Raw genomic sequence first — 144,179 nt, 5'->3', positions numbered from 1 at the left:
TATGGTCGCTTAACTAGATTGTTCTATCCTATGTTTTCACGGTAATGCTTTTATTATGCACGTCTGCTACCAGCGCAGAGTGTAGAACTGTGCATGAAAAACTCGCACCGCTCCGGTTGGCTGGCAGTGTAACGCCTTTGAGAAATATTGTTGTCTATAAAATAAGCTCTTTCAATACATTTTGACGAACCACGACATCTCCAAAATATACTTTAGATGACTGTCATAAGTGCAGCAGCATAGAGAACGAGAGCGAACAAACGGAAACGTTGCAGAAGGTGACCGGACGCAGCCCGAACTGTAGCAGACGACAAGCGCCAATCCTTGCCATGACGTCATGCGAGCAGCGCTCTCAGTGCCACTTGTTCATTCTCGGGGCTAATAAGTATGCTTGCATACTGGTGAGGAATGGCATTTGGCGATGTCGACGCAACTGTGAGAGCGTGCTAATTGTGGAAACACTGCAAGCTTCAGATTTGACCGAGGTCTGGTTGGCCTCACGTGTGGGGATTTCGCTACTATCGATTGTAATTTCCCAAGCACTCGGGCAGATCAGAACTGATGAGACTGACCAGGATGTGGACTTTTCCCATAAATTGCCCGAGCAGGTAACAGAAAGAGAATGTTACGTGTGCCCCATACGTTGTGTTTTGCAGAGGTCTTGCAATACTTTTTGAACACGGTAAGCATAGACCGTGTTCAAAAACACTAGAACTGAGCCAAACATTATTCTTGTACGAACAGCATGGAGCCCATGCTTTCACTCGAAATGCACCTGCCCTCTCAGTGCCACTTATCGAAACTTAATTTCACAAGCCACGAAGCACGATGGCTAGTGAGCTGATTTCTTTCCATTGCGACACCTCATAAGCGCCCCCAGAATAGATAAACATCCTCAGCACTGTCATTACTGCAGTTCGGTGCGTTTTTACAAAATAAGGTTTGTTTGTGTGTTGCAAACTAAAAAGCTCAATGAACCACAGACTAAGGAAAATTGCACTCTTAGGGGTCTTTTCTTGTGTCTATAACACACCCTTTTACACCCATAGCAAAGGGTGTTTATGCGAACTAATGCACCCATTTGAAAGGGAGTTTTTGGGGGGCACAGCACCTTTCCCCCAATGTGTGTTTTGTCGAAATGCACACTGTTATTTTCATGGCGACATTTTTTATCCTATAAGTACCCTTTTGATTCGGAATTCCGCCTAAGTAATACTGAATTCTTTCCCGAGACGTTTATGAATCAATAAAGCGATGAAAAAAATGCCACGCAGCCTAGATTCCAAGTATTGACTTACAAATTGCCAGTCGGAGGTGTTGCCCCTCGAGCACTCTTCTTTTTTCTCTTTATTTCCCTGGTTTCAAATTTCCGCTTTCCACTCTTTCCATTTACGGCCAGGGCGCGCCACCTCCACTATAAAGGATATGTTCATACCGGAAGAAGCTTCATCCGCCATGCGCCTGCGTATGTTTCTTCCAACAAATACTCCATGAAACCGCACAAGGATTACTACGCATCCCGTATAGCAATTGTAATTGTATGTGCTACTTGTAACGAAACATATCCTTGAGCAGCTTTAAAAGTTCAACAATATAACGTCCGCATAGGAACGACTATTACAGGCATCTCTCTGCATTAGCACAGCATCCAGCTTGCTAGGCAATAGTAAAAACGATAAAATACCGAGAAAGGCTTAGCAGAGGCAACACCTGATAGCCAACAGCTTTGTTCATACAATATTTATTGCTGTATGTGCGAGTGAAAGCGCGCGAGGGCGAGGGACGCGCGCTTTCACGGGGAAAGCACGGCGGAGAGCAAACACGACTTCCCAGTGGAAGGGGAGCGGTGGGCGAGAAGGGCATCGAGGCACCCTAGACTGTGCGTGTGAGTAAAGCCCCTTGATGTTAGAAAGTAGCGACACGCTTTCAGACACACCCTCGCCGGCGCGGTCAACCTCCTCTTTTTCTCCCCCTCTTTCGCAGAGGCGGCCCATCCGCCACGCTGAATGGCTGCGGCGCGTGATACTACCCCATCAGGTGACCCTGACGTCACGAAAACGGCGCGAAACTTGCTTTCGCGCGCCTTCAGTTTCTCCCGCCCGCGTATTTCTATTTGCGCCCAAGCCACGGTATATATCTTACACCGTGGCCCAAGCGCAAAGCCTAAAGTCCCTATATAAGAAAAGTACCGCCATCTACTCTTTCCTCCGCCGCCTCCTCTCCTAAAGCGCTTGCTTTTTCTTTACTTTTTGCTTGCGAAAGCCAAGTCGACGGTGGCGCACCTAGAAAGTCCACGTTGAAGCTTTCAGGCCCGGCGCGCGAGGACTTTCGCGCAGAGGACTTTCAACATGGCTCTGAGGCGGGAAAAAAGAAAATATAAAGAAGTGAAAAGCGCGCGCTATCATCGTCCAATAGGATATACAGGATAACACAGGAGAGAGCGAAGCGGCATTTGTCAAAGGATGGCGGTACTTTTCTTATATAGGGACTTTAGCAAAGCCCGACCACTGGCGCCGCCATGCGCCGTTCGCGCGTACCATGTTTCGAGCCGCACGGCCGGGCTCGACTCGCGCGCACAGTCGAGCCCGGCCGTGCTAGCCAACGCCGTTGGAACGGAGAACACGCTGGGCTGGTTGCGACTAGGCAATGCTGTTAAGGGATCGATGGTACTCCTAAATAAACGCATCACTGTTTTGATGATCCAAATATAATCTCACTATCAGGGAGGGAGCAGTATTTTTTTATTTGGGGTGTTGCTACGCTGCGCTCCGCAGCACCCCAACGACCGCCGCTTCGCGTCGGTGCCCGGCACCGTGGCTTCCGCCACAGCACCGGGTTTCAACCGACCACGCTGGCAATCCGGGAGGGAAAAAAATGAAAAGCGTGATACGAAGAAAAAAAATTACTAGTTAAGGCAGGATTCGAACCCACGTACGCCTGGTCTCAAGGCAACCGTCGTAACCACTAGGCCATACGGCCACGCTCCCAAAGCACGCGTTCATGCGAACGCAATCGCGTTCGAGCGCCCTCGGCGAAACCAACGCCTCCCATTACGAGGCGTTGGCGAAACAAACCACCAAGAAACATGGTACGCGCGAGCAGCGCATGGCGGCGCCAGCGGTCGAGCACTGGGCTTGGGAGCAAGTAGAAATACGCGGCCCGGGGAGGGGAGAAATCCGAGAATTCAGGAGGAAAGCGCGCGCGCGGAGGAGAGTGTCGCTACTTTACGTGTGCGTGCCCGCTCTCCCACTGCGGCACATGCGCGCAGCCCTGCCTAAAGTCCCTTGATAGTAAGTACCGCCACTCTTTGTACTCTGCCGCCGGCGCGCGACCTCCTCGCCTCCTCCTCACCCCTCGCGAGTCCCCTCCGCGGCAGACGGTATTGCGCCCGTTTTCCTGCACGATGATTGGTCTCCCTGCCATTGCCCTTGGAAATGAACGGAGCTTGCGTTTTGCTTTTTCGTTCGCGCCATTTTGCGCCTTAGCTCGGTTGGCTCGGCGTATAGACGAGGCAACATAAAGTTTGCCCGCGCGCCACCAGCGCCGAATACTCCCCTAGCGGAAGGATGGAAGTGTCGAAGGTCGTCGCTGGGCCAGCGCGCGCCCGTGTTCTCTACGGCGCGAGCGATCGTGCGCGTTCTTTTCGCGACGGCGAGCGCGACCTCATCAAGCAGGAAATGTTGCACGCAATACTGCTGTGTTGTTCATTGCCACAACAGCCTCGAAAGGTCGAAAGCCTACAGGATTCCTACAGTCCGAAAGTCCTACAGGATTCCGGGGAGGTGGTACGAGAAGGACAGACGACAAGCGTGGATAACAGCAGTGCGCCGAGTCAAGTAAGTCACGTACTTTCGCATTCACGTGCAATATCACGGCCGCTCGATAAAAACGCAATAGTAATATGCCTGTATTTAGCGCATGGCCGTTTGTTTAGACATGTCACGTAGATGAGTCGTACAGCGACATCCGCCGTGTTAGCTTAGCGGTAAATGCATATGTGTTGCGCCGCTTACCTCGACGACGCGAGCTCGATTCACGGCCACGACGGCCGCATTTCGATGGGGGCGAAATGCAATAACACACTTGTTACCGTGTACGTTGATTTTTGTGCACGTTAAAGAACCCCCGGTGGTCAAAATTATTCCCGAGACCCTCCATTACAGCGTGCCTCATAATGATATCGTGGTTTTGGCACGTAAAACCCCCGAATTTGATTGATTGTACTGTTCGTTCACTCGCGATCGGCAAGGACGAGCTCAAGGAAATTATATCCCTTTCCCAAACGCTGCAACTTAAATTACTACTTGTGCAGGCGACAAAAGGGTCCGCGCGCTACTTGCCTTTTGTTTAGTGGCAATCCGTATTTAATGCAAGCTACGGTCATTGTGTGCGTCGGTAAACGGCAGATCGGAAAGCAGCTGCCCGAGACATGCGCGTTATGTTTGCTGCTACGCCATGCTTTCTAGGTTCACAATCTCCAAGCATGCTTTAAAGTAATTGCCACGTCTCACATTCTTCCTGCTTCACTCTTCCTTCCAAGAATCTTCGTTTCGTGTAGTAGCCGGTCATCGGTGCGAGCTTACTTTAGCTGCAGCGAGGCATTTGCCCGACAAGAAAGTAGATTTGCTTTGATGAGGCATGTATCGCTAGTTATTGCGCTCGTGCCAAGGTCCCAAGGTAATCGCCGGTTACCGTGATATTGATTCGATTAGCGGATCAGTTTGCACGGGCGATTTCTCATGAGCAGTGAAAAGATACCTTGCTCACTAATGCAATGAGTTGCCATGACTCTAACATCTGCATTGAATAAGGCATGATATACATTAAATATTTATACAGCATTATATAAGGCATTATGCGCATATGTAGTACTTACATCTTTAATTAATTTTATTGGCTTATTGGTGTCTAATGCATGTGTTCTTTCTGTGCTGACAGTGAGGATGCCACTCCCTGTGAGCCAAAATGAGAGCAGCCGTGTGTGCGCGCCCAGCGACCAACGAAACCAAGCCCAATCGTCACCGTCTCTGCACATCTCTTCAAGCATGCATGACCGCTTTGTGACTGCACCATACAGCAAAAGTGACTAAATTACTGAACCCGATTACTGAACTCGGTGAGTACCTCTAACTCGATGTTGTATACAATCTTGTTGGACACCTCCTACACGCACTTGGTTTTCACTGTCACATCACCGCCCACAATTTGTTCAACGCCATACACGTGTGGAAGCAGACGCTCCCCTTTCTTGAGGTTGCCGCCACGAAAAAAGCTGTCGGCGTCGGCAACCTTCTTGAAACAGCATTGCAGTCTTTGCATCGCTGTTCAGCAAGCACGCGATCTGCCGCCGTCGACAACAGAGCGCCGTGAGCATGAGCAGCGAAGGAAAGCGCGGGCGAACAATGTAAACAAAGCGGAGACTGCACCACAGCGCGACCGCGCTGCTTGACATTTCCATATTGGGGGCGCTGTCAGGAGGCGCAGTAGCACCTCCTGACAGCGCCTTTCTTATTGCTCATATCAAAACATCCCCTAATGCTGCATTTTTTCAATTCTTCCGGCCTGCTTATTAGCGTTTTTGTTGCGGCAATTTGTACGTTGCATAAAAATGGGGTTCTCCTCAGAATGCTGAATATTCTGCTGGGACTCCATCACCTCGCACGTCGTCAACTGTTATTCAATTGGAAATGCAACATTATAGATTCTGCTTTCCACTGCACAAATATACCCGAAGATACAGCCTCTCGAACGCACTTTTCGTGATTGTTAGGACCCGTTGCCTGTTTTACTGAAAATCGGAATAGCAGCTTGTAGATGAGCTATTTACAGCTTCGATGCGTGTCAGTCACTTAAGTACAATGAATGCAGGACGTGAAAAAAATTAGCGGGAAGTATACCCGTGGTATTGCAGGTGATGAGCGCCAGCTAGTACGCATTTTAAGACGAGACCCTTAGTTCGATATGTTTCAAGGTGAGCTTTTGAGGTACAGAAAGTAACGTGACCTAATGAAGGCCAGAAGCCAGCCAAATCATGTCCAGCCGTGTATAATAGATTATTAATGATTAGCAAAGTAAATTCATGACTGATTAATATATGAATTCGATTAAGGTGGTTTAAGGTCGATTAAGGTGGATTAAGGTTAAATAAGAAGGGCTAGGGTCGATTAAGGAGGATTAAGTTGGGTTAGGATGGTTTAGGGTGTATCAAGATGTAATAAAGAGGATTAGGGTGGATTAACGTGCATGAAGGAAGATTAGGATGGATTAATGTCGATTAAAGTGTATTAAGGAGGATTAGGGTGGATTAAGGTCCAATAAGAAGGATTAAAGTGTATTAAGGAGCATTAGGGTGCATTGAGGTGGATTAAGGTGTCTTAAGGAGGATTAGAGTGGATTAAGGTCCAATAAGGTGCGTGAAGGTGGATTATTGTGGATTGAGGTGAATTACAGCAGATTTTACAAGACTCGCATTCGCGTCTATTAGGCAATAGCTAAGGACACCTGATGATCTTTTTTCAGTTCTTGACTTTGCTTTGAACTGGGCTGCCACGCACGCGTGAGTGGGTGACGATTATTATTTGGTTTTATCACGGATACAGGCAATGTGCAGCAGGCGATCGCGCACCCTTGCTGTTGTTGTTGTTGACTTCTAGGCAGAGGCCGGGAATCTTCGCTTTAATAGCGAATACGTTACAACCGCCTTTCTTCGGTTTTGTTCTGTGGGTAAACCTTTTCCATCCATGTAACACGAGCCGATGTCATTGTATCAATGCGCTTCGATTACGAAGGTTGAGCAATAAATAATCACTATGGTTATGGATGTAGCAATGCAGGGGATATTATGTAGGCAATAATGTTTAGCACTGCAGCGTATTAGCCACTTGTACTTGTATAAAGGACGTTTTATTCATCCTGCCTGAGTGATTAACTCTTCGATAAATGTTCTAGCTACATTTGACTGAAGACAAAATTTGAGCCGCGCATATTACAAGAACTTGGGAAAAAAAGCTCAAGCCCAACGCAGTCCCAACAATTTTCTTCCACCGACCTGTCGTGAAGCACAGGAAGCCCCCTCGACAGCGGCATGAACCTCGAACTGAGAGTAGTAAGTGATTGCTGCTGCTTGCTCCTTGTCCCGCCTGTAATAATTTCAGCAATAATGATCTCGGTCGCTTAACGACGCAGCCAACGACACTATGATCCTTTAGGCAGAGCCTGTCGCCACCGCATGCTTGCCCGCAATCCACAATGCGTCGGCAATAGGGCCCCCCGCTAATCAACATCACAATTTTAACTATCCTACTACATAATAACGGTATGTTGGTGTGAACTATCAAAATACCTTATCCAGAGGCGTTTCTTTTGCCTAAAAATATACAATGCCTTCTCCCATAGGTATACCGAGTATTTCTTTTAAAGCTTCATTGACACCGACGCCTAAAGAATAATCTGTAAATACCTTTCCTCGGCTTCTGTTATTGTGGGCGATGAGTGGTTGCCGGTACCGCTTCATCGCACTGAAATTGCGCAACCGTCCTATTCATGCAGAAACTACAGCGCAAAAGCTACTTTGACATTGAGACAAACACATGGACGGACGATGCACTAGCCAGTAATTCATTATAAGAAGTCACGCTGAATATAATACCTGCGGTGCATTAAAATTAAATTATGGGGTTTTACGTGCCAAAACCAGTTCTGATTATGAGGCACGCCGTAGTGGGGGACTCCGGAAATTTGGACCACCTGGGGTTCTTTAACGTGCACCTAAATCTAAGTACACGGGTGTTTTCGCATTTCGCCCCCATCGAAATGCGGCCGCCGTGGCCGGGATTCGATCCCGCGACCTCGTGCTCAGCAGCCCAACACCATAGCCACTGAGCAACCGCGGCGGGTCCTGCGGTGCATATGCGCGCACATGCAAGAAAAAACTGCCAAACACAGAGCGATTTGCCACAAGCAATACTAGATCAGATGCACAAAGTAAAGCAGCGTATCATGAGGCAGAAAAAATAACTGGAGTATAGAACTCGCCTCAAAGCACCAGTGTGTGTCATTCATACGGCTTTAAGATGAAACCAACCTCCTCATAAACGTTGCCTTTAGCATTCTCCATGCTGTTATCACCCTTTTTCAAAATTTTCTACGCCACTGGGGCGCGCAACTGGCCCAAAAGAGGCGCCTCCATCGAATTCTGCGGCCCGTCCGCGGGAGCCAAGGCGCGTAAGTGGTTCGTGTGGAAAGGGAAAGGTTGGCGCTATCTTCTGCAGCCCCTGAGGGAGCACGGCTCAGCGCCAGTACGTGCCGTGCGCAGCGCGCGCAGCCGGCGGGCGAGGAGAACCGAGGAGGAAAGCGCGGCGGGGAGAAGAGTGTCGCTACTAATTATCAAGGGGCTTTAGCCCTGCCAGCCTCTGCCGCCGACTCTCTCAGGGCTCTCGCCCACCTCTCCCCTAAAGCTCAGACCACACGTACGCTTGCGGACGCGCGCAAACTCGCGTCTACGCGCCTTGCGCCTGCCGCGTCTAGCGAGGAATGGCGGTTTGCATCCACAAACGCGCGCTCACTGGCCTCGCTCGTTGACGCCTTCGCAGACGCCAGTTCGTACTTTAGTTATTGACAGTGTTTCAAAATGCTTCGATATCTATAAACGTAATTGTTATATTTTTAGAGCTGTTAGATCAGCACAAGAAGTGAAGAAGAAGCACTTTCTTGCATGGTATAAATCTGCTCCCTGCGAGTTGAATGTACCCCGCAGTCACTGCGTAGCCAGGCGCGCCGACGCGAGGCAGCCCCAAGCGCGCGATAACAGAGAGGAGCTGTTCACCGAGATCGCGCCGCGTGTTGACGCGTACGAGCCATGCCGCACCGTCTGCGCATGCGTGGGCGCGTGGTTGCGCGCGTCCGCAAGCGTACGCGTGGTCTGGGCTTCGACAACGGCGTCTAGGCGTTCCCTCACGTAGCTAGCGTTTTGACACAACTGTTGTCGACGGCGGCGGCGTTTCGCCCGCGCTCGCACCAAACGCGCGTGGCGTTGGTGACGTGTTTATGAAGAACGTGCCAACCTTTGCCGTACACCCTATACATAGTTTGCACGTGCGTCACTTCCGCACCGGTCCGCGAGCCTGTCCGCCATCTTTAGGCACCTGCGCGCCTGCGGAAACGTGCTGGAGCAGGCTGCGCGCGCTGACGCTTTGTTGATCCGAAGTTCCTTCTCGCGTCGTGATCATGCCAATCTGCGCGATTTTCGGTTGCCGCACAAGAAGTACCACTGCCGCGAAGCCGAGCTACGCAGAACCGAGCGTAGGTCCGCACCAAAAGTAATAACATGGCAGTGCGAACGCACAAGAATGCTGTCGGAGAAACGTCGGTGCCTGTGGTTTTCCCGGATAAATCGGAAGGACCTGAACAACGTGCGCGTCGTCACTTTGTTTCGGGGGAGTATATAACACGCCAAAACACTGCACATCACGCATGATCGTATAAGGGCGGTAGCGAAAGCCCCCGTACTGGTTGGTGACTGCCTGCTCGCACACGCATGGTCGCTTTTACCGCTCTGAAAAACGCCCGTGTATTTGTGTTGTAGTGCACGTTAAAGAACTCCGGGCGGTCAAAATTATCCCGCAACCCTCCACTGCCGCGTGTTTCATAATTAGATCGTGATTTTAGCACGGAAAACCCCAATTTTGTTTTTTAACGGCCTGCAAGCTGCTTCGCACAGTCATTTCTTGGTATGTGTGCTTCGCTTAGCGATATGCTAAGTAATATTTGAATGTCTGCATGCTTTCAATATAATGGGCTAGTTCTATTTAACGCAACAAAATTCACATGCACGGACATGCGCCGAACTGTAAACCAAAACTCGCAGAAAGAAGCGAACACACGTTTTGAAGCTTGGGGAAAAAGTGCATATAGGTGAACCTTTGTGGCAAGAAAGCTGTCCCTGAATGGAGCAGCACAAAAATACTGAGATAGTTTTCTCTGCCGCACGCCAAGGAACTTATGTTTTCATTGACTCACCTCGCCGAGGACGATGGTAAGACCCGACGACAGGCGCTTCGCTGCAACATACCTCACCCAACCGCTCGTGAAGTAATTGTGCGCCTTCAGCGATTTGTAAGCCTTTATTTCGTTCAGCGTCACGTATCTCGTGGACTGGACAAGATAATTAATAATATCCACGTACGTCGTGGCCGGGAGAACCTCGGGGTCTGAACTGGTATGCACGCCAACGTGCAGCTAGTATGGGTCCACGCCGTCGCACATTCCGACCTTTTCTTTGTAGCGAGCCCGCGTCGGCCCTACAAGCTCGTCCATGTAGGAAGGGAAAAATTCAGGGCTCCTGACTTTTGTCATCGCAAAGCTTTCACGACAGCAAACATGCGGCGCTGACACGTAGAAGCGAACGCCGAACACGAGCGCAGCGGGCAAGCGGCTATAGTAGCGAGGTGCCTAGCGATGGCGGACGGTCGGGGCAGGCGGCGGATATGACGTCACGTGCAAACTATGTATGGCGGTGTACCGTAGCGACCATAAGGCCATGGTCCCTGTGGTCACATAAATAAATGAAAACCACCGGATCATATATATTTATCATTCTTTAATAGTTGAAATAACCAATTACACCATCACATCTTAATAGTCATAATTGGAAATACATAATTCCCACCACAGTACAGCTTCGCTAGCTGGTCTTCCATCTCCACCCCAGTGGAAGGGCCAACAGTTCTTTTTTTTTTAATCTACACAACGATACCAGAAAAAGGTGCGTGGGTAGTATGGTTACGAATATATAAGCGATGATGCTATGACATGTTTTCGTTACATTGGTTTCAGCAAGCGACCCCCTTTAACCGTTTTTAAAGAGTTTTCACCTTTCTTGAAATTGTATGCAAGATCAAAAATAAATTAGACGCAGCTGTCTACTCTGTTTCAGTAGTGCGTGCAGCACTGTGGAAGGTACAGGCCTCTTCGACCAATCAGGAGCGCAAACACATCTTAAATGTGGCCTTCCGCGCCCTCTCGTCTGCTGGCGGCAAGCTCTGCATCGCCGAAGCGGCGGTCTCCGAAGACTGTTCCCCTTACCAGTCTCTCTCGAGGTGGTGCAACGCAACGTTAGTCGTATTTGCAACTCATCGCGTGCAAGTGACATTATTAGCCTTTATTATTATTTCGTAAGTTAAGGACGCAGTATTCACGCTGGGCGTGGAGAATCGCAGTGCGCATACCTGCCACACTTGCGCTCCGGTGGCTCGCGCTCCGGCGGCTCAAGCTCATTGCGACGCGATCCTTGCGAGACATGGCGTAGTACAGCTTTCGCTCTAAAACGAAACAAAATTGCAGCTCTAACATGCGGAGAAGCCTTCAAGTAAACATGCTAGCCATTAAAACAAGCAACCGGTTCCGAACACTGGCACTACATCTCGCTTCGCAGGAATCTGCGCTCGATGGTCACGTAGCCTATATAAGCTCTGCTGCAAAGAACTAATGAAACAGAGTATAGTTCCAAACTTTAAGGCATAGTTATTGGCTTGGTTTGAAATGAAATGTCGGGACCAGTGTATAAGTTTATCAGAATTCATTTTAAGCGTTTTTGTCTAAATATCCAGATAGTACGTACATTATCTGTATTGTTTGTTTTGTATATACCACGGAAAGCCACGCAACGTGCCTATACCTGCCGGGGGCATAAAATTATTCTGTTAATAGCAAGCACTTCTCGTTCTACCTACTTTCTCCGAGTATATCAAATCAAGTCTACAGATGAAAAATTAAAAAGGCCTGGATATACAGCTCTCTTAGGCCTAAGGTTAAGAGACAGGAAGAGACCGGCGTGGATCAGAGAACAAACAGGTATAGCCGATATTCTAGTTGACATTATGCGGCAGAAGTGGAGCTGGGCAGGCCATTTAATGCGTATGATGGATAACCGGTGAACCGTTAAAGTTACAGGATGGATACCAAGAGAAGGGAAGCGCAGTCGAGGACGGCAGAAAACTAGGTGGGGTGATCCCACCTAGTTAGGAAATTTGCAGGCGCAAGTTGGAATCGGCTAGCGCAAAACAGGGGAAATTGGAGATCACAGGAAGAGGCCTTCGTCCTGCAGTGGACATAAATATAGGCTGATGATGATCATGACGATACAGCTGTTCTCGTTCTAAGCCTTGTAACAAAAGAGAAGATCATGACAGGTCAGTGTATCTGGGCTATCATAACTTATTCATTGAGTTTAACGCCCACAAAAAAAAAGAAAGCAAAACGTCCCAGACACCACGCCACCTCGGTGGGTACTATTCTATTTGAAACTAGTTACCTATACAAGGTCCATTGTTTTGGAAAACAAAATTTTTAAACAGAGCATCGTCAAGCCCTATTTCAAGGTCAATCTTGTAGCACCCCGCCGCGGTAGCTCATCGGAATGCGTTGCGCTGCAGAGCACGAGGTCCTGGGTTCGATCTCGGCTGTACAGTTGTATGTGCAGTTGTTTTCATAAAAAAAACACTTGTCATTTCTACACAGCTTATGCAAATGACACGCTTAATTGTGTTGTGAGGCACACAACAGTGAGATCCTATGATGTTCGGGGTGGAGGCAGGGATTGTAGAGGGCTATAAAGCACGCTTCGCACACTTTGCATGATGAAGAGCTGTGTGCAGCGCGTGCACTTCAGCCGAGGCATGCACTCAACGTCGCAAGGATACTTCAGCTCGGATACAAGTCATTCACTGAATTGTCACCTTTCTTGAAATCGTATTCAAGATCAAAATAAACATCAATTTATCCATTCAAAAAAAATTACACGCAGCTGTATACTCAGTACCAAGTAAGCTTCCTCGCGCAGTCCAAGGAAAGAGCACAAATGGCCGTCTAATGAAAACCAATGTGACACAACCTGAGAAGGTGAAGTAGGTACGCCGGCGTCATTGCCACGTCGTGCGTTTCTCCCTCGTTCGCACATATTTCACTGTGAAAATCATGGGTATGTGTCTTTTTATTCGTATAGAATATGCAGCTAGAGTAAATATGTATGCGCAATACTTGCATCTTCAGTTTCTGACAAATAGCCTCGACACTCGCTTGTTGGTGTCGTTCAAAATATCGCTAGAAAGGAAAATGCCGTGCAAGTGCGCGTGTCACCATAACATGGAGTATGTTCCCGACAACAAAAAAGAAAACCGTCTTTGCTCTTCGATGGAGCCGCTGCCTGGAAAGCACCGACCCTTACCTATAGGGAGAAATGTTCACATTTAAACCTTTTTTTTTTTTCGCAGCCTCAAAACTTTGCGATGCCATACCCGAGTTCAGAGATTGCTCATAAACGGACGTGACGCCTGCGACGTAAAATGTGTCGAAGTGCAGAGGTCAGTTTTGAAGCAGGAGACGAAAGTGACAGCCGTTATCCTGGTCTTTTAAAAGAGGCGCAATACAAATAATATTTGCTTTCGTACGCCACTGGAGATCCACCGAAACAGGCGGGCAGTGTACATTTGTGTACGCATTGCGCGTGATTAAAGATTAATAACGTCTACGTCATTACTTTGCATGATGAAGAGCTGAATACAGCGCGTGCACTTCAGCCGAGGCATGCACTCAACGTCACAAGTGTCGGTAAATGCCGGAAGAGGCGCAGCCGCGTAAACTATCAATTTGTTTCGCGCAACATGATTGCTAAGGGTGGAGGGCGCTGCGATTTCACTGCACGTATATAAGAGTATGCCTCCCCAACGCAACAATAACAAAACTAAATGGGGTTAGACGCGAACTTAGAAAGGAACAAACAGCATAGGGAAAAGGCGAAATGGAGAAGAAGCCACCGATCGAAATACGTCTCACAGTGAAAAATTAAAGCGAAATAACAGTTTTACGATAATTCGAAGGAAGTTGCACTACTGTTCGAAGCAAGATGACAATATCTGAGAGCAGCATTAGAGTTGAAAATTTGCCTATGACGAATGTAAAGTGCATTCAAATTTAAAGTATCAATAACTTTAATAAAAAGGCTATTATAGCTACGGAAATGCTGCTGACACAGGTACTTTACGCGAAAAAGTAAAAGGAACAAATACAAATTAACACAAAAATTTGGTACTTTTTTGAGTTTCGCGAATATTGCGATGTTTACACTGGAAACTTTAAGATTCGAAGACAACTCGTTTTCATTTGACATTTCTGAAGCGTTTGCGTTCCAAAATATTCATCATCAAATTTAACGCTCAGTCTGCTAATTTCAGGGAAAAGGAGGAAGCCAGTCTTGTTTTTTGTCAGCAGAGTAGGAGCCCAGCTGTCATCTGCTCCATGCGGCTCCTATACGGAAACAGTTAAGTCACATGTTTGTGTGCGAGAGGGGTGGGGGGGGGGGGGGGGCTTTTGCGTCGGAACTCCTGCCTCTGATTGCAAAATTAGCGCAATGAGCGTGAAGCTCGATGATGAATATATTGGAATACAAACGCGTTGAAGTGTCATATAAAATGACGAGAAAATAGCGCAGAAACTCACGGCATATTTTGTTGGCGCGATGATGTGTCCATACAAAAGTGAATGAAAACGTAACCCTGCCGAAAGCCTCTTGTTTAGGGATGGTAAAGGAAAAGTTAATGAATTAGCGGTGAACAATCGTAAAATACGGATGGAGGATTACTGGCGCAAAAGCAGAGAATGTAAAGAGTAAATTATGGGCAATCAATTTCTATTGGGTCTTAAGGCCCATAAGAGGTGTAGAAGAAAGAGCTTAGTAGTATCCGCCACCACCCCGTTACATTGGGTATGCGCATTATATCCATCCATCCATTAGCAGCCCTCAGCTCTCGTTGTCCATTTTCGTTGAGGTACACGTAAGAATTTGGGGTTTTTACATTTATCTTTAAAGAGGAATTAGGTAGCCGCACTGAACTCGTGCACAGAAGTACTGTTTCAAAACTCTTCCTCAGAATCCTGCCTCCTAACGTTAGTCCTAAGATTTTTCGTTCCGTCGCTCTTTGTGCGGTCCTTAACTTGTTCTCGAGCTTCTTTGTTAACCTCCCAAGTTTCTGCCCCATATGTTAGCACCGGTAGAATGCAATGATTGTACACTTTTCTTTTTTCAACGACAGTGGTAAGCTCCCAGTCAGGATTTGGCAATACCTGCCGTATGCATTCCAACCCAATTTTACTCTTCTGTAAATTTCTCGAAGTGCGTTTAGTAGCAGCCAAATAGTGAATTTAACGCTATCGCATTAAAATCACTAAGGGCCGTGAGTCGCAGAAAATCCGGCATCGGCATAGGCGTCCGTGGCGGAGAAATTCACCCCGATCATACAGGCCTTCCACGTGGTGAGAGGCGTTAGTGAACAAATTGCGGTAGAACCCTAAATGTCATAATGTGATGGAAAAGCTTCTTCGCGCATTTCTCAAAGTAAAATCCGTCAGAAAAATCGTAAGATACGACTTAAATACAACTTACAGACATGACAGCGTCGGATTGTAATTTGAATGTACAAGAAAACAATTCTGCTACGAGGAAACTCCTTTTCCAGCATTTCCACCATAAGAACAGCGGTGCGCTCGGGAAGGTTATGTGCGAAAACCCCATCCAGATGGCACTCGCCACCACGGCAGCGTTAAATCCCCTTGATGTTAGAAAGTAGCGACACTCTCCTCCGCGCGCGCACTTTCCTCCTCAATTCTCCTCAGATTTCTCGCCTCCCCGGGCCGGCGCGGTGCGCACGGCGCGCTTAACCGTCCTTTGGCTCGCTGCAGCCGCATTACCATCAATGCGCGCGCTTGTTTATTCTGCCTTTTGAAGCGTTGTATGGGAATTTAACCCTTGTGAAACTGTCATGACGAAACTACGCTTCTGATAGAACGTCGTGACATTTTTTTTTTTTGAGGACGCTTCGATAAATACAAGTGCCAAGCAGAAGCTGAGCTGTTTGCCTCTATGTCGCCACTTGGGTTGTCCGTAACACGGAGGTGTATTGGGCGCATATAATATAAGCAGCGTAGAGTATAAACGAGAATTTGGTTCATAATCCTGGCTCTTAAAAGGCTCAGAGAAGGTAACCAAGAAGAAATGTATTCGCCAAAATGAGTGGGCCAAAAGCCTTTGTACGAATGCCACTGTGCAAACATAGAACTTTACACATGCGCCTGTGTTCAGTCACTATGAAACGACGAGAAATTGCATTCCATCACCTCTGGGAGTACCCTAAATCTCTAAAAAAAAGGCCGATTGCTCACCCACCACCACCGTGGTGGTGATCCCACCGGGTTCACGAGCACCGGCAGACCAACATGATAGCGTCCCGAAAAGATACGCCGATATCCCGAGTCATTACAGACTGGGCAGGAGGATCTACCCACCCCCGCATCCCAAGCTAACAAGAGAAGAGGCAGTGATCCTCCGCAAACCACAAACCGGCACATTCCCGCACGGCACCCTGCTACACGCCATGTATCCTACGAGCTATAATCATAAATGCGCCTTCTGCTCTGTGCCCGATACCCTCTACCACATGGTATGGGAATGTCAACAAAACCCATCGACACGACCCATCACCGGACCAACCGTCGAGCAGTGGGAGGCCCAGCTGACAAGCCCGAGCCCTGAAGACCAGCATCGCCTGGTGAGCAGGGCCAAGCTATCGGCTCAGGCCCACGGCATCCTGGACTAGGGACGCCGCCCACCTCGGACGATTTGAGCGTCTGCTCATTTTTGTAGCGTTAGCTACACTGGCCTAGCCAAGCCCGTTTCGCGCGGCACATCAAGAGCCGTGCTGCGCATGCGCAAGGATCAGTGATGTCACACGGCTTGCGCACCGAAGCCACCGGAGCCGGCACCTCTCGCGCACTCCGCCGCCGCCGCGCGCGACTCACCGCCGCCGGTCTGCGCATTCCAGAGGAGTGACGTCGTAGCCATGGTAGACGCACTGGCGCCGGCGCGCGCTCGCTGTGCAGTCGCCGTCTGACACTGCGCTGGAGCCGCTGCGCTTCTGACTGGCGTTTGCCAGTGTGGTATAGCCATGGAGAAGGAGAGCGCAAATGCTGCTCAACAGCGCAGAAGAACAGAGAAGCTTGACTCATCGGATCCCGAAGTAGTTGCCTGGCAATTAGCGATTGAGCGTAGGAGGAATGAATACATGTGCCACATAATACGTATACCGCGTGTGTGTCATTGGAGCAGCAGTAAGCATGACAATCAAGCTAATCCTTGACAATCTAGACAACCAGGAAAGCTAAGAATAATCAGCTGAACCTTTCCTAACGCTACGTATATCCTGGCATAGCCGAGCTAAGCCACTGCAACTTTTTTAAAATAAAGTTTATTCCTGATTGCTCACACGGAAACTTCTAAGACTATGGCACTTGATGATTAACTTACAGACTTCAAGATGTCAAGTTTATCAGAAATGAGGGAGATTATCAGAAGCACGGTCCTTGTACTTTATGAGCATGCGCGAATAATACATGCCAGATACGCAACTTCGCCTCCGTGCGTATGGCTTTTTACTTCACGGCGGCTGCCAAGATATCATTGAGCGGTTGTTAATTGACTGATTTTTATACTTTCGCTTAACCAACTCGATTTCATATGTCTATATATATATATGCAGGAAAGAAGATTGTTTGGTTTATTTCAACAAAATATACTTATTCAAGCTTTTTTTGCATGATGAAATTCGCTACCAGTATTTCGTATCTGACGGCACTGAACTACAGAATGATCTAGGCGGCACCGAAGGTTGCGGACCGGACCGATGGGTGGTTAGAAAAAAAGTACCACGTTAACTACAAAGTATTTCTCCTTGGCGCGCACACACACAGACACGTGCACACATGTACTCACACACACACGCACACACACTTACAGAATAGGAGTCACAGCAATTAACTTATAAATTAAATACATTTGAAAACAAACGCACGCGCGAGAACACAAAAAAGCTCTGTCACTGCACGAAGATTTAAAAAAAAGTTAAGCGACTCACTTGGAAAAACAAAAAAGAACTGTATGCACAGTAATAGGTGCTCTGTATTGACTGAACAACGAGCCCGGCTGTGCAAAGAGCATTAAAATCTCCATGCAACTTCACCTACGAATATAAGGAAAGCTGTAAGATTCACCTCGCAAAGACCAACGTGCTTAGAAGGCGCGAAATCCTTTCTCCCGATGCTATGAAGCCACGGAACCGGCCAACGACATTCTGTTCTCCTCGGCAAACAGAAAATAATGCTAGCCCTTTCTCTGACCTGCTGCTGCATTGAAACGCGCAGCAGCAAGGCATTTCCACAGAGAACGAAGCTCAGATTCTTACAGAAAGATGGGAAAACAAGAAAACGCACGTTCGGAGCGGCAGGGCGACCACCACTTCGACAGGGCATGGCGGGCGGGAGAAACTGAAGGCGCGCAAAAGCAAGTTTCGCGCCGTTTTAGTGACGTCAGGGTCACCTAATGGGGTAGTATGGCGCGCCGCAGCCATTCAGCGTGGCGGATGCGCCGCCTCCGCGAAAGGGGGGGAGCAAAAGAGGAGGCTGACCGCGCCGGCGTGGGTGTTGCGGCGTAGATGAGAGCGTGTCGGTACTTTCTGACATCAAGGGGCTTTACGGCAGCGTAAAGCGGCAGTAGAGGCGAAGGTGGCCAAAAAAAAGAAAGCTTCAGCTGCCGGGAAGCCTGACAAGCATTCAGGGATCTTCGAATGCTAAAGCGTCCTCCAAATTTTGGACACGCGCGTGCCTCGGGGCAACAGCAAACAATTAATAAAATATTTAAGAAAAGGTCCTAGGGCCTCCACATTTTGATATAAGACGTCTTATATTGCACCTGTAAAAATGTCTTCCCAGCAATGCATTTGTGTTTAAAAGTGAAGCCGATTTTAAGGGGGATCGGTGTAAGCTTGGCCTTTGTAAGCTGGCTTTCCCACGTTGTGGGTTGCAGTGAAGCCTACTCATAAAGAAAAATGCGATGCGAACGGGTCCCGATAACACTATCGCGTTCCACTCTTAGAGCCGAAGCTTAAGCGTCCTCCAATTTTTCAGCAGCTGCTTTTATTTGACGAAGAACAAGCAAATTATATTAGGATAAGTCATAATCACGATGATAATATGCCTAGTTTACGTTCAATGTGGACGAAGGGCCTTCCCAGCAATCTTCAAGTCCCCCGCCCTGCGCCAGCTGAGCCCATCTCATATACGAATCAACATCATCATCATGATGCGCCTATATTTATGTCCACTGCAGGACGAAGGCCTCTCCCTGCGATCTCCAATTACCCGTCTTGCGCTAGCGCATTCCAATTGGCGCCTGCGAATTTCCTGACGTCATCCTCGCGTCATCATCACACCTGGTTTTTTGCCGTCCTCGACTGTGCTTTCCTTCTCTTGGTATCCATTCTGTAACCCTAATGGTCCACCGGTCATCCCTCCTACGCATTACATGGCCTGCCCAGCTCCATTTCTTCCGCTTAATATCAACTAGAACATCGGCAATCCCCGTTTGTTCTCTGATCCACACCGCTCTCTTCCTGTCTATTAACGTTAGTCCTAAGATATTTCCTTCCATCGCTCTTTGTGCGGCCCTTAACTTGTTCTAGAGCTTCTTTGTTAACCTCCAAGTTTCTGCCCCATATGTTAGCACCGGTAGAATGCAATGATTGTACACATTTCTTTTCAACGACAGTGGTAAGTTCCCAGTCAGGATTTGGCAATGCCTGTATGCACTCCAACCCAATTTTATTCTTCTGTAAATTTCTTTCTCGTGATCAGGGTCCCCTGTGAGTAACTGACCTAGATAAAACATACTCCTTTACAGACTCTAGAGGCTGACTGGCGATGCTGAATTCCTGTTCCCCTGCCAGGCTATTGAACATTATCTTTGTCTTCTGCATATTCATCTTCAACCCAATTCTTATACTTTCTAGATTAAGGTCCTCAATCATTTGTTGTAATTCGTCTCCATTGTTGCTGAATAGGACAATGTCATCTGCAAACCGAAGGTTGCTGAGATATTCGCCGTTGATCCTCACTCCTAAGCCTTCCCAGTCTAAGAGCTTGAATACTTCTAAGCATGCATGCAGTGAATAGCATTGGAGAGATTGTGTCTCCTTGCCTGCCTCCTTTCTTGATAGGTAACTTTCTACTTTTCTTGTGGAGAATCAATGTAGCTGTGAAATCCTTGTAGATGTTTGCTAAGATATTCACGTATGCCTCCTGTACTCCTTGATTTCGCAATGCCTCTACGACTGCTGGTATCTCTACTGAATCAAATGCCTTTTCATAATCTATGAAAGCCATATAGAGAGGTTGATTATACTACGCAGATTTCTCGATTACCTGATTGATGACATGGATATGATCCATCGTAGAATATCCCTTCCTGAAGCCAGCCTGTTCTTTTGGTTGGCTGAAGTCAAGTGTTGCCCTGATTCTATTGGAAATTATCTTGGTAAATATGTTATATAATACTGAAAGCAAGCTAATGGGTCTGTAATTCTTCAATTCTTTAACGTCTCCCTTCTTATGGATAAGTATAGTGTTGGCATTCTTCCAGCTCTCTGGTACACTTGATGTGAGGCATTGCGTATAAAGGGCCGCAAGCTTTTCAAGCATGATATCTCCTCCATCTTTGACTAAATCTACTGTTATTCTATCTTCTCCAGCAGCTTTTCCCCTGGTCATGTCTTTCAAGGCCCTTCTAACTTCATCGCTAGTTATAGAAGGAGCCTCTGTTCTGGTTCATCACTATTTCGAATGAAAGTAACTTGGCTGTTTTGGGCACTATACAGGTCAGTATAGAATTATTCCCTTTTACTATGTCATCGAAATTGCTGATGATATTACCATGCTTATCTTTCAGTGCAAACATCTTGCCTTGTCCTATGCCAAGCTTTCTTCTTAGTGATTTCATGTTGCGTCCATATTTTACAGCTTCCTCAATCTTTGCTATGTTATAATTTCGAATATCCCTTACTTTTTTCTTGTTGATCAGTTTTGACAGTTCTGCGAATTCTATCTGATCTCTTGAGTTGGACACATTCATGTTTTGTCGTTTCTTTATTAGGTCCTTTGTTTCTTGGGAGAGCTTACCCACTGGTTGCCTTGGTGCCTTACCTCCCACTTCAATTGCTGATTCTGAGATCAGCCTAGTACGAATGCCACGTACCTACTTATTTCCCGTCCTCTACTATGCTTCCTTTCCCCCCTTGGAATCCATTCTGCAACTAAAATACACCACTGCTCATTAAGGCGAAAGCCTTATATGTCTCATTGTACAGTCAACCTTCAACGTCCTTGCGCGAAAACCATGTCGTCGATGCGAAATCGTACACAATGACGACTCTGTGTAGTAATTGTAGACACGCAATGGCATCCTCTCTTACCTATATGCAACAATTTTGATGGTGCGCGGGTCACCGTCGTCATCCTGTTACGACAGTTAATTCAGGCACTCGAACCCACGACCTTCAATGAGAGTCGAACCCACCACATTTGGCGTTAAGGTGGAGTTAATTAGGGCACAGTTAATTAATATACCGGTATTAAGGCCATAGAGTTTCTCACTATAACACCTAGAGGGTAAACTGGCACCACAGTCTATGCGAGTTTCTTAAAGGGCGCCGTGCCCTCATGGAAATGACGGGATACGTGTCTGCGAGGCTTGTTTTGATCAAGGCTTCGCCTAAAACGCGGATGTGGCTACACAAATGATACGTTCTTAAAGTAAAATCTACATAAAAGACTTTCATTCACCCATATTACATCTCAAGTTTACTCACCTACAATGCAGAATAAAGCGAAGAAAAGCCAAGAACAGATCACAAGTTGTTCCAAAGCGAGCGAGAATCTTGTCTGCCCTCCAACTTTAGCAGCCAGCTGATACTTCTTACGTTTCATATAATTGTGCATTCTGCATTCTATAGTAAGTCCTCAAAATTAAACAAAACATGTTTTTGTGTAATAATAAAGCTAAAGCAGTTTTTTACGTGCTGTTTTAGCAGGAAATGGATCACTGTGACAGACTAGCCAGGCGCGTCTTCAAGGCGTTCTGGCTCTCCAAGAACGATGCCAATCCGAATCCACAATATACCGGCATTCCCATGCATACCACAGCGCAGCAGCGCCACATTTTCCCCTAGGTTTTATAGTGTGAAACTCTATGATTAAGGCACTCGAACCCACGATCGTTGGTGGGAGTCGAACCCACGAGCTTAGGTGTTAAATAAGCCAAGGTTAATTCAGGCACAGTTAATTAAGGTAGCGTAATCAAGGCACTAGAACCTGCGAGAAAAAACATGAATGGGAAGTAACAACGCATTCGAATGCGAATGCCATGTAAATTAATTAATGTCTCGTGCACGCAGGCTTTCACCTTCTTTGGCGTATGCTAAAGTGACAGAGCCGAAGCTTAAGCGTCGTCCAATTTTTCATTATTCTCCTCTCAATGTCCACTAGGATATCAGCTACTCTTTTCTGCTCTTTATCCCATACCGCTGTCTTTCTGTCTCTTGACGTCATGCCAATAATTTCGCGCTCCATCACCTGTTGCTCGGTCCTCAGCTTCTCAGAATTTCTGGTCAACCTTAAAGCTTTTGCCCCACATGTAAGTACCGGTAAATGCAAAGAGTGTGCTACGTGGTACAATGATAGCGGTACGCTGCGGTTCATGACAGCAGGCATACGAAAAAAAAATAAGAGCAGCTTCTTCAGCTGTCTGTTTTGACATACTCGCGATATGTTCATTGTGGCTAATCAGCATAAATAAGCGCACTCTTGCACAGATTACAGACGCTGACTGCCAACCATAAAATTTCATTCTCTTGATAGGCTCAGACTTTAATAATTTCTAAGACACTCAAACCGTTTGATGAACTAGCGGAGTAAGTCAATAGTGCAACTGGTTTGTGCAAGCAGTGCAGTGTGACTGAAGTAGCGACCGAACCCCGGCAGCCCAGTCGCCAACCGTGGCTCTATAATGCAGTTATGGAGCCAATGGTGTTCCGTTATAAGTTCTCTTCCGCCACCAGGATAATTGTTGTGTACCAATTGCCTAGCTAATAAGAGAAGGTTAAATAAGTAAGTTTCTATTTCCTGAGGTACGTCACTTTCAGCGGAAATGTGATGTTCTATAGAACATCCCAGTCAGTCGTTTTCTGCGAGCCATGTCCGGCACGATTATTCAAGCAAAGCTTGTATTGGCTCACAAGTTTCGGTGGCGTTGTCGTGGTCACTAAAAAAAAGCGGCTGCTCCCACAGAAGAGCAGCTGTTCCGGTTGCACCGACGCCAGATCACGTGACGCGCGCGGCCAATCAGGGTCGTTTAGTGTGATCCGGGTAGGGAAAAGGAAGGAACTGGGTTGGCATGCGCTCCGCCGGTATCAGTAGAGAGTTTTAGATTAGGGGGTCGCAAGCGTTGGGGCACCCTAGCTCCTGCGGCCGCAGTACTACGCATGTGCAGAGGGGTCTGCACATGCGCAGTACTGCGGCCCCAGGAGCTAGGGGGCCCCAACGTTGCATCCCCCTAATCTAAAGCCCTCTAGTATCGGTGACCGGTTGGGAAGGCCGCGCGTGCTGCGTTCCGCCGAGGAGCAGCCTGCATTTGAGCAACGGCGACACGAACTCGCTCGGGAAACAGTTTGTCGTCGACGTGCCGATCCTAGCGTGAGGGCAGCGCCTCCTCTATTTTTTCAATGCCAGCCAGATGCACTTGATCCAACGGTTCACCACCCTCTAGCTCCGATCGCCCTTTCCTACCCTCCCCCGTCGGCTAGCGCTCGCGCCTGCTTTACGGTCGTGGGGGAGGGAGCGTACCCCCTGGGTGGCGCCTCACGACAGAAGTCGGCGGAAGTAATCCTGACAGACGTGTGAAGCGTCTACTACTTCTCCTCTGCAAAGCCAGCGGCGTGCGCTCAGACGCACGCGTGACGCAAGCCGTCGATGATGATGATTTATTGGCATCCCCTTTGAAACTGGGCGGCGACAAATAGTCACCTAGCCTGCTTGATTTAATCAGGTATACTATACATTTTCTTTATCTAGCATTTTTGTATACCTCTCATTATGTCTTTTTGTTTTTCAAAAATTTACCTTGCACGTCTACCTGTGATTTTAAGACATACGACAGATAGGTCGTATCCATTTTTTCCCTGCTTTTATTTCCACCAGTACTCTAATCGTCTCTTGCTTATCTCTACGGCTGATCTGTTGATGTTTCCTTCTACTTTAAACCCAAGCGCTTCTGGGAGTAGCATGTTACCTACAGTTCTCGCTAGGTGGATCCCGTCGCATTCCATTATGATGTGCGGAGTGGTCTCTGGATCTTTACTGCAGCATACACATGCCTCATCTAGTTCCGAATATTTCCTCCGGTATGTTTTGCTCCTTAGGCAACCGGCTCGAGCCTCAAATAGCAAGGCACTGCCCTTTGTGTTATCATACAGATTTTCCCTACTAATTTCTTTCTCCTCATTCTTGTAAATCTCCATTCTCCTTTGTTTCCATTCTTTACATCCAATTCACGGTCTCTATTTCTCTCGCTTTCTTTCTGATGACTCCTGGTTGTCTACTTACAGTTTCGAATATCCTGTACTTGGTAGCCAAGTTCCTTGACCTCTCCCTCCATTCTGTGTCCCCACTTTTCATGTAGAGATACTTGTGCACTTTAGCCACCCATTTATTTTCATCCATGTTCCTGAGCCTTTCTTCAAAACTGCTCTGTGCTTCTCAGACTTCAAAAGAGGCCCAACCCATGTCACCCTGCACTGCCTCATTTGTGGTATTACCGTGGGCTCCCAAAGCCAACCGCCCTACTGATCTTTGGTTAACTTCCAAACCCGACAAGATATTCGATTTTAATCATAGAATGGTATTTGCGAATGTTAGCGCTGGCACCATTACTCCTTTCCAGATTCCATGCACCACCTCATACTTATTGTGGCCCCACAGTGCTCTTTGTTTCATTCTTCCCCTTTATTTTCAGATTATCTTGGTGGATGCTTGAGTAATTCTTTCCTTCGTTTATGTGTACGCTGAGGTACTTACATTGCTTCACTATGGGTATTACTTGCTGTTGAATTGACACCACGAAGTTACTCGTCTCCTTCACTAAAGATCATAATTCCCGATTTCTCTGTGCTAAACTTAAGGCCTAGATGTGTCGCTGCATTCCCACAGATATTCGCAAGTATTGTTACGTTCGGCGACCTGCGGGGCAGCGTGCTTGAAGGATATTCTGATCGCCTGTGACGAATCGCTCCGGGAGGCTGAGAAACGTCCCGCCGGGAAAGATCAGCGGCGACACCAGGCCGATACACCTCTCCAGGAATACCAGTCGCCTGGGCGCCGACCACGACAATAGGAAGAGATCTCTTGGCAAACGTCTGCTACGGCGCTTTCTCATGGCCGCTCGACAGACCAGCTGGCCGCCAAGGCAGTTCTCCAAACCCGTTCGATGGCTGGCCCATTCCGGGAACAACCAACGCGTCAAGTTTGGCGCGAGGCACCCTGTCTACGAGCGTCTCCTCCTTTCTGTGGGGCAGTGCGCAGTGTGTGCCCGAGGGCATTTCTCCGAAGGTGTTCGGGAAACAAAGGCGACGGGGGAGTATGCGCACCCTCTCCCTCAAGGCGGAACCTACGTGGACTATCGACGCTCCGATTGGAGGGTGGTGGGACCACAGTTTGGTGAGAGAGCATTTAAGCAGACTTTTGGCGGTTCTTGGGATTGCTCCGACCCAGTCAAGCTAGACTGATGAGACGTACCATCTCGTTCTCATACTTCTGATGTAAATAGTGTAAATAAACCCAATACTCTTCATTCTAAATGAGAACGTGTTCCTCCTGTCAACGTCTTCAGCGTGGATGAGGCGGACAACGGCATGGGCCAGCTACCACTTTGGATATGCCCGACTCCAACTCTTACAGTATCTGTAAATCTTTTTTATTGTCCGCTAGTAGCACAATCTCATCTGCGTACGTAAGTCCAGGGACCTTCTGTTGCACCATTTGTCCATTACGCATCTAGGATAAATCAAAACCTAATTCTCTGTTTTCCAGTCGTCTTTCTATACCCTTAACGCAAAGCTTGAACAACAATGGTGACAGAGGGCATCCTTGCTTCAATACTCGGTGAATTCCCACCATTTCATTACCTTTTCGACCTTCCCATACCACTTGTACTTGGTTGTCTCCATATATCTCCCTCAGCAGCTCCACGAAATTGTCATCTATGCCTTCGTGCTGAAGAATATCCGATAACAATTCCCTCTCTACGTTGTCATAAGCTCCTTTATTATCTAGAAATGCTATCGATAAAGGTCTTTTCTGAGCTACTGAAATCTCTATGCACCAAGTTAGTACAAACATATCATCTAAGCGTCTGCCTGGCCTGGACCCATTCTGTAGTAGCCCAAGTACGTCATTTTCTGCACCCACTACAACAGTTCTAATTTTATGTCTTGCATTGCCATTCTATATATCAACGTCACTAGCCTGTACGAGCTCGTCTTATCCTTATCTCCTTTGCCTTTGTAGATGAGATTCATCTTGCTTTCACGCCATCCAACGAGAATTTTCTTTGTTCTAATCGCTTGTTCTATGGCGTTAGTCGGCAGTGCCTTGCTTTTTGGACAGAGGTTTTTGATTAGCTGTATTGGGATTTCATTGGGCCCTGCTGCCGTGTTGTTAGGGACATTTTCTGCTGCCTTTTTCCAATAAATGCTTTCTATGCTAAATTTTGATCTCTCAGGCATCTCTGCTGTTGCTGGATCTGTTGCCTGAACTACGCTTTTTGCCGTACCGAAGTTATGCCTAATAACGTCTGTGATGTACTGCAGCGCATAGTCTCCTTTATTCCCCTTTTTGTTACCGTCTTCATCCCTTATAGCCGTTTTGCAAGTTTTTAGTTGGAGTTCTGAGCACTTTTATATTGTTCCAAAATCTTTTTGGGGCGCTTTTTTCTCTTTTGTGAATGTTATTCACCCAAAACGTCCACTTGCGCATTTAATTTTCTCTTGCACGAGCTCATTCGCCACCCTTTTCTTTTTTCGGTATGTATTCCATCTGAGGAGCACCTCTTCTTGTAATCACAACTTTTTGGCTTCTCGATGAGCCCTAGATGCCTCTTTACGCTCTTCTATAGCTTGTTTTACTTCCTCGTTTCATCACTTACGTGGTTTATTCTTTCCAATCCAACAATTATTTTACCATGTCTGCCTTATTTCATGCTGCATAACGTCCACCAGTTCCTTATATTCCCAGACTGCTGTAGGAAAATCCCCAATTTTCATCTGTATGTTTGTGATCTCTGTTATTGGCTCGTCATTCATTTTTATAAACTCTGAAGCTATTGGTTCACGTTCTGAGTTGGTATCTCACACAAACTTTAATGCTAAACATCTATGATCGCTTCCCAGGCTATTTTTTCCATTTTCGTCTATTATCATTTGGTCTAGTTGTTCGTAGACAATTCCTGAGACTAAGGCGTAGTCGATACATGACTGCCTGTTTCCGCATTGCCACGTTACCTGTCCATGACACTTATTCTCCCTGTTTACTATAAGGTTCTGTTCATCACACAGATCCAGCACTAGAGAGCCGTTGTAATCAGTATATCTGTCTAAATCATCCATGTGTGCGTTCATATCTCCCCACTAATATCACCTGGTCCGATTTACTGAACTCATTAATATTGCTTCTAATGCAATCAACCAATTCCTTATTTTTTTCTCTGCTATCACTACCTGTCCATAGGTAAACTACTCCCAGCCACATCTTTTTACCTTGCCATGTGCTGCTAATCCATAAATGCTCTTTACATGTCTTGTTAACCCTTCGCCACTGCAGACCTCGCCTAATTAGTATGCCTACGCCTTTCCTTGACCCGGTCATTTTGTTGCACCCTTCCCATACAAAATTGTCAATAACAAGCGGCTGCTCCAAATCTTGTATATGCGTTTCGGTCAAGGCGTACACGCTAATCGCTTTATCATTCAGCTGCATTCGAATTTCCAGCCATTCTTCCTACTTGCAACCACCCTGCATGTTAACGTAGCAAATTTTACCTTCTCTATTCTTATCCTTTCTGCATCTTTTCCCGACTCCTGGTCGTCTAATTCTGCCCTTTACTGGTGTTTCGCTACGTTCAATATTTAATCCTGCTTCCCGATTGCCTGGGGCCCGCCTAGAAAAGCTACAGCTCACACCGCGAATCGGCGTCCGACCGGCGTTGCTACACTTTCACTAAAATGTATCTCGTCACGCACAAAAGTGCCTTCGCGGCGTGCTCGGTGCACTTCTCGGTTGATGTCAATGACCGCAACATTCATTGCTTTAGCTAGAGTCCAAATTTCCCTGTTTACGGCAAGAACTGCCCTTTCAGTTTCATAACCCTGCCTTTCAACCTCTGGTACCGTGCACACCGCTATTTGTACTTCCTTTGAAACATTCCGCAGGTCGGTGACCCCTTTGGCTATTTGCTTTGTGATCCCTGCCCCTCGTCCGTGCAGTAGTCAATCACTCCGCCCATTATCACCACTAGGTGTGTCTCCTCCATTGTGTCCCACATGCGTTCCTTCATCTTCGCTATCACCTCTCTAATCAGCTTTCCCGGAAGCGCGCTAACCTGGACTCGTTCACCTGCACCTACCCTCTCTGTTATCGCCGGTTGTACTTTATGCATGTTGGAATCCCCAACAAAGACAACTCGACGCTTTTCTTCCCCCTCACCACCGAAAGCTGTCCCCGAGGTCACAATGCCCTCCCCTCCTTTCTTATCCTTGCCCTTGGCTTTGTTTTTTCCCACGGCCGCATCAGTCGTATCCCCTTCGTGACCATCACTGACGTTTCCGCCACTCCTTCCTGGTGTGGCGGGTTCGGCTGCCTTAGCTGCACTCGCATCGGAGCCAGCTCCGTTCGCAGTGCTCGCCTTGATGCGTTCACCATTACGGAATGGCGGCCCTCAGCTGAATTTCTGCGTTAGCTAGCTTTTCTTCTACCTCCTTCCTCTGCTTCTGCTCGCTTTTAAGTTGCTTTTCTAGCTTCGCTAGCTAGAAAAGCCGCGACCCTAGCACACACATCCTAGATAAAATCCACACCGCTCGCTTCGCGTGCTGAATGAAACGTTTCTTCCAATGCTCGCACTCAGAACGCACGCGTGGGTCAGAATGCTCTCACTCAGAACAACCGTAACATAAAAAACACCTACACCTTTATAATCTACCTCCTTCCTTTATAATCTACCTTTTCTTCTACCTCCTTCCTCTGCTTCTGCTCGCTTTTAAGTTGCTTTTCTAGCTTAGCTAGCTTATCCTTCTCCTGCTCTAGACGGTCTAGCCGCGACCCTAGCACACACATCCTAGATATAATCCGCACCGTTCGCTTCGCGTGCTGAATGAAACAACGTTTCTTCCAATGCTCGCACTCAAAAACTCATGCGTGGGTCAGAACGCTTGCACTCAGAACAACGCACGCATGGGTTCCCCCTAGTACCAATCATCATTTTGTATTAATAAGGCGCAGATGTGACAAAAAACAAAAAAAAATTATTCGTTACCTACTTTTATATAAGTGAAAAAAAATCAAGAAACTGAAAAGCATGAAAATAATTTATAAGGATTGCTTGGCTAAGCTAACACTCCTAAAAAAACCAAAAGCGAAATATAAAATAAGAAAACTTCTCTTTGGCACGCTGCTCCGTTGGGTAGCGTCACATCGCGGCAACTCGGTGAACTAAGGCGGACCAACCGCTCCCACTGCGGAGCGAGCAATTGCACTGGCACTGAAAAATAGAGAGAGCTTTCGTGAGGGCCTCCGAAGCCCAGGCGAAACGTCAGCGAAGAGCCGCGTACCCCGAGTTGCTGTAGTGCGATGTTGAGGCCAAACGCAAGCGAAGAGCCGCCAACCCCGAGTTGCGAGAGCGCGATGTTTAGGTCAAACATCAGCGTCGTCTAGCCCTCCAGGAATCCGACAACGGTGGTGCACGCCTCGGCAACGCTAGCGCCAACTTCCCCGGTGCGACGGCCAGGTTTCCACGAGAGTTTGTTACCCAGAACTTCAGAGCCAGTGGCAAAAAATATGGGGTTTTACGTGCCAAAACTACGATCCGATTATAAAGCCGTAGTGGAGGACTCCGGCATAATTTTGACCACCTGGGCTTCTTTAACTCTTTCCCTGCCATGAGGAAAGTAGGTGTTTTTTATGTTACGGCAGATGTTTTTTTTCTGAAGGAACTACTGCATTCAGTATTTAATGTAATACATAAACAGAAACCAAAATGAATGCACTTTTCACGCATAAAAGCTTTATTAACGAGATGTATGTCATCAAAAGATATAAATTGTTAAAATCAAGATAAATTGAACAAAGTTTGTAAAGACACGTTTGTATCTACTAAGAAAAAAATGTTACGAGAATTATGATATACAAAATGTATTCCCGTCTATTAGGCACTACCTCCGAAAATTTTTCACTGAACAGGTATTCCGCTACAAAAATTTAATTAAGTGCAAGCGCAACAGTTGGCCGTGCCGGGCTGCGGCCGCCGATGTTCCGGGCTGGTTTGCGTCGTCGTCGCTTCAGATGGCGACGAAAAGTCAGCGTCCTCTGACTCGCTGCTATTCGATGTATCGATAATATCAGCCACAGAGGCAGCGGAATGAAGCCCGCGCGCCGTTTCTGGTGCCGGACATTTTTGCGTTCTGCTTTGACCATCGCGAGATTTTGGAGCACGTTTAAAAATCACCGCTTGGCGGGAAAATAGCGAACTGCTTAGAAAACAACAATATAGTTTATCCTCTTTCATGCCCGATAGCGCAGTGTGTCTGTGAGCGGCGCGTAAAGTCTCGAAAGCGGCGTTTAAAACCATCGATAGCGGGCAGCCATTTTTTTCGTTCTCCTTTGACGATCGCGAAACTTCGGAGCGCGTTTAAATATCCCCGCCTCGTGGGGAAAAAAAGCGAACTGCTTAAGAAACTAAAATGTAGTTCTCCTCCTTCAGTCCGATAGTGCAGTATGTCCGTGAGCGGCGCGGAAAGTCTCGAAAGCGGCGTTTCAAGCCATCGATAGAGGGCTAACCATGCCCAATGGGCACGGTACAGAAAGAGTTAATGTGCACCTAAATCTAAGTACACGGGCGCTTTCGCATATCGCCCCTATCGAAATGCAAAAGCACCCGTGTACTTGCAGTGCGTGTGACCGGTTGTGGTTCGAGCACATCGTGGTACTGGTCAGTGCAATTCGTTCTGAGGAACACCGAAGAAACACACGACAAGCTTCGCTTACCCCCATTTTCAGGCAGGGGAAGGGTTGGCGATATTTTTTTCCGCGCGTCACTCACAGTATAGCGCCTGAAATACAAAAAGTGTCCATACATTTCTGTGCGCAGCGACGCCAGTGGCATGAAATGGAAATAGCAGGAACCAACCAGACTCTGCCTGACTTGTCCACCGCCTGGAAGAGGCAAGCTGTCGCTGTGGTACTATCGCTTCCGCTAATCGCGATGTGCGTGTTCCACGTGACAATCGCAGCCGGGATGGCCAGGCTGTTGCTGACTCATGCAGTGAGCGGAGTTGGTTCCTTCAAATCTGCTTTGAGACCCCTCGTGCCGCTGCGCGCAGATGTGAAGCACGCGTCATTTTATGCATTTCGCGCACTACGAGTACAGAGCGGAAGAAAGTACGCAGGACACGGCACACTGAAAAGGTCAGAATGGGATGTTTTACGACGCATTAACAGCTTTTCCATGGCAAATCACGACCTTAATTCATGAAATTAAAAACTGAATTGAACAACCTTCCATAACTAGCCAAGCCATTATTACTACACAAAAGTTATCCTGGGGGCAGAAGAGAACGCATAACCAAACACCGTAGGTCTCGTAGCCGTATATTAAGTCCTTGGCTAATGTTAGCCGAGACAGTCTTAAATATAGCCATTTTGATAAAAAAGGTCAATTCCTTCGAAGACAAGCCGTCAATGACCACGGGCGATACAGCGTAATTAGTCGCTAATTAACAAAACCCATTCATTATATTTTAAGCTTCTGGTTCCAGCGGGCTCATCGTAATTGGAAAATTGAAGCAAGCTCTTCGTACAAGCCACATCAACTGTTGGATTTGGAAAAAATGCAATTACCCGCGGAACTGTGACACGATGAATTTGGGCTATGAGACTGCTAAGCCGTGTCCCTCAAAGCTTATTATTTATTTATGGTACAGATTGCCATTCACGAATTCTAGCCGGTGTTCTCGCAAGGCCTATCCACTAGGAACGAATTTTCAGGTTGACACCAGTTTCGAAACATATTCCCGAATTTGGTGACGAAATACATGAGCGTCCCAGTTACATTTGTGCTTCAATGCATAAAATGATGTTTTCCTAAAAACGACGTGGAGCAACAGTGAATTTTTACCTGAAGTTTGACTGTGCATGTCTCAAAACCGGTGCCATTCTTAGTATTCGCTCCAAGTGGACATGCCTTGCAAACTCACTGGCAAATACTCATTGGGAAATTGCAATATATACTTTAAATTAATTAGGCCCAAAGAGAATTAGTGCATTTCCTAATTAGTTGCATTTAGTTAATTAGTTATGCATTTCGATTTCTCGGGCGAGTAATCTCCGCCTCTTCGAGTGGATCAGCTGAACTGTGCTGTCAGCCACAGGCAAGTTTAAATTAAATCTTTGCAGGAACACCTGGTATGCTTTATCTCGCTGTCTTTCGAATAAAGTTGTTAGTAGCACCTCCGACTAGTGTCAGTGTGTCTTCTTTTTGATGGTGCCTTTGCGCTACAATAAGTCGTGAAGGGGATACTCGGGTGATTTTTTTACCATGTCAAGGCAATGGAATGCTATTCAGGTTCCCAAGACACCCTGTCACACGTCTGATAGAATTGTTCAGCAAATTCGAAAATAATTTATAAATAAGCAAAAAAGAGCAAGAATGAACACGAAACCTGACCAACGGCCGAGCGAACTTCTCCGTGCGACGTCACGAGAGGCACGTCAGCGGGGAAGCCACGCAAGGCATGCCGGTTTCGCCCGTGGGGCGAACGAAAGCAGCGAAGAGCATACATACGCTCAGCTGATTCGTGACCGCGCTCTTACTTTCGCGTGACAATGCCAGCTGCACCAGTTCTTCAGATCTGTCAAACAGCGACAGCTATGATTTTGACGAATTCAATAGCCATGAATTGCGGTTCGCCCTCGGCCCACCGAGAGAGCGCCCATGCACAACGTAACATCAGGACCGAGGGTAGCCTTAACCACTTATTTTATGCACGTAAGAGTGCCTTGACTGACACTCTTTTAGCGTTCGAGTGGACTATCTGACAGACTATAGTTCACATGGACGTTTCCGACCTCCTCTATATTTTTATTATACAATTTTTCTTTTTTTGCGTGACTGTTCTCTCTCAGCAATTATTTCCATCTTTCTTCCCCCCCCCGCCCCACTGCAGGGTAGCAAACCAGAATCTTTTTGGGTTAACTTTCCTGCCTTTCCCACAACATTTCTCTCTCTCTCTCATGCAAGTAAGCATCTTTGCATCACTATGAGGCATGCTCATATCAGTGCGACTCATATACTGCCTACTAATCATTCTGCGTACTCTTCATGCACACGATTGGTGTGTTCCGTAAAGTAGACAGATTAGGAGATTGCGCATATGATCGTTAATTTGGAGAATGCGCAGCTTTCTTGCGGAAACAATGATGCCAGTATTGAAACTGTTCGCAGCTGAACGAGGCGGTTGTTTACGCTGCTGTATCGAAGAGGCCTCCGCTTGCTGCCTATTTGGGATACGAGGCAAACAGTGCACATCAAAAGCTAAATAATGAGTCAGCATAGCAATATGTACAACCATGTACGGAGTCGCATTTAATTTAAGGGGTGCCGACGAGTGCGACTGGCCACCTTTGAGAACAGCAACATACCGCTTTTGATAGCGCGCCGGCATTGCTTCTAGCTTTATGTGTGCACACTGTACGAAATGAGGTATCGTTTATTTCAAATCTGTATGGTCAAAACAGAACTATAGAAGCAGTTTTCTTCATCCTAATGGCTTAATTAGCTTCAGGTTAGTCACTCAGGTCTGCCAGCAGTAGACTAAAGCTCGGCGACTGTGTAAGGCCTAACCTCGGATGAACGCGATCGACATCTGCTCAAACTGCGCACGGATGGCGCGGGCTGATGTTCATACAGCCAAAACGCAACACCACCTGCCTTCCATCTCTTACCTGTCCACAGAGAACGTAACTTTTCACGACAGCAACTTCTCCCGCCAAACACTAGCTCACTCCTTGGCCCTGTCATCTGCCATTCATTCCCAGCATGCTCTGCGTATACCGCCTTTTAATTCATAACACAATGCAGCCTGTAGCTGAGGTTGCAGGTGGTACGAGGAAATGAACAAAATTTGTAAAAAATTTGCGCAACTCTCACACCCGATGTTTTCGAGCTGTGCTCAGCCGCGTACTTTGCAGCCGCGGCCGCAGTGCAATCGGAGACATGCAATACACTGCCCCCCTCCTAGCACATGCGGTCAGTGTGCATCCTCCTCACCTTTCTCAATTGTGTGCGTGAGAAGGCACCTACACACCACGCCACCATGCTACTGTGCTCACACTCGCATGCTTCCCCTTCCACCTGCAGCATACGGCGTGCGGCTGTGATCTTATCGCGCTTAAACTTTATACGGAACATCACAGCGACGCAGACGGCGGAAATTCACCCAGAGTGTCCACATAATTGCTGTCGCAATAAAATGCATCACATTAATATAGCATTGCGGCACCGTTCAGCTCCTGCACGTACGATGAGTGGGTTTATCTCATAGCATTGGAACAAAATGGACGAATTATGTGCAACACCTCGGATGGAGGCTTAATGTCCCCTTTAACGCACGGCGATGGCTTGCACCATGAAGCTTTTATGTTGCCGAATGTCTTACCTACGTTATTTTTTTCGAGACAACAAATGCCCAAGATCAAACTTTCCAAGTCATTATTGGGAACTTCGTTTTAGCAGCGCAATGTGTCAATCGCGAACCGAAAACGTGGGCTGATCCTGGCGGTACTGCAGAAATTTTTGAAGCGCAATGGCACATACCCATGTGAACTAGCAAAACTAAGCCTGGCTAAGTCTAGCTAAGCATGGTTGGGACTATTTAAGCTTAGTCATCAATAGGCTAATCAATAGCCAATCGATAATCTATCAATCAATAAATTCCGTCATTCAGCTTTGGGGCTTGGCAGTTAAAGCTTAATGAATAAAGCTGAATGACGTCAGTAGTTGGTTCAGCACCTATGTTGCTTTGCAGGGTGCTAAAATAAAAGATGGTGAACACCGTGTTTCCTTTCTAATCAGCCAGTCCATTTTCTTACTTCTACCATTTTAGGAAGTTTTCTCATGCCATTTTTTCACCAGTGCCTTGAAAATTGTTTCTCAATGTAGCAGCCACAACTGACAAAAGTAACTTATTTATTCCGTTATAAACAGTTCAACAAACAAACCTATGCAATGCTGCTTGTACACGAGTTTTGTTCTACACACTGAACACACGAAAAGAGCAAGACAGTGTTCAAGACAAGTCTACGTTAAACAGTTAGGAGTGTATTTTCATTTGCAGAGATGGAAAACACCACATACTAGACAGACAATTCCTGTCACAAAGACTTCAAACACGTGGAATTACTGACACCAGGGTGGCAAGAAATATTTGAGGGCATACATAAGTGAAAACATCAGCCATACGAGTTCACACCCATAAATGGCACTTCCAAATATAATATTGGACTATTCAGCCAACTAAGAAAGATTGTTTTGCAATATCCATGAACATTTCAGGCATGCAACGTAATGCTCACTAGGCAACCTTGTAATGTGAGGCAAGATGTATACAACTGCAAACGCATGAGACTGCCATAAAAACGGTTCACTGTGTGCACGCAAGGAAGATTTCGCACAGATGTGAGCCAATATCAATCAAATAGTTTTCAAGCATGCAGCCTCACTGACGGTAGAGGTGAAAGAAAAAGTACAATTGCATGTGTACAAGAGAGAATAAAAGATGGTAAACACCGTATTTCCTTTCGCATCAGTCCGCCCGCTTTCTAACTTCTCATCACCTTAGTCGCATCACAGAATAGAGCTTAAAGGGAATTGGAGACTAATTACATCACAGAACTGCTAGATGCAGGAAAGTGCCGGGAACAAAAAGTAAGGTACTAAAAATACGATTTTCGGACCAAAGTGGTGTCGAATCCTAACTGCTGCAGCCAGCTTCAGTGTCGTAAGCGTTTTGAAAGGCCAGTCCAATAACGAACTGCTAATACGACCACATTTCAAGGAACTATCGAATTCGTTGTAAATGGGCTCGACTGTATTATGTTCATTTCAAGAACTCATTTGCTTGTACTGCAAGTATATTTTATCGACAGGGTACTATTCATTTCAAGGTTTCGACAGTGATGCAGTCGGGTCAGTCTGTAAATGAAGTACAACAAATGCCTACAACGAATGCCGCTACAACGAAATTTCCACCACAATGAAGCTTTTCTGATTCCCCCGTCAGCTGCCCATAAAAAGTATTACAAAATAGTCTCTCCATAACAAAGGCATTTCATTCGGTATTTCCGCTTCAACAAACTTTTCGAGAACGAAACTGGCACTGAATTGAAATTGTAACTGCCGAGTAATGAAATTATAAGGCCCTTCCAAAGCTGTGACAATCGTATGTCCACTTGAACAACGTTTTCGCGAACGAAATCAAATTCAAAGTACCAATTTACGCCACTGCAATCCATAGCCACGCATGGTCAGCGAAAGCCTGTGAGAGACTGCATGAGATCACCACAATCGCTGCCGTTTTCTGTGGTGCGTGTCCGGTCGAAATGGCTACGCCAACGAAGAAGCGCAAATTTCTCTCGAGAAGGCATATATGATCGCCGAGGCACAAAGCAGAAGGGAAGAAATTTCGCAGTTTTGCCAGAAAGGCAAAGTATATCGGCCGTATAAACTTGTAAACATTCGCTTACCAACTAAATTACCAAGCATGGTGTCACGCACGCACACCTAAACATGAACACATCTCGCTCGATGACCGCGGAAACTCGGTGTCGACACGCTAGAATGAGAAGGCACGGCTATTGAGTGAATTGACCGCCGTGCCGTCTCTCGCTTCAATCCACACAGTGTACACGACTCTACCGGCACTAGTTGCACTTTGCCCACATCGCAGACCACTTTTAAGATGAGGACCGCGCGGCGCAGATTGCTTTCAAGATACGGCGGCCGCACCGCAGCCACTGTTGTCAACATGATGCCAACGTCTCATCGTCAAGGGAAAATGACAACCCGCTAGGCACACCGACTCAGGCGACTGCTTTGAAAGGAATGGATGCTTTTAACCTCATCTGAAATGTTTTCAGAGCCCAGTGGTGCCACTGACGAACCGAGATTTGGAGCAATTTTTGGAGCATCCAGATAAAGATTTTGGAGCACTTTAGAGCTAATAAATGCCAGCTGCTGGACACGTCCTAAGCTATTTCGAACACTTAAAATTGACAAGCGTATTTGCTTGCTGTAAAACAATGTTGCTCTGCCTCTAAATACATGAGTTTCCCTTTATTTTAAATGAAGACAACAAGCCTGTTCACACAGTGTGCTGTAATTAGTTTATTCCAAGTTTAGTGAAGCTGCTCAGATGGTGCCTTTTACATCGTATGGTTTTTCATTGACAGCTGACCCTTTGTTTTCAGCAAGGCTCTAGCATGTCAGAAACAACTGGCCAGACAATGTCATCAATGCTATTCTGAGCCAGGCCAGCCTTGATAAGCCGCTCGCAACGCTCAGTCATTGCTTCAGACGACGCCAGGTACTTTTCAACGGTCTTTTTCTCGTAAAGCTGAAGCCTCTGTTCAGCAACTGGCCGATTCACAACTGGCGTCGACCGATTATTTCAACACCAGCAATTCAAACAAGCTCGATTATTCGGACTACCTTGAGGCACCATCACAGGCCCATAAATTTAAAGCATAAGTACGACCGAAATTTCAGACACTTAAGGTATGCCATTCTATTTCATTCGGACTCCACCTGCATGACTGCGTGCTAATTTGATCGCCGAGTTGAGCAGAAATAGCAATATTTTGGCATTGATATGTCGCTGGCATCGCCGCAGCATGGGGGTGCGACTGTTTTCACAACAAATCCGTGCAGAGGCGTCGCCTCGCCTCGATGAAGTTATCACCAATTTCTGTTTTTTTTCCTCTCTGTTTGGCGGCGTGGTCAGTTGTGCCCCGGTGCCGCAGCGGAAGCCGTGGTGCCGGGCGCCAACGCAAAGAAGCGGTTGTTGGGGTGTTGTGGAGCGCAGCGTAGCAACACCCCAAATAAAAAAAATAGTGCTCCAGTCAGGTAGACTGCTCCCTCCCTGACAGTGAGATTATATTTGTATCATCAAAACAGTGATGCATTTATTTAGGAATACCATCGAGCCCTTAACAGCAGCAACAATTGTGCCCAGTCACCACCAGCCCAGCGTGTTCTCCATTCCAAGACCGTTGGAACGCCGCCAAACAGAGAGGACGAAAAAAAAGAAAATGGTGATACGTCATCTAGGCGAGGCCCCGTCCCTGCACGGATTTGCTGTGAAAACAGTCGCACCCCTGCATGGTGGTCGGCCATGTTGCAGAAGCCTCCTGGAAACCGAAACTAGTGAAGCATAGTAAATACAGCCCCGACCACGCCCAAACCGGCGGGCAAGCGAACCCCCGCAAGCCATTCGGGAGTGCAATCGGGTTGGCCCCACGCATCCAGTGTTTATTCATTGACGTGTTAACTAGCGACACGGTCACAGTGACTTAAGTTGTTTAAGCGATGCCGACTACACCCTCGATGTCTCCGCCGACGAGGTGAGCGACTGTTTCTAAAAAAAGAAAAACGCCGTCATTCGGCTATGATGGCGCAGTCGATTCCTGATTTGGTAGCGATGCATTCCGCTCGATTCTATATGCCGCCCTTATCATCCACCGATCTCTGCCGGCTGATACCATATAATGCAGGCGGAGCGCGTTCTTATACCACTGACGAATCGCAAGGAGTGGCAGTGGAAAAGGTATCGCTACAAAATCGCGGTCCTGTTGCCAAAGGTTGAAGATTAGGTGCATGCATTATTTGTACTCCTTTTTGTAGCGACAGCATAACAAAGTTAGAGATGCGGACTGACCAGATCGTAGGAAAGCGTACGTGCGCACAGGACCGTGTTCACAAACTTCAGCTTTATTTTTGGACGATCCCTTTCCGGGATACTTTCACTTTCGCGACATTTCGCGTGACTAGCACTGGACACGTAGAAGGATGATAGCGTTCCTGGCACACTACCAAGTATGCCGACGCTGACGCTAGTGACACGAAATTGAACGTATTCCCGAAAGTGGTCAACCGAGAAAAATGTCTTTTTTAGCCACTGGCGAAACAAATTCAGTTATTTTTCTGGCGAATTTCGATATTTTCGACTCCCAATTATTTGTACTTTTAGCCAGTCCCCATCGAGCCCGAATTATCGGTTGCCGTTCGATTTTTGAAGCTGCTGTAGTCATGTGCACTATATATGCACGTCTGCGGGCCACTGCGGCCACACACGTAATGCGCAGGCGTTAATTTTGGCGCACTTTGGCGCAATATCGTATATTTTTAACAGGATGGCGCAGAAAATCTCGTATGGCGCAATTTGGCGCAGGAGTGGGAGCACTGAGAGCCCACGACAATAGGCTGTGGGTTCGATTCCCACCGCCGCCGGGCACCCGGCCTGGCGTTCGGCTTCCTTCAGGGGTGATACGCTTGGGAAAGGAGCCTGCGCCCTGAATTCCCGTCGAAACCAACGTGAGCACGGAAAACAAGTGGTGTCTGGGCCGCTCCCATGGTGGTCATTTCCCATGTGGCGCCCCAAGCACCTATTGAGGTGGGGGCACCTTCGGGTTGAGGTCAAACACCCCTTCATTAAAAGAGCCATTGTTTTCCGTGCTCACGTTGGTTTTGACGGGAATTCAGGGTGCAGGCTCCTTTCCCAAGCGTATCACCCCTGAAGGAAGCCGAACGCCAGGCCGGGGTACGCTTGTACCCTTTTGAACCAGTGGGTGCCCGGCGGCGGTGGGAATCGAGCCCACAGCCTCCCGCAGCCGAGGCGGGCGTTCTACCACTAGGCCACGGCTGCGGTAGGCAATTGCAATGGCTCTTTTAACGAACTGCGAGACTCGCGTAATGCCTTTGCTTGCCGTGAATTGTAAGAAATCCCGTCTGAGCCCACTTCTGGAAATAAAATTTCCAGTAAGCGCAAGCTTGCCAAGTTTCCCGACTTAGTCATAAATATGCAATGAAATTGTAATAATTCAAATCGCTCCATTGCGACGGTGCATGTGCCGCAAAATGAGTGATTCGCAATCGGCCGGGCAGGCGCGTTGGGTTAGGTGTCGGCCGCAATATACGAAAAATGCTGTAACAGCTGCGCGACATGCATTCTATTGTGAAGTTGACACTTTATTGACCCCCTTCGGTTCGTCTCAAGCCCCTCCTCCCCCCCCCCCCCGCCATCAAAAAGATTTCCCAGACGATGGTTTCTGTGTCGTTTGCAGCTTTGCCATTTGGCATACATAATGACACGTATACATGTTTATCTTTCACCGGTGGCCGCTTTCCATCGGCTAACAAATGTTAAATGTTATCGCTCGGCACAGGACGCGCCTGTATCGGAAGTTTCTAGAACGTTATCGATGCTTCTTTCCGTTGCCTGTTTTCACCGACGCTTATGTTATCCGATTGTATGACCGACGCGAAGTGTCTAGAACTTTCTGGAAGACACGCGGGCACCAGGGAATATTCTGGAACATTCGATGACATTTGATGTATAAAAGCCGACGCGCTTCACCGCTGAGCAGATTTTCGACGATCGCCGACTGTGTTTGCCACTATCGTTGTGCTTCGAGTGTAGCTTACTTTTGTGGGCACAGGTTCGCCCAATAAAGAATCAGTTTCGTCATACACAGTTTTAAAACTTTTCTTCACTGTCACTACTACGTGACATCTGGTGGAGGTACTTTTGTGTCCATGCAGCGGACGCCCCCCGAAAAGACGTGATCCAAGCCCGAATCCCGAAGAGAGTACAAACGTCCCGGACCATCGAGCTAGCCTCAGGCTACGAGACCAACCCCTGGAGTACGGATTTCCTCCCGAGAAGACCAGGAAGTTCACGGCCACGACGACCACATCAACCATGACAGCACCAGTGCCGCCAACACAGATCGTGTTACAGCACCCCCGGCAGCCACCGACGTTTCGCGGATCAACATTTGAGGATCCGGAAAGCTGGCTGGAGACGTATGAAAGGGTCGCTGTATTTAACAACTCGAACAGCGACGACAAGCTGTGCCACATCTTCTCTTTGGAAGATGCTGCCAGGACATGGTTCGAGAATCGGGAGTCGATCTTGACAACATGGGACCTGTTCCGCCACAGCTTCCTGCAGACCTTTACAAGTGTTGTGCGCAAGGAAAGGGCCAAAGTTCTTCTAGAAGCCCGGGTACAGCTGCCAAACTAGAACATCACGATTTTCACGGAGGAGATGACTCGCCTGTTCAAGCACGCCGACCCCAACATGCTAGAAGAGAAAAAAGTTCGCTTCTTGATGAGGGGTGTCAAGCAAGAGCTCTTCGCCGGATTCATACGCAACCCGCCCAAGACGGTTGCTGAATTTATTTCCGAGGCCACAACCATTAAGACACTCGACATGCGGACAAGGCAATATAACCGCCGACCACTGGCCGCCAACAACATCGACGTTCAAGCACTTGGCAGCGACGACCTGCGCGAGACCATCAGAGCAGTCGTTCGCGAAGAACTGCACAAGATCTTTCCAAGGTCGCAGCCTCAAGTGGGATCTATCGCCGACATCGTGAAAGAAGAAGTTCAGCGCTCACTTGGAGTTTCCGATGTGCAGCCGCAATTGCCGCAACCCCAGCCGGCAGCGCTGACCTACGCCGCCGCCGCTCGTCGTCAAGGCCCCCCTCCGCGCTCGCGCCAGGGCCCCGTAACGCCGCAGTTCCGTGGCCCACCGCCGCCAGCACACCCAGCGCAGCTACCCGAGAAAGACAGACATTTGGCGCGCCCCCGACCACCGCCCGCTCTGTTATCACTGCAGGGAAGCCGGCCATGTCTACCGCCGATGCCCATATCGCAAGGTGGGCCTACGAGGGTTCGCCGTCAACGCGCCACGTCCACAGCTTGGCGCGCGGCCACGTGCATTCCGCCAACTACATTGCCGGAACGCAGTGGAGACCCCGACGTTACCTGTCGCAGCAGCGCCAACCATACACTGGCCCAGCCCGGGGCCGGTCCGTGAGCCCCTATCAGGGAAACTGAAAGCAGCAACTGATGGAGGTGAGGTTGCTGTACGACGCAATGCCGAAGATCCTCCGCCGCCCACGAAGAAGATTTGCGAATCATCACGACGAGGCATCAGCACGCCGCCTGGAAGGAGCCTTGAAAACACTTCGCCACCGCAAGAAGACCAGCCGACGCGACGTAGCAGCAGCGGAGCAAGCCGACGCAGCCGAGATCCGACGCCACGACTTCACCATAACGCCAGATGGTCTACCGACCTAGACGTGCTAATCATTGATGGTCTTAACGTCGCCGCTGTCATCGACACTGGAGCCGACTATTCCGTCTTCAGCGGCTCGTTCGCCGCCAAGGTGAAGGTGAGGACGGCCTGGCAAGCACCCGATATACGGACCGCGGGAGGCCACCTAATAACGCCAGCTGGAATCTGCACAGCGCGAGTAACGGTAAACAATCGCACTTACCCAGCGACCCTTACGAAAATGTCAGATATGGCCCTTATATGTTTTATATATGGCCATATTTGGACATATAAGTGCCCATATAAGGCCTTATACTGCCATATAAGGATCCATGTAAGGACTTATACTGCCATATAAGGGTCCAGATACGGCCTTATACTGCCATATAAGGGTCCATATATGGCCTTATACTGCCATATAAGGGTCCATATATGGCCTTATACTGCCATATAAGGGTCCAGATATGGCCTTACACTGTCATATAAGGGTCCAGATATGGCCTAATACTACCATATATGACTGCAAGTAAGGCTTTATAACGTCATATAAGGGTACAAATAGGCGTTCTACTGTCATATATGGCTGCAAGTAAGCGCCTTATATTGCCATATAAGGATTTAAAAGTATACCTAAATTGTAGTTGTAACCCCCCCCCCCCCCCTCCACTCACGCGTCCAGCCCCACCAGTCCAACGTGCACCTTCAGCGCTCAGTGCACACTGTCATTACCATTCAGGAGATGGCTTGAGGTCGAATTTTCCGGATTAACAAAAACACTCTATCACCTACTGTCTTCGATTTACTCATTCACTCTTAAATTACTTTGAGTAAAACGCTGAAGAAATAAACATTGTCATCACCCTTATATATTAAAATTATAATTATTATAATTATTATTTATTATTATAATTATGTTTTGTATTATAGTTATTAGGCATTTGAGTTGCTGTTGGATTCCTCTGGCTAAAGCAAGGTAATTACATATTATGTAAAGTGATTGCTTCCCCCCCCCCCCCCCCGGCAGAGGTCCTGGGTGCGCTACTGCCGTCTGCACCGCGCCTGCCGGACAGCATGGCCTTATATTCGAGATGTAGCTATACTGCACGTAACACATGCGATGCTTTGCACTGCAGCTATAGGCAAAGCATCTCGATCGAAATGAATGTGCTTGCACCGAGCAGGTAGTAACGAGTTGAAGTGAATTTTATCGCAGAAACACACACAATCAACTCATCGTTTTGCACGTTGGCTCACAACCACACCCGATGAATATGTCTACTTTTTGAGAGAGAGCATGATCATATACTTTTGCAATCATATATACCGGCCTATGTAAAGCAGCCTGGGAATATTAAAGCATGAGTTAGGAAACCTGCTGCACGAATTCCTATTCGTTATATCAGCTACTGCACAAGCACAGACAAAAAGTTTGCTACATCAGTCAATCTAGATACTTTATTCAAGCCCCATTAAATGAAATACTGCCAAAAATTACCACCAAGCTAAAGTTTTGACACATTCAGTGAAATCCAAACCGAAACCAAACGTGGAATGTCCAATGCAATGTATCGCTTGGCAACACTGGTAAGCTTGCTGCGCCGGCAGCACATGGACGGCAGCTGTCAGATACCGAGGCCTGTTTTCGTGTGTAATTTTCGTTCGTGCATCCGTGTTAACGCAATGTTCTCCGCGGTTTGTGTGTTATTCGTGAACGCAATCGGAACGAGTCCTCATCAACGCAGTTTAACGCGACTGTAAGTAAAGGGAAGCAGCGGGCGCCTTCACCGGCGCGGCCCTCGGCGATCGCTTTGTTTGTATGTGTCGCGCGCACGGTTCAACTTTTGAATACCGTGGCTGCGCGTTGTCGCAGTGCAGTGATGATTATATGCCAGTGCTCAACGTGAAACTGCACAAACCGCGTCACTGCTGATGGAGCTGCCACGTACGTAGACGGCGGCGTCCGAGAAGACCTTTTCTGAAGAGAATGCGTGCCTGGCGATTGCCACTTCCAGTCGCAACTTTTACAAAGGTACGTACAATCCCCCCCTCCCCCCCCCCCCTCTTGCTATGTGCTATTTGCATAATTTTGAAGCAGTGCGTGTTGCGATACCGCGTAAAGTATAAACCGCATTCACGCAATCTTGCGCGCGACAACAAGCGACGCGATGGAGATGGCTGTCGCGTTCGTTCGTCGCCTACAAGTCGTACAGCATGCAAGCGACGAGACGAGCGACGTCTCCCCGGTGTTGCCTTTATGAGGGCAGCAAATACTCGCCGAAACTGGCGTGACGCTTGCTTTATTAATTTAACGGGTTTTAGTGTAAAGAGCAGCATAAATATTTCTAAATATTTCACTACGTTATTATCCTTGCACGTATCAAAATCTAGTCGTTTGCTCGTTCCGTGCGACAATCGGTAGTACTTGACTGATGTATATACAGTTCCGGCTTCGCGCTATTGGCTAGTCGCTCATAGCACTTCCGGGCGACGAGCGACGTATTCTAAATTTCTAGAACCGAGCGATTGAGCGAAAAGACCAAGCGATCTGTTCGCGCGACGGCCCGTTTCGTCGCTCGCGCACAAAATCGCGTGAATGCGGTTTTGGCTGAAAACACAAGCGGGCGAATCCGCTCCTTCAGTTTCGTCTACAGTCCCTATTATTGTTATGTTTGCCTTGGAGTTCGTGGCGTATGTACATCGGACCCTGTCAACCCAATTACAAGTACGAATGATCTACTAGCACAGAGGCTGACTGTCATATTAATTTGATTGAAGGTCTGCGTTATTCGATCGATCGTCCTTGTTTCGAGTCATGCTATGCTACACGCTATGAAATATCTTGTATTATTTTATGTGTTTGAATTCAGCGTTGTAGTTTTGGAGCTGGATGTAGCTATATCATTTGCATTTATTTCACTGTGGTGTGCGCGGCACCTTGTAATAGTCTTTGCAGAGACGGAGTGTACCTGGCTGGCTGCTAGGCGATTCGTCTAGCCGAATTTTAACCAACTTCGTTTATATTAGTGGGCTTTGTCATGCTGGCGGACCGCCAAATCACCCTGGTGACATTACTAAATGCAATTATTAATTATCAACTTTTGTTATTACTATTTGCTGCTGTTGCTGATGCCACTAGCTAGAGAGCTGTCCAGCACAGCTTCCTTGTCAGTATTTTTAGGTGGCCTCAACTGTGCGGTACTTTCATATGAAAGGCTATACAAATGTTTACACAGCATAGCTGCGGCTGTTTGCATCATGAGTTTTTTTTTTCTTCTCTAGTGGATATAACTGCTATGCGTAAAATTTGAGAACAGTCATTCTTAGCAGTGAAGGAACTTTTACGCCGTTGCTTGCATTGAACTGTAAGATTACTACAACATTCCAAAAATGAGAGAGATTGTTACTGATAAAGTGTTAAATTGTTTTCGTGTCATGTCGGCTGCATAGATGTGCAGCAATGAACTCCATTAAGAGCAAGTCAAGATGGTAGAATGACTGCATATTATGATGATTCACTATAATTACAGCGTGATTAGGTGTCTAATTGTTGTGCACGCTGTAATGATAGGTCTCTTCATAAAAAATTACTGAATCACTAGTGTGTTACCTGCACAAGTTAATTATTGGTTGCAAGCTTTACTAGAAAGAAGAAAATTATTTTGCAATTGCTACAGAAATGTCCCACATCACACCTTCCGTCAAACACTGTAGTGCCTTCTCCAAAGCTATCTTCGGTAGCGATACATTTCCCTCAGAAGTGAAATGAAGGTACTTGAGGTAACCATAATGTTTAATTTACCCTAAGATTAGTTTTTGTGGTCATTTCCTTGACACAGCTGCACAGAAATGGCAAAAATAAGTTGTGCACACAATTATGTACACCGTGACTGAAGGGAGTATCAATATGAGCTTCAGAGTGTGAGGATTTATTTACAGGAAAGGCAAATGGCTCAGCCTGAGCCAGTGTGCTCTCACCTGCTTTTCTGCTCACATGAGTTGGTAACTGTTATAATAGGGCTGACTCCACACGTTGCTTGCATTTGTTGAAACCAATTTTTTTTCTCGATATATGTGTTCGTGTAGTATTTGAGCCCACTTAATGGTAAAATCATGACAGCAGAAGCTTTCCTTGTTTTTCTTTTACCAATTTGTTAGCGTGGCAGCACATACTGTGCGGTTTATTCTATTATCGAGCCATGCTTTGTACTCGTAGAGTATACAACAGCTCTGCAAGAGTTTGGAAAATGTAATGAAACAGGGAAACTGCCTTTTAGCATGTATGCACGTGGACATTTTAAGTTTGTCGCTTCATCTGTCAACTTAGATCCTTCATTTGTCATAGCACTAATACATGGGTACAACACAACAATATAGGCAAGCTTTCAATTTAACAGAAATTTTCATGGTTCTATTGAAATATTGTGTGAAATGTCGCCACTATACCACAACTTTAGTGAGGTTAGATTTCATTTTGACATTCTTGTCCATGTGCTAAATTCTCTTTTGGACAGCTTTTTTTCACATCCTGCAAGCACAACTTCAGCAATGCGTAACCTTTATCTGCATGGCAGACAGGTCAGGACTTAGTGGCATTGTTCTTTGACGTAGTGAATGTTATGTAAGGAATTAGGAACCAGCATTGAGTAGCACTTTGCAGCGCTACTTAACCATTCCCATGTCTAGTGGCAGCCACCAAGTGACATTTTTCTACTGATTCATGTAATCAATTATGGCATGCACCCTGTTTTAGGTAGCTCTTTGAACTTGTGCATACAGCCTTCTGCTATCACGTAGCTGCAGCAATAGTATTGAGTTCATGGAATGACTGGGAGCACTCGGTTCTTTACCATCACATTTCAGTGCATATAGCATCACGTGTACTGATCACAAAGACCTCTAGAGAACAACACCTAACTTGATAACCTACACAGTGCACTTGAGCTTCATATATCATGTTAGCTGCACGCCTATTTGCATTACTCTGCAGGCAGAGACATGCAGTCAGCAACACGGATGACTGCAGTTACATGTGTCTTAAATGAATATTCACCTAATGTACATGTCACTTCAACTGTCTTGCAATGTTCTACACAAGTCGGCTTGCATATGTGATGCTGCTAGCTAATATCTGGTAATAATAATAATCCGTGTTTTCTCAGTGGCAGCTGGCCTTCATGGGGCGGTGCAGACAGGGGACTGTCATTGCTGGAGCACCTCCTGGCTATCGGCAGGAAATGGAAAAAACATGGTAAATTCAAACCCCCTCTGGTTCTCATTTTCATGTTTCCATAAGTGTGTGTGTGTTCATCACCCTGAAGTTACTTAAATTTGAAAACGAAGCCATATAAAGTATACTCATGGTCTCACCTAGTGCATTATTAAACATAAAAGTACAAAATCACGCAGCTTAAGAACCTCAAAGATAATTTGTAGCAGATCAGTCACTGCAGAGGTCAGGATATGTATTGTCGATGCTCGCAGACAATAGAATTGCAGACTTGTTCATCATTAAAAGCAATTATACATTTAGGGTGTGAACATTTGGTAATGGTTTGAGTGAATGCTAGAGACGACTGCATGAATATGCCACCCCTAACGTAATGCCCTGACAGAGGCCCTTAAAGGTGAAATAAATGACGATAAGAAGCTTGGTAACAGATTTGTGCAACGAGCGAATTGTAGCACGCACAGGGAAAAATACACGAGAAGGCACAAAGAATACACACACGTAGCACTTCATTGTGCCTTCTCATATCTTTATTCCCTGTTCGCGCTACAGCTCGCTCATTTCAACATAAACAACCAACAAGCCCACATCGCCACTCAGATTTGTGCAGTTTCCTTCGAGTCATGTTTGGGTAAAGTACCATAGACTATATTTTAAGTGAAATAAGTTATATTTCCTCATTTAATTGGCCAACACTAGTTAGGCTCTGGGTATATTTTGGCCAGGTATGTATATATGTCAGTGCTACATTTATTAGATTATGTTTTAGAGTGAGTTTAAGTCATAATTATAGAAATTAATACTTGTGATCATGATATTCTTGCCATAAGTTTATGCAAGGGACATGTAAATTTGGTCTTCATATAAGCAACAACAAATGGAAAGTTGCTGACGATTTTATAGGCATTGAAGATGTCAACATGTTAGCTTATTTGGATGCGTTTGTGTTGTCATGTGGCCTATATCATACGGGATGGAATTGATGGCCAAAATTGTGGACATTTTAACCTCCCAAAGGCCAAAATCATATCTTTGATATGCTGAGCTTGATGCCTGAAAATGCTCATTTACTGATGATAAACATAATGTGCAATGCACTGTAGCATTTCTGACATGCTGCAACAGTTTCAGTTGTAGATAGCTCAGCAAACTAATGAGTAATGAGTTACTCTTAGGTTATATATAACTAAAAGAAAATTTAGTTTTTCTTTTGTGTATATATTCATTGGGGGTGATTGTATGAGAAAGAAAGGTTATCAGGTTCTATTCTTCCTTCATATAGAATTGTGTCTGCTTTCCGAACTTTAGGAAAGATGTTCAATTTGTCAGACACTGCCTGCATAACACCACCTCCATAAATAGGAAGAACTGATGTTCATCCGTGATACTCTAAGAACACTGCAATGAATCATAGGTGCACATATAAAAGTAATCACAAGAAGGGCAATGCATAGCAAGCATCTGCATCTAGATCGAGATAGTTAAATTTTGGATTAAGGTGAAACATTGCAGAAGAGCTGCATGCTGTACATGATATGCAGGCTAAATCATTGAAGGTTGATTCATTGAAGGCATTATAAAAATAATGTTTGCTATTTTCTAATAGCAGCCGGAGTAATTGCTATGAAAGAGAAATAAAATTTTTAAGGAATAAAATAATTAGCTAGTGTCTAGTACAGAACTTAAAGAAATGAAATTACTGAGTGCAAATGTATGGAATAAGTTGTTTCACTTGGAGAGTGCTGCACAGGTCATGGGGCCACTAGAAAATTGTGAGGATATAAGGGAAGAGCGAAAGCATGTGCAGTGAAAATATGGGCGAAAGTGTCTGTAAAGGAGCGAAATCGATTTTAAGACTCTTACTGTAAGCCGATGAATAGGGATTTCAAGGTGGAGGATTGCAAAGGTATAGCTGAATCTCTCTATGAGCCATTGTGACACACATGAACAATTTCCGTAGAAAATGAGAATCTATTTAAGCACGTTACTGAGAGCATAATCACTGGAAAATGGTAGAGCAGAGATCGGTTTGCGTAAACACGGGTTTGGCGCTTACTTTCAACTGCAGTTTACTGAAGAAATGTGATATTTATAAGTACTGAACAAGACCATCATGGGGCATCACATTAATGATAAAGCAACCAAATATTGGAGTCACTAGGACCCCCTAATACAACCACATCATAGCCATGTGCCATGACAGATTGGTACGGCCTAGTATACCAGAGGTGATAAGAGACAATCCAGATTATCGCACAGCATGACGCTTGCCTCTAAAAATATGTGAAGGTAGGTTGAAGCATGTGCGCTGGCCCAGCAAATAATAACCTAAAAAAACAAGACTTAAAAAGCAGATGCTGCATCTATAATGATTACTCGGAAGGAGTACATAGCAGATCAAAAAACGAGAAAGCAAAACCAACCAAGTAAGTTGGTTTTCTGAAGGCACTTCAGGTCTTTATTTGCCACTGCACTGCATCCAGCAGCATCTGAGGCAACAGAATTGGTCGAGATTTTTTTGCGATCTTGTGCATCAGGCTCGCTCGTTCACATGGGCACAAAACAAATCCATCTGCCTGCCTTGAGTGTCGGTGGCATATTCTTACCTTGATACCCTGAATCAAGTTTACCAATTCAGTTTTTCGAACTTTCTGCTGCTTCTCAACCTGTGTGCATTCATTGGTTTGCCTCAAAACTGCAACACCAGTGCTTGTTTTGAGACCATATTCACCCGTTTGACGACAAGTTTGGTGATAGATCTGACTCCAATTTGTCTTCCACAGTGATGGCATTGTCTTGAATGCCAAGTTGTTGCAGGAGGCCCTTCAGCTACTTACGCAGAACAGCGTGTCTAGGATGGCAGTGTCAGCATTATAATTGCTGGCGATAACATTTGCAGCACCTGTAGCACTCATCACGGCAGGGTATACGGCTTTCGCCCATGGGTCAATGGCATCCTGTATTATGCGCTGCATGGCAATCTAGCCAATTTATAACTTGCATGCTTTTCATTGTAATCGTTAGGGGCTTAGCTGCAGCCTTACTAGCCACTGTGGGAGGAGGTTGCTTTTTTCGTACCTTATTTGGGGACGGAGCATTCGGTAGTTCTCAAAAAAGTTCATTTTTGAGGCAACACAATTAAAGTGTTAGTTACATTCTGCATCAGTGACGCACACACAAGCATGCTGTTTGTTGTTGGGTATCAGGGAAGAGTTCTTTAGTATCTTTCTGTTTAACTTAGTACTAAGTTTAGTGCTAGTAGTAGAAATATGTGATAGTACATTTAGTCCATGCATAGCTTCATACATCTCGATCAGAATCTGAGCAGGGCTCGCTAAAGTAACCGACTCTGAGCAAGCTTTATTGTATATCTTCTCTTCATCTTGTAGGCATCAGCGTGCTACAGTCAAATTCAAACTTGCGAAACTAAAAAGCAAAAAGAAAGGGAACTGTTTCCTCATGCATACCGCCGCAAACAGCGTGCGTCACTGTTACTGAATATTAGCAACAATGCTTCTTTCCCATTGTTGCTTAATAGTGAGAAACTTTCTTGTGAACTACTTGGTGCTGTAGCCTCAAAAAAATTCAAACTTGCTCCTAATGCATTTAGTAAAGCCCTCAACACACACAAGGAAAAGTTCCTATCCTAATAATTATCCAGTAGGCTCATTGAAGACAAGGGCTTAATAATAATATGGGATACTGTTGGAGCTGTAGACGCTCATCTTATTCCATTACGCCTCTATAAATTTTTCTGTTAAGTACATGGCAGTCACTTACAGCAACATTGGCACTCCCATGTTAGTCATGCTGTGCTATATACACAATGCCAGGTGCTGTAATAGGTCGACAATGAAAATAACAGTCATGGGTACAGCTAAAGCGATTAGAATGTTTAAAGCAGTTAAAAAACAAATGCAGACCGAGAGGCAGAGAAATGAAGAGAGTGCAAGCACTCCTTTGTCTGCGTTTGCCCATGCCGCTTTCAACATTTCAACCATGAATACATAACAGCTTGCCCAATTTTTGGTTCTCCTGGATGCTAAAGCGGTCTCAGATCCTCATGACTAACCATTTCAACTGGATGAATCTACCGCAGTAGTGGTATAGCAGTAGAGCATCCGCCTCGTATGTGGGAGGTACTGAGTTCAAATCCCCGCGCCGCCAGAAAACCTCCGTTTCTTTCTGATGGGTAGAGATGTCCCTTGGCCTGGTGCTCGGCTTCTTGTGAGGGTTCACATCTTGAAAGAGATTTCATGCGTGCTCTCTGGGCACTTATTGTCCAACGACAGATGGCCTTGTTGAAGAGCATCAGCCTCGGCTGCCTTGAGGCAAGTGCAGCCGCTAGGTACCTACCGGTGAAATAGGTACAAGCATGCTCCCGGTCTGGTGTGATGGATAGTTGTTTGGCATGTATGTCTGTGTGCAGTCAAGCAGTAATGAACGTCAGAGACGCGCGAACTGATGTGAACCAAAATTTAAGATGATAAGACTGTAACAAGACAAGCACTAAACACAGAATACATATCAAAGGTCCCTAAAACAAACACGTCTACACTAAGTCCTACGCGCAGCGTTCAAGAAAAGAGCAAGTACGTCTCATGGCTACATTCCTGATGGTGTCGTCGATCAGTGGTAGATCGTCTAGCTGTCTCGACGATTTCCATTGGAGGCGACCCAAGGCATGATGACCCTCGTGGAAGGCCAGCCAAGGCAGGGTGACGGCAATGGTCATCAGTTGAGGCAGGCGACGGCTGCATTACCGTGGCCCGAGGACTCGAATGGCTGTCGGGCGGGTTGCTTCCACCGCCACAACCTCACATGCCACCTCGAGCAAGAGGCGGCTTCAAAGCAAAGGCCTCGGTTAGGCCTCACCCCGGACACAGCCTAAAGATGCTCCAACAGGTGGCTACGAGCAGGCTACAGCCAGGCCTGCTTCAAACGGCATCACGCCAGGCGCCACTCAGGGCTGCCTCAGATACCACGGCAGGAGCTCCCGAAACAGTGCACTGGTCCTGCGTCTTCTAAGTTGCTAGCCCCCTCTGCCCATTTGGCACCCACCTCTCTTCTTCCTTCTCTATTGTTTCTTTTCTGAACACTGCCAAGCACGCAATCTGCGCCTGGCTCGCCTTCTGTTTCTTCTTCCTTCATTCACAGTCCTCAAGAGTTTTCAAGCAGTCCACACACATAAACAACACTCATAAGGTTCTTGCACTGCACCTGGTGCTTGGCCATTATGGGACCTCAGAGCTTGGAAAGGGAATTTGGGGCACCACATGGGAAATTGCCACTATTGGGAATGGCCCAGGCCTACTTCTTTTTGTGCTCATGAGGGTTTTGACTGGTATTTAGAGCACAGGCTCCTCTCCCTGAAGAAAACCGAACGCCATGCTGGGGTACACTTGTGTCCATTTGAATCAGTGGGCGCCGTGCGGTGGTAGAAATTGAACCTACGACTTCCTGCGGCCGAGGAGGGCAATCTACAAGGGCAATCAAACAAATGCACTCTACATGTGAAGTAGCGGGAGCCATTTTGACAAGACAAACTGAGCTGATGCACTCACCAAAGTAGCAGGGCAAAAAATTCTCTTGGGAAAGTTTCACCCACTGGAGACAGGCAGGTAATTGTGTTGTGACCCTATGTGAATGAGTAGGCCAATAGTAAAAGGTCGCTTGAAAGCTCGGCTATATGTTTGCCTCAGGCGCTGCCGGACACAGCGCAACGAAATTAGAAGCCTGAAGTACCTTTCTACTGCTTGGTAAGTTTGCCCATCAGTAAATGGCTTCGTGCAAGCAGTCCCTGTTCTGGCCTCTTGCTTCAGCTCATACATCCCCCCAGACAACTTGCTGAAGTAGGCTCAATCACAAAAACTTGGATACATCACAGGATGCATTCATGCTGCAGTTATGCTAATGTCACATGGCGCTCAAGTTTGAAGCTGGCCACCCACATTCCCTCTAAAGTATTATTGAAATCCATTCCATTGTCGATTTGCCATTAATATTTGGTCAGAGGTACCAATGTATTTAAACAAATTTAACATTATCATGACTTCAGCTGTGAAAACTTTTCAGTATATGTGAAAACTTCCTTGTGGTTACAGCATTTATAAAATATTGTGGACAGGTACATGAATATTTAGCTCATGTATGATGCCCATGTGCTACATAAACACTTTATGAAAGCATCTAGGGCTGGGATAGTTTAATTATTCTATTGGAATTGTTTTGTGCGTTGTAAGGGTAGCATTCTGCCTACATGATCATGATTGGCTGGCTATGTGCAGTGGATGATAAGAATGGAATATAGAAATGAAGGGAAAGGAATCACTACAGTATACCAGTCCTGCTGATACTTTGCAGCATACTTCTTGTGGAACGAGCATACGCACTAGGTATTTTTTATGCATTTGTTTATTCCTATTTTAAGCACTTAAGAAAATGACACAAAGTGGAAGGCTATGTTATATGCAGGGTAAAATCTTAAGTTAATTTCCACAGCCACCTAGTTCAGCCTAATCTACGGCACACTAAGATTGTGTCGAAAAGCCAGCTACCAAAGAATCAAACAAAGGTGTAACTTACAAGAATGGACAAGTCTTATTTTCGAACCTTGAAAACATACATTTCAAATAAGAATTTAAGCTTAAGAAATCTGCACTTCTGGCTGGCCCTCCAGTTTCTGAAACTTCAGTAGTGTCGTCCTATAGTAGGTGGTCCTCAGTGGTGTCAGTTGAGCTTCAGATGCCAGTTCTCTTGAAGCTTTTGGTGACAAGTGTCATCAGAAATCATGTTCTGTGCCTCTAGGACCAATGGACAGAACAGTTCCACTGGCAGCCTTCTAAACTTGCCTCCCGGTGCCAGGGAATGATCACAAATACTGAAAGTCTGTGATTCTTTGTATGTAGAAGGCAGCTGCTGACATGTTCTCATGAAGCCCATGCCGCCACATGAAGCACATCATCCAGTTGCTGCTTGCGTTGAAGTTGTTAGTTGGAATGCCCTGCTTCCTTGTAAGTCGGCGAGCGTCCTTCTGTATCATTTAAATTTACACAGCACACTCATGAAGCCCATGCCGCCACATGAAGCACATCATCCAGTCGCTGCTTGCATTGAAGTTTGTAGTTGGAATGCCCTGCTTCCTTGTAAGTCGGCGAGCCTCCTTCTGTATCATTTATATTTACACAGAACAGCTGTCCAGAGGCTTCTGAGCTATAAAGCACTGCTACTTCAACTTGCGAGTAAAAATCAGTCTTGGGTCAGCGGAAATTCCTGCTTGCCTTGCTGGTAGCATTCAGCTTTGCATGCGGCCATCTCTAACGGCAGATGTGTACTTTGCTGACGCCGAAGTACCTTCTGAATTAACGACTGCCATTCTACAAAGCATGTTGAAATGCTTTGAGCTTGAAGTGGGTGCTATAGCTAGCTTGCGACCTTATGTGGCACGCTAGCAGTCTGATCACTCCATGCATGCGCGGCATGACCTGTCTAGACTGACAAAAAAAAGGGAAAAATACTAGCTTTGTGCATATAGCACTAGATAGCTCCAGTGCTGGTACTGCCACAGGCATCCGCAGCTGGCCATTATCATCAGTCGAAGTCAAAACCAGGCCACCGGTTGCAGTGTTGAGTTGTAAGTGTGGTCATTGTGTGGGAGGGGGAAAAATATGTGAATTTTCATAATGTGCAAACTTACGGTGTGTACTATTATTAATTAACCAAGCAGGTATGCAGTAAGGCCTATGTTGGGATTATTGCTGCTATTCAATAGGAATCTGTGTAATGAAAACAGCTTGGTGTGCCTGGCCTACAATTATTTGAAAATATGCATTTGCTTCCAATTGGCCCTTCACCAGCCACAAAGCTGGCTTCAAAACAGTCATAAATATTACTTGTGCTGCTTTCACCACTTGTTGGTCTTTTAATGTTTATGCTCAATTCCTCATTTCTCAGTGTATTAATCAACACAACAAGTATTGTACTTAGTCTTCTGTCGTATGACAATAATGGTTCATTTGTTTGTGCAGCTGTTTTCACAACGTGGACGACACCGTGTCAAAGGAAGTTATGGAAAAGAGACTGAAATCAGTGCACTGGTACCCCTTGCAGCAATTGGGTAATGTGCTGTAGTAGTGAACTTTGCAATAAAGTTTTATCTCTGTTCATATTGCTTTCAGATGTTATAAATGTGATTTCCACATCACACACGTACCGTGACCTGAAGATTTGGATGGAATGGTGAGCATATTTATGCAGTGAGCCATCTTAAGTGCCGACTGGCATACTCTAGTGTTCAAAGGCACTGAATATATTCTAATTAAGACTGCAAGACTGTAATGCAATCACAGTCAGAATTCATCAATTCAATAAACAATACACATTTGAACAGTGGTCTCCGGTACAATGGCATACCGACAAACAGTAGAATAGGTAGTAGACAGGTAGTAGACTTGTAGGCTTGTAGACCTGTAAACTTGTATGTCGATTGGCTAGTAGACCATCAAGGTCTGAAATTAGGGTTAGTCAACAGACATGTAAGCTGATAGCTGGTTGGAATTTTTTACTGGAGATATTCATGTAAAATTCCAGACCCGCCGTAGTGGCTAAGGCGTACGTACGTTGCTCTACTGAACTGAAAGCTCAGGATTGAATCCCGGGCGCGGTGGCATTTCGATGGAAGTGAAATGCACTAGATGCCTGTGTGCCATATGCATTGGGTGCACATTTTTTTAAAAACCACAGGGAGTTAAAATAATTCGGAATGCCTCGATCACCAGCGTGTGCCTCATCATAAAATTGTGGTTTTGGCATGTAAAAACCCAGATTTTAATTTATTGAATTTCCAAATATGACCATATACAGGATGTTTCAGCGAACTCCTTCAAAAATTCTTAAAGGTTGCTTGTGGCAGGTATCACAATTGTAGTTCATGAGCTGGTCTACTCGAAGAGGCGGACGTTACTTCCACAAGAAATTGAAATGCATAATCGAATATTTAACAGAAATTTACTAATTAAGTTTTTAACTAATTACCTGATGGCTCATATTGCAATTTACAAATTGTAGCCTTGGAGTTCGCCAGGCGGATCCACTTGGAACAAATTCTTGGGATGACACCAGTTTCGAGATATAAATTGCCGAACTTTGCGGAGAAACGCATTGGCGTTCCAATTAGTTTCTTAACAAATCGTTGCTTTATGCATTGAAGCACCAAATTAACTGGAACGCCAATGCATTTCTCCGCAAAGTTCGCGAATTAATATCCCGAAACTGGTGTCATCCCGAGAATTCGTTCCGAGTGGATCGCCTTGCGAACTCCCCGGCTTCAATTTGTAAATTGCAATATGGGCCATCAGGTAATTAGTTAAAAACTGAATTAGTGAACTTTTGTTGATTATAGTCGATTATGCATTTCAATTTTTTGTGCAAGTAATGTCCGCCTCTTCGAGTAGGCCAGCTCATTAACTAGAATTGGGCTATCTGCCACAGGCCACCTTAAATAAATTTTGAAAGTGTTCGCTGAAACACCCTGTATATAAGAGCGCCATATATGGACATACTAAAACTTTAGAAGTGGCCTTATAGAGAAATGTCCCATATATGGGCATATTAAAGATTTGGCAGATATGGCCATATATAGCATATAAGGGTCCCATATATGGACATATTAAGAATTGGGCAGATATGGCCATATATAGCATATAAGGGGGCCATATATGGGGATATTCAAAATTGGGCAGATATGGCCATATATGGCCCTTATATGCCATATATGGCCATATCTGCCCAATTTTTAATATGCCCATATATGGCCTTTTTCATATCAGTCCATATCTGACATTTTCGTAAGGGGAGCTTCGTAAACCTGCAGCACTGCTTCCAGGGATGTCATCCTAGGCATGGACTTTCTAAACCAATACGGTGCAGTCATTAAGGTCCAAGTCGATAACGCTTTCAACGCACAACGCGATACCACCGGATAGAAGCATCAGTTACCATGCCTTGAATGTGCTAGAAGAACAAGTCACCGTTCCGCCGCGCTCCAGCGTAATGATTTCCGTCGGTACAGAAGTGCCTGCAGACATGGAAGGCATCCTAGAGGGCGATCATCACTTACTGCTCGACCGTGAAATTTGCGTCGCTAGAGGCATAGCTGAGCTACACTAAGGGAAAGTAAGAGTAATGTTCACGAACTTCAGCCACGAATACAAGCACATTAACAAAGGCACCACGGTCGCCTACATCGACAAAATAGTACAAGCCAGCAGTGCTTTCGCCTTCACGGATTCCAGTGCACCTGCAACGACGACTATAATACCTGAACCAACTTTTGACGTCAATCAGAACCTTCCCAGGTTCTGTTCAGAAAGAACAGCTAAAAGCCCTGCTCCTGCAATACAAGGAGTGCTTCTCGTCGTCGTCAAAAATTCGACAAACCCCTGTCACCAAGCACCGCATCATAACTGACCAATATGTCCGCCCACTCCGTCAGAGCCCGTACAGAGTTTCGGCGCGTGAATGCGAGCGAGGCCATAAGGCAACAAGTCGACGAAATGCTACGGGACGACATCATCCAGCCGTCCAAGAGTCCGTGGGCGTCCCCCGTGGTGTTAGTGAAGAAGAAGGATGGAACCCTACGTTTTTGCGTCGATTATCGTCGCCTCAACAAAATGACGAAGAAGGATGTATACCCTCTCCCACTGATAGACAACGCCTTGGATCGACTCGCAAAGTATTTTCGCAAAGTATTTTCTGTCGATGGACCTCAAAACCGGCTACTGGCAAATCGAAGTCGACGAGAGGGACCGGGAGAAGAATGCCTTTATAACACCAGACGGACTGTTCGAGTTCAAGGTCATGCCGTTTGGTCTTTGCTCGGCACCTGCGGCTTTCCAACATGTCATGGATACCGTACTGGCAGCCTTGAAGTGGCAGACTTGCCTCGTCTACTTGAAAGACGACACTTTCTTGGGACCCATCAGTGCCGTCGAATTCGCCGAACAACAGCGAGCCGACCCGGAACTAAGGAGCCTTGTAGACTACCTGGAAGGCAAGACCGTCATTGTGCCGAAGGTGTTCAGGCGAGGATTGGCGTCGTTTTTGGACAACGTCGGTGTGTTTGCCTCAAGTTTCGAAGAACACCTCCAGCGCCTTGCAACAGTCCTTCAAGCAATCAAGGCCTCCGGACTAACAAAGCCAGAAAAGTGCCGTTTCGCATATGAGGAGCTTTTGTTTTTGGGACACGTAATCAACAAGTCTGGAGTACGCCCTAACCCACAGAAAACTGCAGCCATCACTGACTTTCCTCCGCCTGCCGACACGAAGGCAGTGCGTAGGTTTCTTGGACTGTGCGCCTATTACAGGCGCTTCGTCAAGGACTTTTCACGGATCGCCGAGCCACTGACGTTCCTCACTAAGGCCAATGTCGAATTCAAGTGGAAGACGCCGCAAGTCGAAGCATTTGAAGAACTGAAGCGACGCCTGCAATCGTCGCCAATACTTGCGCATTTCGAATCGAAGTCCACACCTAGGCAAGCAACGTAGGACTTGGCGCCGTGCTTGTGCAGAAGACCGACGGACTAGAAAGGGTTGTAAGTTTCGTTAGCCGCTCACTGTCGAAGGCGGAAGCAAATTATTCCACAACAGAAAAGGAGTGCTTCGATGTAGCCCAGACGAGCTACATCGAAGTTTCACCCCTACCTCTATGGCAGGCCCATAGAGGCATGTTGGCTAGCTAACATGAAGGATCCTTCAGGTCGCCTCGCATGATGGAGTCTGAGACTTCAAGCATTCGACATCACCTTCGTTTACAAGTCCAGGCGAAAGCACTCTGACGCCGTACTGCTTGTCTGCTCTGCGCGAGACTGCTTGTCTCGCGCCCCCGTCGAACCACCGCCACAGGACGTCCAGGAAACGACACTTTCTTGGGACCCATCAGTGCCGACGAATTCACCGAACAACAGCGAGGCGACCCAGAACTAAGGAGCCTTGTCGACTACCTGGAAGGCAAGACCGTCATTGTGCCGAAGGTGTTCAGGCGAGGATTGGCGTCGTTTTTCTTACAAAACGACATTCTCCTAAAGAACTTCTCGTCTCTCCGAGCCAACTACCTCCTCGTGGTACCCTCAGCACTGCGTCCAGAGGTTCTGCAAGCTCTCCATGACGACCCAACGGGTAGACACCTTGGTTTTTCCCGCACGCTCGCAAGGATGCAAGAAAAATACTACTCGCCTCGCCTCTCTGCCGATGTCGCCCATTACGTAAGGACATGCCAAGGACTGTCAGCGACGCAAAACACCGCCGACAAGGCCAGCCGGACTTCTACAGCCGATCGAGCCACCTCGCCGGCCGTTCCAGCAGATCGGGATGGACTTACTGGGGCCTTTTCCGACGTCGACATCCGGGAATATATGGATCGTCGTAGCTACGGACTATCTCACCCGCTACGCCGGAAATTGAGGCTTGCCCAAAGGCAGTGCCGCCGAGGTAGCCCGATTCTTCGTTGAGAACATCCTCCTGCGTCACGGTGCCCCAGAAGTCTTTATCACCGACAGAGATACGGCCTTTACGGCTGAACTAACTAAAGCCATCCTGCGATACAGCCAGACAAGCCATCAACGGACCACCGCCTACCACCCGCAGATGAATGGCCTCACCGAGCGCCTAAATAAGACCATCGCCAACATTCTGACAATGTACGTCGACGTCGAACACAGGACGTGGGATGCCATCCTTCCTTACGTGACCTTCGCATACAACACGGCCGTGCAAGAAACGACGCACATGGCGCCGTTCCACCTGGTCTACGGAAGGAACCCGGCAACGACGCTTGATGCCATGCTACTGGACGTCACCGACAAAGAAAATCACGACGTTGCCACCTATTCACGACGTTGCCCGGCGACCGTGTTTGGGTCTGGACTCCGATACGCCGGCGAGGGCTTAGCGAGAAACTCTTACGTCGCTATTTCGGACCCTACGAGATTATTAGACGGGATTGGCACACTGGACTACGAGGTCGTGCCAGACGGCATTTTGCAATCACAGCGGCGCCGCACACGACCCGAACTCATCCACGTGGTGAGTCTTAAGCCTTTCTACGCCCGCTGACAAGCTTAGGTATTTTGTTACTTTGTTATTTTTTTTTCTTTATTATGCGTCCTTTTGTTTGTCGCTTTCGCGTTTGTAGCATCGGGACGATGCTTTTTAAGGGGAGGGTATTGTATACATGTTTATCTTTCACCGGTGGTCGCTTTCCACCGGCTAACAAATCGGAAGTTTCTAGAACGTTATCAATGCTTCTTTCCGTTGCCTGTTTTCACCTACGCTTATGTTATGTGATTGTATGACCGACGCGAATTGTCTAGAACTTTCTGGAAGACACGCAGGCACCAGGGAATAATCTGGAACATTCGATGACTCATGTATAAAAGCCGACACGCTGCGCTGCTGAGCAGTCGACGATCGCCGACTGTGTTCGCTGCTATCGTTGTGCTTAGAGTGTAGCTTACTTTTGTGGGCACAGGTTCACCCAATAAAGAATCAGTTTCGTCATACACAGTTTTACGACTGTTTTCTTCACTGTTACTACTACGCGACAATATATACATACTAATTTCGCATCAACGAAGTTCCTCCTCAACGAAATTTTTTGCATATCCCGTGAATTTCATTGTAGCTGGACTGTATTGTAATCTGCTGTTGAAGCCAGCTCCTTGGCTCGTCACATGCCTGGCAATTTTTTCTGATGGATCATTAACAGTCATGTCCTGTTAGGTTGACATCATTTTATAAGGCTTGTGCAATAAGTACGGACTGGGTCTGGTACAGTTTGCATTTTATGGCAATGTTGCAATTCCACCAGAACCCTCATTTGATGTGGAACATGGCAGTACCAGTACCGATTTGAGAGCTAGATTAGAAATTACTCGCCTCCAATTGCATTGGCGGCAAGACATGCCGATTCTAATGAAATTTACTCCATTTGAGAAAAAGTCATTTCAAAATCCTGCTGCCGAGATTTTAAGACCTTAAATTTTTTACAAAAATTGCCAGAAATCGGTGTGTATACAAACAAAAAAAACAGAAGCACACAATCCCGATCAGTAGCGATGCATTCCGCTCGATTCTATAGGCCGCCCTTATCATCCACCAATCTCTGCCGGCTGATACCATATAACGCAGGCGGAGCGCCGTTCTTATACCACTGACGAATCGCAAGGAGTGGCAGTGGAAAAGGTATCGCTACAAAATCGCAGTTAATGGTGAACTGTGCACTAAAAACATATTGTAGTCCTGTAAATTGAATTTGTTAGGGCATCTCAAGCAGACAAATGTTTTGCATAGTATATGAATTTGCAGATTACATAAAATTGTTACAATGTTTGCAAGGATTTTGCGAAAGTCGCACATTTCAGAGCGGTGTACAATAAGTCACTCACTTGCTTTAAACGTATCAGGTGCAGTTCACAAATTTGTATCTTTTTTTTCATTACAGAGTTAAGAGTTTGAGAATCTTTCAAAAAATACGTACTGCTTCGCTTCCTAGAGTTACTAGATTATAACTTTTTTTAATGCAGCAAACCTTATCAAGATCAGTGCAGTGATGTCCAAACGAAACAATTTCTAAGCTTCCTGTTAACAAAACCACAGATATTACTTATGCCAATTGGATTCGTGCATTTCGTTAGGGCTATGTATCACACAAGCTATTCTCGCTGTTTCAGTTTCACACAAAGTTTCAGGGAGGGAATGGTGCACCTGTTTTAGCCCTTCCCGAGAAAGTTTCCATTGAAAGATATGACTGGGACCTAAACCCATGAACGCTTTTCCGTCAGAGCACTCTCCCACTACCTGGAGATCGGTAGAAAGCACCAACAGAATTTTGAAATAACATTTACCCGTCAAGAGTGAATGCACGATGGATTCCTTGCCTACTTACTTCAGTCCAAATACAAGATTGTGTCTGGCATGGAAACACATTGTTTACCACTTCAACGCAGCGTTGAAAAGAATATTACTGGGAAGCCATAATTGCAGCTGATGAGATTTGAGATTTGCTTTATTTCACCATTATGGCACATCAGTACTAAACAAAAATGTACATAAAGGGTGAGGATAGCGGGAAAAAAAGTTGCTTTTTAGCAGCTTGACTAGCCCCGCCAGCGCCTGCTTACAAAGACAGCACTGGAAACAAGCTCACAAAAAGAAACAATTCAAAGCAATATTTTTTTTACTTTGTTAAACAGCTGTTATACAGATGAAATACCAAAGCACTCGATGGGCCCTATTGCAAAACAAAGGGCTAGGACACAGAGGTCAGCAATGGTCAGCACGTTTGAGGCAATGGTGAGCATATTTTTTGACCACACAAAGGTATGGTGAACAAGCACAGAGTTCCTCAAGACAACACAGTATAAGCGGACTACTAAAGACTTGTTCTGAAGACGATGACGAGGAAACGCATCCCAAGAAAAAGACCAGAACTTGGGCAGTTGTGGAAACCATTGTGGCAAGGCAAGGGTGCACACTGAGAACTCTGACCCTTACCCATATTAGAGTCCAGACAATGCCCCCTGTGAATGTTAAGGGAGCCTAAAGGGAAAATGTGTATACATGGAACAGGATGCAGTCAAGGCACTGGAGCAGATTTACAATCGGACTTAGCAGAAATGGCGCAACAGGCTCATTTCACCTGCTGGGGAGTACACAGAAGAGGATGAAAGTGCCGATAATTTTCAGAAACAAAACAAGAGTCTGTTGTTCAGAAACAAGTCTGTTGTTTCTGAACAACAGTCTCAGTCTTTGTTGAATAAACATAATACTTTTCTTGCAATTCTACAATGTTCGAAGGTCCCACAAGTTCACCATGCTTTAGCCAATTTCAGATTTAGTTCAACATTACAAACCCTGAGAAGTTCATTTAAGCATAATAGCTAGGACACTTTGCACATTACCATCAGCACTGGGCCTAATTTTAACAATTAAGTGCCCACATTCCAGTTCCTATGGCCATACAATGTAGCATAGTTGCGTTGATTAACTTGTATATACCTTTGACAATTGCACATGCAAGAACAGATGGCATCCACCATCACCCTGCAGTAGACAAAAGTTCGGCTAACATTCATTTCAAGCCATTGCAGCCACAACTTCGGTTGCTTTTCTAAATGAACTTTTCTAAACCGATCTCTGCCGGCTGATACCATATAACGCAGGCGGAGCGCCGTTCTTACACCACTGACGAATTGCAAAGAGTCGCAGTGGAAAAGGTATCACTACAAAATTGCGGTTAATGGTTAATCGACATTTGCGTAAATCAACTTTCCGGTGCTTAGTAGTACCCAATCTGAGCGAATGCAACTCGTCATGTTAACCCTTTAACTGGTAGCTCAACAATATTGTTGACCTAACAAAAGCATCTGCAATGATGCAAAGTAGAATATGATGCCCAATGTCATGGCTACTGCACACATACATGAATGCAATTACCTCATCAGATGTAGGCAACACTAGGCTAGTTGCAGTGTTAGAATCAGTGGCCGTCCTGAGCCTGTTGAGGATGCGCTCATGAGGCGACGTCTGTGCCAACTCCGTCGGGTATCGGTATTCCTGTCTCTGTGGGGTGCAGCCTGGCAGAGAGAGAGAAAGACAAAGCTTGCGTACTATAGCAGAGCCTACAACACAGTACAGTGGAATCTCGATACGATTTTTACGGGAACCGGAAAGTAAAGCGTATCCATCTGAAAATCGTATCATCCAACGTATTATGCAACCGAATAATATTATTGGGAAAAGAAAAAGTATTATCCCGAAAAACGTATTGCACAGAATAGTATCAACGAGATTTCACTAATTATCAGACTTGGGCCGACAGTCTAGTGAAATACCGATTAAATGGAAGCTTTACCTCGAGAGCTCCCATCTCATTTTACACTGGAATGAAAAGGCCATTTGGTTAGCGTCTGGGGAACTCATGCAACTAAGTTGATAGATTTTTTTCTTTTTTTTCTTTCAGTGTACCAACTCGGGATCCTGCTGTAAATTATTCAAATAATTGAGGCACTTGTGCAAAGCTAGTATGAACACTGCTACAATTACACCAAGGGTGTAAACTTATACAGCCTAGTTGTCTACTACAATCTAACACAAGTTCACCGGATTGCAATACAGTCGACTTCCATTAATTCGACTTTCACGAGACGATCAATTCCGGCTGCCGGAATTGATCGAATTATCCGGCAGGTTGAATTAAACAAGATGCAGAAAAAATGCGACGACATACTGCAGATTCATTTGGCAGTATTTGCTCTTTTCTCCCTCACCCCTGAAACAAATGTGTTCGCATTTTCTAGGTGTTCAAAGTAGAAAACTAATCACCTAAATTATGTAGAAATCTAACGCGCACCCAATTTTTTAGCTAGAAAAATTGTTGCTAAATGGCGGCCAGTTTTGTTAAAGTCAGCTTCACCACACAATTTAATTAGGTCAGCTCTGCCGCAATACAACCGAGTTAAACTGTAAAGCATACAACCGTTATGAAGGCATTTTTGGTATCGCGCCCAATTGCACAGCGTTGGCAATTTTCAGCGCATTTTCTTTTAAAAAAAGGAAGGTGCATGCAGTCAGTTAAATACCGTAATCAGACATTGTGATCTACAAGTATTACTTGAAAATCTTCCCGAGGAGGACCGAAAATAGGCATTTTCGACAAGAGATAACGTGTTCAACGCATTAACTATCCCCTAAGCTTCACTGAGACAGACGCTGCCACTGAAGGGGCCGCTATCGAGGTCGCTCTCGGGGTCCCTAAAGGGGCGCGTACTCAGGTGCATGCATGCCAACTGGCCAAGTTCAAATTATATGGCGAAGGCCAATTTTAAAATTGAAATAGAATCGAAAGCTTGGGCCCATAGGAATGCATGGGATCCGGTCAGGACCTTCAGTTGGGATCGAATTAAACGAAATATTTAATTAACCGAAGTCAAATTAACTTAAGTCTACTGTACCTACTTTTAGAGCACAGCTGTGCAGATGGAAATTTCCTGCCTGAATTCTTGTAATTTCACAGTTTTCGACAACTCACTGTAGAAATTTCTTATCCTAAATCAATATTCTGCTTCCAATAAAATTTAGCCCTTTTCAATGCATAAAACAGCATTCAAATTGGTTCAGTGTTTGTATAACGAAAGCATCTCTATTTCATGCATGTTAAAAGAGGAAAAGTGGAGCTTTTGGTAAGTCTATTGGTTATTTATCGTATTTATTATTGGGAAATAGTATTTGCTTAGCAGTTATGTTTTCTGGGATTACTAGACTGGGTGATGTGAAGTGCTTTTACTAGGAGAGTACCGTGCAAGCTTTATTTCTCTTAAAAGTCGCGATGCAAGTTTCCTTGAGATGCTGTACAGAATGTCCACTATCTCTAAATAAAAAGCAGGCAGATCCCATGCCCTGTAGGAATAGATGTTATGCGAAGCAGTGTGCGGGGAGCCTAACAAGTTGGTAGGCTACCAACTACCAACCAAACGAAATGACAATGAGAGCACCAAGATGTAGGCGGCTAGAAATATAGATAGATAATGTCAAAGTTGCCAAGAAATGCTTCACATTTATAAACTTTTTTTTACATGTCAAAAGGTGATTTGCCAGCTGGAAACAGTAAAAAAAACGCTTATCGGTAAGCAGCCCCAATAACACGCAAGGATAGCGAATGTTTTTCTTTACAGTTAGAATGGGGCAAACAGCAATGATACGACGTGATGAAAGGGCCCCAGATATATATGGATCAACTATGGATAGATTGGACAGTAAAACCATCGCTGCTGCCTTTCTCAAAAATACAGGACCGAGGTGAAATACAGCAGACCAGCTTGTCTCTTTATGGCATGTCCTCGTCTCTTACTTGGAGCCAAAATGAAAGAAATAAACTACCACCGCCAACCGTCTGAAACCCATGCATTCTATAAGAAAATTATACAATGCACATTAAAGGAACACCCTCTTACCAGTGGGGACATACTCCTGTAGGTCATTCTGGAAGAAGTCGGTGACCACCGAGGAGCATATTGCCATGTTGTTGGCAATGCCTGCACAAAGAGCTTCGGAAATGTCCTGTGCATGTGCGGTTTGCACAGTGCCACACTGGCACTCTGACAAAAGCTGGCAGCAGCTGTGCGACTCTGTAATCTCCACCAAATCGCCCGCCATGGCCTTAGCTCTGTCAGCTTGGCCTTGTGCAGTGTCTGTTGCAGTAGCGACAGCTTCTGTGATGCCACTTGTGCACTTTACCATTCTATCAACAGCAGCTCTCGCCTGCTCTGCTAGGATCTGAAACAAAAGAAATGTGGAACAGGATTGTTGGAAAGAGACCTGTGCTGAATACACTGGCATGAAGTGGATCATGCGTCATATATTTACAGGAAGAAACAGAGGAGACAGGGAAATTAATAAGATGTCTGCAGCTTAGTACATTAAAGGACAAGGACTACAAAAGGATAACTTTTGATGTAGTAATTACGGTTCAAAGCCTGAATTCCTCAAGAGTGGAAAAAGTTGTTCCCATCACCTTTAAGAGGTGATGGGAACAACTCATTAAAACACACAAGCAAAGCACAGTAGCAGCGAAGGCAAAGCCAAAGGCCAATTACATCATAATAGCTTGACACAGACCCACCCTACCTGCCAGCTAGCCTTAAGCAGCCCCACTTTGTCGGAGTGTGCAACCAAAGTTGTGATTTGATCTAACCTTGGTTACTTCTGTGCTACTGTACGGAATACGGCAATCGCAACTGCCCAAAAATAGATTTAACACCAATCTAAACACAAACAAGTCCACCAGGGTTTGCACAGAACATTTGACTCAAAATTCAAGTACAATTTAAGGATTTAAAGGTTGACAAACGCCAAAATTCAAGGAGAGGGAAGCAATCCTTATTCGTACACATACACTGAAAAACAGTTCAATCTCCCTCTTAAGTGCAATTTCTTGCATGCAGCAATGCAGCTACAGAGTTAAATACAGGCTTCAAGGTAGCTCATTAGGTTGCTTTTCTAAATCAATTTTCCCATAAATCAACTTTCCGGTGCTTAGTAGTGCCCAATTTGAGCCAATGCAACTCGTCATGTGAACCCTTTAACTGGTAGCTCAACAATATTGTTGACCTAACAAAAGCATCTGCAAAAACTAGACAAATGCAAATATTTGTCTGTGCCTGTCAATTTACCTTTATTTATTTAGCTGCTTAACAGTGGTATTCAATAATATGTCAATAGTGAAATAAAATGAACACTTGCCAATGGAAATACATGTATTAGAAAATAAAACTTGACGTTTCGAGTCCCGTACGGGACCCTTGATCACAATGAAAGCAAACGCGGTTGCTCTTGTTTAAATATGGGATAGATGGCGTAGAGCTCTTGTGTAGATTTCTGGCAGATTCCCACGTGTCCTGTTTATCGCATGTTGCGTCGTCTGAATGTGCAGCGATTCATGCATTAGTCTTGCAGGTAATTTCTTCTCTGTGGCGATTATGGATGCCGATGCCCAGTCTATGCAGTGAACAAGAGCCACCATATTTGCTTTTATTGTGATCAAGGGTCCCGTACGGGACCCGAAACGTCAAGTTTTATTTTCCAATACATGTATTTCCATTGGCGAGTGTTCGCTTTATTTCACTATGCTCATTCCTCGCCAGACGGGTTTCCATCGAACTCTGGATTAATATGTCGAGCGTGAGCGGCAGCAGACGCATTGGTCAAAAAACCTGAAGGCTTCGTCGTTATCTGCTTACCGCATGTGGGGGTCGTAATCTCGCCAATGCAAAATTTGTTCTTTTTTTTCCTTTAAGCCAGCTCTTATCTCAAGAACACACATTGACCTTGCCAAAGCAAATGCCAGAGACCAGTTTTAGATCATACATTTACCTTTCACCACGTGGTGAACAATAATTTTGACCTACTGTATCTCGCTTAGTTTTGAAAGAAACAGTATAATATTTCAATTGGCATGTATTTGATCGAAGTAAATAAGAACTAAAGCAATGAAACCATTCTAGGTTAAGTCTTTCTTATCTTGCCAGTTAAAGTGTTAAAACCAAAAGAGCTGCAACTTACCTACTTGCCGCAAGGCATTTCTAGGTCCTAAGGCTCAAAAATGTAGCCATGATGGCTGCGGAGAGAACCTACTAGCAAAACAACAAAATAGTGGTATGCTTTGGCTCCTTATCTGGCTTTGTCTAGCTCCACGATGGCAACAATGTTTTAAACAAGCCTGTCGATGGTGGCTGTGAACACGCCACATAGCAATCGTTTAGCGACACTCTCAAAAGAAAATATATATAGGATTGTTTGCCAATACACAGTGTTCATGGCACAAGCCAGTGTCCGGAGTTCGTTACTATGAATGTTCGCAGGACGCCTCCTACCGTTAGTTTTCAAGGATTTGAAGGAGCACATGTACAGTAAAATCTCGGTGATACGAATCTCGCGGGGTCGCGCGAAATATTCATATCACCCGAAATTCATATCATCAAAACATACACAATATTAAGAAAACGAATTTATTTTTACCAGAAAAAATTTCTAATAGTGGAACCCCATTGATACCTTCCTCGCTGCTGCGTTTTTCCCGGCTGCTACGTTGCATTTTCGCGGTCCCGACTTAAATCCCATTGACTTCCATGTACAGTCGAATCTCGATAATTCGAACTCGAAGGGGCGCAAAAATTTGTTTGAATTGAAAGGACTTATTTTGGAAGTATTCATGCACCATAGCACCACGTATGAACGGTGCGATATTCGGTGCGATATTCGTGAAATATCGCGGCGTGCAAGCACATATTGAGCAAGGGCCACGAACCTGCCCACGTACGTCAGCCAACGCTCACTTCCCGATAACAGCAGAAAACGAAACCTCAGGGCGCATGTGGCGCAGGTACGGTGAGAGAAAGAGAGATTGTGGTTGTGAAGAGGAAAAGGTGACACGGCGACAGGCGTGCGTGGGGACCGTCGCATATGGAGGAAGTTAAATACCATAATCAGACATTGTGATCTACGGGTATTACTTGAAAATCTTCCCAAGGAGGACCAAAAATAGGCATTTTCGACAAGAGATAACGTGTTCAATGCATTCACTGTCCCCTAAGCTCCACTGGGACAGACGCTGCCCAAACTCACAGGTGATGGAGGAGGGCGGCAGGGAAGCGGATTTGGCCTCGGCAACTGTCACTTCGGTGGCTCCCCTCGCCCTCCCTCTCAACTCCCTTGTTGCTCCTTCGACTGTCTACGTGCGCGCCCGCCGCTCCTGCTGGCCCGGCGCCAGCTTAGCCCACTCACTGAAGTTTCGTTTTTTTTGCCGTTAAGTGAACGTTGGCTGAACTGGGTCTCTGCCGTTGCTTCCCTCTGCGCCGCAGCCACAGCTTTGGCCAAAACATCGGCACGAACACGCGTGTTCCCGCGCTATGCAGAAACGGCGACCTTGCCATTTGAGACAGACGCCGCGGTTTTTTTTTTCTGGTTTTTTTTCTTTAGTTTTTTTCTCCACGCGTCGTTGAGGGGTCTCACCTAAGCTTTCGCTCTATGGTGGCGTCATAGCAATGCCGGTCGGAGGCGCCGCCACATGATTTGGCACGCTGCTGAGAGCGTTGTCTGTGCTCGGTATGTTCGAATTGAGCATCGTAAATGTTTCGCGCTCGAATTACCGGGCATTCCCCGTGATACTTCGCCAATCTATAATGTTCCTGCATCTTGCGTTGCATTTGAATGTGGTGGTCGTGTAAATTTAGCGGTGCAGCCAGCTTGTACATTGCAACAAGCGACCCGACACGTTGCAGATACGACGCACCCACATGGGTGCCATATCTTGAAAGCGATCTGCGACGTGCGCAAAGTGTGCGCCCGCGCGGACCTTATTGTCAACCTGATCTGCGATGTTGACAAAGTGCGCCTAGCGCCAATAGCTTCGTATGCTCTGTGCCTTCGACGTTTCGTTCACGTTGAAGCGAGACCGCGCAAAGGTCAATTCGCTCGCTGCTGCTGCTGCAGCGCTTCCTCGCCCAGCATTTCGATAGCGAGTGTTTGCGGTCATGGAGCGAGATGTGTTCATATTTACCTTTGCAAGCATGACATCGTGCTTGTTAATTTAGTGAGTAACCTAATGTTTACAAGTTAATACAGCTGTCGACTAATTTGCTATCGCCATCGTTGCTTCACCTTTCAGGCGAAACTGCGGCTTTTCTTTTTTTCGCGGTATGGGACGTTTTCTTCTTGGCCAAATCGTCCATGACCGCCTTCTGAAAGGCGTATAAGTGCTCGCAAGTGATCTCAGGAATGTTTTTGCACTCCACTGACTGTCCGAGCACGTAGAGTGCAGGGAGGGTTTTGGCCATCGGAGCTGTGCCGCGGTCGTCGTTGCAGCAGCAGTCCTCGTCTACTTTCTCGCTAAGCATTGGCTAGGCTGTGATTTGGTCTGGTCCGCTCGACGTGGGGACAATGAGAGATTGCGCAGCCGTGTGATGTAGTCAGTTGCTTCGCGACTATGGATCCCGCCCAGATCCTGCTGCGACGGCTTGTCTGTGCCGGTTGCCCCGCTGGCTCGGCTGTTGCTGCTGTTGCTTACGCGTTCGTATGATCCGCAGCGGCACGGCAACACATTCAAAACAGACAATTTCTTTCGTATTGTGAGCAATGTACTTCGACCTGGGAATGTTACGAATTCGTATCGCACCGAACTTCCTACCAGCCGGGATCGTATCACCGGAGTTTTGCTGTATATTCGAGGTTCAAGGGTCCTTAAAATCCTTCAAAACCCTTGAATTTGAAAAAAGATTCAAGGAGGTGTACGAACCCCGAGCCACATTTTTTACTCTCATAAGGCAAATTCAAAAACTTACAGCAGACGTAGAAGCCACCTCATCAGAGATGCTCTCTTCCACAACTTTGTGTATGTCAGAAAGGTTGCGGGCAGCCTCTTCTGCCTGTAAAAAAAAGGGGCACATGAAATTGTACCATCCTGTGAAAACGAGTTTACCGTAAAATTCCGAGCAAGTGCCCCCACCCGTGCAAGAGCCCCCCCCCCCCCCAACTTCACTGCTAAGTTCAAATTTCCGCGCCGTTCCGGGAAAGCGCCGCCCCCCCGCTCCGCACCAACACTGGCCTGCCACATCCAGTCCACGAAAATGATGGCAAATTCGGCAAATCGCACCGGTGCGCATTGGGGCGCCCCGATGAGCCATTTCATCGAATCATGGTCGTACCCGGGCGCCCCAGTGGGCACACGAGTGCATCGGGGCGAACTGCGGCTGGCGGTCTGTAGTTCACGGACCGCCGTCCGACGGCGAGATCTGCCTCTCGCACGGCACAAAGGAGTTCCCTGCGGCACAACGATGTGACCACTCGGTGACAGAGGAGTGGTCGCGGCTACGCTCTGGCATCGCCGGCAGCTTTACCGCTGCTAATCACTCGCCACCGATATCGTCGCTAGGCCTTTTTCAGTTCACTTCGAATCTGTAGCAGACGGCGCTTCAGCACGAACCGCCGACGCTCCCAAGGAGCAATGTTTTGTTACCGTCGTTGCCGCTTTACCCTCTCCTCGCAATAATTTCACACGATGAAGAAAACATGCTGATATTTGCGGCGCCACCAGCTGCGATGCGAGCATGGCCGAGCCGCGGTTCGCTGTCTGCCGTCGGTAGCCATGCACTGCAGCTGAGCTTCACTTGTATCGGAACTCTCATTAGTGCTAAATGTTTCACCGTGTACATGGTTTTTAATAAAGTGAACATAACGCGTCACTTTACTCTCGTGGACATAATTTTGCCTGGAATAGAAGCTGTATAACCAATGCGTCGATGTGCTTTATGTAGTTCTTTTGGTGGTTTTGAGTAACGGTGGTGTTGAGAGTGATAAACACCACTAACAAATCTTTGGCTTCATAAAGTTCATGTTCAATAAAATTTTAATGCTACTCCCACTGCGCTTTTTTTTGCGGGAAAATTTTGTCGTGGCCATCTTGAATTTTGGTGCCATTCCGGGAAACCGCCCCCCCTAACTTTGCCGGTAATTTCGACTTGCTCAAGGGGGGGCGCTTGCTCGGAATTTGACGGTAGTGCAACAAATGCCATGTGCAAGGATAGTAACATGCGTCGTTATTACGTGCAACCATTATTATGTGTAACGACACAATAATGTGGTTGTCAGGTATTGCCGGTATGCAAAGAGCCAAACTTGATTCTGAATGCTACATCTCAAATTTAAACGGCCCCATGGTTGCAAGTAGATTTACACTTAATGGGGGTTACATAACACACCAGTCCCAAGGACTGTCTTATAGTAATCTGAATCTCGTCATGGCAAAATGGCTCTTTAACCCAACAAGAATTTCGATGAGCATAGCTTTTAAGTGCAATACTGGTAAACTTTGGTTTCGACAAGCTCAGCTCATCCCATAGCAATATTCTCTTTTTCAAAACAAATTGGACGAATGGAACGTGTCTACTTCGTTTCTTCTATAGCACATAGATGGCTGCACAATGTCAGCGCTCAGAAGCCACCTTTATTGCGCTCGTTGAGTTTTAATACATACAGGATGGTGCATGTGAAGTTCTGAAGTATGGAAGCTCTACCAAACGAAGCGCGCAGCAGCGCATGGTGGCGGCACTCGTTTTTGTTCAGTTCTCCATTCAGCCACGCCTGCAATATGTTATGTACTATCGCGCTCAGTACGAGCTACAACGTGAAAACACGAGTCAAAGCAGTCGCGAGTTGTTGGCTCAAGCGTAGCTATCGATATTCACGTGGCCCGAGGGCACTACGTGCTGCTGCCATGCAAAGTTGCGGAAAGCCGGCGGTTACAGTTCGCCGACGCTTCGTTTGAGTTATTGCTGATAACTGCTCACAATGGCCTTCTACCTTTCGAAATTCACACTTTGTTATCCGAAGCGGAAAAAAAATGTTGCGGTTCTCGAAACACGTGTGGCCGATGCTGCAGCTGTAACGGCAAGTCCTTGGCAAAGTGCTGGCATGCCGCTGTAGTTGCAGCTCCCAACCAATTAGAACACTTCGCTATTCTATGCAGAATCCACTCGTCCCACTGATAGGAAAATATATCATGCTCTCGAATGAAAAATGATGGCGGAGCCACTCAAAGTTTTGAAATGGCTGGTGAATAGAACCTGTTGTGGGCGCCGTTTCCAAGAGGCTACAATGCCATATTTCGCTCTTTAGATGGCGTTTTTTAACGTAAACTTGTAGTTAGACACAGAAAAGTGCCGGGAACAAAATTGAAGGTACTTAAAATCCTATTTTCTGACTAAAGTGGTGTCTAATCGCAATGGCTGACGCCAGCTAGTGTCGTAAATTTTTCCGCATTTGGAAAGGAGAGTCCACATATAACGAACTACGGATAAAACGATCACTTTTCCTGGAACTATCGAGTTCGTTATAAGCGGGTTCGACTGTAGGTGCTCAGAAAGCAATACAATTCTGTGTAAACAGCATGCTGCGCAAAGATGCACCTGTAGACGAAAAAGAGCAAGAGGTCCATGCAGTGACAAGGGAAGAAAGCAAATACACGTACTACTAACTAGGAAATGAAAGATTATTGGTTGGCATACATGTAGTAATCATATTTGAAGTACGTCAGCCATTGAATCCTTAATCTGTAACCAACTACACATGAATGCTACCGGTTTACTTACCCTAGCCAAGCAATCGCTCGCTGCCTTGGCACCATCCTGGTGCACAGCAGCCACGCTGGAAACAAGGCCTCCTGAGGACTTGACCAGCAATTCTGCATTGCTGAAAATATGGGGCAAGGGAATTCACGGCACGCTCATTGCACCGAGTACAATCAGAAATGAACATGATGTGCAGGCTCTATTAGCCACAAACTAATGACAGATGCGAGCTTCATTCTAAGCATGTTGCAGGCAATTTGTCACTGTGCACCTGCCATCATGACCTGTGCTTTAGGTATGACCTGCTGACTGCAAAAGACGTTGCACATGCAACGTGGCAGTCTTAGTATAGTCTGTGCATGCTGCTGTAACTAATTCTGCAAATAAGAACAGCACATTCAGTCACTGCCAGTCACTACTCTGTGTTGATTAGCAATCAGTCAATTCCATAAGCCATTTCTCAGTAGACCTTTGTTAAATACAAACTTTATGTGAACTAAAGCTGCTTGAGGCTTTGTGTTACTGAGGATGCCCAAAAATTGTCTCACTTTTCTAAAGCTGCCAGAAGTCCTGTAAGAGCTTATAAGACTTCCCGATGAAAAAAAAAACAATAACTGTACCACCAAACGAAATATGTAAAACAATCTACACACCCAAGCTATCAAGGAATCCATTGGAAACATACCAAAATGGGGACTTTTGTAGTACTTGCCTCTCGATAGCTGACGCATGCACAGTGCTTGCTTCTTCAACCCTGGCAAAAAGTGCACTAATCTGCAAAGGAAGAACAAGAACAAATACAATATTTTATTGTTTTGTCAAATCAAATCCGACAGTATCTGTGTTGGGGGCACAGTATAGGCAGTGTAGGAGTGTCGGCGGCTCATAGCTTTGTATGTGCACGAAGGTCACTTCGCTCGCTGCTGCAGCGGCGCTGCATCACGCCAGCGTTTGATAGCGCGTGTCTGCACTCTTCGAGTGTGATGTAGGTATTCATGTTTGCCTGTGGGTGCTGACACCATGCTTGTTAATATAGGTAATAAGCGAATGTTTAAAAATTTATACGGACGATAAAACTATTATCCTTACATTGTATAGCTGTCTACTAATTTGCTATCGCAATCGATGCTTCGGCTTGAAGCATTGGGCAAAACTACGACTTATTTTCAGATATAAGAATTAAAATAATATTGTGTGCAGTTCAACAGTACTCTCATTTCTCAATTTTTCCCATTTCTCAGCTATTGCGTTTCCCGGCTCTTACATTTTTTTTACGGTCCCGTAAAAAATCGTATCAGCGGAGTTCTACTGTATTTAAGCGAAATGTGGTGCTGGACACAGAGAATAACTAATTTATACATAAGTGGTGCATTTCAATCACACTTGATGGCATTGAAGTTTGTGCGCTGTACGATGAAAACAGTGGCAAAGAGCCCAGCGACGACGCTGAAAACAGCGAGGAAGCTAGAACAATTCTGTGGCTTGGGCCGGATACCATTAATAAATGCTATTAGCCCTTTGTGGCTGTTTACTATTTATCTCGGTCGGCTTTCACTTGAGGAAACCTTTTCCGATCATTCGAATTTTGAGGTTCGGCTTAGAATCGCGTCTGGCTTAGATTCGAATAAATACAGTACGGGCTTCATAGATTGAGTGCAAAGATGCATACAGCAGGGTATAATGCATGTGTATATATTACAAAATAGACAAGAAAATGCCTACCTTGGTGTGATGTGTAGTGCGCGACACGGTGCGGTGGCAGGAGACTGTGATATGTGTAGTGTGCGACAAGGTTCGGTGCATTTCAAACAAGAAGCAGACGACAAGGAGAGCGCGCGCCGATCTACCGCGCCGCGCCGTAAACGACGACGCCGAAGACCGTCCGGCGCGTGAACACGCGGCGCAAGAAAAGAAATCAAAAGAAAAAAAGCCAATCCAATCACAGAGGAACACGGAGCCTCGAGCAGCCAATGAGAAATCGACGAATCGACCAGAGCAGCAGAAAAAGGAGCCGCGCTGGCAGTAGGGGGAGGAGTTCCAGAAGCGGCACCAGGACAAGGTCGGCCACCGGATCGGGAGTTGAAGACGGCCGTCGGGTTCCGGACCCGAGCCACCAGGACTTCACCCGGCCGGGGCCTCCTGCCAACCCATTCCTGGGCGCCGCCACTCCATCCATTCGAGAACTGCTGCCCGAGGCCGGCGAGCGTCTGCGCCCGTGGGCAGAACGAGAGCAGTCGGGCTACGGGCCCGAGCTCCACAACCAGCTGCCCGGCCAGGACGCCGCCGCCGTCAACCCCTGCTGCCAAGCCGCCTGCCTTCCCGGTCATCGTCACCCTGCCCGATAATCGACTGCTGCTGCCCGAGGCCGGTGAGCGTCTGCATCCGTGGGCAGAACCTGAGCTGTCGGGCTACGAGCCCGAGTGCCACGATCAGCTGCCCGACCAGGAACGCCACCACCGTCGGCTCGTGCTGCCGAGCCGCCTGTCTTCTCCCACCGAGCCAGAGCTGCCACGCTCTGGCAGCCTGTACGACGTTCCGACACAACGTCTTTTGATGAGATCAACAACGCTTATCTCGTCGTCTCGTCTCCGCTTCGCCGCGTCAAGACTGTAGTGCATACGCACACCCGCAGCCTGCCCGAACTTGCCTCATATCATTAGCGTTCTAGCTACATGTTTTCGTGGTATCTTTGTGTGTTTGTTTTTGTGGGTTAATTTTCTTTTCTAGTTTCATTAAAAGTTTGCGTGTGTGTTTCCCAACAAACGGCTTTGTCCTCGATTGGGTTCTGGGAGGCTCCGCCTCAGAGAACCGCCAGAAAACATTAACACAAAAGAACCTGCTCATCACACTTGGCAATGATGTCGTTGTTCCTAGCCTGTGATGTAAAGAACTGCTGGATGAAAGCTGCCATATTCTGAAAGAGGGGGTAAAGAGAAAAAAGAAAATGCAATGTAAAATTACCTATATACATGTATTGTAATGTGAACACTTGCTAAGCGACCTAAGAGCTTCTAAGGTTTTTAAAGACCTAAACAATACCTAGTGCAAAACTGCTAAAATATTGCAGAACCTAACTACGTACTAAACTGAATGCATGATGGGTCCCAACACTGTGGATGTGTAATGTGCCGCTGTAAGCAGGCAACACCCAATATTCCAAGCAGAGCAATGCTTCCATAAATGCAGAGCAATGCTTCCATAAATGCACAGCAATAGCACAAGCCAACAAATTCGGCATTTTTACGAGAGGAGAACACAACAGACTCCCGTTGAGATGAACCAGGTTAACCTGTGGGGATGCGCGACTCTCACGCATCTCCTGTGGTCCGGCTTCACCGCGTGGCTAGGCGCCAGAGGCGGTCGTAGTGGTTGCGGCGCGTTGCGAGAGATGGCGCGAGTGTCGCAATGCTAACGCCACCGAACGGCGGGGTGACTTGGGAGAAAAAGGTCGAAGGCGCTCTCTCTTTGGGTTGGGATCGGTGAGCAACGCGGACGTCCCGTGCGTGCGCCGATCCACGCTTCGCGAGACGTCTCGCGTGGCTCGGAGCGGGGCACTGGTATGGACGAACACTGATCGTTCAAACGCACCACCGACTAGGTGCTGGTGTCACAGCATGGGGCGAACATATTCGCTCGCTGTCGGGTCGCAGTGAGTCGGACTTCCTTGATTTGTCGCGTGCCCATGTGAATGTTCTGTTGGTTGTAATTCGGCTAGTGTGCATTGCTGTATGAAAGGAACCAATAAATGCCCCTTTGCTTGTTTGCATTACTGTGTTGTCGTTCCTTTGTCCCAAGAGCCCGTGTGAGACCCCACAAACCCGAATTTTCGGAGATGAGGAATGACGCTTGAACCTACATCATTGCTCGATTTCCCATAGTCTACAGCTTTGCGAAACTGCAAATATAACTGGGGGTGACCTGAAGCCGTTTGGGCCGAGCCCGGCCCGAGACCCGTGTCAAAGTGCGCTTACCTGGCCCGAGCATGTGCAGTGCTTTACATTGCTCATTAACACAGCGTCGACACTAAGTGTCGGTCATGGTGTGCATGTGTTTTTATGTGCTCATTTCGTCATATGTTCTTTTCACAATCTGATATTGAGAAATAATCAAGGATATTGATGTGCCTCTGCAGGCTGGTGACTAGGTGAGGATGTACATTTTTTTCAACACCAGGGTACAAACATTTGAGTTAGTGAAGCAATGTGAAATGTCAGCTTTTATGACAGGTACAAAGAATTGCACAGTTTCAGCAAGCAACAAATACTTAACAGCTTCAGTATGAGTGCATAAAAGAAGGCTTTGCATCATGTCAATGCAAAATCTTTTATGCCTGGCGTTTAGGCTGTTTCATTTATCATTTTGTGTCATGTTAAGATTAACAGATTTTCACAGTCGATAAAAATTTGACGTAACAGGCGTCTGCTGTAGTGTGCACTCGGCTGCAGTTGCAAAGCATTGATGCACTGACAGAAAATGGTCTGCATGGTAAGCTCTGCAATTAAGCACTTATTTGGAAAACAGTCTGCTTCACCATTTTGTTCTGAAGTTCTTCACATAGTTGCAGAATATTGTACACTCTTTTTGTAGCCATGGAGATAGCTTCAGTAATGTCCCCATGATAAACAGTCCCACAACTACAGAGGAGTTGCAGGAAATGCTAACGTGCATAAACAACAAACTTGGCAAGAAATCATAAAAGAAAGACCACAGGATTAACCAGCATAGCCGATAGCTAAAGTTGCATTGTTTTCAGTAAAACATCATTAATACCTTACCAATGCCTGTTCATTGCAGAGAGCACTATGATCGGAAATTCATACTTTTTTTTTGTTTTGCTGGAAGCATGTCAACAAGGTTTCACTCTACTTGTTTGAATAAGAGTTCAGCACTCGAAAAAGACTTGCAGTCATACATAACAGAAGACAGAGGAATCATTTCTGCAGCAAGCTGAAATACAAATGTATTCTATGAACTGTCGAGGAAAAAAACATTACAGAAGAAGGAATTTTGACTGACCTTCTCAGCTTCTGTGCTTGTTGTCTCCATTGCAGCTGAAAGTCTCCGGATCTCTTCATTGCTGGCGGCCAACTGTCGATGCAACTTATCATTTTCTTCGACGATAGATGTTATAAGGAGCACCTGCCGATTGCGGTGCGCACTGACCTCATCCCAGACAAGGCGGCACTGTAAGACAATATGCATGTCCAGAAGGCTTAGGTTGGTGTTGCTAGATTTAACCGTTCACCCATGACACTTTTAGGGCAACTTGTTTTCCAAATTGGGCCTTTCACATTTTGAACACTTCAAAGTTTTCAGACATCCTTCGACTCACTTATAAACCCCCCCCCCCCCCTTGCTCCTCAATACAATCACTCAAACATAGGTCCCAGGTGGCTCGCAGTGGGAACACTTGCCGTGCAGCTGAAGTACTCAGGTCTTTTCGTAGAGTGCAAGAGATACTTTTTGAAAAATAGAAGGATGCAGTTTAAGTCCCCAAAGCAAAGGGGGGCTGTGAAAGACGTAATAGGGCAGGGTTCCAGATTAATTCTGACCATCTAGGGTTGCTTAATGCACTCTGCATTCAGCCTTCATTGTATGGAAACAAACGCCGCTGATGCAAGAACCAAGGTAAGAGTGAAAGAATGTACTGCAAAATTCTTTATGTAATGGGCAATTCTGTGGCGGCAAAATATTTTTAAACATATTTGCAATACTATAACGCATGACAACCAAGCGCACGTCTTTCGGTCATTCAATGTTTCGACACGAAGAACTTTTGAAAATCCGATTATAATCGCTGACCATTCTGACATGGTGTTACTGGCCCATGCCATTCTAGAGCAGCCAAAAATGTGTTTCGGTGCAGTAAATTGCAATTTCAGAGCAGGATTAATGAAGGTGATTGCAAGTTCTCAAGTTCAAGCAATAGTAATTTTGATAAATCTAATGCCAGCTACATAAATATTTGCTTGCATAGGTCGCTTACGTGCTTTCACAGACAATATTTTTGAACAAGTAGAGCTGGCAAACAAAAGTGTTTTTATTTGACGATTTATGGTACATGTTTTAATTCAAAACTTGAGTGATCAATATTAAGAATACTTTATTTTGTTTGATTCTTCAAGAACGCTTTCGTTCTGAAATACACATGCCCCCTTTTCCAAATTTACGTAGCTTATTGCAGGGGAATGTTACCCTGCGATGGCCGTAGCGCAGCTGCTATCAGCTCTGCCAGGCTTGTGGGCTAGCGCGCTACATATTCACCAACGTCACATTGTGGGTTCATCTTTGTGTCAAGACTATTGCTATTACTAATGCTTAAACTTGAGAACTTGCAATCACCTTCATTAATCCTGCTCTGAAATTGCAATTACACCTCTGAATGTGAAAATTACCATACTGCGTGTCAAATTTCGTGGTATAAAAACACTCAGACACCCGACAGATTTTTTTGGATTGGTCAAACGTCCGAATAATCAGATAGCCTGAGAACATCAAGTTTTTCCAACGCCAGCGGTATGAACGATTTCCTGAATGCCCAGTGCTGTGCTTCATTAATAAACCATGTACTTAATATACCGCGATGCTCGTGACCACAGAGGCCTTTCGCTCATCGCACAGCTGCCGTCACGAAGTGCAGATATGCACGCAAGACCTTTGACTGTGCAATACTATCAGATTAGGCTGTGATGCACGAATTCAGCTTGTAGCTTTCTGCCTACATGAGAGATTTCGCCATTCTGTCTATTAAGTATATAAAACAAAATAAAGCATCCGCAGTAGTTGCCGGCACATTGCCCACAGGCCCGACCTCGCCTTCCGGGCACCAGTCTCGCCCGTGCCCAATCGCCGAGGCGGTTTATTGTCAATATGTTCAGACGTTACAGACCACCTTGCCGCGACGGCCTGCTGGCAGTGACTTTTTTTTTTGTCACAGCCGTACGACGCAGCTAGGTCAAACCAGCACCACTTATTCAGTATCCTGCGATGCAAGTTCCTGTTTGGTGCTTAGTCGACCAAAATCTTAGTAGCGGCCGAATGGCATTCCCAGAGTCGCAAAATTCCCTCGCCAACGAAAGTGGGGGGATAGGCGACCAATTGAATGGCTGCAACTTTTTGCATCGCTGCTATTTGTACGATAGTGCGCGATATGTACCGAAAAATCGAGAAAAACACCATACAGCATCCAAAACTTCGGTCATCCGATTTACATAAGAACAAAAGATACAACTGATACAGAAGAGAAGCGCAGAGTCTGGCTGGGCACTACAGTGCAGTCCACATATAACGATACCACATATAACGATATATCGGTTATAACGATGAGTCGAGCTAAGAGTATCAACTTGTGCATTAGGGCTATGAGAAAAAAACCATATATAACGATATGTTATTCACCACATATCAGATATAACAACTAAAATTTTTCTTCTGAATGACGTTTTTCATGCAGAATAATCGTAAAAATTGCGTTCCTACGTTGCCCTTAACCGAGACGGGGCGAAAAGTTTGCCTACACGAGTTCTATCTGCCGCCATTACCGCGCAGCGCATCCCGCCCACACGTCGATTGCGAAAGCCACGGAGAGCATCGCAAGTTGGTGCAGTGTGCACAAGATGGCGCCAGCTGCTTCGCCCCCGCGTCACCGGCGGTCGCGCAAGGAGAGGGCGGAAGAAAGGCGATAAGCGAAGGCGACGCCTTCTCTGGCGAGGGGCGCCTGCGCTCCCTGCCGCGCACGCTCTCAACGGAAGCAGCGGCAGGTGCGCGCCTTGAGAGGAAACCGATTTTGCAAGACGGGGGAGAAAGATAAGCAAGCGACGCCTGCGCGGCCTACGCTCTCTCAGCGAGCGCGGAAATGCACCGCGGAAGCAGCGGGAGGTGCACCGACAAAGTCTCTCGAGACGAAGCTGCGAATTTTGCAAGTATGAGCTCGTGCAGTGGACGATACTGACGATTACGAAAACCGGGAGTGCCACGATCATGAAGGTTAGAAGCAGTGTCCATGCCGATCAATCAATGGAAAAGGCGGGCTTCGTGCGCCACGACGAAACCCCCATGGGCGAAACCAAAATGGTGGTGTCCGAACTCTGGGAGCACGTCGCTACTGACGATGAAATAGGTGGTGCTTCGATGGAAGAGCTTCCGAGTGCAAATAGTGCTGGCTCATTCTGCGAAGAGAACTCAGACAGGGCCATCGTTGTCGCGACAGACGGTGGCATTGTGCGACGGAGGCGACGACAGCAGCAGCAGTGATGACGAGATTGACAATGGCCCGTCTTTGACACCGACCCCGAAGTGCAACGTCGTCGATCGAGTCGCTCACTGAATTCAGGCACACTAAATTCTAGCCGCCAGTGTTCGCGCAGCAGATGGACGCGATGCGCACGGCTGTTGTGAATCCAAAACTTCCGCGAAAGCAAGTGCAGGTTTCTATTTCCGCGTGCCTAACGATTAAGACGCTATTTAGAGGTACAAATAAAAGTTATTTTTCACAGCCTACTTTCTACAACGTTGATTTCTTTTTTTATCACAAGTGGCAATTTCCCTTTCGGGACTGCAAAGGTATATTTGGCATCTTTTTTCGGCAGTCCAGATATAGCGATGATCGGTTATAATGATCGGATTTCTCGTTTTTCTCGATATCGTTATAAGCGGACGGCACTGTACTGCTGCCTAAGCAACCCGCATGCGGCAGGGCGCAAGCTATTGAAAATAAACAACAGCCCACTGAAGAAACAGTGGTACAATGCAGGTTTAACTTGGTCTGCTGTGTAGTTCATGCAGCCGCTGGTCCAACCATGTCACTTTTGATGGCGCGGAGAAACTGCTCTTGAGTACTTAGTTTCGTTTTCGAAAACCCGAGCCACCCCTTAGGCACAGGGTGGGCACAGATTTCTCATATTTTGCCAAAATGTAGCAGGCTGTAGCAGGGTCCACCTGTCGGCGCAGCGGTAGCATCACGGCATGCCAGAATCTCGAAATTTGCACTTTCCTCACAGAACCGCAAATAAATCTACATACCACCGACGTGGACTCGTTATGGAGCTTGAGACGGTGTCTGCAGCGTGGGCTGTTTTGTCATGTGTCATGCAGAGTTTCGAGAAATCTCGTAAAAGCGATCATAATCTCAGAAAGCAATCGACCGAGAATACCGCTCCATGGCAGTGCCATCATTGTTCACCGATGCACAAGGCACACTTTGTGATGATGATGATGATGATGATTAGTGGGGTTTATTGGCGCAAGGGCCAGATGTGGCCAAAGCGCGCCAAGGCGATGATAATGGCGTGTCAGTGGTACATGAATAGTTAATTATGAGGCGTGGATAAAACATTAGATGAGGCGTGGCTGTAAAGGGGCCTAAAAATAGTCGCTGTAAAGAGCGTAAAATCTACATGTAATAAGGTTATGACAATGATTAATGACATTTACTATGAAAAACAAGAATGCATTGAAAAAGAGTGGCAAGATATTAGAGTTATTTCACATGTAGTAAGTGGCAAAAGCACTACTGCTTAAACAGGGCTCTTGAACCACAAGGGCCTGGAGGCAGGTGCTATACTGAACTACTGTCACAGCGGCATCCTCTGGAGAGAGGATGCGCTACACATTTATTGGGCTTATGACATGTAGGACAATATCGTTCAAGAATGAGAGGACTGCTTTGGTTGTAAAAAGTGGTTCTTTACCGAGAAACATGGAGGGATGGAGCGGGACAAAATAGCTGTATGCAAGAGGAAAATGTTTCCTTCTCTCTGTTTCGGCTGTTTTCTTCTCTCTGTTGGAGGACATGGAGGACGGTCAGCCTCTCACCACATCGACCACAGGCTGGAGGCTCGTTACCAGTCAACAGAAAATTGTGAGTACCATATGTGTGTCCCATTTCGAGATGACGGAATAGGACATCAGTTCGTCGTGTTTTTGTTGCACAGGGCCAAAAACCTAGCTGTGGTTTAATCAAGTGGAGCTTATTATTTGTTTCGGCGTCCCACAAGCATTGCCAGTGGTTTCGCAGTTTCGTTCGCAAAAAAGGCTCGAGATCTGTGGCATGAATAGCAGCGGTAAGATTAGTAGCTTGAGATGTAATTGATGTGGCCACTTTGACTGCCAGTTCATTACCCTCAATTCCTCTATGGCCAAGAACCCAGCATATTGTCACATGAATAAATGAAACAGATAAATAAATATTGCACAGGTATGTGTAAAGCTCAATAAAAACATGATTTTTGTGTATTCTTATAGACATTAGTGCCTTTACAAAACTTAAGGAGTCCATAAATATTATTGCATTCTGTTGTTTTAATTTCTTAATGTGTTTAACCGCAGACAGCACTGCATAGGCTTCTGCAGTAAAGATGCTTGTATAAGGGATCAATACATCCGATTCAGAAAAAGAGGGACCAATTGCCGCGTAAGATACGCCAGCGTGCGACTTTGAGGCGTCTGTGTAGAATTCAGTACATGAATACTTAGATTTGAGTTCACGGAAATGCATTCGAATTTTGAGGTCTGCTGCGTACTTTGTAACTTTTACAAAAGATATATAGCATTCTATCAGCTGCCACTCCCGAGGAGGTGGCAGTTTAGCTGGAGGCATTATGCGATGTTCGAGGAGTGGGACATCCATTTCAACGTCAAGCTCCCTCACACGCAGTGAAAAAGGCTGTCTCAGAGAGGGTCAATTATGGAAAAGTGTAGTACACGTCAAATCGTTAATGATCTTAGTACACGGATGTTCATGATTAGAGTGTACTTTGAGGAAATATGTGAAACTGGTGTATCATCTCTGCAGATGGGAGTGACCATTCATTCGATTCTACATATAAGCTTTCAATAGGGCTTGTTCTGAAAGCGCCGGTGGCCAGGCAGATACCTAAATGGTGAACGGGATCTAGCATCTTTAGCGCGCTTGGGGCGGCAGTGATATACTACAGCCCCATAATCTAGTCGTGAACGAATCACTCTTATAAAGGTTCAGTAGACACTTCCTGTCGCTGCCCCATGTTGTGCGAGATATAATCATTAGGTTCATTGTTTTTAGGCATTTTGCTTTGAGATATTTGATGTGCAGAATGAAAGCTTGGAGTCAAGTATGATGCCCAAAAACTTGTGGTCTTTGTTCACAGGTATTTGCCGTCCACACAGTCCTACACAAGGATCTGGGATCAGGCCTCTCTTTCTTGTGAAAAGAACACAAGAACTTTTGTGGGGGTTAACTTTGAACCCGTTTTCGTCTGCCTACTTAGACACTTTGTTCAACCCCTGCTGTACCCGTCTCTCGCACACGGCCAGGTTACAGGACTTGAAGCCCATTTGTATATCGTCCACATAGACAGAATAAAAAATAGCCGGTGGTAATGAGGCACGAAGTGTGTTCATCTTCACGACAAACAGTGTGCAGCTGAGCACACCGGTACACCATTTTCCTGTATAAATGGACGCGAAAGCGCATTACCTATTTTAACCTGGAATCTACGGTTGTGTAGGTAGCTTTCAAAACTTATTACCGCGGATTCCCATTGCCGACGGATCACTTAGGATTTCGTAATGCCAGGTCGTATCGTACGCCTTTTCCATATCGAGAAACACGGATAAGAAGTATTGTTTATGTATGAAGGCATCACGAATGTTTGCTTCGATGCGCACGAGATGGTCTGTTGTATACCGTCCTTCTCTGAAGCCGCACTGATATGGATCAAGAATTTTGTTTGACTCAAGGAAGTGTAAAAGGTGACGGTTTATCATTTTTTCAAAGAGTTTGCAGATACAACTTGTGAGGGCTATGGGCGGTAACTTGTTACTAATGTGGGGTCTTTACCTTGTTTCAAAATTGGAACGACAAGGGATTCTTTCCATGCAGTAGGTAGGTATCCGGCAGCCCATATAGCATTGAAAAGAGCGAGTAGCGTTATTTGAGTATCACTGTGAATGTGTTTAATCATGTCGTACATGATCCTGTCGGGTCCAGGTGCAGAGCTCCGACATGCAGTCAAGGAGGCTCTCAATTCGGCGATGTCAAAAGGCATGTTATAGGGTTCGTTCTGTCTGCATTTGCGGTCAATAGCCTTGCGTTCTGCGAATTGTTTGTGCTTTAGGAATGCCTCAGAATAACTGTTCGAACTAGACACGCGCTCGAAGTGTTCGCCAAGGGCGTCAGCTTGGTCTTCCAAGCTGTTCACTTCGTCGTTGACTAGCAGCAATGGATGGATTTCTTTTCCCTTTAGCCTCATTAGCCTGTCCCATACTTTTGCCTCTTGTATATAGGAATTGATACCTGACAGAAACCTCTCCCAACTTGCCCTCTTAGCCTGTCTTCGCGTACTTCTTCCCTAGGATTTAATATGTTTAAATTCTGTTAGGTTTTCAGCCGTAGGACATTCACGTAGTTTGCCCCAAGCTTTATTTTGTCTCCTTCGTGCCTGTCTACAATCGTTATTCCACCAGGGGACCCGTCTTTTGAATGAAGTGCCACTTGTTTGAGGAATGAACTCCTCAGCGGCGTCAATGATAAAAGCAGTAAAATATGATCTATAGTAAAATTATTTATAAAATCTCGTGATAAGTACGTGGATTCCCTAAAGCATTCCCAGTCAATTGAGGCCAGTTTTCAGCGAGAGACATGGGGAAGAGGGTCATGTTCGGTTACTAAGTTTCGAGTTACTGGGAAATGATCACTTCCGAATGGGTTTTTAATTACATGCCATTCTAAATCAGGAAAAAGTGAGGCAGAGCCAATTGACAGGTCTATTGATGAATATGAACTATGATGGATATTGTAATATGTTGGTTCCTTCTTATTGAAGAGGCACTCACCGGAGTTAACAAGGAAGTTTTCAACGAGTCGACCTCTCGCGTCGCATCGCGAGTCTCCCCAAAGGGTATGATGAGCATTAAAATCACCAGTGATAATGTATGGTTCTGGGAGCTGGTCCATGAGGCTGTAAAATTCCGTTTTAATGAGGTTTTAATGGTCGGGTGGTATGTAGATGGAGCAAATCGTTATAAGCTTGTTGAATAAAATTGCTCGCACAGACACAGCCTCGAGAGGCGTGTGAAGGGCAAACTGTTGGAAAGCAACAGACTTATTTACAACTATGGCTACACCTCCGGGCAAGGCAGAAGCGTTGTCACAATCTTTACGGAAAATGGCATATTGCTTTAGAAAGTTGGACTGTGTAGGTTTTAAGTGTGTTTCTTGGACACACAGCACCTTCGGATTAAATTTATGTACGAGTTCTGTGATGTCGTCGAGGTTACGAAGTAGTCCTCTGACGTTCCATTGTAGTATCTATGTGGCCATGTTGCAGACTATGTTTGTGCTGTGTGCCTCGCAGCACAAACATTCGGGCTGCATCACCTTTTCTCATTGCGAAATGCTTGACTGAAACCATAGGACCAGGCTACAAGTCTACAAAGTTGGCAAGTGGAGATCTCCTTCTGGAACTCCGCGACAAAAAACATGAAAAGTTGCAAAGCCCGAATCACAGGGCCCGACAAGGGCTCTGTAAGTTAGTGTTTTTACACTAACTTACAGAGCCCTTGTCGGGCCCTGTGATTCCGGCTTTTTTTCTTTTTTGGAGCGGTCGAGAGATTCTCGCCGCTCCTTAGGCGCTGGCTGCGCCGTCTGGCTTGAAGATGTGTCCATCGGCTCATGCGGCACGCTGGACACCCGCTCTTGAGAGTGGTTTGTTCGAGGTGAAGGCCTCTTCTCGAGGGACGAGACCTTGGAGGCCCCTTCTGGGATGGCGGAGCAGTGCTAGCTGCCGCCGCCAAGGGGGCAGATGGCTTCACCGCCGGCTCACTACGCGCGGGCCGGACAGGAGCCGGAAGCCGCTGCGACACTGCCCCCTGACGCGTCACATCGGCAAAGCTGGTTTTTGGCAGGTAGGACACCTGCCTTCGAGCCTCTTTAAACGAAATGTTTTGTTTGACTTTTACTGCGACTATTTCCTTCTCTTTCTTCCGCGAGTAGGCGGCATGCTCGCCATCACAGTTGACACATTGCAGTTGGTTTTCACAGGATTCGGATGCATGTTCGTGGGCACATTTAGCACAGGTGAGGCGGCCACGGCAGTTCTGCGAACTGTGGCCAAATCTTTGACACTTAAAGCAACAGAGAGGGTTCGGAATGTAGGGCCTCCTCTGATGGTCTCTATGATCTCGGGCAGTACACTTGTACCGAATGTCAGAATAATGTGTTTTGTTTGGATCTCTTTGCCATCTCACCTCATCTTAATTCGTTTTACATTGATCACATTTTATTCTTTCCAGCCTTCCAGAAGTTCAGCTTCGGTTAGGTCCATTAGATCATCATCTGAGACGACACCACGAGTGGTGTTCATCGTGCGGTGCGGGGTCACTGTTATCGGTATTTCGCCAAAAGACACTAAGGTATGCAACTTTTCATGTTTTTTGTCGCGGAGTTCCAGAAGGAGATCTCCACTTGCCAACTTTGTAGCCTTGTAGCCTGGTCCTATGGTTTCAGTCAAAAATTTCACAACGAGAAAAGGTGATGCAGCTCTTGCGTTCTTGTCTGGCTTCTCACTATGGATCATGTGAAAGCGTGGAAAAATCTGTCTTGTGACCAAAAAAGTGAAATACTTCGGTGAGTGGGGCACACTTTGTGCTGTCGGCAATGCGGTTCTATAGCTTCAACCAAGGCCAAAGTAAAATAATGGAATGTTGAACTTGGTAAAGCTCAATATGGCCGATTGAGAAAGGGTGTTGGGGAAGCAGGAGAAGCAAGAAGCGAGGCGCTGAAGCAAGCTTGGCAATTAACCACAAGAAGCGCAGTCGAGGACGGCAGAAAACTAGGCAATGCAGCTACTTTTAGACAAAATACAGCAGCATGCCAAGGCGAAAATTGTGAAGCAAAATGCAAGAACTGTGCTTACCATTGATGCAACCTGCTCCCCCAGAGTCAACCGGTGTTTTTCCAGCTCTTGCAGCTTGTTTTGTGCTGCTTGCATGCGCTCCACAACAAGAGGTTGGCACAGCTTTTGCAGCCTTGCTTGGTTGCTGGTCTGGAGAGACAGAGGACAGTGTCGCAAAAGGAGAAAGCCTTTAGCAGGCTCGCATGCAAATGTAATGTCAGCAAAAATTACTGGTGTTGCAGAGTCAACACAGAGTTCCAATGATTAATCAACTGTTTCTTACATCCCCCCCCTAAAAAAGCAGAGGCTGCGAGAGTTTGCCATAATAGATGGCTCCAGCTTTCAACCATGTGAAGCTGTTCACGAACACACTGTTCAGTATACAACTATTTTTGCATTCCATTGCAATGACCAGGAATCGAACTTGTGACAATGCATGCAGCAGCCAAATGACGGCCTTGCACCACAATGTGTAGCGCCAAGTTCTAGCCGAGTAACACTGACGACTTGCTGCGTTAGGTCGTGGATGGAGAATGCAAATGTGGAAGCTGTGGTAGGAGGACGTCAATTTAATGTTTGTGCTCGGTGTGCGGGGCCGAGAGTTGAAATGCGCGGGCTTTTCTGTGCTTGTGTTCGGCGTGCGGGGCCGAAAAGCGCGGGAGTGAGCGTCGCTGGTGCATGTGGTCGGTGCGCGTGCCGGGAGAGACCATCTGGAACGACGGGGCAGCCAGGCTGACAGAACGGGCAGTGCAGCGAAATGGAGCGGACCGAACGCCGGCCCACGTCCCGGCATCCCGGTCCTGCACTGCGAACCGGGCGCCGCCCCGGCTTCTACCATCGTCGCGGGTCCTGTTGAGCTGGGCCTCGTCCCCGCTCGCACGACCGCTGCCGTGCTGCCGGGCTCGGGCCACGACCCAGAGCCCCCTGGTCCTGTTCCACAAACCGGGCGTCCCCCCGGCTTCTACCATCGACGCGGGTCCTGCGGAGCTGGGCCTCGTCCCCGCTCGCACGACCGCTGCCGTGCTTCCAGGCTCAGGCTACGACCTAGAGCCCTGGTCCTGTTCTCCGAACCGGGCACCGCCCCGGCTTTCACCCACTGCTGTGCTGGGCTTCGCCCCGGCTCTCATCCCACCGCTACGGTGCCGAGCTCGGGCTATGACCCAGAGCTAACGCTCCTGAACCGGGCTACGTCCTGGTGCCACCCTGAACGTCAACCGCTGCCCGTATACCCACCGCCGTCAGAGCCAAGTCCGCCGAGCCGTCGCCACGAGGCCGGACTCCTGTTTAGAATTGTGAGTGCTCACGCGTGACACTTATCCAGCTTATCTGTATAGTTCGTGTTCCCGTATTCGTCCCATGTGCCGTTCGTGTCATAAATACGTCTCTTTGTGTCTCTGGTTGCCTTCTTGTGCGTCTGGCTGACCTGCGCCCACAACATCATCATCACAATTTTGGCGAGCCTGCCAGGATCGGCTTTAACATCTTGCCGACAGCTAGACGCACGAAGGGAGACCATGGATATTGAGAGACTGTACCCGATCGACAAGGACATGGGCTTAGCTGGCGCCGCTCTTCGCGAATGGGTTGACGCGGAACGTGCGACAGAGAGGGACCTTCGCGCCCAAGCTCGTGACGATCAGCGCGCGAACATCGAGCTAGAAGAAAAACGGCTACAAGCCGAGGAACGCGTGTTGCAGCTGAAGCTCAAGCTTCAAGAACAGGCAGCCAGTTCTAACGCGCTACCGGTGAGCGGCGACGCGGCTGTACCAGCTATGATGGATGGCTGTAGTCCACACAAGTTATTGCCCCCATTTAATGAAGCGCGAGATGATCTCGACGCCTATCTGCAACGTTTTGAGCGCGTCGCAGCGTCTCAAGAGTGGCCTCGAAGTAAATGGGCCCTATCGCTCAGTTTGTGCCTGACAGGGGAAGCTTTGGCTGCGATTAGTCGGCTTGATTCCGCGTCCGCCTCAGACTATGATCAGCTGAAGGCTACGCTGTTGCTGCGATTCCGGTATACCGCCGAAGGTTACCGCGAGAAATTTCGCAAAGCAAGACCAGAAGAGAAGGAGACGGGGCTCCAGTATGCTTCTCGCCTAGCGGGTCATTTCGACCGCTGGATGGAAATGGCGAAGGTCGAGAAGACGTACGATGCTCTACGCGACCTAATCATTGCAGAGCAGTTCATGAAGGGATGTTCGCCGGCACTGCGGATATTTTTGAAGGAAAGAAACTGCAAGAAACTGAGCATGATGGCACAAAACGCTGATTGCTTCTTAGAGGCCCAGGATCTTTCCAGTTTGGCCAATGACAAGTTATGTGAGGACAATGGAGAGATAAGTCGCCAGACAGAGTCCACTAAGAGACCACCAAGAGGCCACCCTCAATGCTTCTTGTGCAACAAGACAGGTCATCGGGCATCTGAGTGCTGGTCACGGACGAGAAATAGCCCGTCAGCAACTGGCTGGTCGAGTGGCAAGACTGGTTCTCCAGGCGAGACAGGAGAGACGCAAGAAAGGCGACAAGCGTCATGTGTGCTGTCAACCGGAGAAGCGAACGAGACCGGGATGCCAGGAGAGCGATACGTCGTTCTCCAAAGCGGAGAAACCATTCCAGTGGTGAATACGACATGGGCATATGATGAAGAGGCTTTGCCAGTGGCCAAAGGATGTCTCGAGGGTAAGGCCGTAACTGTGCTCAGAGATACAGGCTGCAATACTGTAATTGTGCGGCAAGGACTCGTTCCGAAGGAGGGATTGACAGGAACAAAAAGCCCAGTATTTATGTTAGACGGGACTGTACATTATTTGCCAGAGGCAGACGTCTTCATAGACACGCCTTTCTTCACGGGCATCCTGCGGGCTAAATGCATGCAGAACCCCCTTTATGATGTGGTCCTCGGGAACGTTAAAGGTGTCCGTCCTGCAGAGCAGGGAGTCTTACTGAAGTCCCGACCGCAACATAAAGCTAGCCATGTAGATAACACTGTGGCAAGCACGAACAACCCTGCCAGTTTGTCGATACCCACCATGACTACAGACGCCCAGCGTTGTTCGCGAAATATTGGAAAGTATCTACGAATGTCCAAAGATGACGCAGAGGAACTCCCCAAGGAAATAGCTGCAATGGCACAAGGCATACAGCCCACCTCCAGCCTACCGGTACTAAAAGCCGCCGCTACAACTATAGATAAGGCGACCCTCGAGGAATTCCAAACGAATGACGCCTCGCTACGGCATTGTTACGAAAGTGTGGGTAACACCATGGTCGTAAATAACAGTGAAACCTGCTACTTTCTATCTGATGGTATCTTATACCGGAGACGCAAACTATTATCGGGAAAGGAATTGAAACAGCTGGTCGTTCCTAGACAGCTGAGGCACACGGTACTCAAACTCGCACATGAGGGAAGCCTCGCAGAACACCAAGGTCTAACTCGGACGACTGACCACATTCTCACTGAATTTTACTGGCCAGGAGTGCAGTCCGACACCAAGAGGTATGTGAAGACCTGCGACGCTTCTCAGCGGATTGTACCTCGACATCTAGTCGACCGTGGCCCACTTGGCAATGCACCTGTTACCGAAAAACCTTCCTCCCGCGTGAACATCGACGTCGTCAGCACCGTCGTAAATCGGCATCGTCGTCGCCATCGTCAGACAAAATGCCAGCGACATGACCTGACCACTAGAAAGACCGTCAAGGGAGGTACTGCTTGGTAAACCGAAGACTGTGCTGTACACCTCGCATGACGATTGCGGCACTCAGTGTTTTGCGTTACATGTGTTTACTCGACGCGTCCTACCTCACTGCCGCGTCGTTCTTGAACAGGGGGGAAGTGTGGTAGGAGGACGTCAATTTAATGTTTGTGCTCGGTGTGCGGGGCCAAGAGTTGAAATGCGCGGGCTTTTCTGTGCTTGTGTTCGTCGTGCGGGGCCGAAAAGCACGGGAGTGAGCGTCGCTGGTGCGCGTGGTCGGTGCGCGTGCCGGGAGAGACCATCTGGAACGACGGGGCAGCCAGGCTGACAGAACGGGCAGTGCAGCGAGATGGAGCGGACCGAACGCCGGCCCACGTCCCGGCATTCCGGTCCTGCACTGCGAACCGGGCGCCGCCCCGGCTTCTACCATCGTCGCGGGTCCTGTTGAGCTGGGCCTCGTCCCCGCTCGCACGACCGCTGCCGTGCTGCCGGGCTCGGGCCACGACCCAGAGCCCCCTGGTCCTGTCCAACAAACCGGGCGTCGCCCCGGCTTCTACCATCGACGCGGCTGGGCCTCGTCCCCGCTCGCACGACCGCTGCCGTGCTTCCAGGCTCGGGCAACGACCCAGAGCCCTGGTCCTGTTCTCCGAACCGGGCGCCGCCCCGGCTTTCACCCACTGCTGTGCTGGGCTTCGCCCCAGCTCTCATCCCACCGCTACGGTGCCGAGCTCGGGCTATGACCCAGAGCTAACGCTCCTGAACCGGGCTGCGTCCTGGCGCCACCCTGAACGTCAACCGCTGCCCGTATACCCACCGCCGTCAGAGCCAAGTCCGCCGAGCCGTCGCCACGAGGCCGGACTCCTGTTTAGAATTGTGAGTGCTCGCACGTGACACTTATCCAGCTTATCTGTATAGTTTGTGTTCCCGTATTCGTCCCATGTGCCGTTCGTGTCATAAATACGTCTCTTTGTGTCTCTGGTTGCCTTCTTGTGCGTCTGGCTGACCTGCGCCCACAACATCATCACAAAGCACAGAATTCCGGTCTGGGTGCAAGCCAGCAAAACCAAACGCATGCTCTTATTGTAAGGCAACCAGCATTATTACAATGCTTTCAAAACAAGACAGACATGGGTCCTGCCACCAAGCCATTATATAGTAAAACCATGCTGCTTACCAAGGCAGCTGCCATCTGATCTGCCTGCTGCTCCTGGGAAGCCATCACGGCGGACAGCAGTGATGAGACGATGGAGGAATTGGCTTGTGCGCTCTCATCAGCAAACTTCCTGGCTTCCAACGTGTATGCAGCAACAGCAGCTTGATGTGCCTGAATGAGGCTGCTTAGAGAGGCTGTCAAAAGAAAGAGCAGAAATAATTAAACTGCCTTTAACCAGAAACATATAAATGCTGATTGCTCCTAATGAAAGCAAATGTACCAGCAGGTTGGGAAAAAAATGGTTATAAAATGCATCACTTGGTGGGCATTGTCTTGGCCAAATGTTATTCCAAGTGCACGAGAGAAAGCCCGTAGATTCAATAAAAAAAAAGTCCACAACAAGAGATTGGCACAGCTCTTGCAGCCTTGTTTGGTTGCTGGTCTGGAGAGAGAGAGGACAGTGTCGCAAAAGGAGAAAGCCTTTAGCAGGCTCGCATGCAAATGTAATGTCAGCAAAAATTACTGGTGTTGCAGAGTCAACACAGAGTTCCAATGATTAATCAACTGTTTCTTACATCCCTGTAAGGCCTGTGCAGCACAGTCACAGCGTAAGCTGGTGGAGCGGCTCAAGAGTAGCTCCAATTTGGGCACCACGCACAACAGGGTCTTCGCGGCAGTCTGTTCGCCTCGTTCTGACAAGAACGATCTGAACTGTCCGCCCAGTGTCGACGCCGAGCTGCGGCTTGTAATGCTCTCTGCACAGCAGTCTGCCAAGCCAGATCAAGCCTTACAACTGCAACTTAAATGTCGCGCACGCTGCGTTTGCAGACACCTTAACTAGATGGCACCACCATAATGGTGGAGGCTCGGCAGCCAGGGCAGCTCGGGATCGCGTTCATTGCACGCCTCATCTGAATCGCATCTCGCCTGCGCACACGAAGTTTGCAGGCGCCTTACCTAGATGGCACCACCATACTGGCGGAGGCTCGGGTCGTCTGCCCCTGCGCGCTCACCTTATAGGACATTTTTCCGCTGCCCGATAGCTAGCGCTTACGTGGCTCAGTGCTGGAGTATCTGGCTCCTATGCAGCAGGCGCTGGTTCGATCCTGGCAGGAATCTGGTACTTTTTTTCGCATTTCCAGCGATAGCGGTTATGGCGGCGTACACCGGCGGCATCATCGCGAACCGAAACGGCTATTGAAATGAGCCCATAACAGCTTACGCTGCAAAATTAAAATAAAGGTGATGCCCACTCTGACAACAAACCCAGCCTCCCCATCACTACCCAAAATTATTACATCTATACTTTGGGCAATTTAAATTAAATTATGGGGTTTTACGTGCCAAAACCACGATCTGATTATGAGGCACGCCGTAGTGGGGGACTCCGGAAATTTAGACGACCTGGGGTTCTTTAACGTGCACCTAAATCTAAGTACACGGGTGTTTTCGCATTTCGCCCTCATCAAAATGCGGCCGCCGTGGCCGGGATTCGATCCCGCGACCTCGTGCTCAGCAGCCCAACACCATAGCCACTGAGCAACCACGGCGGGTTACTTTGGGCAATTTAACATGGTCATTGGGGTAGAGCTTCCATTTTGATTTCCATGCTTGGAACTGCTTATGTTTCAATTTCCTCGCCAATTTCCCGTGCCTTTATAGTCACCGAGACAAGGCGCAAGCAGTGAAGTCGCTCATGGGCATCTATTAAAGGCCAACAGTGTTGTTCTTCAGTTTCATTTCTGTGTGCAAAATTGGCTGGATTTTATTACATCGTAAAAATTAGCACCGCCAAGCTTGCAATTTTGGAAAGAGTTACTAGCTTCTCGGATGACGCGCTCAAAGTTTTTCATTTGGACCCAGTCGCATAGTTCTTTTGGTTAAATGTTCGTCTGAATTGCATATTAACTTGTCTAATGACTACACCAAGTTGTTGACAAATAAATAATTTCCTCTGGATAGCAGCAACCACAGAAGCATATAAGAATCTCATCCTACCTATTTTTAAGGGGGGAATTGGGGCTAAAAGATCAACTTTTGAAGTGACATGCCAATTTAACAAAACGTGGCGGGATGCTTTCTCTTGTCATTCGAACATGTAAATTCCATTACCCCTAGCACAAATTTAAAATAAGTTATACATGTACCATTGGACATTTGAATTTGTCACCATATGACAACTATCACATGAAAAATTGAAATGATAAAAGATTGCAGTTCAGGGGGGGGGGGGGGGGGCATTACATAAGGGGTGGGAATTTATATTAACAAACAAGCAGTGAAAAATGTTTCTGTACACTAATACAGTATTGAAAAGTAGATGAAGCAATGGTGACGATGTCCCAGGGCAAGCCGTTCCAGTCTGTAGCTGCTCGAACAAGAATAAGGCAGCAAAAGTAGTAGTGCGCGATGGTGGGCGGGTAACCTGAAGTGCATGACTGGTGCAACCACTTGGAATTTTATGCCTTTTGCTGTAGAAACCGCATCATTTGAAAACTAAATTTGTTTTGTTGTTGTTACCGTGATCCAGAAATATTTACATCGACAGTCATGCTTCTCAGCAATTATCAGACTATTGCAGCTTCGAAATAGTAGTTTTCCCTTAAAATGCAAGTTGGCCAAGAAGAACTGAGAAAAAGGAATTTGAAGATTTCAAAACACGTCATTCTCCAGGCTACAGCACTCAATCGAATGCCCCTGCAGCATAGGTTAGGCCCTCTCCAACTCTACGCTGCTCAGTAACAATTACTTCTGTTTCACAGTGTGTTTTTGTGTCCTAAAGCTTTTCCACGTCAAGTCTTAGTGGCGGGCACAGTCCACCACATCGTTGACCACCTGCCAAACCCAGTGAAGTAGCAGCAAAATCCAGAGGAATCGGAAGATGACCAGCACCAGTGATAGCAAAAACAGGACTGCACACAAACACCCCGCGAGCAAGAAAATCAGAATACCTTGAGTTGCATTTTCACCAATCCAAGCTTCAGCTTTGGTTTTGCAGGCAATTCATACTTGCAGTGGTCAAAAATGTGCCTTTCTTTCATTTTCATTATTTTTTGCTCATTCTTTCAATATTCTCAACAGAACGCCTAACAAGTAGAACTATCTAACGAATGAATTCACTCCACGTTAGCTCCTCTCCCACTCTAGAGCCACATTTTGAAAATGGCATTCGTAGGCACTTTCATCAAGAAACGCGTACCACGATCAGGTAAAAAAAGAAACCATTCTTTTCTATCAGCAGGTAATAACCAAACTTGTGAGAAGCTTCTTATATGCTTAGGAATCCAAAACAAACAAAATTAGAAATGTCATTGTCTACATGCCCTGCATTCCCCAGAATTTCAAACACATTTCGCGGTACACCTGGTAAAGGTGCATACTAGAGCAAAGGAATGCTAAGAGATAGCTCCACACACACCGAGTTGTGTCAATTGCAACAATGACTCAGCTAAGCTACAACTGGATCTCTTATATACAAGAAAGTTTTCATGGTTTACAGAGCAAAAGCACATAGACAAGGCTAGAAGGGACGACAAGAGCTCGTGGCTCCGTCCTTTCGCACGGAAATTATAAACCTGTTCCAACTTGCCCAGTTTTTCATTTTTATTACAAAAAAGTCGCAATTTTGCCCGAAAGGCAAAGCATCGATTGCGTTCCAAATTACCAGAGAGCCATATGAAGCAAGGATAGTATTCTTATTGGCCATATTAACTTGTAAACGTTCGCTTGCTAACTAAAGTAACAAGCATGGTATCAGTGCGCACAGCAAACATGACACATCACGCTCGATGAGTGCGGACATTCTGTCCAAGAACTGGAGTGGGGACATACGACAGCAGCAGCAAGCGAAGGGACCTTCGTGCGGTCTATCGCTTCAATGCAAACCAAGCGCCGAGAACACGCAGCACGCACAAAGCTTTGAGCCGCCGACGCACCTAGACTGTTCCCCCAACGCAGATCACTCTCAACATATGGCCGCCGCCACATACGCAGTTGCAGCCAGAGTAAAATGCCCCTCCTCTAATGGGCTGATCCATTACATCAGTGACCGTCCACGCAGCCTCACTGTACAAACGTGCCTGCTGCACATTCATCTGGCCCTTGAATACAGCCTATCGTGCTCCTGTTGAGCATTATGACAATGCTTGCATAGTACTATGCTGAAAGGTGCTATTCTAAACAACCTTCAGGATTAGTCTTTTCAAGTCATCAAAGGCACCCTCCACAACCTTTACAACCCAAATATTATAATGCAAATGCAGTATTTCAACATCAGTAAGCTTGCTACACATTATGCTGTAGGAGCCATGCAAGCACGAGGAGCATAACACAGGGAAAAGAAAAAAATGCTGTGTTCTCGTGGCTTATTTTCTAAGCAACTGTAGACCAGCACTTCACTTTGGTTGGGTGCCAACGCATCTTTTGCCTCAATCATCTGTCATTACTTTTGTGGAACTACCTGCGCTGAGTGTGTCTCTTGATGACAAATGCACTCACGGCAATTGCAGCGGGGCCAAATGCTTTCAAGCTAACGGGCATTTGATGCTGTATAATAATGCATAGGTTGGTATGACCTGCCAGTTTTCGGAACTAACAAAAGTCAAACGAACAAGCTTTTACTGTAACTGCTTATTAGCCCAATTTTTATTGGCTGCAACATACCTGGCAACCTGTGAACAACCTGCAGATACCTCGCCAAAAGGGACAAATACCATATACAACATTTCTGTGGCTTAATACAGTAAAACCTCAGTGATACAAACCCGGCTGGTACGAATTTCGGTGTGATACGAATTCGTAACATTCCCCGGCCGAAATACATTGCTCACAATACGAAAAAAATCGGCTGTTCCGAACGTGATGCCGCGCCGCTACGGATCATACGAACGCGTGAGCAACAGCGGCGGCGGCCGAGCCTGCGGGGCCACCGGCACAGACAAGCCGGCACAGCAGGATCTGGGCGGGATCCATAGTCGCCAAGCAACCGACTACGTCACGCGGCTGCGCAATCTCTCATTGGTCCCCACGTCGAGCGGACCGGACCACATCACAGCCTAGCCGATGCTTAGCGAGAAATTAGACGAGGACCAATGCTGCAACGACGACCGCGGTGCAGCCCCGACGGCCAAAACGCTCCCTGCACTCGACTTGCTCTGGCGTTCAGTAGCGTGCGAAAACATTCCCAAGATCACGTGCGCGCACTTATACACCAGAGAAAGTACGCCTTTCAGAAGGCGATCGTTGACGATTTGGACAAGAAGAAAACGTCCCGTTGATACGTTTTTTAAGGGACCGCAAAAAAAAGAGAGAGAGAGAAAAGCTGCAGTTTCGCCCGAAAGGTGAAGCAACGGAAACGCAGCAGCAGCAGCGAGCGAATTGACCTTTGCGCTGTCTCTCGCTTCAACGCGAACTAAACGTCGAAGGCACAGCGCATACGAAGCTACTGGCACTAGGCGCACTTTGTCAACATCGCAGATCATTTTGATGATAAGGTCCGCGCGGGCGCGCACTATGCACACGTCGCAGATCGCTTTCAGGATACGGCAGTATACGACGCACGCGCAGTATACGACGCACGCGCAGTATACGACGCACGCGCAGTATACGACGCACCCGCAGTATACGACGCACCCGCAGTATACGACGCACCCGCAGTATACGACGCACCCGCAGTATACGACGCACCCGTAGTATACGACGCACCCGCAGTATACGACGCACCCGCAGTATACGACGCACCCGCAGTATACGACGCACCCGCAGTATACGACGCACCCGCAGTATACGACGCACCCGCGCGGGTGCGTTGTATCTGCGACGTGCCAGTCGCTTGTTGCAACTTACACCGCGCACCGACAATGCTCTCAGCAGCGCGCCAAATCACGTGGCGGCGCCTCCGACCGGCATTGCTCCGACACCGCCAGAGAGCATAAGCTTAGGCGACTATCAACGCCGCACGGAGGAAAAAAAAAATAGAACCGCGGCATCACGCCAAGGTCGCTGTTTATGCGCGGCGCTGGAACACGTACGTGTACATGCCGACGTCTCAGCCAATGCTGCGGCTGCAGCGCAGAGGGAAGCAACGGCGGAGGCCCAGTTCGGCCAACGCTCGCTTCAACGGCAGAAACCGAAACTTCAGGGAGCGGGTTAAGCGGCGCCGGGGCGGCGGACGCGCACGGAGACAGTCGAAGGTGAGGGGGCTACGAGGGTGTTGAGAGTACACGTGGTTGAGAGGAAGGGCGAGGGGAGCCACCGAAGCGACAGAGTTGTCGAATCCAAAGCCGCTTCCCTGCCGCCCTCGGGAGGAGGGCGGCAGGGAAGCGGATTCCTCACACACCTGTGACGGTCCCCGCGCACGCCCGTCGCCGTGTCGCCTCTTCACAACCACAATCTCGCTCTCTCGCCGTGCCTGCGCCGCCCGCTCCCTGAAGTTTCGTTTTCTGCCGTTATCGCGAAGCGAGCGCAGGCAGTTTCGTGGCCCTAGCTCGACATGTGCTTGCGCGCCGCGATATTTCACGAATTGCACCGTTTGTACGTCGTGCTATGGTGCACGAATATTTCAAAAATAAGTCCATCTTTTAATTCGAACAAATTCTTGGGCGCCTGCGAGTTCGAATTATCGCAATTCAACTATACATGGAAGTCAATGGGATTTAGGACGGGACCGCGAAAACGCAGCAGCGAGGAAGGTATCAATGGGATTCCCCTATTAGGAATCTTTTCTGGTAAAAATAAATTCATTTTTCTTGATATTGTGTATGTTTTGAAGATACGAATTTCGGGTGATACGAATATTTCACGCGACCCCGCGAGATTCGTATCACCGAGGTTTTACTGTATGCACTTGATTAATCAACGATGACATACCTTTAGTGCAGCATGCAAGCAACAGCAAACTTGCAAAAGTGTAAATGGACAAGCAACATTTCTTTTAGGTAACATTGACTTTTTTCAGCGACTTTATTGTTGCCAATTTTGCTTACCAGGGAACTTGCCTGAAGCAGGTCAGAGACTGACAAGCGGCCCAACTAACTTTATTTTTCGTAACACTAAAAATTAGGGCACATTCTGAGATTGTACGAATGTTTCGTGAACTGTATGTAGAAAGTTGGCAGGTATGAATGAAGCGTGCCGCATTTAGGTCATGAAAGAAGAGGAAGAACAAACGGGACGAAGGAAGAGGAGGTCGAGGAGGGCAGTTTCAGTTAGAATAAAATGGCAGAAACCATCTGTCAGTATTAAGCTATGTGTTTCCTTTAGTTGTGTTTACTAGGAACGCTACATAATTTGGCGCAGCCCGACAGGATGTGGGTTACATTCTTCGTTGACCAGACCTCGTCGCAGCACATTATTTTCACTGGCTACCAAGTGCAAGATGAACCGTCATCAAGTCTTCCGCGCCACGTCAGCTCCCCTGGCCTCGTCGACGCAGTGCTCAAAGAAGCGTCGGTGAGGAACTTTTTCAGACAGGATCAGTCAAGGTGAACCTGCAGCTGGCAACAATAGAAGAGCTTGTTTTGGCAGCCATGCGGCGTGGTTCTCCGACAGAGGATATGTCAACAGAGAAGGTGAGCCACGTTTTGCAAGTTTTTGAAGTGCAACAGCGACAGATGATGCAACAAAGTCAGCTTATGGCAGCACTAGCAGAGTCTCTGAGGAAAGGAAAACGAGCGCCCGATATGGTTGAACCTGATGTTTTTCAAGATGGCTCTGAAGACCCGCAAAATTGGTTATGGTATTATGAGTATGCTTCTGCGAATAATGGGTGGCTATCCGACGAAGAGAAAGTACAGAACATGCGACGTTACCTTGGTGCCACTGCCAAAGGCAGGGCCTTTATAAGAGACTATGCAGTCAAGACACGTCATGATAATCCCGGAGCATTCGAGAGTCCCCTTTCCGGATGCCAAAAATTGATGCTATTATCGATGAAACTGGTGGTTGCCACTGGTTTTCACGGATCGATCACTGCAAAGGCTTTTGGCAGATTCCCTTGACCGAGGAGACCAAAAAGTACACCGCATTTGTTACGCCATTCGACTTGTTCGAATATAATCGATTGCCTTTCGGATGGAAGAATTCCCCAGCGTGGTTTCAAAAGATCATGAATGACATCCTGAAACCATACTTGGGCACCTTTTGCAATGTTTATATAGACGACATAATCGTTTTCTCGAAGACAAAAGAAGATCACAAAAGTCACATTTCCCTAGTTCTCCATGCGCTCAGCCTCGCACATCTCAAAGTAAACTCTCGTTGGCAAGAAAAGTGCATTCTTCCAAGAAAAAGTGGTAGTTCTAGGCAGGGCATTTGACGGCTGTACCAAAAGTTTTAAGTTGGTGAAGCCTTACGACATACACTCCCTTCGTGTCTTCCTGGCCTATCTGGACACTTTAGGGCCTTTAGAAGAGACTACGCGGTCAAGACACGTCATGATAATCCTGCAGCAGTTCCCTTTGAACATGAACATCATGCCTCACACGATTGATGCAAAAGTACGTACCATTCCTGTGGAATGTGAAAGTGCCTACCGTGAGCTAGTAAGGCTTATATCATCCGACCCTATTCTCCGCATTCCTGACTTCTCGCTACCGTTTGTGTTGAACACTGATGCATCGCATTATGCAACTGGGGCAGTGCTCTATCAGAAACTTTCAAACGAACCTGACCACCAAAGACATCATGTGGTGGGATACTACAGCTATACATTGAAGCCTGCGGAAGTGAACTACACCACCACCGAAAAGGAAGCACTGGCCGTCTTGAAAGCTATTCAGTATTTCCGGACTTACCTAGAAGGAGCGAAATTCACACTTTTCACTGGCAATCAGGCATTGACACACCTTCTTGATATGGCACAACCACGAGGACGCATTACAAGGTGGGTTAACTACCTGCAACAATTTGATTTCGTCGTTTCGCACCGCCCTGGTCCGCTGCTCACCGATGCAGATGCCTTGTCCAGATTGCTCGTCTATGAAACAAGCCACCAGCCAGAACAGATAAATTACGTGAAGCTGTGGGAAGGCACAGAAGAAATGAAAGAGATCGATGGAAAGTACCACGTACACTGACAATGGTTCCGAAGATCCTTCACCTTTACCACGATACTCCAGAGTCAGGTGGGCATGATGGGTTTTGGCGCACATATAACAAGCTACTGAAGCGGTTTACATGGCCAAGTATGAAAGAAGAGATCAGCAACTATGTACGGACATGTCACACATGTCAAGTGTAACAAAGTGAAGTACAGACAGGCAACAGACGTCATGATAATCCCGCAGCATTCGCGAGTCCCCTTTGAAGTCGTTCACTTGGATTTTGCAAAGCTAAAGAAAGCGGGTGAAGGTGTCAGGAAAACGCAGGCGTTTCTACTTTGCATAGACGAATGCACCAGAATGATTACGGCTAAGGCAGGAAAAGAAGACGCCCACAGCGTCATTTCTCTTCTTCAAGCCGAATGTTTTAGACACACGAAGACCATAGTGTGTGACAATGGGCCTGCCTTCCGTAGTGCTAAACTAGCGAAGTGGACTCGAGATCATGGCATAACTATCAAATTTTGCTCGCCCTACCACCCCGCGGCAAACGGCCTTGCAGAGCGTGCCATCCGAGATGTGAAGCAATTTATAAGGATGTACCCAAAGTTTACATTACAGGTGGGTGGAAATACTGCCTAGAGGCTGCTGTGAGGCACCATAACCGGTCATACACCAGTGGCTTGGGGTGCAGCCCACTTTTTGCAGCCTCAGGAGTCACGCCGACACTTCCTGCGGATCGCGAACTGGGTATCCTTGGCAAGCTTCAACTTACCGAAACAAAGAAAAGCACGCAAGCGGAGGATATCTACAAACAACGCATGAAGAGAAACTGACAGAAGACGCAACAACGAAATGCCACACATAGAGGTTGATGACAAGGTCCTAATAAGAAAAGGTGTTGGGACTTCAGATGTGAAATTTCACGGACCCTTTTCTGTGGTAAAGACGGCATCACAGCACGGCATTCTGAAGACAATATGGTATCTGGGAGCCTCTGGTAAAGAAGAGTGTGCCTCCATCGGAAATGTTTTCAAGTACCACACCAGGAGGTGTGAACAAAGAGAGCCAGGGAGGGTGAAGCGTGCAGCATTTAGGCCATGAAAGAAGAGGAAGAACAAAGGGGACGAAGGAAGAGGAGGACGAGGAGGGCAGTTTCAGTTAGAATAAAATGGAGGAAACCATCCGTCAGTATTAAGCTATGCGTTTCCTTTAGTTGTGTTTACTAGGAACGCTACAATGAAATATTGAAGAAATGAAACTTGTTAATAATGCGTCTAAATATTGTTATTCGATTCAATATTTGAATCCCCTAGCTACTAGACACTTCACGGATCTTTTGGTGTCAGTAAGTGAAAGCATGGCTGAAAGGTACATACCGAATGAGCCTCCAATGCCAGTGAGCGTCTCCCGTTGAGAAGCAAGCTGTGTAGAGACACTGGATCCAATTTGATCAAAAAGCACACTTGAGCTGGTCACAAAGGCATACTGCCGTTCCTTGTTCGTCTGGTCAATGGCAGATGTGCACTGAAGCTTTTGCTGCAGCAGGTCAATGTCTTTTATGGTGGCCTGTGCCACGCCAGCCAACTGGGGGTACAAAAAAAAGGGAAAGGTGCATAGTTGTCTCCCCAACGAAAACATTACGTTCAAGCTGTAGAAGCGCAACAAAATTGTGCAGTCTGACTGCAAGCAAGACAGACGGATTGCACTCCCAATCAGCATGTGCATTCAACATGCCGTATCCTTACACACAGAACCTGCCTGCATATAACTGGTCAAACCTCATTTTTACAAAGTCAAAAGCAAATACGCCATGCCAGAAAGACCACCTAGCAAACCGATACCGATAAGCACCTTGTCGCGAGACACCACCACCGAAAAGGAAGCACTGGCCGTCTTGAAAGCTATTCAGACTGCAATACGATTTTTATATCCCTTCTCTACACCACAGGTGGCAAAACAAATAAAAGAATAAGAACAAGCATCTATAATTTTGTTTCACAAAAAAACACCATTGTATCAGTCACACTTCGCAGCGAAGTATTCGATCATTGTCGTATGAAGAGTCTTCAAATAAGGGATCGCCTTCTCGACTGCTGCAGTTATTTGCAAGCCGTCCTCACCCAGGGTGTCTACCCAAGTTGACATTTTCAGATTCCCCGAGTTTTCCAGGTTCTCCCCGAGTGATTTTGATAAATTCCCCGAGTGAAATGGAACTTTCTTTTACATCAAGACAGGCTGACACCATGTCGCCCGATGCTGTAACTTTAGTAAGCGTGTTTAAAAATGTCGCAGTTTCACGCGAAGCATCAATTGCGACAGCAAATTTGCTACTAATTTGCTATCGCTAGACAGCTATATGGAGTAAGGATAGTAGTTTTATCAGCTGTATAAACTTGCACATGCATCAGCAGCAGCAACGTGCAGAACTGTTGTCGACGCCGTCGGCGTTTTGCCCGCGTTCGCACCGAATGCGCACGGCGTTGGTGACTGTTGCCGGTGCCTCTGGAAGCGGCTCAGAGGTTTTCGACGAGATCAGAACAGGACACTCGTAGAGCAGCGTCCGAAGTCTTTACCACCTTCTCGCCTCGCAACATTTTTATATAAATACGCATTTGGTGCCGCAGCTAAACGTCGCCTCCCCTCCCTCCCTCCATTACCGCAACTTTCGTTCCCTTTCAATAAAATTACACCTAATTTTTAGGGATGGGCGAATAGGGGATTTGAGGTTCGAAGCGAATAGTGATTTGGTCGAATAGTTAGAATAGTATATATCACATATTACAGTAAAACCTAGTTAATTTGAATTTCACGGGATTGAAAAAAATGTCTGAATTATCAGGGTATCCAGAAAACAATAAGCAAATGCTTACTACGTCAGCACGATTTTATTAGTGTAATGGATGAGCAAATCCTTTCGCTATTTTGCACAAAAGCAGCGGGGAGGCTGCATTTCACGTCATCTCGTGACTGATTAGCTCTCGCAGCGGCGATCAAGGCCTCGCGACTTCCTTCGCAGCACGGCCGCGGCGCGCACCATGATTTGCGACACGCTTTGCACTACCGCGCGCATATCCCGATTATTTTTTCGCCAGTAAGCTGACCGCCAACAGATTGCACATCCATCGCAATGTAGCCGGTGCTCTTTATCTTCGACAGCTTTGCACCGAGTCAAACCGAAACAAGTTTGTGGCAACCGCGGCTGCTATCGACGCAATTATGAACGGCGACTTTGCGGTACAGCCACGCTAGCATCATGCCGCACGCGGCAAAAGCGGCAGGAATCGGGGTTTTACGGCTTGCCGAGGGTGCCAAGAGTGACAATAGTGACATCAAGGAGCCAATGGCAACTGGACCTCCGCCGCTCCGCGCCGGGTTATCAATCGAGAGAGAGAGAGAGAGAGAGAATGAAGAGCACGCGAGCGTAGGTAGCTCCCCCGCTCTGCCGTGGGTGGTCCCCTCAGTCCAGGAGTCCAGCGGCCTTAGCTGCCCTTCTCGCTCGGTTGACCAGGTTGAGCTGGTCCGTCGAGTCGGGAGCTGGACAGCGCTGCCTCCCATTGCCGTGTGGTGGGGTGTGTTATGGGTGTTAGCTGTGGTGTGTTTGCGCAAGACCATACCATGTGGTAAAGTGTTGCACATTGATCACAGTGTGGACATCTGTGGACATCAATGATCGTTGTCTCTCGCGGTTCTATGGAGGGATTTCTGGACGCTGTCCGATCACACCCTTTTCGCTCACGGTGATTTCGCGTTCTGAGAGCGCGCGAGATCATATCACGCTGCCAACAACTGGTTTTGTGCTCAAGAGCCAAATGTTCCGATTGTTAATAATGCGTCTGCATATCGTTATTCGATTCAATATTTGAATCCCCTAGCTACCAGACACTTCACGGATCTTGTGGTGTCAGTAAGTGAAAGCATGGCTGAAAGGTACTTACCTGGCGGCATGACGCGCACGTTATTGCCGCCAGCGTGGCCGTACCCGGCTGACGCACGCACCGAGTGCGAACGAAACCACCGTTCGCTGCAACAACTGCAGACGAAATTGCGGTCGCTATCTATGCGATTACAGATGGCCACTACGCAGCTTTTTAGGCACGCGGCCGACGTGCGTATTGAGTCAAAACGAAACTACTTTTTGCCGCAACCGCGGCAGCTATCGACGCAACGATGGGTGGCAACTATGAAATCCTGCGGCCAACGCGTTGTTATGCGTGGCGGTAAACGCAATAAAGGCACAAATAGGCACGACGCGTTCCGTCATTGCTGCCATTCACATACGATTTCCGCTGCTGACTATGGCAATGTGGACTCCGCCGCTTCGTTTCGGTTGTGCGCTAGCGCCGTTTCTGCTCTTCTGCGTCGCACATTTCAGACTAATGCAGAAACGTATAGCTTTCGAGATTTATGGTTAATGTATGGCAGCCATGATGTGTAGCATAGCCTCCGAGATGTGTACCGGCCGTCCGTGGCTTTTGGCTGCCTATTTGCGAGCGCCGAATAATTCGAAAATATCGAATACCTGAATTCGAATCGAAGCGAATAACGAATATAGAATTACTCGATCGAATATTCGACAACACCGCATATCGCCCATCCCTACTAATTTTCCCCGATAGACACACAAATTCCCCAAGTTTTCCCCGAGTATTTCCAGAATATTCAAAATCCCCGAGAATTCCGTTTTCCCGCTTTTCCCGGTTGGTAGACACCCTGGTATGGGAACTACAGTGCGATGGCAAGTCATATCCGTTTCATTTAATTCAAATGCTATCGATAGTGTTATTAATCTTTTTACCTCCCGAGCAGTTGCCGTAAGTGCAGCCTCTGTCTTGTGGTGGTGCTGCACAAGGTAAGCTTGCTCTTCTTTCTCAATACTTGTTTTGAACAGAACCTGCAATAAATGGTTAACTAAAACTGCAACACACACATTGTGGTAAATTTCTGCACAGAAAAATATGGAGAGAGTGCATGCTAGCACGATTTCTATTTCAAATGTGCTTGGCACAAGAGAATCATTTGTAGCAAGAGACAAAACAGACTAAACTTATGCTAGAAACTTACATGTTCCTTTGCTTGTAAGGTTCTCTTTGTGCTGTGCAGCTCAGCAGTTGTTGTCTGGAGCTGTTCAGTTGCTTCGGCAACTTGGTGCTTTGACCTCTCAAAAAGTTCTGTAACCTGGACAAGAATACAAACATATCATGTAGGAATATGCATATTCAATTTGGGAAAGTGTTTGCTATTAGGACAAGCATTTATGCTAATCTATTAAAAAGACATAGCATCTTTAAAAGATGACTCATTGCAACACAATGTAACAATTTGCCTTCAATGCAATTTGTTATAGTGTGCATTCACTGACTGCTACATTGACAAATACATGCTACTAGTACAATAGACGAATGCTCTGTTAATTCGACTCTCGTTAATTCAACCCCAACCGAAGGTCCCGGTAGGCTCCTATACATTTCAGTCGACTTAGGCTGATCAAAATTGCCGCAATACAGTTGTGTTATAAGGTGAAGCATAATAAGAATGGCAAGGGGCCACTGTTACAGGACATACTGGCAGTCATTCGGCCATGTTATGCGTGCCTTATATTAGAGACCACTAACTAACGGCTCCAAGTACCGTTCCCGAATTATGCGCACGCATGCGCTGTGCACCGAGCAGTGGAGGAAAACCATCAGTGTTTTGGGAAAGCCAAAGAGTGGGGTCTCTATCTCTGAAGGCCTGCCAGTAAACATTAGGTGCCTGTGCTTATACTGTGTCGGAACATGGCACATATGTGTTTGTTCCCGTAACAGTGGCACCTTTCCTCACTTGGTATGATCCACCACATAAAACGGCTGTATTGTGGCAAAGCGAACTTTTAAGGGAGGACGTGGGGTCTAAAAACTTTTTTTTGGTTCTATCTGAAACTTCAATATTTAGATCAATTTTTCACACTGATTTCACGAGTACTTCTAATGGGGATTTTTGACAATTTCTCCTTGTTAAACACTTCAACTTTATTTTGGCATTTTTCCTCCCTTTCTTACAAAAAAGAAAAAAGAGACAAAGAGAAAAAAATGCAGGGCAAGGAACAAAAAGCTGCATAAAAGCAGCTTGACGGGATTCCTTCTCCTTTCCTTGGCATCAGTTACAGCATATATAAATACAAAAATGGGTTACAGAAGTTCAAAACATATTCACATCTATACATATACAAACATCAATATTCAAGAAGTATAACTTACTCGCACATATGTAAGGCTCTTTATGCACAAATGTAGATACACGCTAAGATTTACGCTATACAGGTCTTATTGTGAATTATCGGCATTATCCAGTGGTACACACACAAAAAAGAAGCGGAACAAAAGGGAATATAGAAAGGAAAAAGTAAGTGCATGACGTTAATGCCGAAGACTTGCTCTAGGGGGTGATGCTATTTTGTTTCAAAGCATTCTAAAGGTAAGAAAGCCGACCAACATTGACTGAATATATTTTTCTTATTTTCACTCATTGATTGTAATTTATAAAATGATGCTAGGGTAACAAAAATAGCATCACCCTCTACATCATTTCAATATGAATACACCGATACCAAACTTGTTACTGTCACTCAACAACACTGAACGGAGAAAAAAGCATTTGATGTTTCGACAGCTTTAACTTTTTCTAGAATCCAGCTACAGCAATATGAATCATATTATTTTCTGGCTCTATTCTTCACGATAATGACCATACTAAATATGTGACTGTACCTTCCCAGGAAACTACCCCTAAACCAGCATGAGAAACTACATTTACCACTTCATGTGCCCGTTCCAGTGGCGTGCAAGCTAAATAAATACAAAAATTTATCATAATAAAGCAGCCTTTCCATAGACAAGCTTACACAATGTTCAAGACAAAAGCATGGAATATTTATTGAATGACCTAAATTAATTATGGTCATTCAACAACACTTTGCTCTACAGCATGCCAGGGCTGTAATGCAGGGTCCTTCGCTGGCTTGTGCCGTTTTGAAAGCCTAGCCTTGGTAGCACTACTGTTTAGATGCTCATTTTGCGACTGCCGAAGCTTTTGGGACTAGCAGCTTGAATTTCCGCCCCATTGCGCACCGTGATGCCATACAGTCATTCAAGATCGCCGCACTTCTCGCACGCTCAGCTGACTGGCCCACTGAATAGTATGCCGTATCAATGCGGTCTTGGGTGCCGCTGGACGCGCCGGCTGACAATCCGATGACATCAGATGGGCCGCAACTTAACCAGTAGAATCAACGGCATCGGTAAATGTGCCGCTTCGGACGCAACAGGTGGTTCTGGCCGTTCCGCTCGTGCCAACCGTTCGGGGCAGCGCGCCTACGTCCGCAATCTACAGCCGTGCGTTCCATGGAAGCTTTCGTTTCTTTCTGTAAGATTTACGCATCTTTTTTAGACGAGACAAAAAGACGGTGCTGCGAGCCGTGTGAACGAAGCATAGCAGACGACCACCTGAAAAAACAGAGACAGCAACATACGCAAAACAAAAACAAAAAGCAAAATGGCCGCCTCGGCGGTCGCGCCAGCCAATAGGAGGTGCGAGACGGGGGGGGGGGGGGGAGGCTTGCGCGTGCGCGCTCCACCCAATCAGACACCCAGCACTATCCTTCGGAAAAACGGCTAGAGCGATTGTTCAGCTCGCGTGGTGCCATCTTGAGCTGGCGCAAAATGCTCACAAAAAAAAACAGCTACAAAACAAGCTCAAGATGGCGACGGTCGGCTGCGGACGTGGGAAGTTTGAACAAATTTTGCCTGTCGAAGGTCGTTTTGTGGCTCTTATGGCGTTTTGAAAGCAGACTTCACTTTCAGATAAAAGTGTAACGGAAAGGGGGTGGTTAAGAAAATTCAACAATGTATACTAGCATGCTACATTAAATTCCTTTTAAAAAATTTGTTGACAAAGACTGCTAAAGCGAGGACAAAGTGTTATCAAAGCCCAAAGCAACATATTTACTAGCTTCGAAAAACACTACTCTCGTGCGTCCCCTGATGTTTTCCCCACAAGGCTCTCGCATCTCCTGTAATCAGGCTTTGCAGAGTTACTAAGCCTCAACGGCCTTGGGCGTAGTTGCAGAATAATACGAGAGGTGGCACAAGTGTTCCATTTCTAACGCCACCTAATGGCAGGGTTACTCAGGTGCAAAAGGGAGTAGCCTCTTCTGCTTTGGCTTGAGGTCAGCAGAGTGCACGGACACTTCGCGCGATTGTACATGCGAACGATTAGGTGTTTGTGTCCAGAATGGGGGGGGGGGGGCATCATTACCCTGTCGCAGCGAGTTGGACTTCGATTTGTCGCCCACCCATCAGCATATTCCATTGGTGTTCATTTGGCAAGCTGCAATCGGTGCATGAAAGGTGCAATAAATGCCCTTGCGATTGTCTGCACTACTGTGTTGTCCCTTTGTCCCGAGCACCCGTTTGAGACACCACAAGGCACAAAAAAAAGTATTTGAGCAGAGTTTCTAAGGACCACTAGAAAACCTGAATGGGCTACTGCAGAAGAGAAGAAAAAAAGAGCATAAAGAGAATGTAACTCACTGTCAGAAGCTTTGCGTTTAGGAACTCGATCTGCGCTTTTTTTTCCAAGATGTAGTCTGATTGGTTAGCGAGCCTCTGCACCATTTTACTGGCAAAGAAGTACAAGTGTATAAGTGCAAAAGCGACGCATGAAATGCAACAATAGACACGAGGGAAAGCATAGAACCATGCAACATGCATACATAAGAGGTTACAGAAAGAATGGTAGCTGAATGGGAACTGCCTCAAGTTTATTACGCTTTATGAAAGCTAAAAATATAGGCAACACTTTTAAAGGGATTTGTTGCATGATAACGAACGCCACCAGTGCTTGATGTCGCTAGCATAAAATGTCTATAGAAACTGAACCAAACAATTTAGAAATGTTTAGAAACAACTTAGAAAACGTACCTGTGGTGCGCCTGCTCCAGAAGCACCCCATCCTTTGCTCTTGCTGCATTCAGGTCTTTTCCGAGACGCTCGATCTCGTCTACATACACCTGCAATTAAAAAAATGTGACACATATTCAGAGTCCTGTTGGAACAAAAGCAGACTGTTTTGCGAATGAAGAAAAAAAAACATATACGCAATCACTCGCATGTAATTTGCTTCACAAGTAACGCACTGCAGGCTCAAAAGTCAAAAGTAGTGAATACTAGTCACTAATACAGTGACTAGTATGACTAGTGACTAGTGAAAGTCGGTTCAAGCCTTAGAGGAACACTAAAAAAAATACAATTTAAGCTGCATTAGAACATTACCCTTGTATAATGATAAAAAAGCAGCCTTAGCATGAGAAGATGCTTGGCAAACCAGAAAAGATGCAATGACGAAAGAAGAGCAGCGGAACCGCCTTGAACTTCCCGCACCAGCTAAACATGGCATGAATTTTGACTCTGCTCACATCCAGTAAGGTTTTTTTTTGTTTTTAAGAACTTCCAATGAGCCCCAATGGTTCAATTACACCAGTTATGTGCCAATGCCATGACATGTGTGTCACTAAGCAGCCCTGAACAGGCACAGCATAACATGCACCTAATCAGGAACAGTATACCACAGCCGTAACTGTAAAAGCAGGTGAAGGAAAGTTCTGAACGTCAGTTAAAGAATGGTCAAGCTCACTAAGTTAGCAGCAAAAGTGTACATAAAGACAGATAAGCACTACTTGAGCAAGAACGCAACAGATATTTTAGCCTGCAAGCGGATATTATGGGACAGTAGTGAGGGATGTCTAAAAGCTGAAGAAACAGGCAAATGCCACACTAGGCAAAGCAGAGAGATTCACTCGCTACAGCCAGGTCCACAGAAATGGGAAGCAAAACTTATAGAGGACAAAAAAATAAGCCATTCTTGCCTTCATGAGCGCACGCTCCGTCATTTTTTTATTGGCCTCCGGGCGGTTGCTGATGTTCTGAAACCGATGAGCATATTCTAATGTGCTCAAGGTCTCCTCTAGATTGGTCTTGTCGGGCGAGATGGTCGCGATGATGGAAGTCTTTGTGCGACCACCCAGTGAGTCTTGCAAGATACGGGTCAGCTTGCTTTCCCTGCAAGGTAATAATTTCTTACCAGCGATCCGCACCTTTGTATCGCAGTGGCAACATATGTTGCCATAAGTAAGTGCTCTACCACAACCTCTGTAAGCAAGTGTGGTACCCAATGGTACCACACTTGCTACACCAGGGCTTCGATAGAGCCCACAGATCGCAAAACACAAGAAGGGGTTGTGAATCGTGCGAAAAGAAATTATGGCGCCTGGTAGGAATCAAGTTGCCATGCATATTGACGATTTTAATGGGCTCTTTTTTTTTTCTTTCACTTCGATGTTTCAGTTTACCGAGCCCATATCTGAAAAAAAATGTACAAGGGTGTCTTTGCATTGGATTTTAGGGTAATAGTGCAGTATCAGGTTTTTGCAGTCTACCGAATAAAGTAACATCCACATACTGAACTCAAAAGCATAATGCAGTGTCTCCTACAACGCACAATAACAAGCTAAAATTTAGAAATGCCTGAAGTACAAAAGACTGGGCCTCTTGTTAGTATTCGGAGAATGACTACCATACAGCCGAACGCCTTTATAACGAAGTGCGTGGGGCCTACAAAATCATTCGATGTGCAGGTCACTCTGCTGGAAAGGTTGTGCACGGCACAGCTCACAATAGAACTGGGTCAGAATTATTGCTCCGTAGTACAGGTCATTTCGTTGTAGTGGCATTCGATTTTTGTCGCATTCCAGTGCTATGACAAAGGTGTTGGCCAGAGGTCCACCATCTAATGCAGAGAACCAGTAGAAAAGCGTAGTCGCTATGACTGACTGAAAATATTTCCTTCAGGACCGAACTTCAACATCTAATGTGGGGGAGGTAAATTGAGTGTGGGCAAGGTAAGTAGAGTTGACCAACTCTGATCCGTTTCTTTTACAGGAACTGCTTGAAGTTGAAAAGGGTCATTCTGTATACGCTAGATCTCTTAAGAAAATGACTGACAAGCTTCTGCAATCAGCCTAATATCCACCGCAGGCTGAAAGCATCTCCAATTTCCTCTATGTTGTGTCCGTGGACTCCCAATTCCCACTGACCTACACAATCCTCTGCAGGTCCTCGATGGCATTTTCCTTCCTTTGGCAACCAGTCTAGTCATCTGCTCTACTCTAGATGAAGAAATGGAGTTGGCCAAACTCAACTGGAATATTTATTGTAGTACCCACAGAGCCCATAGGGCATTATAGAGGGGGTGAATACATCCGCGTTCATACAAATCACAAATACTTGGGTATAAATGAATCGTAAAAGAGGCTAGTATTGCACAAAGGAATGGAGACCTTAAATTGGGGCCGATCCATGCCCACTCTACTAACCATGGCGCTCGACGCTCTGCATTTTTTTTCTAAAAATTTTGGATACTTGCGTACAACACAAATAGTCATTGCAAGACACGAAGGTATGTGCCTTTTATGGTGCATACCGTCATGCTTGGCAAGAAGTTTACAGTGCTTGAGCTGGTGAAAAATGAGAAGAAACATTTCATGTTCAGTGTAGACGCCCAAAATTTTTACAAAGAAATCGCAAAGGTTGGTACAGTTGGCATGGAATGACCCATTGATGACCAGTGCGAGACGACAACTGCAGTTTGTGTTTATGCGACTGGTTCAAACAGAAAAATTTGATGACAGACATTTTTTAAGAGTAGCTTCAAAAGGTGAAAATTAGGTTTCATTAGTGCAACACTGGCAGTACAGGAATACGCATACTTGAGGTTAGGCTAATCAGTTTGATGTGAAGAGTTTACTCACATAATGCGCCCAGCTTTTTTTTTCAAGCAAAATTCATGCAGAGGGGAGTGCAATAAATATGCAGAGAAATTATTACGGTAGAATGGTTAAGGTGCTAAATAGAAAAATTTTAAACGAGCAGTTGTAAATCAGTTTTCACTCTAGGCACTCATCTCAAACAGCACAAGCAGAGGCTCTTCAAAAGCAAGAACTGCAAAGACCGATTATTTGCAGACACTAGCTGAACCGAGAGTCACTATGCGAATAAAGCGACTATGGCCTGACCTATTCAGGTCTACCTTTACAGCAATTTAAGGGTGCAATGTCTATGCAAGAAAAAAATTTTTATGGCCAGCATGTGAACTGAAGACTTGGGTCTTAACATCTATGAATGTTGTGTGCAGAATGTGTGAACTTGGCCACTTGCTTCCGATTGGGATGTTTATGATCATAGGTTTATGAACCAACCAATACGTAACATTTGACATTTATTATTGCATCTTAATTCTCACTCAAACCCACACGCATTTTCTTTCTAAAAATTTTGGGTAATAGCAAGTTTTATTTGCGAGCAAGCAGCAAAATATCTTTCACTTGCCGCCGTGGCAGCCTTTGCAGCGACGAAGTCATCCTCAAACTCGGCAAGGCCACAAACCAGTTACTTCACAAGGCCCCACTTCTCTGCGAAAGCCCTCACGACGGTCGACGCACTAGCCACGTCGAATACGAAACAGCCATCATCCACGTCGTCGTCCACGACAACGATGCACCAACACAATCAGCATACACAGCCAACAGTGCAACAACACAACCAGCATAGATAAAAACCAGATGTTAAGAAACATGGCCAGACATACCTGTATGGGATGTGTGGGGCCTTGTCCCCCAAGGCCGTTATGACACGACCCAATGCAAGCAGAGACTGGTTGATGCTGGCTGCGAAAACGATGCAAACAATTAACACAAACTGTAGAAGCAAACGATGAACATGCTTCAGGTAGCAATGCACCACAATGCAGAGCATTTGATAGCATGACCGTCACGGCACCATAAATGTAAGTGCATACAATAATCCAGCTTGCATTGCTCATCAAATTAAGATGCTGCACTGATGATCAGAGCTAAACTCTCGCTCGGTGTCCGGAAAAACGAACTTACCTGCTTCACGTGCTCTCATGTCAATTGCACCTGAGCGGCCAATGTTCTCACTCCCCGCAAGATCCACCTTTGTGCAAAGTGGGATCACAAAGAATCAATGCAATGTGCCCACACAATAGCAAACAGCTGTGGTGAGCGAGATGAAAAAAAAAACTGGCACAAGTTTAGCACATCGAAACTATTAGGAGACACTTGTAATCAGATGGTCATGCAGACTGCCTGATCATAAGACGGTCTACCACGACAAGTTCATTCGTCGTGGTGGTCTTGGGGCACAAGTATAAATTGCTAGTGACGACAACGCCTTGTTAACGACAAATGAAGCCTGTGAACCGCATGACGTTTAATGCTTTTAAAATTGGTCACACCGTTACTCACGAGGTTGAGCTTGGCGCTTTTAATCAGCTTCTCACCACTGTCAGTCTTCTCGCAGGTGTGAATGGTTATCGAGAAGACCGAGTGGCTGCGTGAAGATGTAGCGTGCAGAAGTGTAGCAGCAGTTTGACGTTTTGCAGCCCCCTTCTGGAGCATTAATAACACTTCGTCATGGTTGCGCACTGTGATCTCCTTGAGGCCCTGGATTATGACTGAACCCTGAAAATGTACAGAAGGAGCTTTGAGATTTCAAGATTTTCCTGCACCACAAGTCAGTGTTTTTACTGTCCCGCGCATGCTGCAAGTGAACATTTAAATGTGAATAACAGTGTGTGCACATAAACGAAAGCAAGGCAGACAGTTCTTAAGCTTCAGACCATGATAACTTGGAATAAAAATGCAAGGAAAAGAACAATATTATTTAGTTTCTCCTAGACACCGGACACAAGGTGGGACAATTCTCATCTTGTCAAAGGACTACAGGCAAAAGCTTAGAATTCTAGCTACAGTGCTGGGAAGCTAGGAAACTTAAATAATGGAAGTGGCACACTAGTAGGCTGCCACAGACTGCAGCTACAGGATAAGAAAATCCTAAAGTTTTCCCAACACAGGATCAGTGTACTTGCAAAAGTAACTCCATGTGGGGAATACCAAAGAGACCATTATTTAATACACGTGTCACTCGTCAAGTACTATTTAAATTTGTACCTTAAAGGGCTGTGAAACTCGGGTTTATCCAAGTATAGCAATTTCGCATGGTGCCCGAGTGCTCAAATATCTGTCAAACGTTGCTCAACATAACAAACTGCCGAGAGTTATAATTGCATACCGTAAAATTTCGAGCAAGCGCCCCCCCCCCTCAAGCAAGTCGAAATTACCGGCAAAGTTAGGGGGGGCGCTATCCCGGAACGGCACCAAAATTCAAGATGGCAACGACGAAATTTTCCCGCCAAAAAAAAAGAAACGCAGTGGGAATAGCAATAAAATTTCATTGAACATGAACTTTATTAAGCCAAAGATTTGTTAGTGGTGTTTATCACTCTCAAAACCACCGAAAAAACTACAGAATCAGCGCATTGACGCTGCACCGACGCGTCGCCACGACGAGCGAAACGAACATTGGTTATGCAGCTTCCATTCCAGGCAAAATTATGCCCGCTAGAGTAAAGTTACACGTAATGTTCACTTTATTAAAAACCATGTCCACGGTGAAACGTTTAGCACTAGTGAGAGTTCTGATACAAGTCGAGCTCAGCTGCAGTGCATGGCTACCGCGGACAGCGAACCGCGGTTCGGCCATGCTCGTATCGCAGCTGGTGGCGCCGCAAATATCAGCACGTTTTCTTCCTCGTGCAAAATTATTTTGAGGAGGGTAAAGTGGCAACGACGGTAACAAAATATTGCTGCTTGGGAGCATCGGCAGTTCGTTCTGAAGCGCCACCTGCTACAGATTCGAAGTGAACTTGAAAAGGCCTAGCGACGATATCGGTGGCAAGTGATTAGCCGCGACCACTCCTCTGTCGCCGAGTGGTCACGTCGCTGTGCCGCAGGGAACTCCTCTGTGCCGTGTGAGAGGGAGATCTCGCCATCGGCCGGCGGTCCGTGAACTACAGACAGCCAGCCGCAGTTCACCCCAATGCACACGTGTGCCCACTGGGGCACCCGGGTGTGACCACGATCGATGAAATTGCTCATCGGGGCACCCCGATGTGCATCAGTGCAATTTGCCAAATTTGCCATTATTTTCGTGGACTGGATGTGGCAGGCCAGTGTTGGTGCGGAGCGGGAGGGGGGCACTTTTCCGGTACAGCGCGGAAATTTGAAATTAGCAGTGAAGTTGGGGGGGGGGGCTCTTGCACGGGTGGGGGCACTTGCTCGGAATATTACGGTACATACGACCATTCAAGTGTACTTGCAATTAACTGTAAACAACGCTACAATATGTAGGAGTATAATAAAAAATATACATCAAATAACCTAGAACATCCCCTCAAAGTGCAAATGCTCAGGTGTCACCAGTCAAGGCTTACGATCTTCATTTCGTATCAGATAAAACAGCATGGGGAGTAACAAGGCTTTACACACACTGAAAGAACGCCAGAATTTTGAGGCACAGCAGCGGATGCTGCTGCATAGTTGCCCAAGCTTCGAGGAGTGCTCGAAATAGGCAATGAATAATGCAGCCATTATTTCAGGACAATGTGCACTTTGTGCCAGTTTTCATATTCACATGTGCCAAAATTGGAAACACTAATCGAGAAGCCACATGCACCTTTCGAGAGGAGTCCTCAAAGATGTTCAGCCTTGACGTGCCCTCAAGTGCACTGAGCAGGTCAAAGAGTTCCTCATTGTACAACTCAAGGAAGGACACCTTGATCGTAAATTTAAGGTCCTGGGACTGAAGCTCTTTAAACAGTTGCTGCAGGGTACGTGGGATTATACCAGCCGAGGGGTCATCAGCCCAGCACAGGTTCACATCCGATCTTTCACCTTCCATAGTGTATGTTTTGCCGGAACCTGTTTGACCGTATCTGAAATCATAAAAGCAAGTGGTCAAAAGCAGATTGCTGTGCCTTCATAGAAGTATTGACAGTACAGAAGGCAAAGCAACACAATGGGCAGCATGCATAGTCGACATTTAAAAAGAGCACAAGAACAGAGTGCGTAGTCTTTGCTGGGACACAAGAGGCTCAAAGGCCAACTCCACAATGACACGTTGCTCTGCACCCTTCCGTCATGTCCTCAAAAGAAGGTTTGAGAGTTACTGTTACTCATTTACTGACCACAGAATTATGGCATAAAAGGCAGAATATACAGAGCATGCTGGCAATGAATGGCAGACGACAGCATTGAGGAGCCGGCGATCGCGAGCTAGCGTTTGGCATGAGAGATTACGTTCTGCCTGGACGGGCAAGTGGTGTTGAATTGTTGGCTGCATGAACTACGGCTCTCGTCAGCTGCACACAGTTTGAGCCAATGTCGATCCCATTCAGCCGAGGTTAGGTCTATTACAATTGCCGAGTTCTTGCGTCTATACTTCTGGCAGACCTGAAGCTAATAAGCCATTACGATGAAGAAAACTGCTTTTGTAGTTCAGTACTGACAACACGGACTGTAGAAGCAAACGATGAACATGGTAGCAATGCACATTTGATAGCATGACAGTCACGGCACCATAAAGGTAAGTGCATACAATAATTCAGCTTGTGTTGCTCATCAAAACCACACACAATTAAACGGTCATAAGCTTAGCGGCACCGTACAAAAACTTGAATGTGCTGGTTACCCAGCTTCCGCGTAGCCATGGTGCTGTGATACAAGTATGAAAGTAGCTATCCTTCCTTTTGTACAGTGCCACACAAAAAGCTAGAAGCAACGACATCGGCACATTGTCATTCTCGAAGGCTGCCAGACCCACTCGCCGGTACTACACTCGCGAGTATTTTTATGTATTGTTATGCCGACTCCTCATTTAGCTTCCAAGTTGCACTGTTTGCCTCTTATCCCAAATGAACAAGTGGGGGCCCCCTTCGATACAACAGTTTAGACGAACACCTCATTAGACTGCTAATGGCAGCAGTGTCTCCACTAGAAAACTTCTCTAAATGAATGACAATATGGAACATATGAAGACATGTGCATGAAAAATAGTAGGAAGAATGATAAGTAGGCAGCATAACAATGCATACTATAAGGTCTCCCGCTCGCAGTTTCTAATAGTTGTTCAGTCGCAAATAATAGTGCAACTCAGATTGATGCATGTTTTGTTGCCATGTTCCGACACGATTTGATGTCACCAATGTGCGGTTTCCATCATATTGCAAGCAGGCAATGAGCAGCCGCTGTGCCATGCCGATGTAAACAAATGCACCGGTCAGCGCTTTGGACACTGAGCGGTGTTCTATCGGAGAAATAGTGCGCGCTATAAATCGACATAAAATTGCAAAAATCAGCGCTCCACGACATCCAATAGTACAAATACGAGAAATGCTGCCCTGAGAAGAGGACAAATACCTAAAATTGCAAGCACCCCGTATCAAATAAGTGGCTCAAGCTACCTTTCGTCTTTTCGTGTTGCAGCGCAATAGGGAACGTTTCGCTGACCGCTGGCTCTCGTGGTGGCGGGTCAAATGCAAACTGCAATTCATGGCGATGAATTTGTTGGGAATAGTGACTGTCACTGACAGCTCTGGTGCGGCTGACATGTCACCCACACATTGTACCAATGGTTTGGCGTGGTCACGAAACAGCCGAGCTCTTCACTGCTTTCATTCTCCACGCTGGAGGGACCAGCATGACTCAAGTGCTCTTCCCCGCTGGTGTGCCATTCGTCCCCCTCTTATTCATACAATGTCACACGAAAATGTCCACTCAGCTTACCAGGTCAGGTTTCAGTCTTGCGCTGATGAACCTCACTTATCGTCAATAAATGCAAACAGCACAGAAAGCTTCACTTACATCAATTCCCACAGTGCGTGAGATCCATATATTTTTGTCCTGGTCACCCACTTCATATTTATTCACCACAAATGAACATAGTTGTAGACCTGACATTACATGTAGTCTCCGTTCGTATTAAACTTTTGCCATGGCCTCGCATACTTCGAAGGAAGGCCAACCTCCCTGTACTGCCTCATTGGACGTGTGCAGCCAGATTTGTAGGGCCTGTCGTATGGGGGAAGATGGGCAGAGTACCAAATTCCCGAAAGTGAGGCCAGGGACAGCCACTCTTCCATAAACACCCGCAGGCCTCAAGAAACGGATGAAGGGCCTTGGGGCCAAGAAAGGAGCGACGGATCATCACCTTTCTTTGTTGCTTTTCCTCATAGCTCTGCATGTAGTTTGGGGCTTCCGTGCTTGTACTCACTGGCCCAAGCCATGGAGTGATCTTGTATGGAGAGCTACAGTATCTGGAATGCTGCGGGAGCAAAGGTAATTGCCCCAGAATTCTCGACATTGGTCACAGCTCAAGCTTGGGCGTGCGATTCATTTAGCAACAAAAAACACTATTTTCTAGACTTGCAAGCAAAGTTGATCGCAGCACCGTGCTGGAGACATGGGAAAGAACTACAGCAAGTATACTCACGCAAATACGGTGCAGTTGTAGCCCATCATGACCTCGGCTATGGTAGGCTCCATGACTGCCCGGTACACATCGATCTGCAAAAAAAACTTCAAGCAATTGGACTTACTGACAGCAGGAAGGGGCTAGAGAGAGGTAGGTACATGCTTACCTGCTTTCCATCAGGTCCAAATATATCGTCAAACGTGCACGATCTTCACCGAAATTCACCGAAAACGCATTGCGCCATAATGATGAAAAGGTGTCATATTATACTGGGCTGCCAACATTTTTGATGCTCTTCTCCTTGTTCAACATTCTCAAAGAACACGTCTCACATTCTTCCAGAAATGTCCTCACGCAGTTTGAGGAGCTGTTTCTGTTCCTCATGCGGATGAGGCTTGGCATTCACCTTCAAGATTTGGCATATCGCTTCAAGGTGTCACAGCCAACCGCTTCGAGAATTTGTGAGAAGTGGCTAGATGTTTGCTACGACCGCCTGAGTCCACTAGTGTACTGGCCTGAGAAAGAAGACATAATGAGAACGATGCCAGTTTGTTTTGTTGAGAATTTTGGGCTAAACGTGAGGGTTATATTAGATTGCTTTGAAGTTTTCATACAGAGGCCAAGTTCGCTTCTAACACGAGCTCAAACATGGTCCCACTACAAACATCACAACACTGTGAAGTTCCTGCTAGCAATATGTCCACAAGGGATGATAACGCACATTTCAAAAGCATTTGGTGGCCGTGCTAGCGACAAGCTAATCACTGAGGACAGCGGTGTTCTACAATTGCTTGACAGAGGTGACATTGTTTTGGCAGACAGGGGCTTCCTGATAGCAGAAAGTGTCGGGATGTGTTGTGCCACACTGGCAATCTCTGCCTTTACAAAAGCGAAAAGGCAGCTTTCCAGCAGGGAGGTTGAGCAAACAAGGGAAATCGCTAATGTGCGAATTCATGTAGAGAGGGTAATAGGAATGGTGCGGAACAAATACACCATACTGAAGGGGACATTGCCAGTAGAGGTTCTGAGAAAGAACAACAACCATGAATGTCCAATCGACAAGATTGTGAGAGTGTGCTGTGCACTAACAAACTTGTGCAATACCATAGTGCCATTTGATTAGCCCTTTGATGACAAAGGTTTTTTTGTTTGTGCATCTCACCTTTGCTAGGTCTTCTTGCGTGATTGTTCAGCATACATTTCGTACTACTAAAGCACTGTTCAAATGTGTGTATTAGGACCGTCTTATCCGCACCAGACGTCTTGCCTATTACAAATGGCAAATAAGTGCTTTACTTATGACCTAATTCTTGATAAATTGAAGAACCACACAAAAGTACAAGTGAAAGGATGACACGTGAGCAGTGATGCCTGCAAATAGCATTTTACGATATTTGAAGCACACTTATTTTTTTGTGTTTGCTTAGAACTTGTATTTACTTTTAGTAGTATTTTTTGTAAATATAGTGATTTTCTTGCACGTCAAGACCAAGATTATACATATTTTCGACCTTGTGTACACTTGATTCTTGATGTTTTCATTTGATTTGTGTATGAAACAATGTTTTCGTATGATTTGTGTAATTGTAAGCTGTGTACACCATGTAATATTTCGAAGCTCCTCTTACCCAATGTTCATTCTTTGGGTGTGTTATTTATTTTAAATAAATAAATCAATCAACTAAAAAGAAATTCACTTTTATTTAGTATCACGACATGACCTGCAAAACCAAAGCAGGCCTTTTGGTGCTCTTTTCAATCCTACACAACTGAAATGAAACCATTTCACATGGCAGTTTTCATTGTCACAGGCAATCATTCTGCCTTTCTCGGGTCCCCTGCAAACACAGAAAGTCTCAGCTGGAACATCACATTCATCACTTCTTTGTGGGTCCTGGTGGTTGAGCACGAGAGCATTTGACTCAAACGGCACCAACGCTGCGGCTGAATCGTTGTTTGATCCTTTGGGAGGCTCGAGGTCGTCAACCTTGTTGTGCAAGTCGTTCTTACTGTCCGAGAACCACCGCGCAACGAGCTCTGGCAACAAGACGGTTCTAAAAAAGCTGCTTGCCGTTAAAATCAGTGGTGCAATGAAGCTGTCGTCTTTCTTGATTCTCTGTACATTGATTTCTTGTGCATTCCACAGAACAAAATCAGCATAACTTTTCTTGCACACGAACATTTGCACTTGAATCTGATAATAGTAGCGGTGAGTTGGCTTCAACTTCAGCTCACCATCAACTTCTCTCACACAACTGTTTGCGTCTTTAAGCAAGTCAGTGAGGCGTCCATCTTTCACCTTCCATGGGCACTTCACTTCTACTACACCTGCAACACAGCAGCTGCACTCGACAAGCATGTCGGGGGTTGCAGCTAAAAACAAATGTTCCTTGCAAATAAAAAGTCCCGCTTCTGTGAAAGCTGTGTCATTGTGAAGCACTGTTATCAACTTCCTGTATTTTGCAAGAGCCTCTGCTTCTTTCTCTCTGCCGTATCTGACTGCAGGGACTGAGAGTTTGTTGGAGTGCGGGGAGCAAATGCGGCTAATCAGGCTTTTGGACGGAGCAGTTAACTGCGTGTGACACACTTCATAGAGTGTCGAGGCAGTAATGCGGCCTGTTCTGTAAGAAAACCAATTAATGCTTCTTGCCTGGTTTCGTGTACGTTGCTCAATGCTGTGAACTGCAGCCTCGTTGATGACTAGACCACTGAAAGTCTTTTCACACTGCTCCATTAGTTCATCATAATTTAGTTTCACTGCTCGTTGGTCATAGAGCAGGCGCAGATCAGCACCATTGCAGGTTCTGACAGCTGGCATGTACAAACTGCTGTACTTGGAGTTGGTGCTCAGCACTGCTGGTCGAAGTCCCGAGGCAGTCACAACGCCGAAAAACGCACTCCACTCGTCCTTTGTAGGGGGTGGTGCCGGTTTCCTCGCAGAAAGCTTTGGAGATGGGTCGATATTTTCATCCAGTCGTCGCTTCTTCATCGTTGCAGATGCGAAATCCATTTTGGCAACAGGCTGAGCCTCGATCTTGCGGACATGTGCAGGAAGCCAGGCGTTACTGCTGTCTGTACATGAACGTTCCTCACGCGCACGCATCCCGTACTCGATGTAAAAGAGTAATGCAGCAACGTGGGAACACGCCTCTCCGTTTCCTGCCATGCACAAACAGTGGGCAGCGAGTACTTCGCCGTCGCTTTTGGCACATATCCAGGCTTTAACAGGTGGGATTGACAGGCTCTGTGAGTGATTGACCTGCATGAATAAGAAAACAAGTCAGTACTGCACACATCATCACAGATCGAAGGTAAGCCTTACCTGAGTTAGGACGACAACTGCTTCCGGGCCTGTTTGTTTTACCCATGGCTCTCTCACCCATCCGCTAGTCACATAATTATGCCCTTCTAGAGACTTGTATGACTTCAGCTGCTTTCTTGTGAGAAAGCTTGTCCTGAGCACGAGAAAATCGTGTATGTCGCACATGTTGACCCGCGGCCAAATGTCTGCACTGATTAAGCCGTCCCGGGCGTCGAGCTCGAACGGGTCGAATCCGCATAGATCCACCTTTTGCGCATACCGCTCTCTGTCCGCGTCGCACAAGCCACTCGAATAATTAGCGTTCGTCGTCACGGACTTGCCTGTCATCGGCGTTACGATCGCGCTCATGTCAGGAAAAATAAAGCAGCTCGGCGTCCATGCACACCGAATGCGTCAATGGCGTTGACGATGCCGCTTTCCTGTTCGGAGGACTTCAAAATGGCGGCGACCCGCGTGTGACGTCGGCAGTGACGTCAGATGAATACTCCCTATAGGTTTCCATGAACGAAGAAAGAAAAAGGAAGTGGGCCGTGGCCGTGAGGAGAGCGACGGCGACCGGTGCCCTTTGGTTACCTCACGCCGGAGCTAGAGTGTGCGAAGATCATTTCGTTACAGGTATGTATGCATGTTTATTTTGGAGTAATGTCAATTTTGCGCATTCCCAAGTGCTGCGCATATCACATCGAGAACTACATTTGCTCGCAGGCGCTCCGAGCAAAGACCCCCAGCACGTCGACTATACGCCTACGGTGTTTTGGCACGATGAGAGAGCGAGGGAGGTTTCGAGGCGGAAACAAGAAAGGTGAGTATCTGAAATTATCACGGGCGCAACCGCAATCCTTCTCCGCAGCTATGCCAAGCTTCTGACTGTGTCAAAAAAACGTGCGCGCATTACCTCTGCGCAACAAGCAACAGCTGACACGGCAGCAGGCGCTATCGCGATACCGTCGAGAGAGCAGCCAACAATGTCTGAAGAATCTGTCGGAGATGCTACTGATATGGAGCCCGCTAACGTTGGTATGCCCAGCGGTTTCAACCTTGCCGAAGAAGGTGACGCATCGCAGCCGGAGTCTTTCGACGAAGCACCTGCTACGTATGCATAAGGGGTTTCTATCGCCTATTTTCCTGGAGCCGTCGTGTGTGTGAATGTGCTTTCAACTGAAGCATTAGAGAGTTTTAGAATAGGGGCCCCAAAGAGCTTTGCGGGTGTTAGCGTTGGGGCATGCCAAGAGTGATGAGTTTTAGAATAGGGCTTTGCGTTTGCGAATAACGTGTTGCGCTTGCAGCGCCACTACGGTGTCAAAGAAAAACTATTCTAAAAATTAAAATAAACTATACCATTTTATGATAGGAAGAGTAATTTTGACTTTCGTGGTTTTGCGTTTAATTGCAATTCAGATGTTATTCTGTTAGCAGCAAGCGATTTATTGCGCCTAATTTTGAGTAACCAACTTGACGTGCCTTCACCAGCCAAGCTAATCCACGTTAGGCCTACGAGCCATGGAATCGACAATCGAATTCAGAATCAGCTGCGTCTAATGAATCAATCTTCATTACACACGTTAGTTGAGAGAAAGCGATAACCGCAGACACTTCTCCTAGCTTAGGAACTTCACGCGTTACCACGAATCAAGCCGACTTTGGTACTCGGAGAGCCGCCGCTTCGATGGGTGCCGCCATGTTTGTTGACGCAAAACTTTTGGGGCTGCTTTTGGGGCTCCCGCTAAATCGGCGAAATAGCGTGCCCGACCAATGCCTCCTTTACTAGATGCCCGTCGCGTTGCTCGCTTTCCCATTGGGGCGGCGGTTCCCTTAGTTCAGCATAAATTCCGTGAGGCAGCGCTCGTTGCCTTTTCAACTTCTGGCGGCGGTGGCAGCGGCGGTCGACGACTTCCGCCGGCCCTTCTACAGCGCCTGCCGACTCCGAGACGGTAACAGATGCTACAGTAATCTCAGAGGCCGCAGCACGTGATCTAAGTTGCAGACGTGCGCCACAAGCGGCGCTCGTAGCCTTTTCGCGGAGAAGAGAAATGGGAGAGGGCACGGAACCGGGTTTACCGGACCACGCGGCAGGCATCTAGTAAAGGAGCATGGAGGAAGGAAAAAAACTAGGAGGGAGCGTCACGTGACAATCTTGAAGCCTAGTCATAAAAAATTTAGAGGAATGGAATGATGGGAAATATGCCCTCACGTGATAGGCAAGCGGTAGATTTTACTCGGCTCGCTTCGGTGGCTTCGGTTTCGTCTGCTGCGGGGGTTTCAGAATATGCGCACATACTCAGCGCGGCAAACGCGCGCCGAGGTTAGTGAAGGAATTCGAGTGTGTGAAGCAGTTGAGTCTCGCCGCCTAATTAGCAGACAGGCGCCAAGGCTGTTGCGAACGAAGGCGTCGGTTAACCGGCATTGCGCCGAACAACCCGGGAGGACCACCTCAAGGACGACTGGTTGCGTTTCGGTATGGTTTCAGGGAAACGAGGGAACCTTTCGCCCTGCAAACGTGTGAAGGCAACCAAGCCGCCCTTCCGACGACGATTCGTTGCGTTTGACGACGTCTTCTGGGAAACAATGATGCCTCTCGCCCCCGCAAAATGTGCACGCGATTAAGCGAGCGTACAGGATCCGAAGCGACTGTCCCTACGGGAAAAAAATGCGTCCCGTCTTGTGCCCAAGGATGGACTGGCGAGCCGGAGACTCCGAACATATTTAGGGCCGTGCCGGCCCGTAGCGCAGTCGACACTGTTGCTCGAGATCTGCTCAAAGTCTTCGGCCTCTTAGCAGACCGGCGAGAACTCCCGTCAGCAGTAGGCGCACCTGCGTGATGAAGTGTTTTGTGCCAGGATGCCCTAATCGAACAGAAAATCGGCGCGATGGCCTGTCCTTCCATAGGTAAGCACAATGAACGTTTCGTTTATTTATGAAAATGGAACTGCAATATTCGCGATCGTTAGTGACTACGTGCTCGTGTGAATTATAACTGACGAAATAGTGGTGCAATACTATTCAAGCCATTTTTTTTCCAACTTTGTCATAATTCCCCCTAAGTGTTAAACATTTATTTCTCTTTAAAGTACTTATATCAGCTAGCGTACACTCCTAAAAAGGTACGATGTGAAACTATTTATTGTCGAAGAATTACATTTCCTGCTATAAAAATTATTATTGACCGAATTTTGTATGTATTTCTTGTGGCTGAAAACAATCAAAATTGAAATAAAACTAATTAATTGAAGAAACCATGAACGATTAGTCTTCACATAACATACCAAGTTTTGCAATAGTTGCCAAGAACAATAATTTTGTAGAGAATATTCTGCTCGTTTTAAACTAATTTAACTAAATTATACTAATTTAAACTTTAAATTTAAACTAAATTTTAAATGAAGCCAATGGTGTCGCTATTAGTCCCGGGTTTTAGCTTCAACTGTGCATCTGGTGTTTCATTTGCACGGTCAGCAATTTGAAGTTATGTTGCAGTAAGCAGTCCCTCCTCATTGCACTTGGTCTATTTTGTCCAGTCTCCCAGTCCAAGGCCCTCCAGGACGCTCAAGGGTGAAGCTTCTGCAGCACTGCCTGCACACAACCCAGCGACACCTCGAACAGCAAGGCATACTATGGTGAGGATAATACTCGACCACTACAATTTTTACATACTTGTTTCCTTAGGTAGCTGCAAGTGATGTGGCATATATTTTCGTGGCAACTGTTTAATAGCTCAAGCATAATAAATGTCACTCATTGAACTGCACTTGGACACTAACATTTATGATCATGGCAACCATCTAATTAAATACTGAAACATTCATATTTGTTCGCAGCGGTATGAGTTTCCTCAGGGTTTGCATTAAACACCAATTATCGGCCAATAATCCTTTTTCAATTTTTCTTTTCCATTCAAATGACACAATAACTAGAAGACCAACAGGATTTTCACAATGTTCTATGCTCTTTATATGTTCGATCGGTCACAATGAGCCGTGATATATGAGCTCAGTATATTTTGCCCACTCAAACTAAAAGGCTTCTTTAAAACATCTCTCATTGAACTATGCTACATTGGCCTCTTCTGTGTTAGTTGTTTTGTACTTTTACGTTTCCTGCCGGGGCCCAGATGGGCCTGCAGTATTTAGCAAATAAATAAACAAACAAAATTAAGTGGCACTAGCAAGCTCGTGTGGATGGCAGTTTTATGCCCCCACAGTTTTTCAGTTCACAAAAGTGTAAACGGAAACCGTCGTGAGCAATGTAATGACCTAAAATTTAGCATTATATTCGTCATAACTTGCACAAGAGTGTATGCCACAATAATTAAGTACTTTGTTCTGCGTATGTGCTTTGTGTCATGTTGGTCGCTCATGCACCTGTTACAGCGCGTGATATTTTGCAGCCACAGCCAGCAGAAGACGCACCTGAAAAGGCCTTTCTGAGGCATGAAGTATGGCGTTACACAATTACAAACTGCGACCAAGAAGAAGATGAAGACTCTTCGGCAATCCCATCAACACCTTTTTCAAAAGGTTGCTCATCTCGAAAATGTCATAGAAGATTTATCTGACAATCGCATTCTAGGAAATGAGGATGTCGCCATATTGCAGAGTCTTGTTGGGGCAAAAAAAAGACTTGCTCATGCGTCAACTGCCACATAAGTCTGGTGCCAGCAATGTCACCCGCTTACTCGCCAGAGCTCAGGCCATTTGCACTGACTTTGCATTTTTATTCCCCTAGAGCATACAGATATGTACGAGCTGTTTTCAACACATGCCTCCTGCATCTAAAGACACTGTGTAAATGATATCAATCCATTGATAGGGCTGCTGACTTTTCAAAAGAGGAAATGACTGCATTGGCTATCAAGGTAAAGCACGGCTCTCCACATTATGCAATCTGGTTGTGGATGAGATGGCCATTCAAAGAAGTAGTGTGGGATGGGATAAGCTTCCATGGATATGTTGACATGGGCATTGATGTCAATGATGACAGCTTTCCAGTTGCCTAAGAGGCATTTGTTTTAATGCTTGTTGCAATCAATGGCAGATGGAAGCTGCCGATTGGCTACTTTCTAGTGCATGGCCTTGGTGGTGAGCAGAGGCCCAATTTGGTGCTGCATGCTGCTAGCTTCACTCACGAAAAAGGTGCACACATTTTGAGTTTGAGCTGCGATGGCGCTGCAGCGAATTTGTCATTGCTGCACAGCCTTGGCTGCAAGATGGACCTGACTGAGCTGGATGCTTCTTTTCCACATCCAGTGACAAAAAAAAGCTTTTCTTTGCCATGTTGGATCACTGTCACATGTTGAAGCTACTGCGGCACACCCTGTTTGATAAAAAGGCTATTGTGATGCGAACAAACAGTTCATATTGTTGAAACACATTGATGATCTGCATGAAATCCAGTACACAGAGGGCCTACATTTGTCAAACAAACTTAGACAAGCACATATTACCTGGAAAAACCAGCCCATGAAAGTCTCATTGTTGGCTCAAACGTTTAGTCAATCGGTAGCAGATGCTCTTAGTGACTGCAGAGCTCAAAAAATTCAATGTTTTCAAATTCCTTGCCAACAGAAGAGTTTATCAGACATGTCAACAACGCATTTGACATTTTAAATTCAAGACATCCAAGGCAAGAAGAATAGAAAGGACCGCTGTGTCCTGAAAATGTGGCTCCTGTCACTGTGTATGTCAAAGAACTTATGGCCTACTTTTGCTCGCTTAGGGAGTCTGCAGCTGGTAAACTAATGACAGGGACCACCCAAAAGACAGGCTTCATTCGCTTTGTGGTGTGCTTAGACAACCGTCTATACAACCACTTGGTTACAGAAAATGACCTATTGGCATATCTTTCGACTTCCAAGCTCAGTCAGGACCACCTTGAGTTACTTTTTTGCTGCAATAAAATCATTTGGGGGCTGCAATCACAACCCAACAGCAAAGCAGTTTGCAGCAGCATTGAAGCGTCTGATAGTTCGTAATGAGGTCAAGGACATTGATGGCGGAAATTGCTTTCTATTGGAACACATCGAAATTCTCTTTGTACGCTCCTATGAAAAAACCATACTCCATCGATGTAATTAACCTCACTGCCCCTCAGAGAAGCCCTGCAGCCAGTGAACCACTCACAGAAGCAATTTTACAGGATCATGGTTACTCAGCTACCCAGGCAGGGTGTCTGAGCTTGGGTGCCTGCGGCTCGCAGTACTGGAAGAATTGCTAGACAAGTTTTCTCGTGGGTGAATTATGTTCATGATGGCCCACAATTAATTCCTTTATCCATCAACTTCAGCTGTCCCACCAGGTTTTATGTTAAGGCATTTATTTGTTTTTGAGTGACTTTGTAAAGTGCATATATTGTTCAAGAGCGTTGTATGCAGATGTCGAACTTTTATAGAGGGAAAATTTGATACCTTATTGTAAGTTCTGCAAGTACATGTTTGTTGTCTTGCTGAATGCTGTAGCTTGAATCGCCTGCATGCAAATTATGCTTAAACAATTGTTCTGTTCAGCCCAAGCTAAACAGTGTGGACAATGACGGTAGGTTAGCTGGCCTACCTTTCACTAGAGCAAACTGTGTGATGACATGGACATGCTGTGAATGCTCTCAATGGATTATGTGTGAGCTAGGTATACGCTTGAGGATGACAATGTTTTTTAATGTTTATCCTGTATGTCTTTTACCTGACCTTTGTGGAAATTTGCCACTGCCACCTGGAATACCGTTGGTGTTACTATTTAAATAATTTAATGTGCTCACTCTGTTCACTTGCTTTACAATAGCCTTTTATGATGCCAGATTCACTGTAACCACAAACATTTGGTGTATACCACTCAATAAGTGTTTTAAATACTGTGAAATATTCATTCATTTGAGGTTCACAACGTAATAGAGCCGTCACTTCCTAATTGTGGTGTGTTGGCTCAGCTTCGACAGTGCTAACTTTTTTTTGTGGGTATGTGATACAACATAAGCTTTGTTGTACATTTTACTTGCAGCAAAATGCACTGTATTTTAATGTTGACATACTTACTTTGTGGGTCTGACCTCACATCAATTGTTTCAACTTTGACTTTGTGAACTACCACTCTTTTTTTAATTTCTGCATATGTATTGCTTACTTTTCTGACAAGCACAATCACCGAAGCTTTTCGATATTTGTGAGGACAGCGCAGATATAAATATTATGCAATTATAGCCCTGTATTGAAGGCGTTGCATACAAGGCATTGTAAGCAAAACTGCAGCTACATTCAAGGACAGCTGATCCCATTGACCAGTTTTATTAAAGGTATCAGTATTACGTGTGATATAGTTTACTTTGAATAACATTATTATACAAATGCCCTGTGGCATACAAGTATGCTAATACTGATACCGAAGAGCAGGGGCACAATAAGTTTTCCTACTTGCTGTTTATAATTTTCTTTTGTGTATTATCTTTGCAATGTACTTCATTTAAATTGTAAATGTGGCTTCCTTCTGTATTTGTGTGAAATCTTCTGGCTTCTATAGGTGCAGTAAACACTGAATAAAGAATGAAACAATTACTGTTGTCATAAAAATGTGCTTTCCATAGTACAAGTACACCAGCAACACAATGAATCCACAAGTGCAAATGAATGCTGCCATTTTTTCCCTTGCCGCTATGTATTCAGTTTTCATGCCGTTTCACACTAGCAGAGGAAGAAGGGTCCCCCTGGCAGTGTTTGATTCTAGAACATAATTATGCTGTGGGGCTATACTCGCATTTGGAAACAGCTGAATAAACTCTAGATAATGCACAAATCCCGTCCATTTGCTTTATTATATAACGAAAATAGATCCCCGAGGCGCGTCTCAACAGCGTCGTCGCACCACACAATCTTGCAAAATAGTACACGTAAATCTGAATAAACGGCGATCACTTCGGCGTTTAGAATGCAGGCTAATGCTATTTATTTCTCTCAAAATGAAACACGCCCACGAGAGCCTTTTATTAAGCGAAAATGCGACAAAAAAGTGTCCTTCAAAATATCTCGTTTCTTCCTAGGTGTAAGACAGCGTGACAAAAATTATTTCTCTCAAAATAAAACACGCACACCAGCCTTTTATTACCTAAGCGAAAATGCGACAAAAAAAAGTGACCCTCAAAACATCTCGTTTCTTTCTAGGTGCAAGACAGCGGGACGAAAAATTAGCAGGATAATACGCACCACAGCTTAAGGTGCACAACGGCTGATTTGACGAAACTTGAGTACGTAGGAAAAATAGACCACTCTCGGGCGTCTGCACGGGTTTCGAGCCGCGAGCGCTGGCAACTCCACTAACCGCGGTGGTAAGCGCAAGTGACGCCTTGAAAATTGTCTGTCTTCATGAGTCAGACGCCCCAGTCTTGCTCCACGTTTCAAGGCATCGCATTTGAAGCGAAGAACGACGCGCGCAGTAGCAGAACACCACCACCCGCATACCGGCCTCCAATCCAGTGACGACAGGCGCCACTAAAAGTTACCACGTACCAAACAATCACGAATGTTCCGGCAACCTTGTGGGCCTTTTCCGCCCCATAAGGCACCACGCACGGGGCCCTTGAGAGAGGGAGGGGTGGCTTCAGAGGAGGTTGGCTTGCCGAGGCTAGCGGAATCACGTGACGCTCCCTCCTAGTATTTTTTACCTCCATGTAAAGGAGGCATTGGCCCGACGCAAAACCCAAACGCAGTTAGCGTCTCGCGCATGCGCAGTGGTGTCGACGCTATTTCTTTGGGGCCCCAAAACGTTTGGGGCCCCTATTCTCTCTTATTTTTTTTTCAGCAACACAGTTGAAGTGCAAACAGAATACATTGAATGCTATTCCTGCTTGAATATGGTGACAAAAATTCGGCAGCTTGAGGGAAGAATAAAATAGCTGACGCAGCAACGCTCCCAGCTCCTAAATAAACAGCAAGAACAGAAACTTGTGAAGCTTATGAGTGATGCACAAGTGCATTTTTACACAGGTATGTCAGTTTGCCTTATTTTCAAAAATCTCAAGCAAGGCAGGCATTGCCATGCATAGCATTCTCTTTTTCAGGGCTGCCAAATGAGGTGTTTTTTACAATATTGCTACGGAACAGTATTTGCCTTGACGAAGAGGCGAGCAGTGTGAAGACGACGACGAAGATTAGAGGCTACTGCGGGCTGTGGCTTCTTGGCCAAGTGCGGCGCATTTCTTTGTAAATATACTTGTATATAGCTTTTCGTCTGCGTCTTCCTACGTAACAATATATTGGCAACTGTTGCACCAGCGCTTCCATCTGCTCGAAACAAGTTTCTCCATGAAGCTCAGCTTCTCGCATTCCTTATCAAACTGCGTCACAACCTCCCATTTCACGATTTCGCTTATAGGTTTGACGTAAGCGCAAAGCTCTTGGCTTGAATTTCAGGCAGATGCTTGGGATTATGTACTACCTGTGCAAGAAGCTCATTGTGTTCCCAACTCGTGAAGTGTGGCTGAGCTGGCTAACAGAGAAAGAGAACTTCCCTAAACTTCGTGCAATCATCGACTGCACAGAAGTTTGTTGCCAGGCAAGCTTATTTCTCCATATCATTTATCGGTTACGATCTTGAAAGCACAAGTGCACTTGCTTTTTCTCGAATACTCTCAGTCAATATTGTACAGACCTAATTTATATCACATACCCACCAGCCTGTCCATCACTCTCTTTCAGGCCCCTTAACAACTTGCATACAACTTGCTGATACCCAGCAAGTTGTATGGAGCAACTACAAACAAGACTCTACATTGAAGTACCTAGTGGCTGTAAATCCTCATGGTTTGGAGGCAGAGTTTCTGACAAAGAATTGACACTGGCATCAGGCGAGCTGCTCAGGCAGTGTTAATAATTAGGTTTACATGGTTGCCTTACATGATGTATTTGCTGTAAATGAGTATTTTTGTTTTTGATGCAGAATTCATGGACCACCTGGAAAGCGGTGACCAAGTTCTTGCCGACTGAGGATTTATTCTTTTTGAAGAATTTTACGAGAGAGAGACATTAAACTGATTACACCAAGCTTTACGAAGAACAAAGTGCCGCTTCCAGGCCAGGAAGTCACATCATCAAGAAGAATTTTTCAAGTCGGATAATTGTGGAAAAAGCCATTGGGCACCTCAAGAAGTGGCACATCATGACCGGCACAGTGCACCATCTCTTGGTGGACGTGTATTACGAAATAACTGTAGTTGCTGGGTTGACAAACCTCTGCCCACCACTGTCAAAAAGAGGTGAGTTGTTTCTGCATGGAAGCCCGTATTACACATGCATCATATGTAAGATAATGTAGAAAGCACGACAGGTTCGACAGTGACAGCTTTCTCCAGTTACCTACCTCAAATTTATATTATGTGTGCAGCTTGCTATGCAAGCTTTACAGACATGATTCAGATGTTGCAGAAAAAAATTTAAGCATCTATCTTCTTGGTTGCCTGGCTTCCCCTTGCAACGAATCCTGCAGGAAGCTTCACGTTCACATACACTGCACTATAAAGCACTGTCAGTTCTCTTTAGGCTTGAGCTCTTATATGCATTGACAGCACAAGCCTGATGAAAGACAGAGCAAGAGAAAAAAAAACGAAAGACAGATCAAGCATAAAGTTTGCTTCATTTATTTTTTATAAAAGAAATAAATGTTTTGTTACAAATACAGTTCTCCAGTACAGTACTGAAAAGGCTGCTTGAACCCACAAGTCATAATATAGAATATTTCTAACCACTTAAGCTGTTGCAATGCTGACTAAGTTCCGAAATGGATTGCACTTCCATATAACATATACAGTCGAGGGCAAAAGTCTTAGAATTAAGGGGGGAAATCAGTTTCCTGGTTATGGCAACAGTACAGCCTGGAATTGAGGTGGTAACTCCATTGGTTGAAAACACATGGGCGTATTTTACACCTTGATTTTTAGCTTGCATGTTCATTGTCCTTAGACATCTGCACTCGAGCATACATGTAACTGAGCAGTTAAACACATTTCACACATAACACATCTTGTTGAGATTTCTAACCAATAAAGGCTGTCTCAATATGAAGCAAAATGATGTTTATCACACTTGTATAAAAAACACACCCGTATCTGAGGCAGTAAATGTATATCACAACTGACCAGATAAACACATTTCTCAGATTCTAATGAGATTCCCAACCATTAAAAACTGTCTGAATATGAAGGAAAATGAGGTTTATCGCACTTGTATAAAAATGCACACTCTTAGCTGAGGCAGTAAGTGTATATCACAACTGACCAGATGAACACATTTCTCACATCTTGGTGAGATTCCTAACCACTAAAAGATGTCTGAATATGAAGCAAAATGATGTTTATCGCACTTGTATAGAAAAATACCCTTAGCTGAGGCAGTAAATGTATATCACACAATTTTAAAAATCCCTACTAGTAAAGGTTTTTTAAATACGAAGTAATATCAGGTACACTTGCACTTATTTCAAACATGCACCCATAATTAAGGTGCCAAATGTACATCGCACAGTGTTGCATAGCAATCCCTAGCCATTCGTGGCTCTCCGAGTATGAAGTAAAATCAACTTTCCTTAAATATGCACACATAGCAGAGGTGGTCATTTCACATTATTAGAATGAAGCTCTGAAAATTAGTGGTGCATTGTCTTGGAGCAACTCGAGTATCATTTGCAGGCTGCCTAAACAACTAATGATTTATAATCAGTTATCCACATCTTAAAATATTCATCTACTTCGTGGATATTATAAGGAAAGTTGTAGAGCATTGTGCAATCTGAAACACTGAAGACTGGATGCAACGAAAGCATGCAATATATGTAAAGTGGTGTCGTGGCATGCTTGTAGTCATTGGGGTAAAACATTCTAGAGCATGTCTTTGATGAATGGAATGTTCGCACCATCAGCAACGAAATGACGAACGTTGTGCAGGGTCATTTGTTTCTGAGGTTGAAAGTAGTGCACAGTGAGTGAGCTTAAGCACATATCAGTCATGAAAGTTTTCCAAGTGGCCGCTCATCCCTACAAAGAATTTCCTAGAATTATTCTTGGCAGTACAATGTCTCTCAAGAAACTGTGCAAACTGTCTATGTGAGAGTCCATAAAATTTTTGTCCCTCTCTACTATTACCAGGAGCCCACCTGCATCAACGTGAATGTAGAAGCAGCAGGTTCTGATATTTTCAAGGTTCAGGTGCAGTTGGGCTTGCACCTGGTAGTAGTAGGCATGGGTTTCTTTTAAAGCCCCATTAGCTGCAAGGCAGAACGCATTCTTTTTTTGGCCTTCAGCTAATAAGTTCTCAGGATGGCAGTCCCCAAGACTGTAAAGACATTTAATTTCTACAAGTTCAGGTTGGTGGCAGTCGCATCTGAAAATTCTGTCAGGGCTGCAGCCGAAAAATGGGTACTTGGGGTTCACCATGAGGCCACATGCCTCAATGTGGGCATTTGAGGGAATGGTGTTAAGATGTGCTAGAAGCCTCTCTTTGGCAACAGGTTCATTCACAACACCATATTGCACAGCAGGCACATTCAGTGGTTGCACATTAAATATTTTGTTTAGCAGAGTTGTGCAGTGTACTCGTTTTGATCTGCACACATCCTTAAAAAGCGATGCCGTTATCCTACCCTTACGGTGTTGGTACCATATGGGACAACATGCCTGAGTTTGCGAGGCTGCTTCTATTCTCCTTGCCTCATTTTCTGTTATGGACAATTTTTCGAAGAGTGCCTGCCAAGCACTCAACGCTTTCATGCTTAAAACCTTTCCGGCCGAGCAACCTTGATGTGAATGCTACCAGAGGTGTCCCAAGTGTTAATTTTAGGGGTTCCTCCTCAACATGATGGGACGAACCATTGCCATTTTCAGTTTGAGTCGCCTTGACCTGTGGTTTGCAGGTTGTCAGTCTAAATATTCTTGCCATTGGTGCAACCTATGGGAGGAAAACAAAATTTGCACTGGTTAAAGAATGTTAAACCAGCAATACACAATGCATTTTGTTGAACTTGTTCGTATTCGTCACCTCCTTAATTTTTTCCAAGAAGCCTTCGACGTCAAGGGCTTCTTTAAGCTCTATTGGCTTGTACTTTTTTGGCACTGTTGGTTCAGGTCCACAGGAGTGTTGCTTGTACACTAGATCTTTTGTTGGCTTAGATGGGACCTATGGACAAGAAAATATAAATAAATCTTTATCCACAAGTTGTTCTGTTTAGCTGCAAGTTTGCTGTAGCTGTTAACTCAATGACCATGTATAATTTCACCTTTGCACAAGCAAGCCTGGCTTGTGCACTTTTTGTGGCGCCACTGTGATGTCAGAGCCGGGCTTGTATATTACCTTTTTCAGACGGGGCTGCACCCACTGGCATGGCAAGTCTGTTGGAGCTGGCTGATGAGGATCTGGCTGATGAGTGTTGACCTGGGTCCAGAAGTCGACGCGAAGCATACAGCAGCACTGTGGCGGCAGACCCGTCCCAGACTGAAGAAAAGCAAATAAGGATCTCTTACAAGGGCTCCTTACAATGCATGGCTCACTGAACTGGAGAAACATTCCCCTGTGCTCTCACAATTATTACACATAACAATGTGCATAACCATTTTGCTTACCCTGCCATGCATGAACACCTTGTATTTCTCCATCTTCAGTGACCAAAATCCAGCACTCATATACTGGTCCATTCCTCTGCGAAGGGCTCACGAAGCCTTTGAGAACCTGCAATCCTCGTCTCAGTGTTGCAGCCTTTATATCATTAACGTTGCCTGTATAGAATTTGTTTCTTATTACACACTTGTACTGTGATAGCCCAAATAATAAATGAATAATTAGTAAAACAGGTGTGGCATCTAGAAATCCAGCAAATTTGACTGTCTAGAGGGGCAAGCTGCTAGAACAAGCCGCAGCACATGAGGACTAGAGCGAAAATTAATGTAGGACATGAGCCAACTGCCAAGTTTTATAAACCAGTAGCGCACCCAGGATCTCTGCCAGGGGGGGGGGAGGTTGACAGTTTGCCAATACCATCTAAACAGCACTAATTTCGATTATTTCACGGGAAATTGTCAAAAAATGTGCTCTTTGCGAGTGTGCAGACGATTGCGCGTCCTACATCTTAGTTGCAGCACTCAAATGCGTAAGGAAAGAAAGGGGGTTAAACAAAAGGGGGGGTTAAGTCGGCCTCAAGGGGGGGGGGGTAACAACCCCCGAATTCCCCCCCCCCGTCGGTGCGCCACTGTTAGAAACATTTCATAATTTGAATTTCCCATTGCACCACCTTGCCTTTGTTACTGTTTGTTATGTTGTCAGCTGTTAGTGTGTAGGAATGGCTTCAAATTCTGCAGTCGGCACATATCCTGTATTTCTTACTCTAGTCCTTGTTTTTGTGGTGCTGTGGAGGTTCCCTCATGACTATGCACTACTATAAATGCAGTGACAATGCAACTGAATGTTAGGTATGCATTATTCTGTGCATGCACTCTCAGTTTGACAGTAGTTTATTCATCAAGTCGTGTAATATACAGGTGGGGGAATAACTGAAGGAGGTCCCGTAGTGAAATATTATAGTGGATTCCTTGTCAAACTATAATGTAAAAAAACTAATAATATACAAGCACTAGCAAAACATGCGGCAGGATGTCAGTACTTTCTAGTTTCGATCATTTTTATAAATGGAGCGGAGCATGCCTATACATGTACACGAGCTGGCCTTCATATAAGCACATGTAACAGCATGTGCTATTAAGCTTATAAATGTAACTGGCACAATTATGCAAAAAACAAGGTGAAAGGAAAATAGCTTTGTAAGGCAGCCCTATCTAACCATGTTAATACTAGCTATAGAATTTTTAACACTGTCAGGCAAAACAGCTCATGTGTTCACCATTTCTGTTCTCACTAATTGAAAATTATGTGTACATAAGGCCAGTGCTTAAAGTCGGGTGGGGGGGGCGGCTCCCTCACCATTTTTCAAGGAGGGGCTCGGTCCTCCTCTCGGCAGGTTAACTGTAGCACTGCAGCACCCGTTTGACAAGCAATGTAGGTGATTTTATTACCAGTAGTGCCTTGTGCGCGGCAATTATAACTCTCCAATTTTTCGACTAATGATTTAATCTTGTTTAATCGGTTCGTGTGGCATGAGCCAAAAAGGTATTGTAGTACTGCTGCATGCATTTTCCCAAGGCACTGCAGGTGACGGTCACCACTCTTGCTTGGCTAATATTCTTGGCACTGCATTCAGTTTCATGAGCCACCTGCGTGAAGCTACCAGCTCGTGAATTAGTGAAGGTTGAACCTTAGCTTCATTAGTTTACCAGTTAATTTTTATTCATAAAGTTGTGCATTATACGATCTGTATCATGTATATGAGTTGAGTCACATGAGTTGTATGTATCATATGTTCATGTGCTATACTGGTTGCTGCCCTGTGAGACCCCCCCCCCTGTATTGAAGGGAGACTTTAAGCCCTGCATACATAAAACATGTAAAGAAATGTAACTCAATCCTACCTGACTTCACATACTGGTATGCATCAAGAGCCCGAAATGCCTTGGCAGCGCCGCCATCATGGCAAGGCCTTTCCAAAAAATACTTGCATATTGCTGCGTAGTCAATGGGAGTCCATAGGTGTGTGCCATGCTCATAGTTAAGGTTTCTCATGGCATCAAGGTCATATGAAGCCAAGTTCCTGAAAAAAGCCATTGAACATTTTAATACATAGCTACAAGTTGGACAGATTACAGATGGTAGAGCGGCTGCCCCGGAAAGGCGGTGGTCCCGGGTTCGAGTCCCGGACCACGACGAATTTTTCCTCAACTGCGAGGCTTCTCTTTCGAAGAACTTGTATGGGTTACCTTTGTAGCAATTGCTACGATTTGGTGGATGTCTCACTTTGCCTTTAATAGTTACAAGTTTTAAGATGTGCAGTTCATGTCCATTACTCCACTTTGAACGTAGGTCTGCTTTGCATTGCTTGTAACTGAACTTGTTTTTTATGTTGTACCTATACGGCACAGGCAAGAATATTTTACTCTACGCAGCTGTACCCTTCATTTAGTGCATAAAAAGCAGCATTGCAAAAGGCCACAGACTTCTCATGATGCCTGCTTTTGTAGCTAAAAATAGTGATAGAATTGGGCCATCTAGCATAATAGTGACTAGGATCTAGATAATGTTCCATATGTAACGAATTAACAAAATTTGAGGTTGTAGTGAAATCTTAGGACTGTATACTACTGTACTTGCACAGCATTGCCTACTAAATATAAAATGAAGCACACAGATGTGTCCCAAAAATGGAGGCACTGCATGCCAGCACGTACAAGCTATCTTTGCAGCATGCATTTAAAATGCTGTAAAAAAAACTCAGAATAATGTAAAGCTGGCGTACTTGCATTTGGTTCAGTATGGTACTGCCAAAGCACGAAACGATGGCGGCAAAAGCTAGAAACACATGAGACTAGTAGAATGTTGCAACTAGTTTATTAAAGGAAGCAAATTTGTGATATATATACGTGCCCATAAATTAAACTATTAATGCTGGCTTATCAGGGAGCAAACTTGATAGTGCCTGTTATGTGCAATTGCTTGATGTGGGTCTTTTTTGTCGTCATGCTTCCTGCAGATAGCTTTGAAAGGTGACAACAGAGCAAATTAAGTACTATTCAGTGACATATGGCATGACAGCTCCCTTTTTTAATTTGTCACCTTGCTGGACACCTTTTTTACGTGCATACATACCTTTTACCCAGGACCAAGTGATAATGTGATACAGATAACCAGCTGAGTTCAGATTCAAGGTATGTTTGCTAAAAACATTTCCCTCAATTGAGAGAAATGTGGCAGCACTGTTTAAAAGTTTAGGTTTGCTTATTTGTTCTGTACGGTAGCTTGTTATGAACACTGTTTTGCTGTCATTTCTTGCTTTCACGTTCATAATTCTTGCTTTCTTTTTACGGAAAAAACTTTTTTGGCACATGCATCAACACTGAAACTGCTCGGTTATCTTCACTGTTCATCAAACTGTCCTGGCATGACCTCAATAACAGTTTCACTTCATGCCTATTAAGTATCTTGGCATTTATGCCATCGGTGCCTTTCCAATTCGATTACGTAAGAAATGCTGCAGGCAGATACAGTTACCCTGTCATCCTCTTCCAAACACTTGACATGGAAATTGACAACACACAACCTGCAGCTAGCTGCACGATAACATATGCACCACCGAATTTGTTGTCTCCAAACCAGCATCTAAGAAAAGCACAGTGATGCAGCAAAACGTTACTTATGACACAGTTCACTGCTGCCACGAGCTTGTATATTACAGATTTTCTTTGCAGGTAATGCAAACTTTAGATGAAGACACGAAGAGAAGAATACACGAGGACAAGCACTGTCCTCGTGCATTCCTCTCAACGTATTTTTATCTGAAGTTCATGCTACCTATAAAAAAATGCAATGCTAGCTAGCCCAATCACCTAATTTCACAACGTCACAGAATTTGATCACATTAACGCCGTTATTTAATATGTGCAGCAGACAACGGCAGAGGTACATGGTTAGAAGATAGCCTTCATCAGCAAGCTGTCTTGCATTTATGTTCACAGAACTATAGCATCTGTACATGCTCCTTGGTTTTCGTTATTTACTTTGTTGCATTGTTCCTGACAGTAAATACTTTGAGAATATATTATTTTGAACAGGCGTTCATTGCAACTTATTGCGAGATGGCACTTGGTTCTATATGTTTCTCACCCTTAGCTTTCTTTTTGTCCACTACAAACACCAGAAATAGCGCATGGCAGCCTATTGCATTGTTATGCATCTTTAAACACAGAATAAAGGAAACCAGTTCTTTCTTTGTACTAGTGGCTCTAGTTCCTGCCTGGTGTATTTGCTGGGAAGAATGGCTGTGTAGGTAGCAGCTCTAATGGCACCAGTGTCATTAAACGATATCTAGCACTGAGAAATACTGTATATTGTGTGTTAAAAGACAATTGCAAAAGGTGCGACTGCAACATTTCCATTGCTGGATTTGATTCAACTACAAAGGCTCTTACTCTGCGTTTACTGTTTGCCGTTTCCCACTTGGAGCAGCTTTGAATGAAGGCAATCCACATGGCTGGCTGGTGCAGCACTGTAAGAGAGAAGCATCTAAGAGTAAACAAATGCAGCAACATGTTGAAAAAGTCTTTCAGAACCGTAAACAATGTAGCTGTAAATCCATGAGTGACAGAAAAGAGAAAAACATCTGAGCAGAGGCAACGCTGGTAGCTTTACCCTTCCCTCAAACTACTGCTTTGCAACATCCCTTGCCAAGTCAGCTAGTCACAAGCATCAGAGGGTTGGCTGCCACTTCCAAAACTGTAACAAGGCAGAGACCATCAGTGAACAAAAAGAAAATGAACGTACAGTGCCACTTATCAGGCGGAGATGAGCTGTGTAAGGGCCGACACGGAATGATTCCCAAAGATATTTCTTTCTCAAAGATTGACTCAAGGAACCAGAACCATTTTGGTACTCGCATGCACATATAGAGGTATTATGACACATGGTCTTACGGCGCAAATTTAAATGGGACACTACGATATACATACAGTTAGACCTGCTTATAACGAATTCCTGGATATAACGAAATTTTTCTATTTCCCGCCATTACTCCATAGAAGCACATCTATTTGAGACCTCTACGTAACGAAGTGGCCGCGGGAGACCCCCTCGATATAACGAATTTTTCCTGCCGACAACTTAGAGATTTCCCCCAAAATTTTGTCATTTTTGCACGAGCAGCAACCGGAAGCACCTTCTCCGCGATGGAATGCGAAGCTAGCGCACGTGTGCGTGCGTGCGCGTGCGAGGCGGCCCTGCATCCCTCGACCCGGCGATCTTGCCGCCGCGGGCGTGACCTTTCCCCCTCCCTTCATTCAAACCTGATCCTGCCGCTTGCTGCAGCTGGCCTAGCCTGCCAAGCTGATACTCTCCTTTTCCAGTTGATGTTGCCGACGTGCTGGCAGACGCTGTGACACGTCACACTCGAGCGCAAACACGCGCTGTCAAACACTGGCGGCGTGTGAAAGTGCCGCTGCAGAAGCAAGCGAAGTGACCTTCGTGCTGTTGTCTATCGCTTCAACGCAAACTGAGCGCCGAGAACACACAGCACGCACAAAGCTACAAGCCGCCGACGCACCTACACTGCCTAGACTCTGCC

At 46.2% G+C, this 144,179-nt stretch overlaps 1 protein-coding gene and 1 pseudogene across 1 annotated transcript; both read right to left on the bottom strand.

Moving 5' to 3' along the window:
* Nucleotides 1–62,732: 62,732 nt before the first annotated feature.
* Nucleotides 62,733–124,782, bottom strand: LOC119443465 (kinesin-like protein KIF11). The gene is made up of 23 exons (XM_049662185.1): nucleotides 124,330–124,782; nucleotides 122,012–122,085; nucleotides 121,846–121,888; nucleotides 121,698–121,771; nucleotides 118,884–119,142; nucleotides 116,615–116,830; nucleotides 116,237–116,303; nucleotides 115,936–116,014; nucleotides 113,159–113,351; nucleotides 112,215–112,303; nucleotides 111,825–111,912; nucleotides 108,319–108,432; nucleotides 108,053–108,148; nucleotides 104,634–104,841; nucleotides 94,238–94,410; nucleotides 89,387–89,515; nucleotides 79,509–79,676; nucleotides 77,329–77,406; nucleotides 75,205–75,266; nucleotides 74,514–74,613; nucleotides 71,709–71,792; nucleotides 66,825–67,146; nucleotides 62,733–64,448 (listed from the first exon to the last, which is right to left on the bottom strand). The coding sequence occupies exons 1-23, from the start codon at nucleotides 124,780–124,782 to the stop codon at nucleotides 64,189–64,191; spliced, it is 3,429 nt and encodes a 1,142-aa protein (XP_049518142.1). The 3' UTR covers nucleotides 62,733–64,188.
* A 12,175-nt stretch (nucleotides 124,783–136,957) lies between these two features.
* Nucleotides 136,958–137,905, bottom strand: LOC125943276 (uncharacterized; annotated as a pseudogene).
* Between the last annotated feature and the right edge of the window lie 6,274 nt (nucleotides 137,906–144,179).

This window comes from Dermacentor silvarum, chromosome 1 (genome assembly GCF_013339745.2).
Source record: "Dermacentor silvarum isolate Dsil-2018 chromosome 1, BIME_Dsil_1.4, whole genome shotgun sequence".
Lineage (NCBI taxonomy): Eukaryota > Metazoa > Arthropoda > Arachnida > Ixodida > Ixodidae > Dermacentor > Dermacentor silvarum.
This window is presented reverse-complemented; position numbering and strand designations above follow the sequence as displayed.

Bases quoted from the DNA above. Each gene is read 5' to 3' on its own strand.
- LOC119443465 (XM_049662185.1), bottom strand. From the start codon at position 124,782: ATGCGTGCGCGTGAGGAACGTTCATGTACAGACAGCAGTAACGCCTGG. The intron at 77,407-79,508 runs GTCAGTCAAAAT...CCCCTCTTTCAG, and splicing joins CAAGCACAGAAGCTGAGAAG to AATATGGCAGCTTTCATCCA. The intron at 67,147-71,708 runs GTAAGTTTTTGA...CTTTTGTTTCAG, and splicing joins AGGTGGCTTCTACGTCTGCT to ATCCTAGCAGAGCAGGCGAG.